Genomic DNA, 111,049 nt, shown 5'->3' with positions numbered 1-111,049 from the left:
ACAAAAATTTGCAGAAATTAATAGATAGTTTTTTTCAAAATTATGGCCCCAAGCACAAAAATTTTTTTAAAAATTTTTTTTTTAACAAACTTTTGACGTTACGATGTAAAAAAACCTCAGGGTAATAAAAATTCATTTTGGGAAATGCCCCCAACTGAACGTCAGAAATGAATACTTTTTTTTTTTCAAAAGGGGCCCAACGTGTATTTCAAAATTTTTTTCTATAAAAGAAGTTGAGCATATTAGGTGTTTATCACCAAAAACCCAAAATTTAAAATTGCTGGGGTGAAAAAGGGTTTCCCTAAAATGATGGGCATACGGGTAAATTTATTTTTTTGACTGCCTTTAAAAAAACATATTGTTTTTTTATCCCCGGGTTAAAATATAACTTTCTTTCAAATAAGTGTATAACTAAAAAAAAAAATTTCCGTTCTTCAATAAAAAAATGACAAAAAGGAAAAAAATTACCAAGAACCCCAAGAAAAAAAGGGCAACCCAACTTGGCTTTTATCTTTTACACCATTTTCTTTTTGTTCAAAAAGTAAAATTAATAAGGCCCAAAAATTTTTAATGTTTTGTCATTTTTCCCAATGTATTTTAAACATGAAACGGTGAATTTTTGATTTTTTTTTTTTCCAAGAAAAAATTTAATTGTTATTTTTTTCTGTGTTAAAAAAAAAGAAAGAACAGTAAAAAAATTTTTATTGGGGTCTATTAAAAAATACATAATGATAAAATTGTTGTTTTTCCTTTTAGACATTTTTAAAAAATTTGTTTTTTTCCCTTTTGGGGGAATAAAACCAAATTTTAAAAGCATTTAATATCGCCGAATAAAAATTGAACAAACCTTTGAAATTTAATTGTATACATGTATACATATAGTTTTTTTTATGATTGAACTGCATGATATCTAACAAAAATAGTGTAATATTTTTAAATTTTTGAAATAAATAGTCTGGGGGCTTTTTCTAAGACTTTTTTAAAATAGATTTTTACATAATAACGGTTTGTTGAAATTTCGGGGCACGTTTTTTTCGTAGGCCAAAAACCCGATATATTTAACAAAACTCCCTTTTATCGTACTTAAAGGTTTTAAAGACGTTTAATTTCTAGTTATGCACCAAAAAAACAGTAATTTTAAAAGGTTTTAAACGGTGATTTTTTTACCGGGAATTAAAATTTTTAAAACAGAGATATAAAATATGGGGTTTAATAATTCAATGACCAAAAAGCGCATACAAAAGTCATCTTTTTTAATTTTCATTGCGTTTTTCATAAAAAAGAATATGTCAGATTAAAAAAGTTTAAAATCGTAAACTTTCATAAACTGGTTTTCAGGATAAATTGCCCGCACTCATTTAAACGGACAAAAAAAAAGAGTACGCCCCTTGTTTTGGCTCATTTTTTCTGGGGTTTACTATTGTGACCGGGGGGAAAATATGGGAAAAATTTTTGTCGTTTTTGGTTTTTTTTTTGGGGGTTTCATAATGTGACAACGGGGGACTGTTTATTTTTACCAATTACAAAAAAAAAAAAGGCTCAGAACACTTCAACTGATTAATTCTTTTTCTATTACATAAAAACCTAGGAAAATTTTAAAAGTTTGATACAATTTTAAAAAAATAAAAATTTTAAATGTTTTTTGAAATATTTTGCAGTTAACCCTTAAAACGGGATTTCACATATAGTTTTTAAATGTTTAGTAATACGACAAGAATTTGTCAATTTATTGCAATATTCATTACTTATTACTAAACCCTGTCTTTTAAATCTCTTTTTCTGATAGGGGCAAAAACGACTGTGATATTAAACATGTTTGTCTATTTTTTATAATATTAATAGAAAAATCTACCCCAAAAAAAAATTTTAAATGTTTTTAAAAATTTTTTTTTAAAAAGTTTTGCGATGGATAAAAAAAATTCTACATTCAGATGTGACAGGGGTCTATCATAAATTACTACATATTCCGCGGCATGGGCAAAAATTTCAGCAAAACTTATCTATGAGATCAAAATAAAATAAAATTTTATAATTTTTGCATCATATTTTTGGAAGTGAAAATCAGGGTTTTTTTAGTTTCCCTAAATTTTTAAATTTTAAAAAAAATCTAAAAGGGACGTTTAGATTACATTCCAAAGCTGAGGCAACATACTAATGATTAAAATTTTAAAAAATAACCAAAGTGTTTGTGTGCCGGATTTTAAAGGTGGGTAAAACTGAACAGAACACTAACTGGTTTTAAAGAGAAAAATTTTTTAAAAAACACTTTAAACGTCCTTCAAAACAAAAGGGAAATTCAATCATGAAATTTAAAATTTTTGCCCAAAATGATTTTTAATTAAAAATTTTTTTCGTCAATTTTTATTAAGAAGATTTTTCATCTTTACTAAACGACTTCTGTTTTCCCCGCAGCTTTTCCAAAATCAAAAATACTTTAAATACTTTGAAAATTTTAAAAACAATTAAAATAGCAATGCTAAAATAATCACAATTTAATTCTGAAAGGTATATAAGTAAAATTTAAAATTTTGTTTATAATAGTTAAAATCTCGTTATTTTTAAATTTTAAAAAATTTTGCACTCTTTGTTATTATGGCTGATTAACATGCCGTGTTTTGTTTCAAAAGGCGCCAGGGGTTACTTTGTCGTTTTTCGCCCGGCGCCCTGCAGGACAAAAAGTACACAATGTGTTTAAAACTGTCGAAATTTTGGGATGGCGGGGCCCCCCCCCCCCGGAACGAATCCCACGAAAAAGTCGTTTTTTTGTCCCTATTTTCGTGTTTTTTTCCCGGCGCAAAGCGAAAAAAAAAATCAACAAAACAACATGGCATATATCAGCCAAAACCCTACTTTAAAACTTTTAAGAGCTTAACTGTTCTTTTTTAAATTGTTTCATGGCGTTTTCAGGGGAAAAGACACTTTTAGTTTGTTAACAAAAGTTCTACTCAATGAAATTATGCCCCACTGAAACTGGCTCCCTTAGGCTATGTGTCCATTGTTTAAAACCGGGGTTCCCCACTTTGGGGTCAAAATCTTTAAAACTAAAAACCCCTTGGGGGCTTTTAAAGGGGGGTCCTTTATGGGTTTTTAAATAAACGAAAAAGGGAAACCCCAGATTGAAGCGGGGGACCCAAAAAAGGGGTTTTAATAATTGCAGTAATGCATTCTTAGCTCCCCGCAGGGAGGTGGCTCCCACCCCCGGGGTTTTCTTTGAATTTAAAATACGGTAAGCCAAACATCTTTTCCCGTTTTTGGCGCCATATGACCTAACTTTGTTTTATGCGCCGTAAAAACCCAACCAAAAAAAATTTAAAACTAACATTTTAATTTTTTAAATAACCAATTTAGGGGTTTTTTTTTTGTAAAACTAAATAAAATAAATGTAATCTTTTTTTTCCCCCCCTTTGGGGGTGTTAGATTTACCCAGTCCGTCCTCCACCGTTTTCCCTTCTTTATTTTTGTCCCACGAAAACAAAAAAAATTTTTTTACCTAAAGTCAGAAAATTTTCGGGGAAAGTTGCTCAGCATGTGTAAAAATGCTCTGGCTAGCAATACTGAAAGTGAGCAGCTGTCTTGGCAATCTAAGCAGAGCATTCCTACCTTTAGTGAAAAAATGCTCTGCTGGAACGCTCAGCTGGCTAGGCAATCTAGCAGTGCATTACTAAATATAGTGTTAAAATGCTCTGCTGGAATGCTAAGCTGGCTAGCTAAGCTGGCTAGGCAATCTAGCAGGGCATTACTAAATAATAGTGAGAAAATGCTCTGCTCGAATGCTAAGCTGGCTAGGCAATTCTAGCAGGGCATTACTAAATATAGTGTAAAATGCTCTGCTGGAATGCTAAGCTGGCTAGGCAATCTAGCAGGGCATTTCTAAATATAGTGTAAAAATGTTCTGGTGGAATGCTAAGCTGCTAGGCAATCTAGCAGAGCATTACGAAATATAGTGTAAAAATGCTCTGCTGGAATGCTAAGCTGGCTAGGCAGTCTAGCAGGGCATTACTAAATAAAGTGTTAAAATGCTCTGCAGGAATGCTCAGCTGGCTAGGCACTATAGCAGAGCATTCCTTAATATAGTAAAAAAATGCTCTGCTGGAATGCTCAGCTGGCTAGGCAATCTAGCAGAGCATTACAAGATATAGTGTAAAAATGCTCTGCTGAAATGCTCAGCTGGCTAGGCACTATAGCAGAGCATTCCTTAATATAGTGAAAAAATGCTCTGCTGGAATGCTCAGCTGGCTAGGCAATCTAGCAGAGCATTACTAGATATAGTGTAAAAATGCTCTGCTCGAATGCTCAGCTGGCTAGGCACTATAGCAGAGCATTCCTTAATATTGTGAAAAAATGCTCTGGTGGAATGCTCAGCTGGCTGGGCAATCTAGCAGGGCATTTCGAAAAATAGTTAAAAAATGCTCTGGTGGAATGCTCAGTTGGCAGACTGATTCTGAGTTCCAGGATTTATTGTTGCCAAAGTTTAATTGACATTTTCGACTTCTAGGCAATTCTGAGGCACTCGCAGACTTTCAGGAATTTTCGGTGCCAATAGAAATAATGATATTTTTGACTTCTAAGGACCTTTAAGAGACTATTTCATTGTCCTGCGACTTTTTGAAGGACACTCGCAGACTTTCAGGAATTTTGGTGCCAATGCTGATATTGACAATTAAGACTTCTATGGACCCTCAAGAGTCCATTTTGGTCGTCTGCGACTGATTCTTTGACACTCACAGACTTTCAGGAATGGTTGGTACCAATGGAAATAATCATATTTTTGACTTCTAGGGACCTTTAAGAGTCCATTTCATTGGCCTGCAGCGTATTGTTGGACACTTGCAGACTTTCAGGAAAGTTTGGTGCCAATAGAGATGATGGCAATTTTTACTTCTAGTGACCCGCCAGAGTCCATTTTTATGGTCTGCGACTGATTCTGGGACATTCGCAGACTTTCAGGAATCTTTGGTGCCAATGGAGATAATGACATTTTTGACTTCTAGCGACCCACCAGATTTCATTTCGCTTGTCTGCGACTGATTTTGGGACACTTGCAGACTTTCAGGAATTTTGATGCCAATGGAGATAATGACATTTCTGACTTTTAGGGAACCGCCAGAGTACATTTCTTGGGTCTGCGACTGATTCCTTGAGACTCGCAGACTTTCAGGATGTTAAGTGCCATTGCAGATCATGACTTTTTTACTTTTAAGGACCCCTTAGTCATAAGCAGAGCATTTATACCCTAAAATGTCATTATCTGCATAAGCACCATAAGCAAATTCCTGGAAGTCTGCAAGTGCCCAATAATCAGTCGCAGACCAACGAAATAGACTCTGGATGGTCTAAAATGTCATAAATTGTTATTATCTCTATTGGCACCAACAATTCCTGAAAGTCTGTGACTGTCCAAAATTAAGTCGCAGACCAAAAAAATGGATCCTGGATGGTCCCTAGAAGTAAAAAATGTCATTATCTGCCTTGACATAAAAAATTCCTGAAAGTCTGTGAGTGCCTCAGAATCAGTCGTAGACCAAAAAAATGGATTCAGAAAGGTCCCAATAAGTCAGAAATATCATTTTCTGCATTGACACCAAAATTCCTGAAAGTCTGCGAGTGACTCGGAATCAGTCGCAGACCAACGAAATAGACTCAGGAGGGTCCCTTTGAAGTAAAAATGTCATTATCTCCATTGGCACCGAAATTTTCTGAAAGTCTGCGAGTGTTCCAGAAACATTCGCAGACCAACGGATTGGACTCTAGATGGTCCTAAAAATTCACAAATGTCATTATCTGCATTAACACCAAAAATTCCTGAAAGTCTGCGATCGTCCCAGAATCAGTCGGAGACCAAAGAAATAGACACTTGAGGGTCCCGTAGAAGTCAAAAATGTCATTATCTGCATTGGCACTAAATATTTCAGAAAGTCTACGAGTGCCAAATAATCAGTTGCAGACCAACGAAATTTATACTTTATTTAAGAATGCCCTGCTAGTTTGCCTAGACAGCTCATCATTCCGGCAGAACATTTTTACACTAATTTTCAGAATGCTTTGCTGGATTGCCTAGCCAGCTGAGCATTTTTAACACTATATTTAGGAATGCCCTGCTAGATTGCTTAGCTAGCTGAGCATACCAGCAGAGCATTTTTCGCACTATATTTTGGAACGCTCTGCTAGATTGCTTAGCCAGCTGAGCTTGCCAGCAGAACATTTTTACACTTTATTTAGGAATGCTTTGCTGGATTGCCTAGCCAGCTGAGCATTTTTAACACTATATTTAGGAATGCCCTTCTAGATTGCCTAGCCAGCTGAGCAATTCAGCAGAGCATTTTTACACTATATTTTGGAATGACCCGCTAGATTGCTTAGCCAGCTGAGCATAACAGCTAAGCATTTTTACACTATATTTAGGAATTCCCTGCTAGATTGCCTAGCCAGCTGAGCTACCATCAGATCATGTTTACACTATATTTTGGAATGCCCCGCTAGATTGCTTACCAAGCTGAGCATAACAGCTGAGCATTTTTACACTATATTTTGGAATGTCCCGATAGATTGCTTAGCCTGCTGAGCATAACAGCAGAGCATTTTTTACACTATATTTTGAAATGCCCTGCTAGATTGCTTAGCCAGCTGAGCATAACAGCAGAGCATTTTTACACTATATTTTGGAATGCCCCGCTAGATTGCTTAGCCAGCTGAGCATAACAGCAGAGCATTTTTACACTATATTTTGGAATGCCCCGCTAGATTGCTTAGCCAGCTGAGCATAACAGCAGAGCTTTTTACACTATATTTTGGAATGCCCCGCTAGATTGCTTAGCCAGCTGAGTATAACAGCAGAGTATTTTTACACTATATTTAGGAATGCCCTGCTAGATTGCCTAGCCAGCTGAGCATACCAGCAGAGCATTTTTACGCTATATTTTGGAACGCCCCGCTAGATTGCCTAGCCAGCTGAGCATACCAGCAGAGCATTTTTACACTATATTTAGTAATGGCCTTCTAGATTGCTTACCCAGCTGAGCATACCAGCAAAGCATTTCTACACTTTATTTTGGAATGCTCTGCTAGATTGCTTACCCAGCTGAGCATAACAGCAGATCATTGATTTCCCTATATAAATCGTAATGCCTTTTTGCTTAGCTCACTGTTAACTGCTGACTTCTCACATACGAAACGTTACATGAATATTGCTCACCATGTGCAGTTGTGAACCTGGCGTTTTGCTTGTGAATTTATTTTGTTTTGGTAAAGTTATTGCCATTAGATTAGTATATATTTGCAATTTTCAACTTGTGTCGCATATAGCTCCAGAAGTATTTGGCCTAGAGTCATGCAACTGGACAGAAATGCGGCTTAGCATGTGAAGTTGTGAGAAGTACCTGGGGTTTGCTTGTGGATTGATATTTTTTGGTCAAATTTATTGCCCTTGACTTGGTAAAAACTTGCAATTTTCAACTTGTGTCGCACATAGCCCAGTAAGTATTTGACTTAGGTCATGAAACTTTACAGGAATGTTGGTCAGCATGTGTAGTGTACCTGGGGTATCGATGGTGGATTTATCCAGTTTCTCTCGAGTTATTGGCCTTGACTTAGTAAACTTTGCAATTTTCAACTTGTTCATATATATCTCAAAAAGTATTTGACCTGTAGGCCTGAAAGTTTACAAAAATGTTGGTCAGCATGCGTACTTATGCACCTTGGGGTTTGCTTGCCGATTTATTCAGTATTTGAAAAGTCCTTGCCCTTTACTTAGTAAAAGATTTTTAGTTTTCAACATGTGGCTAATGTAGCACAAAAGATGTTTGACCTGGAGTCATAAGATTAACAGAATAGTGGAGTGTGGGGGCACCCGTGTCCTATGGACACATTTCTAGTTTCTCCGTTAGTTTGTGAAATGTCATTATCATTATTATCATAGTTATTAGAAAACTATTAAAAGCTCATCATTACACTTAGCCTATTTATTACTATGGATGACAGTTGTGATTTAATCAATGTTTCATGTTAGATTAAAAGATTTCAAGTCGTGTTGACTCAACAAAACAATAGTTTGATTTTATGTCTTCTAAATATATTTCAGTCCTTGGTAACTGCAATCAACATTTCCACATTAAATGGAAACGTCAGTCGTGTTGTACATGTAGTATGGAATGATCAGAGTACATGACCACTTATTATAAAATATTGGATACCTTTCATAGAAAATGCATACTGACATCCATCGATACTTTATGAGAAAGTTTATAGTTTAAACAAAATTTCATGATAAAGCATTTTTCTGTATACATCTTAATTTATAATCAAACAGAATTAAATTTAGTGTCCGCAAAATTGTAACTATTTAGGTTAAGTAAACATAATAATGTTTTTACTTCGTGACGTTAATTATATCACTATCAGACGTAATTAAAAGACAGCTCTGTCAGTATGTGTCTTTATCATTACTTACAATACTGTGTTCGTAAAGAATGCGAGGAAATATGGTATGGGAAAAAAAGATCACAAAAGGTATATCGGCAACATTTGTTTGAGAAGAGAAAGTGGATTATGAATGGTTCAGAGGTTCAACATCCTTGAAGTAAAAATATAGGCTGCCCTTACTTTATAGTTTAATTAAAATTTATGAGAACTATACGTATAAATACGTATATGGCTTATGAATATTTCAGAGGTAATCTGTATTGTTAAAGGCACATTATGCCCCAGAAACGTTTTTAGACATGTTACATGCTTTCATGTCTTAAAATTATTTTTGTTTCTTGTCATGAATGACAATAAAAAATCACATCTTACGAATCCGTATGAAGCACAGATTTAAACAGAACCTTACTTTTAAAGGGACTCCACTGATTCTTTTTTTGTTGTTGTTTTTTTTTACGGGACTGTAAACATTCCTCTGAGATTTGTGTATCATTTGATGTATATCTGTACACATAACTTGTCTGCATTTTTTTTATAATTTGCATTTTAAGTGCTTCACTTGAACCTATCAAATCTTATGCTTTTGACCTCAGCGGGGCTCTTTTAAGATAAATTCACCAATCATAAGCTCTAACTGTCTTGAGCAAGAAGAAACACGTGCTTAATAGAAACTATTTCACTTATATTGATTAACTCTTATATTGATGTGTTTTGTCTTCGGTTCAATTTTGAACATAAATTGAATTGGGATTGCTTTCCTTGACAAGATGTGTGAATTGTTATTATATTTTCTGTTTAAATAAGAGAGAAAAACCAATCAAAGTGTTATTGTTTCTTTAAGATGATTGACGTAGCCAAACAATGGATTGTACAGAGTTTTGAGCACATTCTCTTCATAGCAAATATATTTCAGCAAGAAATTTCTCGTTTATATTTCGTGTTCTATATATCTAAAGTAATTTGTTTTCTAAGCAAATATTATTTAGTCTTACTGAAGTAATTTAAGTCGGACAGGGACGGGATATATTAGATATTGGCAATTTAAAGTAACGAGTTACAGTAACGAAGACAGTTCTTTCATCAAATCTTAAAGGCCCATTATGCCCGAAAAAGTGACTTTTTATGTTTTTATTTCTCAAAAGCTTTTTATATACTTATTATGTAATTGTATTTTACCAAAGGTTACTCATTGGCCAATTGCAATTACCTGAACTATCTTTTTCTTCTGTTGCTTTTTGGCATTTAGTACAGTTATGGTGAATGGCAGTCAAAATACTACTTTTTACATTTCGCAAATGATGTCACACTTATCCTACTTTCTTTAGGAAAAACACATCTTACATGCACTAAACCATTATTTAAACGCTATAAAATTCATGTGTGCCATTTCCAAAGAAGGAAAAAATTATTCGTTTCTGAGGCATAATGTGCCTTTAATGTGAAAATATCAAAATATAATAACTAATACGAGAGATATGAAATTATTGTTAAGGGAATGAGAATCTTATACAAATAGATATTGAATTGAATACATAATTATTGTAAATTAACCTTTTATATACATTGCAAATACCTTTTACAGACCAATAAATTTGCAAACTACATTGAATTGTAGTCTTTAATTAAAACCAATATGACTTTTCTTAGTAAGTTAATTGAAAACAGATTCCGTGCAAAGAAATATGAGCCGCGTTACGACAAAACCAACATTATGGGTTAACGACCAGCATGGATCCAGACCAGCCTGCGCATCCGCGCAGTCTGATCAGGATCCATGCTGTTCGCTTACAAACCCTATAACAAGTAGAGAAAATGATAGCGAACAGCATGGATCCTGATCAGCATGGATCCATGCTGGTCGCAAACCTACTATGTTGGTTTTGTCGTGTCCCGGCTCATATTACGTATGGGTCAGGTTTCCATTGTAAAGGCACGTTGCTTTTTAGCAAGTTTCATATTATCAGAGAAAATTGTTTAAATTATTATCTATGGCATATTATCTTATTACGATATCTAGCACTGCACTGAGACAAATATATAAAAAAGGAAACCCGGAAACCCGGCAGCTTATATTGTGTGTTTTTGTAACGTCGTTTTTCATTGGATAATCGTGACATTTATATAATCTATATACACAGCTGCAATCGACAAGTGAATTAGTTTCATTGTTTTTCTAATAAAGAAAGTTTGCAGTATTATAAATTCGTTATTTGTAAACATTGTTGACACATTATATGGCCGTATATAAACGGTTATTTGCAATATAAACAACCGTTTATATATTGCCATATAACTTGTCAAAAACTCTTTATAACTAATAATATTATAAGCTTATAAAATAAAAAAGTTTAAACAAGTGAAAGAAGAAGAATAAAATGCATTATATACAAATGTAAGGTACATTTCTAAAACGCACTTGTTTTTATGAGTATCCTCTTAAATGTTTTAATATTTTTATCATTACCGCGCTAATGTTACTAAGGATATATTTTAATGATAAATTTCAAGTATGATTTATACATTCGGTAATTTCAGTTTTTTATTGTTTCTGTTTTTAAGAGGGTGGTTGGGTTGTTGTAGTAGTTGTCGTTGTTTTAACGGCTTCCTTTTTGAAAGGACATGTGCAACTTAACTGTGTATGTTTAGATATACTGAATACTTAAGTATCCAATATAGAAACTAAATATTGGACGGCCATGTTGTATAAATAAATTATTGGGTGTAGAATAATTAAGTTTTAACAAAAAATGCTATATAATACTGTCATAAAATAATACTTACAATTCCATCTGGATGCGAGTTATTCAGGTTCACAGATGAACTTTCTCTGGTCTGAAAAACGAGGGGAAAAAAAACAATTATTATTCACATAATTGATTAAAAATCATTTATAAAGTATGAAATAATAATGATAACAGCTGTATGTTTAAGCTGATTTCCTTCGAACGATTGCTATGAAAATTGGATTATAAATCATAGGTCTGTGGTGGAAAATATTGACATTTGCATGAACAATAGGAAGTCTTTGGTAAATGTTCAATGACAATGGAATGATTTTTCTGGAATGTATGGTAAAATTTAACTAACATTTAAAAATTGAAACCAGATTCCAAAACATTTTGAGCAACGCTGTCTAAAATTCGAAATGTAGTAAATGGTATATGTACTACAGTAGGTTCTTTCAGCATTTAAACACGAACATACGTCTTTTACATACCCGATTTTACAAAATTGGTTTTACGAAATTTGTTTCACAAAACTGGATTTTGAAAACAGTCTCTTTGATACGAAAAAGTATTCATAAAGTCTTTGAAACCTTGACACCAATAGCATGATTAACATGATATAAACATGATGAAATTCTATAACGACATATACTGATAATTTACTGATAATAAATATATCGTTAGTTGTTCGGAATATATCTTCTGGGATTTTAATTGCTCATGTTTTGAATCTTCTATGAACGAGCGTTTGATAAAAGTAAGTGTAGTAAAGGTCTAAAAATGTTTTATTGAAGTTTTTATTTTAGTCCATCGTCTAAATTTCATTCATTTACTAGTTTCAAGAAAATTTGCTGATAAAGCGGTGTTTTATTTAATATATCTAGCTATAAAGATATACATTAAGATAGGATTATATGGAAGTCATGAAAAATACAGACACCTGACTTCGATAAATATCAAATTCTCAGCATCAGTTACTTTCCCTGATTGTAGCAGTTATCACAAATATCCTATGCAGTGATCTCCCCTTATCAGAGATACAATCTGCCAAGGGAGGTAATCACTGACGGGAGTTTGCTACGTCACTGCCAGAAAAGTTTATTGATGAATGATTCTGTTCACTTTTTATTTTAGAATGTAGTAAAACGTATCAAATTAGGTTTTATTTAGTTTAGCCATAATTTATAATTTCTTTTATTCACCTTCATATATCATTTGAATTGTGCAAAAATGAAATAAATTGTAAAAATATTGAGTTATTTAAATGCTGCACCAGTAATTTTGCAACAAGGCTAGAAATAGACATTTGAAAAAAGAATAGGCTTAATAATTGTTTAGAAGGAAAACTGTTCTATGATTTCGGATATTGCGTCTTTTTTCTTATTTGCAGCAATTTTAATGTCCGTCATCAAACATCCGGTCGCCATGTTTTGGTCACATGGTTTGCCTATCGTCACGTGGTACTATCGGGTGTGCGATATGATAGAACTTTCATTAAGAGAAAAAGCTTAACTGCATTTCTGAAAAATTGTTGTGAATTCGTCTCACATGTTATGAGATATTTATGAGATAAAGTCATCAAATGATAACTACAACTTAGAATGTGTTTTCTGAATAAAATAGAACATGCAAAATATAAGAAGAAAAGAAAAGCATGCAAAGTTTGAAAAAGAATCGGGAAACTAGTTCTTGATAGCAGTACAAACATTTGTTTTTATGTAATCTCAAATGAGTTGAGATTGCATATAGACTGAACACTTAACAAGTCTAAAAAAGGTTATAAATCGGGCTTAATTTAACATTACAGTACGTGGCCATAAGTGAGTCATCAAAATGGAGGTGTACTGGTAAATAAATTATTTTATTAATGCATCTCTTTGATGCAAAGCAAGTGTCATTTTTGTTTTCTTTACTGTAGATTATTTCCTTTATGTTCATAAATAGTGCGTCTGATTCAAAGTAGGCAATTGAAAGGCAAGAAATGATACCTGATCAAAAAGATTTTTTAATTTCTTTAGCGAATGATATATTGTTAGCCAAAGGAAATCTTCAGAATTGTTGACAGTGAGTCCATCTGATGTTTGCAAATTCCTCAAAACGATTTAGGTCCGGGAAATACATAAATTCCCAAAAAGCTGAAAAGAGGTGATCGGTAACAAATGAGCTCTAAAGATAACTAAAATGAATTGTAAGTAAATGAAACATTACATGTCCACATATCTGCTAGAACTGTAAGGCGTCAATTGAATTTTTATAGATAGAAACTGAGGAAAGTTAGAAAGTTGGAAAGACCCATACAATCCCCATAACACCATCAGAATTAGACGCATGTCTTGGGGGTAAACAAAACCTACATTGTCACTAGATATCAAATGGGAATTTACACTATATTTGATGGTTAAACAATAGTATTACTTGACAGTCAGAAGGGAGTCGCTGTTAGGAGAAAGACAGATAAAGCTTGACGTCACAAGTGTTTAGGACAACGCGAAGGCATTTGTATTATATATTGTGGATGCCACACATTATATCTCACCGATATACAAACATTCCAGTATCTCATTAATGAGATACCAAAGGAATCTGCAATGGTTATATTCAAATTGAAACAAGATTGTATTATAACTGTAAATCTAAATATACAAAATGTAATTTTTTTAAAAGCTCGGAGAAACAGATAGAAAAAAGACAACGAAAAAGCTACAAAAAATAAACTCTCACCGTGAAAACTGAATTTTCGGAATGTTTAAATCCCTAAAAAAACAAAATATAAACACATTCAATATAAAATATCAAACAAATAGAAATGAGTAAAATGAAAATCGTGGTACATACGATTATGACACTAAATTTATGATAAATAAGTTCTGACAATTTTACTTCTTCGTCCACGAATCTATGATTCATTTCTGTTATTAAATACAAAAATGTATGTTGGTTTAAACATATTTATTTTAGGTTCGATTTCGATACAAGTTCTTGAAACTTATATTAATCATTTTTCGTTCCCTGGAACCAACTAATACTGGTGTCATATGAAGTAACATAGCGATGACCCTATTAGGGTTCGAACCCATGATCCCTCCCTGGATTGCGAGGCAGACATCTTAACCGCCAGGCCACGAATAAACACATCTAGGTTGTTAAGACTCACAAAAGAATTTTCAGTTGATATTTAGATATCATTGTCAAAACCGTATGATTACGATCTGTTTGTGAGCGTCTTGGATACATTTAAGACTAACAAATGCAATTCCTAGTGGTGTTTGTAGCATAAAGTTGCAAATCAAACAAGAACATACTGGTTGGGGAGATAACTTCGGCTGGTTGATAAACTCGGCTTTTTGTAATTAAATCAAGTTATCGGAATTTTTAATCTAATCAAGCTCACCATCTCATACTATCCCTGGAATTCGACAATATCTGGAAATTTTGTAAAGTTTGGTAAGATATTTAAAAAATAACACAGACTTTTACCTGTTTGTTTACAAAACATGCCTATAAAAAGTACGGGAATCCCATTGTTGTGCGCATGTGCAGCAGATCCTCATTTTGAGGCACGCACTGGGGTACTTTTATATATTGACCTACTACCGGTAAAGCAGGCGACGTTTATGTATACATTTTGTAGATGAAATTCAGACTCACTTTTGTCTTGCTAACTCAGAAAAAAGCTGATTACACAATCTTTAAGTGGAATGGATTGAAAGACTGGTGTTAAATGCTCCGTTAATATGTTATTGTGTAGGTTGAATACCACTAAATTAATTTCTTCTTCACTCTGTTAAGCTAAGCAAAAATAAATTTGAATCACTAATTCTTTAACTACATATTTCGTTATATGTTAATAAATGATAATGCATGAGTTTTTACGTAAAAATGATTTATATGTTACATAGTATGTTGCATATTAATATCGTGTTATCATAGATATTCATTATACTAACGTAATGCTCAACAATTTTGGTAACAAATATTTTTTATTTGACATAAATGAACAGCAAAGAAATAATAAAATGTCTAAACATGTTATTTTATGTTTTAACTTACTCATTTAAGAAGAAAAACAAAGAGCCGGAATTATCTACTCGCGTGCGTTTAAAATATCCTTTTTACGTACATCTTCCAGGGCCTCTCAAAATTACCCGTTATGTTTCCAAATATAACTTTTATGATGATACCGGAAAATCGAAGAGCTGAAGTTTATTATGGTGCAAGATTCATCAGAATACGTAAACAAATAAATGAAATATGCCCCCAAAACACTGATTTTCGGCCGAGTTTATCTCCCAAGCCAGTATATTATACTTAAGCACAAGAATGTTTTATTGTTAGGACAAAAAATGTAGCTTCAGATAAAAAAGCATTTTTTAAGTATCTAAATTTGGTTGTTTTACCCTGAAGACATGGTTAATAAGGTTTAAATAATGTTAGATGCTTGTTTCTTGAAGAAAGTAGCAATAAATGTGAAATAATTTATCATAAAAAAGCAACATGTTAAATACAGTATTTCCTCTGATGATGTCTTAATATTTTTTCTTGGCACGGATGACTGTAAAAAATCACCTCCAACGAATCCTGATGAAGCACAGATTTAAACAGAAACTTACTTTTAAAAGGGACTCCACTGAGAGGTTTTTTTTTTTTTTTTTTTTTTTTTTTTTTTGGACGGGGGGTGGGGCTTATGACAGGACTGATCATTATTCCGAGATTTGTGTATCATTTGATGTATATAACAACTTGTGTGCAAATTTTCAGAACATTTCTTCGCCCTTTTTTCCAGAATGATTATTTTCATTGTGCGAAAGACCCCAAAATGAAAAGCATTTCAATGATTTTACAATCAGATTGGGCTATGAATCGAATTGTTTTTGAAATTCAATTTTGAAGATATTAATGTATTTTCCGACCTATTGCGCTGATTTTGGTATCACTGTAAAAAGCACTTATTTTTTCTAAAATACTTTGAAAATCATTTGTTACTTATTATTAAATTGCTCCTTACAATAACCAGAGATTCATACTTGCTGAATAACGCAATTCTCGAATAAGGTAACCAAATACAAATAAAGCTACCGCATCGATATGAAATTTTGAAGTCGTATCTTTAAACTGCTGGAAATATTTTCATTTTTCTTCTGAATAAAGGCTGCTGTACATATATTGTGAACTTTAACAGACGTTACAATACTAATCGGATCACAAAATTCTAATTAACCCAAAGTGAACTGAAGAAACTAATCACTGCGAATGTACAGAAAAGATAAAATACAGTATGGTTGAAAGAAAGAGACCATAAACTAATTAAATCTAGAAAATAACGATACCGATATTAATTATCTACAAAGTACAAAAACTGAGAAGAAAGAAAACGAAAAAATGATAATAAACAATTGACAAAAGGACATTCGACAATATGCTAGATTTTAAAAACATTATATTTTTACTAGAATCAGAAATAAAGATTTTAATTTGTTATATTTTTACACACTGTACCATAATACTACATGCAGCTAACTAATTGCATTATCTGTGAAATAAAATATGTGCATATTACATTAGAATGTTTGCAATATTCGTTGTTAGTTAAAAAGGATTCCTTAATCAAAGTACTGAAAGTCTGCAGATGAAAGTAGGAATTTCAGATATTTTGCCAACATATACATGCTTACTGGAGCCTTTGGGTAATTTATGTCATTAACGTAAAGAATTGACGTCAGCGTTAACTGAAACGAACATATGAGCCGCGTCACGACAAAACCAACATAATGGGTTTGCGACCAGCATGAATCCGCGCAGTCTGATCAGGATCCATGCTGTTAACTATCAGTTTATTTACTTGTTATAGGTATTGTAAGCGAACAGCATGGATCCTGATCAGACTGCGCGGACGAGCAGGCTGGTCTGGATCCATGCTGGTCGCAAACGCATTATGTTGGTTTTGTCGTGACGCGGCTCATATTATATGATAAACTAAGTGTTTCCTTTTTTAAGAATTACTCGATATTGTTGTCAATATAAGCTATATTTGCATACAAAAACAACAGTATTACCTTTATATTGTCTTCTGTAGACTTGTTTCGTTTTCGTCTGATATTTTGAAAAGAGGATTTCTTGCAACATGAACAAAATATATTTTTAATTGCCCGGAAGAAATATCCAATAGATTTTGGGCTAATTATGAGGTTAAAGGGAGGCGGAAGTGTCGAGCCTTCGTCGAAGTAGCCCATCCATAGCTTTGACCTTGAAAATTTCCACTCCATATCTGCATGATTCTGTAAAAAAAAAGTTATGATATCCAGAAACCATATTAGATTGTTAAAACTGTGAAAAGTGAATTAAAAAGTGCAACAATATCTACAAAGTAACCTGCCAAAGATTTTACAGTTAAATGGGGACGGGGGTGGTTGTAGTTGGTTTGTGGCAAAAATTGTGGTTTAGAAACAAATCTCTATTAAGATGCATCAAACAAAATTATATTTATACACAAAATTAACCTGAAATCAAAATATGACAATGATAATTTTAAATTCAAATTTATTATAACTCTTTAATAACGTAATTAAGACGTAGTAAGAAAAAAAAGCGACCATGAAAAAAAATTTATGCCGATACTTATAGCAAACAATACCTCTGACCTTGTGCATACAAGATGCATTTGTATTTTCTTATTCAGTCCTTACAACGCTAAATATCGTAAATGTACCGGTACGTATTTCATTTTGGACTAAGCTATTCTTAAATATTAAGAAAATTGACCATATAAGTTCTGACTAAAAAGCTAATAGTTCAGACTATGAATTCTCGTAGAAGCAGACTTAAGGTAAATAAAACAAATAGGCTAGAAAAATTACGAAAAAGCTATCTCTTGTATAAATTCACGCGCAGAAAAAAAATAATTCCCTTCTGAAATATAAGAAAAAAAGTGCGAGTTGTAACATAAACAATCGTAGATTAAATCTAAATTCTAATTAAAGTATTGTAAATTATTACCTCAATTTCTTGGAATGAATTTGACATCATTGCAATAAGCATGTTGATGAGGACAATAACCGCCATTGTGTGATACACCATAAAAAGTAGTTCTCCTACAGTTTCTGTAAAATACTGACTGTTGTTGATCTTAATGTCCTTCAGTTGGGTCAGACTAAACAGTGACCAGTATAATGTCCGGTAACTGTTCTCTAGACTAGAAAATATATAAAATTTGCAAAAATAAATAAATAAATAATTAGATAAATACAAAATATTACAGAAGTTCAGATTAAGTAATTATATTCATTTTAGATCTAACAGGTTCGTTTCAGCTCGAAAAATGGTACGCGTTTTTACTTTGTTTCACATTTTTAACCGAATAGTGCTATCGTCATGCCATGAGCGGAAACTTGGTCAATGTCGTCTGCCAAACATGGCATTAGCAATATGTATCTGTTTACGTTTAATTAATCAATAAATTATTTTAAATTAGAGATTTTTTTTTAAAGTTTATAAAGGTTTAATTTTAACAGACTGAGAATGTTAAATTAATGTACAGTTTATTATGTGTGTGTTTGTCGTTGTTGTAGTTGTTTATGTTTTGTACAATAATACGTTTATTTTAAGGAAACGATCATTTTTTTTATTTCTTAAGCATTTTACGTATTAAGGATATGAATTTAAAGTTAACTCCATATTTAGTAGGATCCGTCTGTATCAGAAATTTCGAAAGAAGCAAACATATTAATGAAACTTATAAATTGTATTTAAGACGGAATCTTGTGAAAATGAAATAATGCGATAATTGTAAAATAACAAAGAACGTATTCATTTCCTTCAATTGTCCTATAATCTACTTTGAATTATCACTCACACGCTTGTATTTATATTTTTCTGTCCTTTTAGATAACCATGATTCACAAATAATATAATTTATTATTTCTATTGGGAATAGTTTTATATGTATACTTACGTATAAAAAGAAGGCGGGTTCCCAGAATCCGGGGTGTAATACCAGTAGAGTTGGTTAAGCCCACAGGCAAACGAAGTCAACACAAGAAAAAATATCAACATAAATTTGGCAATATCTATCAACATGCATCCCAAAGATATCTGAAGAGGTCCCAAGTACTGATCAGCTTGGAAAAGAAATATAATTCTAGCAAAACTAAACACGTTAGCCACTGCAAATAGTCCCTCCGACACCATCGTTGGATCGTAAAGCGGCCAATTCTTGCGCTCCATGGAACGCGGGCCATATTTCCCAGACTCCATTTGGAAATACGCGACAAAGCGCAAGGTGAAGGTCGTTAGATAGAGGGATAGCATGATAAAATCCATCCAGTTCCACCATTGACGAATGTAGGCTTTTAGACCTTCCTCCCATAACTGTTTACATTCTGACCAAATAAACCCTGTAAAGATGATAAACATAGATATGAAAACTACTTCCGGCACGTGACATACAAATAAACATAAACTTTCATTGAAAATAGTTCCTATAATAAAATTCCATCAGGAAGAAAATGTTAGGTGATGAGCTTTTCTATATACATTCTGTCTATCGTCAAATAAAAACCGTAATCGTGCAATTGTAATCAGGCAATCGTAATCTTGGAAAAGTAATCGTGTAATCATAACACTGTAATCGTAATTGTAACAGTGAAATCATGATCACGTAACCGTAATTATTTCGTATCGATTGTGTAATTAATTGTAACCATGTTTTAGTAATTATGTAATTTTTAATCTAATAATCATGTAAACGTAATCATCTCATATCTTAATCGTTGGGGGGAAAGCTATTTTTCAGAAATTATTTTAATCAATTTTATATCGGTTATAATTTTAAAGGCATATTATGCCTCGGAAACGAATAGATATTTTCTTCTTTAGAAAGAGCGAACATAAGTATTTTAACGTAATAGTTTAGACCATGTTAGGTGCGAATTTCCGGAGGAAAGTAGCGATATGAAATAATTTGCCATTAAAGGTAGCAAAATGTTAACAAAGTATCATTTGACTTGCAAACAAATTCAACCATTATAACTGTACAAACTGCCAAAAATAAAAAGAGGCAAAAGAATGTTCAGATAAATAGTTTTGTTTAAAAAACACAACAAAAAAATGTTTGAGAAATAAAAATAAAAAGCGTTTCTGGAGCATAATGGAACGTTAAAGCCGTGTTATTGTCAGTTGAATTTTAATTAAGATATTCAAGCTATGCCACCTATAAAAATAGTTCCTTTTACATAATGCTTATTATTTTTGTATTCATATTTTCATACGCAATTAAAAGTAGATGGCGCAGCACAATTACATCATGTCTAGTAACCATGGCAAAGAACTAAGCAGAATTATATTTTTATGGTTATGTTATTCTAACAGACATCTACATTACAGAATTTAATGTCACGCGAATCTCGTGTTTCTATTTTTTTTACTTGAAAATTTCCTTTTGATTAAATGCCATCCTTCAGCCAACAGTCACGTAGTCTTATTACGTTTTCAAAATCAATAGATAAAACCTGTCTCTGTTGCTGATAGAAATATATGCCGTGAACTCACTTAAATTCATGGGCATGAAATCTCGTGGTTTTTGTCCAAGAAAAAAAAACTATTTTTTTGTGTATTCTTAGATTCGTGGATTGTCTGCTTGTGTGAAAAACATAAATGCAAATAACATAATGAATAATTGTACAGTAGACGAAATAAGATTGCGTTGGATCTTAAATTCGTGGATTGACCTAGGGGAATGTTTAGCTATTGTCTTTTAAAGATTATTTGTATATTTGATTTGTTATGCATTCATCGAAGCTAATACATACACAATGTGATGATTAGATACTTAAACAATATCTTAGAGAAACTAAGACAATTATAATTTTTAAAGTTTTTATTACTGTTTAAAATGGGTTGGTCTATAATGGGCATGTCTTTTTTTACTTGCTATATAACGGGACAAGTGGTCTGAAGTCATCAACCACGGATGCTCTAACTAAAAATACTAGAAATATAAAAATTCTACGTAAACAATGAACGGACCTGTTACCCAAATACACACAAGCCACTCTAGTGTGGTTGGCGGTGGACCTCGTAGGTTTTCCCTGTCTTTCAGACTCGAGATCTCTGTAGACGCCCACATTAATAATACCAGAAACGTCACGAAGGATGCACTGTGGTATAAAAACTTCATAAACGGTGTTCGTAAAAGCTTTCCTATTTTACTGAGTGGGAAAGTCCAATAATAGATGGCCATAAATGGCATAATTAGGCATAGTCCGAGGCAAATTGTGAATTTCGATATGGTGTTTCGCTTCCTCCACCCTGGGAGACCCTCGTACCAAATACTGGTAAGCAACTGCTGGCAACTTGGATGGGCAACAAACTGCAATAGAGATCAAATGGTTTAGAATTTAAAACTACATGTATATGTACATTATACGACATGAACTCAACGGAAGTCTTTTTGAGCATGCGCATTGTCCGTTAAATGTACAGTTGTTCTTAAATAATAACGTGACTCACCATGTAATATTATTAGTTATAAAGATTTTAACAAGTTACATGGTTTTATATATGAACGGTTGTTAGCTTAGGCAACCTAAGTCGCGAGGCGAGGTTTATATTGCAAAAACACCTTTCATATACGGCCATATTCTTTATAACGAAAATGCAATACAACATGATTTCTTTGATTGAGGAAAAAACGAAAATTGTTCCATAGCTTTACATCTAGAGTGATTATATTAACGTCACGATTATCCAATGAAAAGCATTGTTACAAATGTACAATATTATAAAGTACAAATTACCGCCGCTTTTCACGAGATCAAACAAAATAGAAAAAAAACCTTAAGGAGAGAAGAAAACGTAGAAAAAGGTGTTATATTTTCCTTATCTTCTTTCAGTTAAAAATAATGTTTTAGCTTATACAACTGGTTTGCCTTGTAATTTTTTTTCTTGCAAAAATTGTTACTTATTCAATTAAAATGTATTGGTCTACAATGGGAGCATTTTTCAAAAGTATTTAAAATGTTGATACAAACAATAGAAGTCTTTCATTTGGGGATTCTGATGAAAATTTGCTTGAAAACAATTGTGAGTTTAGTACGAATGTTTATATGATGAATAATAATATTTTGTTCTAGAAAAAAAATTATTATCTGCTATTTAATACTTGTAAATGTAATATCGAATCATGCTTGTCATATTTGCTAACAACTATCATATAATTATATAGCTTTTTATCGTGGCTTGTTACTAAATATGTCTGAAACTAATTATTATTAACATAATTATTTATTGTATTACTGTGGACCTTTTATTACAGTCTTATTTACTTAAAAAGAGTTAATATGAAAAAATGGTAAGAGGATGCTAACGACTGAATGAATCAAATATTACTTAGGTACTTATTTGATATTATTTGACTATAATTAATATGTTTAGTGTGGCGCGATTACACGATGCATTTTTGCCGTGCTATGGCCCACACGCGCTTCCATAGAATATCGTGCAAATTATGTTTTTTGCGCAATCTGCATGTTGTTTGCACTGTCATAATGACTGCGCATTTTCACTGTTTAAAAACGGATAAACTCTCTGCTTTATTATACACGAAGATCTAATTATTCTCGACAATAATTTCCCTTAAATATTGACAACAATCCTGTGCCATTTAAATGTCATTACAACAAAACATAATATGCTACTAAGCATATGTTTTTTATATTTACATTAACACAAGCTTATCAAAAATGCTGATTTATACAAACAATCCAGGCTTATCAAAATAGCTTATCGCTGAAAATTCTCAAGGGTTCGTTTTGCGTTGCGATAATATTTTCATTAACCAAATCCAATAACAATACGTGTACTTGTCGATGGTAGTGGTGGATATTTAATCACACCGACACAAGGTCATATAACGACTTTCCAGCTTAAATGGTTCAGAAAGACCTTGGTGGGACTTGGTGGTTCTTGTATTATTTCATGAACGAAGGATTGCATGCTGTTTTTATAACATTATACATTAAGGAAAAAAACGGCTCACAAAATTAAATTTGTATATAGGAACTGTGTAAATATAAATTAACATGTAATGATCAAGAGATTTCATGGAAAATTGATTGAAAAGAACTCAAAAATACATATCGTAAATTTTTATGTAAAGCTATAAAAACAAAACTGTATCAAAACGAACGGAGGAAGCAATTAACGTAATAATATATTTACAATGTGTTTGCGAAAAAAATGCAAATTGCGTCAAATTTAATTCATTTTTAAGGGATACACTATCTATTAATAACCTTATGACCTTTCTTTTATTTTTTTTTCATGAAAAAAGTACATACATTCTCCTCATTATCTGTTATGTTGTGTAGCAAAATACATTTTTAAGATCTTAATAAAAGTAAATTATCAGGGTTTTTATACAACTTAACGAGCTCATTCGCATTTCAAATGAATCTTCTGGAAATTTGAGACAGCTATAAGTCGCGTCTTACCCTTTAATGAGGAGGGGGAAAAATGATATTCTAGCTTATAACAAAACTTTGTTTTCATTAATATCCAATTATAAATAGATATTAAACATAAACTCTAGCCATGATCGTATTATAGTTGTCACGATGTTTACGTATCTGTTACTGAAGAAAAAGATATCGTATTAAAAAGACACTAAACTTCGTGATTTGCTTGTGCTTAAAGAATGGTTAAACCGTTTATTTCCCCCATTAAGCTATATAATAACGAAAAGGATCGGTGCAAATTAATATATTTCAATAGTTAAAGCATACATGATTTGATAGAAGGATAGAAGACGTAATACAAAAAATCATCGAAACAGGAAGCTATCTGATTTGTCCATCCGGATATAAATCAGATTGCCGAGTGTTTTGATGTTCTTTCTCTGTTGTTTCATAGACTTAATTAAAAACACGTTCCTTGTCGAAACAATATGAAATCCTAGAAATAGAAAAGTAACCAATGTATGATCGTCTGAGTATGGCATTTTTATCGTCATTACTTTCCCTGTCGTCACAAAACATTAACCCAAGAATACATGCTGCCAATCAATGAGCATGCTCTATTTTTATGCAGAACCTTGAGTCCGGGTAACTTACACCAGCACCACAGTTAATGCACTGTGCATGTATTGGTGGTGTTCGTTTTAACTCTAACACATCAAGAAAGGTCTCCAAACTGATACAAAATAAGGACGTATAACCACTAAAATGACGTCAGAACTTTAACTTATTAAATCTTTGATATTCTTTTAAGTATTTTTGAGTTAGAATCAAGCAACAACTATGTTAACATTACATCATTTATTATTTGATAGAAGATATATCAGAGATGGAATTGATTTCAACAGTTTGTATCAGATAATCTACGTTTTATTGTCCAATCAATTTTCATGATTCAATTCATTCATTTATCTTATCGTACCATGTATTTCATAGTACACAATTTTATCTACCAGTTGCATCGACGCAAGGACGTGCACGCAACGTGTTCTGACGGCGTTGAATATCGTTAATGGGCAATAAATGTTCTGGCACATTTGTAACAATAAAAGAACATTTTAAAAAAGTGACAATGGGCCCTAAGAAAAAAATTATTAAAGAACAGTTATTAGTATAAAGTATTTCTAATCAAAGAATAACAGCAAAAAAAATGCAGTGTCAGTTGGTGATCATTGTTAAAACATATTTATTCAACATAATTGCATTCTACGTACGAACAATTTTTACACATCTGCGGACAAATGGTTAGGGTCGTTGACTTCAAACCACTTGCCCCTCACCACTGTTGGTTTTAAGCCAAAATTTCAATAACAAGCTAATCTAGCTTGCATTTGAGATGGCAGAAAGTAAAAACTGTCGATGGCATCAACACAGACTACATTTTTGTAGTTTATTGATTCTACAACAAAATCGCAAGCCCATTTTGATCATGAATGAAAAATACTTTAAAATCGCATACCTGTTTTTGTTCATATTTAATGGCCAGTTTAAGCCTGGAAAGCGCCATGGTACCGTCCGCATTAGTGTCACATTCATCACTATCAGAATCGCTATCATTTCCTTTGTTAAGCACCGCAATGACTTCTTCACTGCTTCTACATTGGTCCAACAAATCACAGGCACATTTCTTACACTGATTGCTTAGAGCTAAATACGCGTCTTTAAACTCATTCTCACGTAGTGCTAATTTTTCAAGCTCCCATGAAAGTTTAAACGCCGTAAGAATCGGATCAGAACTCGTTAAAGATATCCAAGCCGGACTGGCGAGAGCACGGAAGGTGTTGATTCGTCTTAAGGAATGACGCAGACCATCTTCAGTGACTTTTTCCTGGCATTTTCGACATGAGCAAGACAATTGATGGGGCCGGTCAATGACCGCTCCCCTCATGAGCAAAAGCTGAAGGATTTCAAACTGGTTGCAATGAGCTGCTAAAATTACGGGAGAAATGTCCGGGGAGTAATCATTACTTTCTTCTGAATCACCGATTTCTCCAACATACTTTGACCTGTACCATTCGGTACCTAGCATTTCCGGTGTAATTGAGGGATGGTCTATTAACATTTCCACAATTTTAAATACTCCTTCGCGGATAGCGTATAATAATGCATCCCCAATCTTGACGCCATTTTGTTTTAACAAAAGTTCAACAATTTCAACATTTTCGTTGTCAACAGCGATTTGAATAGCTGACCGTCCTAACATATTTGTACAATTGACATTTACTGGTGACGGAGGATGAAGACATCGGAACATGGTGTGCTTATCGCCACGTTCGGCTGCTTCAAGAAACAACCGTTCTTTTGGCGCTATCCTTTGGCAGCATTTGATTGGTTGTAGAGGCATGGCTATTGGCGCCACTTTTGCGGACCGTCTTGAGCTGCCTCTACTGCTTCTTGACTTTGTTGATTTCTTCCCCATTGTAAATGGCATACCTTTGCATCCCTTGCTGAAAATATAAAGAAAAAAATATATTTAAAGTGACAATATGCCCATCCAAGTGTATATTCTGAGTGGACAGGTAAAAGTAAATATACATATTGCCATATTTCCATTCAATTTCATAATTTACTTTGAATGAACAATCAATAAGTCAGGTGACCCAAGGAAACTTCTTTAAATATCCATCCGAATTTACCTGTAACATTCAATTTATGTAAAACAGTTGGGCAGTCTTTTTTATATTTTAGGCAGATTTATAATTTTATCCTAAACCTTTTTCAGTATCAACTGTTGGTCAATCACCACAACAACAGTCGATCCTTTGAAATATATAGTCAATTCAGCTCAACTTGACAATGAAAATATGAGCATATTGTGACTTTAAGTCTATCTACAATATTCATTTGCGAATAACATTTTCTTTTATAAAACAGCAATACAATATATAATACAACATACCAGATTTGATAAGTGAATACATGTATATCTATTCATATTAGCGTCTCGTGCAGCAAATAATTGCCATATAAAACGTTTCCAGTAAAATGTTTAATACACTACACTTAATACACCATTATATCTATTCCATGTACTCCCATCCGGTATTTATCAGAATATTACAGATCTGAGAGAAATAATGGAATGACTTCTGTAACCAGAGACGCTGATTATTGTCTTCTCGTTAGTAACAGTGAGCAAGATGTATGGTGTTCGTTACAGGTCATAATTTCTTAGGATAAAATTAGAAATATCTCTGCGAAATTTAATGTTTATTATTTTGCGATACAAAATCTTTGCTGTTGAAACGTAAGAAAAAGAGAATTAGAAAATAGAAACGAATTAAGTGCAACAAAAAAATAAGACCAATATGACGTAAAACAAAATAAACATATCTGTATTACTTTTATATTCAAAGTTGTTATTTTGTTGTTTTTTATCATTTATTTTCATATATTTGATTCATATTTAGCCGAGACTTTCTTCAGAATGACTATGAAAATAAAGAACTTGCAACCTTTGTAATACCGGCTCGTTAGGCGATGAATATCATTTTTTTTCTATTGTTTTCAAACAATAAGAAAAATCCAATATACTTCTATGGAGCTAATAAATCTCTCAAACAATATAAAGTTTTCAATATAGATGAATAATAATAGAAGAAAGCAATCTGGTGTTATTCAATTTATGAATGTTATTACAAAATGAGTTTTTTTCCAACTGGTGATCTAAATAAGTTGTCACTTTTACATAAAATAGAGGAAAAAAAAACAGAATCCCTAAAGAACGCCGAAAACTTCAAAATTGAAAATGTTACTGGCTCAATTTGATCGAGCCTTTTCATGGACGGTACTTGAAATTGCATTCTTGCATATCAGACTGGCGTTTCCGTTAGTTTTAACAATGCCGGAAATTTCATCTGGCATGGGGGTTCCAGATGAGTCGCGTGCTGTACAATGGCACGATAAAAATGACGTCATTTTACCGTTATGAATGATTTTGTAATTCATACGCTGTTGAATGAAAGTAGTTACGGTTGTAATGATATAAATTTTCATTGAAAATAAAGATAAAGAATTTAAAATATAATGGAATATGGTAGAATATGCAAGAAAAAATATCTGACATATGTTTGCGGTTAGGATCGGAATATCCGTCCCTCGGTCACCCGCCCATGGGCGGTAACTCGGCAAGCCTCGTTACCGCCCAATGGGCGGATCACCTCGGGACGGATATTCCGATCCGAACCGCAAAATATGACAGATATTATTAAGCTACCATCCACGCCTCCTACCACCGGTTTTGGCAGAATTGAACATTGAAACGTAAAAAAGTGAAATTTGTAAAGTTGTCAGTTGTGTCAATATGGTCTGTGTTTCTCTTCCTTATTGAGTGATGCTGTCTTACTTTTAAAAAAATCTTATACATTGAAAAATTGACCTCATGCCTGAAGGAGGCCAAAGTATTATAAAAAAAATACATATATAATAAATATTGTACATAACACCGAGACCCTGATAGCATTTAAGTTAAAGATCAATGAGTCAGGAAACAGCAATCCAATGTTGATGTTGTTCCTGTCGTTGTTGTTATTGTTGTCGCTTGTTTTTAATAAAAACTCCAGTAAAATGTCCTGAAACGTTTAGAAGTCAGCTTCTATAATATGATTATATGTAGTGGTAAAATCTGCTTCGCGGTAATACACCACTAAATTTGGTCGGTCGGAGAAAACAAACATTATTACAGTATTTATATACATGTAGTTCACTATATAATAATATTTGTTGGCTGTTGAATACATCGTATTTATCATGTCATTTAAGTATAAGTATTAAAACTAAATGATGAACCATTTTTGAAACGCATCGCTTTTCTGAGAGCTTGAAAATCTGTTTAGAAAAATAAAATGCTTGTCATATTTAAATATACACACAAAAAATAACGAGTCCTTAATGGGTAAATGTCCCTAAGAAAAACGAGCATTTAATTAGTCGACAAAATAGTAAATACTGAGTTGTTTTTTTCTTTAATTTGTTGATAAATGTTTAATATATATTTTTGTGATGGCTTTAATCATACAACAGAATACAACAAAACAGAATAGTTCTGTTTTGTTAAATCATACAACAATGCTGTTAGAAGTTTACGATTTTATTGTTTTGCACCTGTATTTCGTGTATGTTTTTCGTTCAAGGACAATGAAGGCTATATTTTGTTTAATTGGTGTTTTTAAGGTAAGAAAATGAAATTATTATTAATATTAAATATATGGTACATTTATTCAAATGAATTCCATAGATTTGTAATAATTTGTCAGTTTTAAATATGAAAAATCTTTAATGAAGAAAAGATTAAATAACTTAAAGGTACATTTATGGAACAACTTTGCCACATATTTCTAATTGTATAATATACCAGGAAAAATAAATATTGATTTATCATTTAATGAATCAACACTCATGAGAATTTCTGAGTAAAATTTGCTTTTTTTCTGTCGCAGATAAGAATTTATGAATTAATGAAATAGATTATTTAATTATTTAATATACTTGTACGACATTTTTTTAATCATAATGTTAACAAAAACTGGTTTAAAAAGGGCGTGGTAGAGAATATCTGCTGAAATTTCAGTATGATATTTAATGTTTTTAATGACTGTAAAGAATGAAAATCGTATTTTTTAAATTAATATTCTATATTTGATTTTGTCCTTACTTTATTTCTATGTGAGTAAGTTAAAGCAAAAGCAATTGAAAAACTATTATCAGAATACTCTGTACTGTAGAATAAAAATACGTCGAATAACAATTTGTTTCATGGTTTTGTTGGTTGGTTGGGTTTTGTTGATGTTGTTGGTGGTGTTTGTATCATTCAATCATTAAAACAAATGAAGGAAAAAACAAGCACCCGAACAAATAAGCAAACAAACGGACGAACGGATGAACGAACACGCGATCATAAATTGAACGAACACACAAACAAACGATTGACCAAATTTAAAGGAACAAATTAAGAAAGATATGGACGTACGATCTCTCGTACGCAAGAAAAAAATAAAACGTATAATAAAAACGAAAAAATAAACTGGCAAAACCAAATATACAGCTTTTTATAATATGTTATGGATGAAACTGAAAATGCATCACCAAGCAAAATTAAAAATATATTGATCCAAACTAGCAATCTGAAAAAAGTCTTGCCATTTTTTCTTAATTTGCAAAAGCATACAGTCTGATTAATTCTCTCTGGTTTCATAAATCGTATCATGTTACCCCGTCTCTATGGTATTCGTGTAACCTTGACATTCACGGAAAACAAACGTGTTTTTTTATGTATAAATATTAAATAAAGCAATATTATAGTTACAACCTTTTTAACATGCATTTGTTTAAAAATTGCTATGGCATGGCTACCAATACCCCTGTGTTTTCTTATTGATGGTCAACCCAGAGATCATGGGTTCGAGCTCACTCGGGTCACGACCATGTTTCTCCATATGATACCAGTACTGGTTGGTTCCAGGAAGCGGACTCGAAAGTGATTAATATAAGTTGCAAGAACTTGTTTCGCAATCGAGCTTAAATAAATATGTTTAAACCATTGATGGTCAACAAAATTTAACATATTTTGTTTTCAACATTCAACATGGTTTTATACAGCATTGTAAGATTTATGTTTTGTCTGCAAATTAGTTTCGCATTTTTGTTATGTAATACAGTGTAATATCGTTCCATAGAATGTTAATCATTCGGCAGTCTCATAATCTCCATCATTTGCTTTGCTCTTTCTATTTGTAAATTTCTTGTCTTGTTCATTTGATGCATCTATTTTGTTTGCTGTAAACATTGTAAATATGCCACGCTATTAAACTTGAAATTGAAAAATTATTCTTATGATTATACAACCAACTTAACAAGACCTCTTTTTCAAAGACACAAACACTCCCCAAGGCATTCTCTTCATATCACAAATGTTCATTAAATCATTATCATAAACATCAGGAAATAAGTCAACTGAGGATAAAGAATCCGAAAAGACATGCAAAAATGTAGACTAAATTTACAAATCCATTAAGTAACTATTTTTTTTGTCTTTACTTGTAAATTTATTACATAGTTGCTGAAACTATTTACCAGCTTAAAAGTATAAATCTTAATCTTATTTTTGTTTCTGTTTGAACTTATTTATTTACATACAGATTGCGTGTAGACAGGTCATAAATACAGCTTGAAAATCTAAATTTAAATTAAATATTAAATAAATCATCTCTTTCTAAAGTATGTTGAAAGCGAATGTTTCCTCCCATTACATCAGTGAAATATGTTCGTAATATAAACAATCTTAAACGTCAGTATAGGCTATATAGATTATGATTTATCAATTGTTTTGATACTTGTATTTATTTAATTTTGTGAGAATATTTTCTGACATCATACTTACTTTACATATTTAGTTTTCTGCTTCTATCAGCATATGCTTTAAAGGTTCTAGGTTTAACAACGTAATCCGAACCGCAAAATAAGATCTTAAAACTTTGGGTATCAAGACATTTAATTTAACAAAATATGCACCTTTTTGGAGAGTGGCATGGCCTGTGAAAATTGATATTTGTATATAGACAAACTTGTGAATAAGGGTCATCCAAAGGGGAGACCGACATGGCTTCTGTAGACAAAAGGTCTTTATTTAAGGTGAAGTGTAATTCTTATCAATGAAGACTTGTCAAAGAGTGGTTTTATAATTACATGATGGTTTTTATTCGGGGGTACATGTACGATGTACATGTTAAGAATTCTCTAAAGTATGTTATCACTCTTTATTAAGAATTGGGGCAAACTTTAGTTAGTTTTTCTTTTTTCTCTCGCTATTAATTATAATGGCAATAAAAAATTGCACCCTGCAATGCTAGCTCTTATACTTCACCTTTTTCAGACTAGATTATTTGTTTAAATAAATTTCCTTTCTAAATAGTAAAAAGATCAAACAGTCCATTTTTGCGTAAGTAAATCGATACATTTGTATATGGCTTTCCCTCAAAGGAATATGATATAAAATCAAGGCAACACACATCTTCCAATTTTTTTATCTTTCTTTAATCATAAAAGATGTCAACAGCATTTCAGTTAAATTGAAAAGAACTGTGACATTTGAGTACCTAAATATGATATGTGTTAGTTAATGAACATATTTTATTTCATTTAGAATAAATAAAGAAAATATATTTTCAATAAAACATCAACAATTCATATTCATACAAGTAATATCACTGCTTCTAGCTCAAAGCTGAATCAGTTTTCTTAATTTTTATTAAGTTTCCTTGAAGTTCTTTCAACTCAACACAGTATATAATGTTACAAGCTCGTGGACGAGAATATAATGTCTTTAGGGAGATAAATTACCCTTTAAAAGAAAATGAACAACGGTACCCGTAACATTCAAGCATTATTGCTGTTTTTATCTATAACAGAAAAACAATGTCCAGTTATTTTATTTCAAAAGTTAAATACCGAAGTCCGAATCTTTTTTTTTTTTTTTTTGCAGAGACAGACTTGAGTACGAAATTATTTTTCAAAGTTTGACTTTTGACTATTAAAAAAGATCAAGGTGTTTTGGTAATGATTTTATTTTAATACAATGTGAGCAAATGACTTCAGTCTGGTAACTCTGTTTGTGTTATCATATAATGGAAAACCGCCATTAACGAAATCGAAATAAACAAGAAATGATTTTGCCGTGAAAGCCATGAAAATATTGGTGATTATTCTGAATAAGCTAACCATCAGAAATTTAATAATTTGATATTTCATTGTAAAATAGGCCGAACAGAAACCATAATTAAAATGGTCTTATTCCGTGCTCTTTGATATTGTTTCAGTTATTCTATATCATGATATTACAAATCAATAAGGCATAGCCGGCATTTTAAGGAATCCGGCGAATTTCAGCCACTCAGGACAATATTGCAAAGGTACATGTATCTAGCACCCGATAACGATTGACCATTGAGAACCAGATCAGCAGGTCACCAAACGAATACAGCAGGAGGCGCAAAATGTGACGCACAGAGCCTTCAAACATGTCATATATCTAGCTGAGTTAGCAAATGTTTTAATATAACAACATTTCTTCTTAAACAGGCTACTGACTTGTTTACTTCAATGATAAAATTTTCAAAAAATGATTAATCAATGGATAAGAAAGCGAACTAATTTGCTCTCTGCAAAATTATATAGACGTTTAAATTAACTAAATTTTCTCATACAATATAGCTCAATGACTTTTTGAACATGCAAAGATAAGTGCTTTTATATGGAAAGGTAAAATATCAGACATGGAAAAGTGATTATTGTAATTAATTAGAAGGGAACGTAATAAGGCATGACTGGTAAATTATTTGATGCCTTCTTCATTTATTTTTTTCTATTAAAATTAATTCCAAAAAGTGCAGGAATCTTTCAGAAAACATAAAATGCTAAGTAAACACAAAATAACGTACATATAGCAAATATGATAGCATAAGCGCACAATTTTTTATACAATGTAGTGTTAACAAGCAACAAATGAGTTTTTTATCAATATCAAAAGCAGAGTGTGTCACATGAAGAAATTTAGGTAGTTATTTATTATTTGTTTCAAGAGAGATTTTTGGAGTTATTTTTGTTTTGCTAACCTTTTCAAGTCAATTTTCTTTTAACGAAAGGACGTTGTGAATACAAGAAAATCAGCAGAATATGTAGTACATTTATAAGCAAATGATGTATATTACCCTTTTAATTATTTCTCATAAATATGCGATTACTTTCTATAATGTTTGTTTGTAATTTATCATTTATTTGGTTTTTACTTTTTTTTACTTGCAACAGTGATCATATGTTCTTTAAAATAAGAATAATTCAAACAAACTTCTAATTGTAGAGTTACAACAACAACTAAGAGAACATATTCGACAAATGATGAAGAATAATAGGTAATATCGGTAAAATACACTTTCCAGAGCAAATAAAGAAGTAACAAGAGCTTTTGTCTTAATTTGGAAAAATCATGCTTTCTGATTAATTTTCTGTGTTTTCATTAATCGTCTTATGTTGCTACGTCTCTATGGAGTTCGTATAACCTTGACATTCAGGGAAAACACGGGCAAAATCTTCCAATGTGCAATACTTTCCTATATAGTGATTCGTTATATAAGTAGTGAATAGAAATGGCGGACAGCTACCAGTTCTTTTCAATATGACGTTAAGTTTTTTTATGCATAATATGATATAAAGCAATGTTATAGTGCACATCTAAATTAACATTGATTTAAAACTGCTATTGTATGGCTACCAATTCCCCCGTGTTTTGCTATTAATTGTCAACAAAATTTGAAATATTTTGTTTTTCACCATCAAAAGTATTCGTATACAGCATTGTAAGATTTATGTTATGTCAGCAAATAAGATTCGCATTTTTGTTATGTAATAAAGTGTAATATCCTTCCATAGAATGTTCATCTTTTGTCACTTACATAATCTCCATCATTTGCTTTGCCATTTCAATTTGTTAACGTCATGACTTGTTTATTTGATACATCTATTGTTTTGCTATAAACATTGTTAATTATGTTACGCTAAAAAACTAAAAATTGGAAAATTACTTTTATAATTATACAACCAACTTAACAAGAACCTCTTTTAAAGACACCAGCACTCCCCAAGGCATTCTCGTCATATCACAAATACAATGTTCATTAATTTATTATCATAAAATCAGGAAATAAATCAACTGAGAATAAAGAATACGAAAAAAGACCAACTGCAAAGAAATGTAAACCGTATAACAAATGTATTAAAAAGAAAAATCCCACTTCTGGCTTTTGTAAATTCGCATGACAGCCTGAACTCTTATCTTAGCAAAGCCCTCAGACACTTTCATAAGTAATGTACATATTAAGCACATTTGTTTAAGGTATATTATCAAGAATTAACCAAATAAATATAAATCTAATCTTTTTTGTTTGCGTGTTGACAGACCATAAATACAGCTTGTAAAATCTAAATTTAAATTAAATATTTCATAAATCATCTTTCTAAAGTCTGTTGAAAGGGAAATTTCCTTCCATTAATTCAGTGTAATATGTTCGTAATATATAAATCTGTCATTATCAAACATTCTTAAACCTCAGTATAGACTATAGACTTTGATTTATCAATTGTTTTGATATTTGTATTCAAGTAATTTTGTAAGAATATTTCCTGGCATCATAATTACTTTACATATTTGGTTTTCTGCTACTTTCAGCAAATGCTTTAAAGGCTCTAGGTTGACGAACGTAATCCGAACCGCAAAATATGATTTCACCGCTTTGGGTATCAAGACATTTCCTTCGGCAACATATTAATCTTTTTGGAGAATGGAATGGCTTGCATACAGGCAAACATGTGAATAAAGGCCATCCAAAGGGTTGACCAACATTGCTTTTATAGACAAATGGTCTTTATTCGACGTTAAGTTGTACTTATTTATCAATGAAGATTTGTTAAAGAGGGGTTTTTATTTACAGGATAGCCTTCATTTGGAGGCGTTCTTTAATGTTCTTTAACACTGGTTTGACTGTTTTCTGATATGAACACACTTTATATATCACATTTATTTTGTTGGGTAATATGTAATATATACATATTGACAATTAAGAAGTAAATAAAATAGTCTTCTATCAAGATAACTACTTGTCAGTAAATCGTCCTTCTTCTCGAACTCGCAGTCTTACAACTTAAGCCCTTACCCTGCTAAATGTTAAAATGGACATGTATATCTTTCAATATGGTCTTGTCTTGTAATATTTTGGGGAAAATTTTCGCAATATTTACTGATTGAATAGCTAACGGAGCAGATCATGATTAAACGTCACGAATCTGCGGACGGACGGACGAACGGATGTATGGATGGATTATTTACACAAACAATGAACATGTTTAGAATACCTCTAGAGTTTCTTATTACTCCTAAAAATGCTTTTGGGCAAAATTTCGTTATTTTTGCTTTATCTCGTTATTAATGACATCCCTACAATAACAGTTCTTATATTTCACTTTTCTAAGTCTAGATTATATGTTGAAACAAATTTCCTATCCAAATAGATAAAAAAACAAATTGTTCAATTTTGCGTAAGTAAACAGATAGCTGGCTTCCACCAAAGGAATGTGATTTGAAATCTAGGCAACACATGTAGCATATATCAGTGTGTGATAAATTGTTTTTTATCTTTCGTTTCTCCATAAAAGAGGTCAAAACTATTCAGTAAAATTGAAAACAATTGTAACATTTGTGTACCTTAATATGATATATGTTAGTTAATGAAAATATTTCATTTTATTTAGAATAAATGAAGAAAAGATATTTTGAATAAACTATCAACATTTCATATTCATACAAGTAATATTTCTCTGCTTTAAGCTCAAAGCTGAATCAGGTTTCTTTATTTATTATGTTTCCTTGAAGTTCTTTCAACTCAACACACTTTATAATGTTGCAGGGTCGTTGTTCTATATCTTTAGGGAGATAAACTAACCTATAAAAGAAAATAATACTACAGTACCGGTAACATTTAAACGTTATTGCCGTTTTCATCTGTAACAAATTATTTTATTTTTAAAAGTATCATACCGAAGTCCGAAACTATTTTCCAAAGACAGATTCAAGTACAAAATTATTTTTCAAAGATTGATTTTGGCTATTAAAAACAGATCAAGGTGTTTTGTCAATGATTTTATTTCAATACAATGCTAGCAAATGGCATCAGTCTGATTACTCTGTTTCTGTTATCATACAATGAAAAACGACATTAACGAAATCGAACAAAAAAAAGAAAAGATTTGTTGGAAAAGTCATATAAATATTGGTGATTACTCTGAATAATCTTACAATTAGAAATTGCATGATATCATATTAAATTGTAATATAGGTCGAACAGAAGCCATAAATAAAATGATCTTATTGCGTGCTTTTTGAAGTTGTTTCAGTTATTCTATATCATAAGATTATAAATTAGCAAGGCAGAGCCGATTTTTTATGTCATCCGACAAAGTTCAGTCACCCAGGACAATATTGCAAAGGTACTCAGTACTCCACTGAGTACCACATTGCAAAGGTTCCTGGCAGGTCAATAAATGTAATGGAGGAGGATACGCAAAGTGTGAGGCACGGTGCCTTCGAATGAACTGTCTGAGTTAGCAAATGTTTTTCTATAACATCATTTCTTCTTACACAATAAATGGCAACAGGCTATTAACTTGTTTACGTCGTTAAAATAACAAAATATTCACAAAATGATTAATCAATGGATAAGAAAACGAACTAGTTTACTCTCTGCAAAATAATATGCACGATTTACATAATTTAGTTTTCACATACAATATATTTTATTGACTTATTAAAATTCTGCACCAGAATCGCAAAAAGGGGCTTTTTCGAAATGCAAGAAAATATAAGTAAAAATAAATAATAGAACATATTAGAAAAAATTAGTGCTGAAAGTGGCACAATCAGTAATATAAAATGATTTAAATGTAAGCGACGTAGTTTTTTGTCTCCCATACAAATTACTTAATCACTTTGAATGTCCATGTACTAATTGCCGGAAAACGACAAAAATAATTGACCAGTGTCTAGGCACGACATAAAAAAAAACATTTATGTTTGATGGGCCTTGAAGGAAATAAAAATGTTTGCTTATACATGTATATAATAGAGATGGAAGTGTTACACCTGTAATCTGATTTCATTATAAAACTTACGAAAACTTACGAAAGAAAAAAACATTAAAAACATTAAAGATCTAAAATATCTGTCTTTTCTATTTTAATTTTTTATTTTAAACTTGGAACACACTTGATTGTCAGTATAAGGTTACATCAAACCAAAAAATACAATTTTGAAATCAATTGTTTTCTTCTCATATGTTATTTGAAGTGGTCATTGCCCTGACAAAAATATAGTGGTGGTTGACCTGGAACGATCGGACATCCCAGAATAACCTAACAGTTTACATCCTGGTCTTCTGTTCAGTGGACAAGCCGAAACTGCTCAGATTCATCTATCTGATTGCATCCGTGTGTCAAAGTATCTAGAGAACTTGTACATCTATGTAAGTTTATTATATCATAATAAATTAACTTAATACTTTTCAAAATGTATCCTCTTTTATACCAGGTCAACAATATTTATTTTTTTACCAGAGAATAAATACCCAATAAAAGATCAAAGCATTAGAAAAGAGAAAACAGAAATCAGACAAACGAGCAAATAAGAAAACAAAATATTTTCTTGTTTGCCGCTCAGCCATTATACAATAAAATGCCTATCTGGACACAATGATAATTCAAGGTTAATCTAGGGTATGCTTCATTAAGAAAATAGTTCCCGAGGAGCTGCAAATGATTTTATAGCGTGCTCTTTGAAGTTGTCTCAATTACTCTAACAATTCAATACGTAGATGTTTAGGATCATTGATGTAATTTCTGTTTCTTAAAGAATAATGTTGGGTCATTTGCATTACATAAAAGGGTTATTAGTTAATAATTTGATTCAATACAAATCAATTATCAAATATTCTTATATTGAAATCATGAATACACATAAATTCATTTGTGCTATAATAAAAACGAGTACATACCATAGTTCACCCCTAAACAGACCAAGTGAAAGAAATGTAGAAAAAAATATTTACTTTGTTTGTTTGTTTCATTTTACGCCTTTTTCCAACAGTATTTCAGTCATTTAGGCGGGTAGGTTCCTAACCATCGTTCCTTGTGAGTAACAATAGTACTAGACTACCTTCCTCCGCGCTAAACTACCAAAGCATCTGCTGGGGATCGAACCCATGCCAGAGAGGTAACTTGATTAGAGGTCATCGACTCTAACCCCTCGACCACGGAGGTGGTATTTGTTATTTGTATCTCTTAATTACATAATGAAGTATAATTATTTGTATCTCATAATTACAAAATGAAGTATGCTTAAAAAGGTAAGACTGCAAAGTGAATAACAATCATAAAAAGAAAAAATCAGATCCAGACAAATATTCAGTTAATACATTTAAAGTTTATATTTCATTAAATACCTTGTTTTTAATTTATTTTTCTGAAAACATGTACTTAAGAATTGTAAAAAATATATAGTAAGTTTTGTTAAGACTAAGACACTGAAAGGAATGTTCAACGTGAAAATATTTTCAAATTCTCTTTAAAAAAAGCATTCTCATTCCATAATGGAAGGTATGCATTACCATAAATTCTTATTTTGTAAATTGTAATTACATCTTGAAACTGAATATTAAGTAGTGAAACACGTCAATAATATCATTAACATTTTCTAGTTACAAATCAACGTCTATGCAAATAATTTCTTCATTATACAAACATATTTTAATATTTGCATGCATGCGTTGAATTGCTGCTCATTGCTTGTCCATAATTATTGAACTTTGATGACAGACGCAAATGTCCTATAAAATGACATTACCTAGTAGAGTTGAACTCTATATTAAAACGATTTTTTCTTCATGTTCACAAAAGGATATCAATTAATCTGTGGCAAAACAACAATAAGCAAACCATTGAATACAACGCGCTACCAATTAACATGGATAAACAGAATATCAGACACCTTCAATTGTCAGCATCATCAATAATAATCGTACTTTAGGGGAAATTTGGAGAAGTTTTAATCATCAGTGTAGCGCTGTAGAAGTAGGAAAATGGTTATTCTAACTATTTTGCCATTGTCATTGAACATAACCGTTTGTTGGTTCAGCTAAAAATAAATTTGAACCAGCATGTTTCGGGCATAATTATACAATTTTGTAATTATTGTTTATGTCTCTTGACATTCTGTAAAGATATACAATGCTCATCTTTGTGTAAAATACTATTATTGCAGAAAAGTTTGAAATCTATAAAATTCGTTGAATAAGGGAATACACAAACCATGTTTGAGTAGCTCCTTTTCCTATTGCGGGTCAAGTTATGTTAGTCCTTTCTAAACTGCCAATATGTTCATGACAATATGTTCTCGTATTGTGTTTACCATGAGTATGTTGACTTTGAAACATAACATATCTTCCCTGTGTGAACTCAGAACATGTTTATTTTATGTTACTTGTAGACTGTGTACCAATTATTAATATCTTTCAGAAATCAAATTTGAGCATACTATATCTTTAGTAGATTGGAAGTTTACATGTTTTATTTGTAAGATGGCAATCTAATGTATGTCAAATTATTCGTGCCAATGAGACTGAAATGAAGTATAAATATAAAAGAAGAGAGTTTGTTCTTTCTAAACATTCATATTATTTTCCTGATGATTTAAAAAAGAATAGTAAAACATTAGACTGACTAATACTTTACATATGCCCCAGTAGATGTACAAATACGATTGAATTTAGCGATCCATGCTATTCTCCATTTGTCTGTTTTATAAATATGTTCTTGTGAAAATGAAAACTTATATTCAACATAGACAAACCATTTATGTCAATGTAAATTCATGAATATATGGCCTCAGTATAATCAAGACACGGCACGACTTAAGAGTGTCTTGATGACACTGTTATACACATAATGTTCTTCAAAATAAATCATGTTTTAATAGCATAATCATTATTGTTGAACGCACCAAAACAATAAAGTATAAGCTATATAATAAGAGAAATTAAGAAAATTCATATAATGTCAATATATTACAAACAAGTAAATCTAATGGTCAATGTAACTTACATTTAAAATTACAGCATGTAGTGTCTGGGCATTTCGGCTGACAATTAGCCACATGAAACCTTGCGTTTGGAGGGCTGTTGACCCAATTTGTATAAACTCAAACAAAAAATGATGGAAAGGCGAAAATTGATTTGAAGTCAAAATGTGAGCCAACACCAGCATTAAAATAGATCTACAACAAAGACAACACTCAACTGTGTTAAAGTTCATCATACCCACTATAAAATATGAAATAATACCTGCTGAGTTCCCACACTTAATTAATAACTTAAGTTTCAAAGACTGTATTTATATGTCATAGTGCAAACAATTTAGATAGTAGATAGGTTTTTGCTAAAGTAATCAATTTTAAATTAGAAAAAATACACAAAGAACCCGTAACAAACCGTATGTTGCATAAAGACGAGATTTTAAATGCTGTGTCAGTTACTTTACAGTCGGTTTGGTTGCTATAAAGCCATCAAGCGAAACAATTTTTAAGTTTAACAAATGTACAATCATTTTGTATCAAATTATAAATTATATGACAACTGTTATAAATGTACAATTTAATGCTGTGTAATTAATATTCAAATAATTATAATAATTTTATCTTTACCAGAACTCTTCACATTAACTCTCTACATCTTATTGTTGACATAATAACGTTCGAAATTAAACTATTGTATCAAGTGCTTATATATTACCAGAACAATACTTGTATGTTAAAAATAATACAGAAGTTTGCTGTCGGAAGGACAACATGTTCAACTATTCTCAGTTCTTGGTAGTAATTGTTAAGGTTTAAAAAGGGCAAAACCTCTGTAGAGGTCCATGTTAGAGTAATTGTATTGAGGAGTGACCTCCTCTTATGCTCTTATATAATTGAGTGAAGTTTCAACATATTTCCTTCAGTAGTTTTGGAGAATTCAACTTGCACACACAAATATAACCAAAGAGTGACGGTGAAACTAAGGCTAGATAAATAGAATATCTTACCCCATTCTTCGACTCGACTCGACTCACAATTTATATCTAAATATACACCATAATTCATATTGTATGTCATTGGATGAATTTTGCAATTAATCACATATTATAGGAAGTGCTTGTAAGCAAAAATGCGTTGATTTCCAGTTATCATTACTTTTTTGTCATAAGTATAGTAATATAAGCAAAGTGAAGAACATATTTCATAGCAAAATGACACACTCTTGACTAAAAAATATGTTTGTCTTGGAAAATCACTCTAATATTTATACAAACAACATAACGAAACCTCTTTCCAAGACACTAGCACTTTTCGAAGAATTCTCTTCATAACCATGTAACAAATGTATTAAAAAAGGAAAATATCATTATTGCCTTTTTAAGTCTTTTAAGCGGTTACACCTCTAAATTTCAATATATTTCGTTCATATCACGTCAGCCTGAAAACTTATCTTAGCAAAGCCTGCTGACATATACTTAATGTACATAAGCATATGTGTATAAGGTATATGATCAAGAATTAAACAGATAAATATAAATCTTATTCTTTTTTGTTTCTCTTTGAACTTGATTTATTTTATTTAAATACAGACTGCGTGTAGACAGGTCATAAATACAGCTTGTAAAATCTAAATTTAAATTAAATATAAATATAACATCTTTCTAAAGTCTGTTGAAAGGGAAAGTTTCCTTCCATTAATTTAGTGGATTATGTTCGTAATATATAAATATGGCATTATCAAGCAATCTTAAGCCTCAGTATAGACTATAGACTATAATTTATCAATTGTTCTGATACTTGTATTCAAGTAATTTTGTAAGAATGTTTCCTGGCATCATAATTACTTTATATGGTATTCTGCTTATATCAGCACATGCTTTTAAGGTTTTACGAACCTAAGGTTTTACGAACATTATCCGAACTGCAAAATAAGATCTTAAAGATTCGGGTATTAAGACATTTCCTTCAACTAAATATGCACCTTTTTGGAGAATGAAATGGCCTGTAATATCAATATTTGTATACAGGCAAACCTGTATGTAAAGGCCATCTAAAGAGGAGACCATGCAAGGCTTTTATAAACAAGTAGTCTTAATTAAATCGGAATGAAGTTTTATTTGTATCAGTAAAGGTTTATCAAACAGTGGTTTTATTTTTACAGGATGGTCTTAATTCGTAGGTACGATGTTCATGTTAAGAATGTCCTAAAGTATGTTATTACTCCTTGTTACGATTTGTAGCAAAATGTCGTTATTTACTATTTAGTTTCTTTATTTATTACGTTTCATTGAATTTATTTTAATTCAACAATGTTCATAATGTTGCAAGCCTATTGGCGTGAGTATTATGTTTTTATGGAGATAATTTAACCTTAAAGATTACTATAGTTTTGCTTTCTATCTCTGCCATTAATGGCAATAACAAATTGCACCATGCAATGTAAGCTCTTATACTTCACTTCCATTTAGACTAGATTATATGTTGAAACAAATTTCTTTATAGTAAAACAAAATACAATTGTTCAATTTTGCGTAAGTAAATAGAAAGCTGGCTTTCCCTCGAAGGAATATGATTTAAAATCTAGGCAACACATGTAGCATATACCAGAGTGTGATAAATAACAATTCTTTTTAATTTCTTTTCTTTTCTCCATAAAAGAGGACAACAACATTTCAGTTAAATTGAAAACAACTGTTACATTTGTGTACCTAAATATGATATATATGTTCATTAAAAAATAAACAAAGAAAATATATTTTCAATAAACCATTAACATTTCATATTCATAAAAGTAATATTCCTCTGCTTTAAAAGTCAAAGCTGAATCAGGTTTCTTTATTTATTTAAGTTTCCGTCCTTAAAGTTCTTTCAACTCAACACAATTTCTTATGTTTGACGAGAATATTATGTTTTTAGGAAGATAAACTAACCTTAAAAAGAACGAACGAACAATCACCAGAACAAATATGCAAACGAACGGACGGACAAACACGCGATCACAAAAATGAGCGACCACGTAAATTGATAAATGTTATAACAAACTAGAACAGAATAGACACTTTATTAAGATTTGTGCATTGTACATCATCTATTATACACTAACATTTACAAACATAACGTCAAAATAATGGTAACAGCAATAATGACATTTTTTTTACAAAATTCTTAATCTAATAACAAGAAAAAGTAATATATTAATGTATATACTACAGTACGCTCACCGCGGGTTTTGCTTTTTCCGCGATACCACCGCGGACGATTTTTTTTATCGCGGACAAACGCGGGGGTTCGTCCGCGATGAGAAGCCTAATTTCCCCGCGATCCCCGGTGTTCAGTTGTTTCCACCGCGGACAAAATTCTGACGACCGTTCTTCATTTATCGATAAAATCAGTCACCCGTTTTCCGCGGGGGAACGCCATGGTCAGTTGGTCAGTATAAATTAACCTCCAAAAATAATAAACGTTTTATTATTTTTTAACGTCATCTTTTTTACACAATGACTTGAAAATTGACCACAATCGTCTCCTTAAATGTTATTATATGTTAAATTATTTGAGCGGAATTTGAAATAAAAATAATTACAGCTGTACCTGTTTTTTTTTTGTTGTTTTTGATATTTTTGTTATAAACGTCCACAAAACTATTCGTCAACATACCAATATTTTTACAACTGAAATCGTCATTTATCACTGTCATCTTTACTTGTTCATTCCTTGTGGTTCTATAAGTATTATTGCTGTTAAACTATATGGGAGCCATAAATATGATACTTAGTAAAAAAAGGACATTTGTGCTGATTTCTCAATGATGACTGACGCTACAGTACATGTCTGTAAGAGGTCGATGAGTGTGAATACAAGACAGGACATAAATAAAATACATGTACATATATTAGAAATAAAAAAAAGATATTTAAACCATATATAAGATTTTATTTGTATGCAATTATATTCTTTAAAAACGGGTAGACTTGTTTGTTTGTGTTTTTTTTCAGTATATACAGCCTTATATACATGTATGTACATGCATACTGTTCATAATAAAATAACAAAAGTATAACGTCAAGTTTAACAAAATTCTGCAAAAAAATCTATAAAAAAATAAAAAAGAACAAGCAAACAAACTACTAAAACAAAAATGAAAATAAACTTCAACAGTTGATACAAACTTCAAAACATATACATTACGCTCACACCTGTAATTAGATAAATCAAAATATCATTTAATGTATATTTTGGTGAAATAAACGCTTTCTTTTAATGTTCCAAATAAAATATAAGACTTTATGATCAACATGCAAATAAACAGAAACAGTAAAACGCATCTGACAATTGAAAGAGACGTCCTGGAATATTGCCTGAATAAAATTGTTGAGGGTTACGTTTTCAAAGTTTTTAAATAAGAAACAAAAGCTGGCATATAAATTGTTGTAGTATCTTTTTCATAAATGTCATATGCCGAATTTTTCATTATTTGACTTCAAGTTTCTCACTACCATGACGTTGCGACGACAATGATTTATCTTGATGTCGAATACATATTATACATTACCCAACACAATAACAAGAAGAAGAACAAGAAAAACACTGCATTTGTACATGTACTTTTATTACAACAAAAAAGAAAGAAAACAAACAAATTTTACATATAGTTACATGTATATGTACAGTACATGTTACAGTACATGTACGTACGTATACTTATGTTTAAATACAGTAATTAATTTTTAAAATTTAAGGTTTCCACCGCGTTGACCGGTGTTTGACCGCCGCGTTCCTCCGCAATTTACCACTGCGTTCCGCGGGGGAAACGGTTTCAGCCGCCGATTTATGTCCGCGGTGGTGAAAATTTTCTGTCCGCGGGGTCACGCGGACAATATCTGAGCAAATTTTCGTCCGCGGTAAACCTCATCCGCGGGGTCACGCGGGTTTTGAAAAAGTCGCGCTGAGCGTACTGTACGTAATGAAAAGTAAAGACATACGGAAAGGAGAATTAGCAATTATGATGTTTAACGTTCAACATACATGTATAACAATGTGATTCTAAAAGCAAGTGCTTATTTAACAAATTTGGATAACTGAATTAATTCAAATTTACTATTTGTGTTCAATAATTGTAAAAAATTATAAACTGACGGTTTCTGGCATATTTAATTTTCAAATATTTTTACTTAACACTGCATAACAACAGTATATACAAAGGAAATAAAATTATCTTCAATACGATCGCTCGAACGCAAGAATAAGGTCAAAAGAATAAATATAAACAAAATAAAATATAAAGAAAAAAATAAACTTGCAAAATCAAATATTCAGTTTTTCATGATATGATTTCTATGAAACTGAAATGGATCACCAAGCAAAATTAAAACAAATTCATCCTAACGAGCAATTTGAAAAAAGTCTTTGCCATTTTCTTAATTTGCAAAAACATGCAGTCTGGTTAATTTTCTCTCTTTTCATGAATCGTCTCATGTTACCGCGTTTCTATGGTATTCATGTAACCTTGACGTTCACGCAAAACACGGACAGAATCTTCCAATGTACAAAACTATCATTATATTATATAGTAGTGAATAGAAATGGCGGACACCATTGATTATATGATGTTAAATTTTTTATGTATAATATAAAATAAAGCAGTGTTATAGTTACTCATACAACAAATTTAACATTGATTAAAAATTGTTATTGTATGGCTACCAATTACACCGTGTTTTGCTATTGATGGTCAACAAAATTAAATATGTTTTGTTTTCAACATCAAAGGTGTTTTGTTATGTAATAAAGTGTAATATCGTTCCATACTATGTTCGTCTTTTGTCAGTTAGATAATATTTGTCAATTGCATGCCTTGTTCATTTGATGCATCTATTTTGTTTTTTATAAACATTGTAAAATATGTCATTTGAAAATTGACCCTTGACCCTTTACAAGACCTCGCACCCCCAAAGGCATTCTCTTCATATCACAAATATATAAAAAAATAAGGTTCATTAATTCATTATCATAAAATCAGGAAATAAATCAACTGAGGATAAAGAATCCGAAAAAAGACCAAATGCAAAGAAATGTATGTTAACCGTGTAACAAATGTATTGAAAAGGAAAATCCCATTACTGGCTTTTTAAAAGTCTACCAAGCGGTAACACACCTCTAAATTTCACTATATTTTGTTCATTCGGGCGTCAGCCTGAAAACTTATCTGAGTAGAGCCCGCTGACAGTTATATAAGTAATGTACATAAGCACATTTGTATAAGGTATACTATTAAGAATTAACAAAATAAATAAATGTTTGAACTTGATTTATTTACATACAGTTGCGTATAGACAGGCCATAAATACAGCCTGAAAATCTAAATTTAATTTCAACATTTAATGAATCATCTTTCTAAAGTCTGATGGAAGGGAAAGTTTCCTCCTATTAAATAAATGAAATATGTTCGATATAATCAAATATGCCATTATCAAACAATCTAGAAGCACATCATAGACAGTATGATTTATCAATTTTTTGATACTTGTTTTCAAGTGTTTTTGTAATAATGATTCCTGGGATAATTACTTTACATATTGGTTTCCTGTTGCTATCACCGAATACTTACAAGGTTCTAGGTTGACGAACTTTATCCGAACCGCAAAATAAGATTTCACAAACTTGAGTATCCAGACATTTCCTTCAACTAAATATGCACACGTTTGGCGAGCGGCCTGTCCTGTGAAAATTGATATTTGATACAGGCAAACTTGTGAATAAGGGCCATCCAAAGGGAAGACAAACATGGCTTTTATAAACAAATGGTCTTTATTTGAGGTGAAGTTTTATTTACATCAATGAAGGTTTATCAAAGAGTCGTTTGGTGTTTAAATGATGGTTTTTTTTTGTACGATGTTCGTGGTAAGAATATACACCTAATGAGGATTTGGGGCAAAATTTCGTTAGTTTTGCTTCATGTCTCTCGCTATTAATGGTAATAAAAATTGCACCCTGCAATGTTAGCTCTTATAGTTCACCTTTTTTCTAGACTAGATTTGTTTCACCAAATTTCCTTTCCAAATAGTAAAAAAATCAAACTGTCCATTTATGCGTAAGTAAATAGATACATTTGTAGCTGGCTTTCCCTCTAAGGAATATGATATAAAATCAAGGCACCAAACATCAGTGAATGATAAATTACTTTTTTTATTTTTATTTTCTCCATAAAAGAGGTTAATAGCCTTTCAGTAAAATTGAAAACAACTGTAACATTTGAGTACCTAAATATGATATGTGTTAGTTGATTTCATTTAGAATAAATGAAGAAAATGTATTTTCAATAAACCATCAACATTTCATATACATACATGTAATATTTATCTGCTTTTAGCTCAAGGCTGAATCAGGTTTCTTTATTTATTAAGTTTCCTTGAAGTTCTGTCAATTCAACAGAGTTTATAATGTTCCAATCTCGTTGACTAACCTCAAAAAGAAAATTTACTACTGTACACAGCACCGGTAATATTTAGCGTTATAACCGTTTTCATCTGTCATAGAAAAACATTGTCCAATTATTCTATTTCTAAATGTACAAAATCGAAGACTTAAGTACGAAATTATTTTTTTTCCCAAGTTAGACTTTATTTTTTTTAAAAGTTTGTATTCCAAACTTTTTGTTTTTAAAAAATGAACACTTAGTCACAGACAGTGATTTATGTTATGTTTCAAGACAAATTTTAGGAGTCATTTTTGTTTTGCTTATGTTTTTGCGTTAATTTTCGAAAAACAAAAATATGTTATGAAGACCAAGAAATCAGCACAACATTTTATGCATTAAATAGCAAATAATGTATATTATTCTTAAATTATCTATCATTAACGTGTGATGACTTTTCAAAATGATTGTATTAAGAATTTTTATTTTTTATTTATTTGTCTTTTACTTGCAACGATGATCATGAATTGTTCAATAAGGTCAGAATAATCCATACAAACTCCTTCTTGTACAGTTAGATCAATAACTTACAAAAAATATTCGACAAATGATGAAGAATAATAGGTAATGTCGGTCAAATACATTTTCCAGAGTAATCATTTAAGAACTAACAAGAACTATAATTGTTAAAAGGACATTAAGAAAATGGTTCTTTCTTTAGAAAGGGAAAACATAAGTTTTATAATTGTAAAACATATAAGTTACTTATCGCACTGAAAATGAAATTATCAGTCAACAAAAGTAGTATTTTGACTCCCAGGCAAAATATTTAATCACTATCAATGTACATCTACTAATCACCGGAAAACAACAGAAGTAAATGGCCAGTTCTTCACATGACATCAAATATAAAAAAATCTTTTGAGCAATAAAAATAAAAACATTATTAGGGCGAGACTGGCCTTAAATGAAAAAAAGACTATATTAGTGATTGGTTTCATAATAAAATTTAAGGAAGACAAAAAACTAAAAACATTAAATATCTTATATATCTGCCTTTTCTATTATAAGTTTTTTACTTTAAACTTGGAAAACACTTGTCAGTATAAGGTTACACCAAGCAAAATGTATATTTTGAAATAAATTGTTTCTTCTCATATGTTATTTGTAGTGGTCATTGCCCTGACCAAAATATAGTGGTGGTTGACCTGGAACGATCGGACATCCCAGAATTACCTATCAGTTTACATCCTGGTCTTCTGTTGTGTGGACAAGCCGAAACTGCTCAGATTCATCTATCAAATTGCATCCGTATATCAAAATATCTAGAGAACTTGTACATCTATGTAAGTTTATTATATCATAATAAATTAACTTAAGTTAATACTTTTCAAAATGTATCCTCTTTTATACCAGGTCAACAATATTTATTTTCTTACCAGAGAATAAATACCCAATAAAAACAATAAAAGATCAAAGCATTAGAAAAGAGAAAACAAAAATCAGACAAACGAGCAAATAAGAAAACAAAATATTTTCTTGTTTGCCGCTCAGCCATTATTCAATAAAATGCCTATCTGGACACAATGATAATTCAAGGTTAATCTAGGGTATGCTTCATTATGAAAATAGTTCCCGAGGAGCTGCAAATGATTTTATAGCGTGCTCTTTGAAGTTGTCTCAGTTACTCTAACAATGCAATACATAGATGTTTAGGATCCTTAATGTAATTTCTGTTTCTTAAAGAATAATGTTGAGTCATTTGCATTACATAAAAGGGTTATTAGTTAATAATTTGATTCATCAAATATTCCTATATTGAAAACATAAATACACATAAATTCATTGGTGCTATAATAAAAAAGAGTACATACCATAGTTCAGCCATAAAACGACCAAGTGAAAGAAATGTAGAAAGAAAAGTTTATTATTTGTATCTCTTAATTACAAAATGAAGTATGCTTAAAAAGGTAAGACTGCAAAGTGAATAACAATCATAAAAAGAAAATAATCAGATCCCATATATTTAGTTAATAAATTTGAAGTTTATAATTCATTAAATACCTTTTTTAATTTATTTGTCTAAATACATGTATTTAAGAATTGTGAAAAATATATAGAAAGTTTTGTTAAGACTAAGACACTGACAGGAATGTTCAACGTGAAAATATTTTCAAATTCTCTATAAAAAAAAGCATTCTTATTCCATAATGGAAGGTATGCAATACCATAAATTCTTATTTTGTAAATTGTAATTACATCTTGAAACTGAATATTAAGTAGTGAAACACGTCAATAATATCTTTAACATTTTCTAGTTACAAATCAACGTCTATGCAAATAATTTCTTCATTATACAAACATATTTTAATATTTGCAGGCATGCGTTGAATTGCTGCTCATTGCTTGTCCATAATTATTGAACTTTGATGACAAACGCAAATGTCCTATAAAATGACATAACCTAGTAGAGTTGAACTCTATATTATATAACGATTTTGTCTTCATGTACACAAAAGGATGCCAATTAATCTGTGGCAAAACAACAAAGTTAACAATAAGCAAAACGACTGAATGCAACGCGCTACCAATTAACATGGATAAACAGAATATCAGACACCTTCAATTGTCAACATCATCAATAATAATCGTACTTTAGGGGACTTTTGGAAAAGTTTTAATCATCAGTGTGGCGCTGTAGAAGTAGGCGGATATTACTGTGTAAATAGTTATTCTAGTCATTTTTAGTATTAGTGAACATAAGATTTTGTTTTTATTCACTGTGTAAGTTCATCCAGCAAATTCCGTGCTTATACAATAATGTTATAAATATTTATGTCTCTCGAAATTCTTTAAAGATATACAATGCTCATCTTTGATTAAAATACTTTTATTACAGAAATGTTTAAAATGTATAAAAAAAACTTACTGAATATGTGTTATTTGAATAAGGGAATACATAAACTATGTTTGGGAAGCTGCTTTTCCTATAAGTTCTTTCTTAAAAGAAACTGCCAATATTTTCATGACACTATGTATTCGTACTGTGTTTACCAATAGTACACACATACTGTGTTGTGTGTGCCGACTTAGAAACATATTTCACCTGTGTGTGCTCTTAACATGCTCATTATGATTGTTTTACTTACATATTTGTACTAATTATCATTTGTTTCAAATGTCAAATTTGAGCATAATAGTTCTTAAATCTTAATAAGAATGATTGTATACGAGGATCGATAAAAGACTTCTTGGCCCGATGTACTTCAAGTAGTCAGAGAACCTAATTAATGGTCTTACTTTTCAATATTTACCATTCAAAATTGAATTTCTGTTTTGGTCCTCTAAGAACTTATTTACTGCCTCCATGACACCGTCATTGCTTCCAAGACTTCTACCACGAAGCTTGGTTTTCAGTTTCGGAAACAGGTAGAAGTTAGAGTGGGCCAAGTCCGGAGAATATGGGAGATGGGGACAAATTTCAAAGCTGCAGTCAGTAAGAGCAGCCATCGCAGCTTGGGATGTGTGAGCTGGACCATTGTCGTGCGGGAGCAGAACGCCATGAGTCAGTTTGCCCATCCTTTTACGCGCGATTTCTTGACACAGACGTCTCAATTTGTCTTCATAGTACGTACCATTTATGATACAATCTTTCTCAAGATAGTCAGTCATGATTATCCCCTATCCCAAACAAATAAAGCCATCATCTTCCCTGCTGATGGCACACTCTTGAATTTCTTCGGTGGGGTGAGACAGGGTGCTTCCACTGCATGCTCTGTTTTTTTTATTCTGAATCGAAGTGATGGGCCCAGGTTTCATTCTATGTTACGATTCGGTAGATAAAATCTGGTTCATCCTCGTAGCGTCAACTGTCTGGGGACCCAATTAGCGGAAAGTAGTAGTGTCTTGGCATTTCGGCAATCAATAAGCCACATGAAACCTTTCATTTGGAGGGCTGTTGACCCATTTTGTATAAACTCAACAAAAATGATGGAAATGCGAAATTTGATTTGAAGGCAATATGTAAGGCAACACCAGCATAAAAATATATCTACAACAAAGAAAACACTCAACTATGTTAAAGGTCATCATTTCCACTATAAGCTAAGACATGAAATAATATCTGCCGATTTCCCAGACTTAATTAAAAACTTAAGTTTCAAAGACTATATTTATATGTCATAGTGTAAGCAATTAAGATAGTAGGTAGGTTTTTGCTAAAGTAATCAATTAAAAAAAATCAACAAAAAACCCGTAGCAGGTTATTAAGAAACCGTATATGGCATAAAGACGAGATTTTAAATGCTGCGTCAGATACTTTATAGTCGGTTAGGTTGCTATAAAGCCATCAAGCGTAAGAATTTGATACAAACCATTTAAGTTTAATAAAAATGTACACTCATTTTGTATCAAATTAAAAATAATAACTAAGGCCTAGATAAATAGAATAGCTCACCTCATATTGTATGTCATTGGGTGAATTTTGCAAATAAATACACACTATAAAATGCTTTGATTTTCAGTAATCATTACCTTCTGTCATAAGTATAGTAATATAACCAAAGTAAAGCGCATGTTTCATGATTCAATAGCATACGTGTGACTTAATTTTTCATAAACGTAAAATTTAGTGGACTGAAATCAAGACAATATTTTTGTACATAAAATATGTAATTTGATAAACGCGATTGATTTAAGTCTCGTTCCATTGGGAAATGTTTAAAGTATTGCATAACATTCAGTCATTAAATTGTTATGAAATGTTATATCTTAAAAATTCCAAGAGAAACGTGTTTTTAATTTATCATTCCTACCATTGAAGTTGTATTAATCATGTTTGACTGACAGGTTTCTTTTGTTGTTCAAAAAGTGTTATACATTTACTGCGCAACGGTTCTGTCTTGTATTTCCACTTCATACTTCATATATAAATGAAAAATCAATTGCAAACTTTCTATTGTTTTTTATTATTTTCTAATTTGCATATGTTCATAGCATTGCCATGGTTTCACATAGCTATATGTCACTTTCATATGTTTTGAAGTAATATTTGTTATTATATTTTCGTTTCTCAAGGTTTGTGTGAAAGTGTAATAAAAATATTCTAATCAAAGTCGATTTTCATATTTTATTTTGTACTGTCAGAATTTTTGTAACAAAACTGATATGTTATTGCAAATCTTATCAATTTATGGAAATTATGAAATGTACTTTAGTTACAATGTAAATCATCTTTCTCTTTAAGAATTTGCTTTGTATCTTTATTGCATACTAAACAAATTGAAATGTGCAATAAATCACATTTCTGTGGATGGACTGTTTAAACGCTATAACGGCATAAGATATTAATGCAAATAACCACAGCACGCCAAATTTAAAATAGGTGCATTTTTACTGAAATGCATGAGCAAAAAAAATAACAAAATTATTAATGTTTTTAATTGTTTGTTTTCAGATATTTGATTAGCTTTTTTAAAGTCTTTAAGATAGTGGAAATATCATATTTAATTTTTGCGTTATGTTTTTTGTATTGTTTAGTCTTTTGTCCGATTGTTGTACTTTCAGAGACATACACTAATAAGTCAAATACCTAGTTGTTGTTGCGCAGTAATTTGTAGTTGTCATGTCTGTAGCAAAAACACGACAATAAAACTGTTATATTTCAGTTTCTACAATGAAAGTTATTACTCAATGCTTCAATGTTTACTTTATTTCAATGTGCTACATCTACGTCATATAAGAAAGTTTCTTTTAAATTATCTTTATTTATGCTTATTATATTTTTGTTAAACAAAAAGATAAATACCCGCGAAACAATAATCCAAGTCAGTTCTTAATTTTGATATAACAACATTGCGCACATATAAAACATTAAACAGTAAAAGCAATTTAGTATTAAAAACAAGAAATACTGTTGACAGAGGTCAGAAAATGTTCGTGATTAGAGTGATGGAAATGCTGTTTATTTGTGGAATTTCTTCTTTCAATCGATGGCAGAAATTGATCAGACACAAGTAATTGTTAGCGGCTGCATTGCATATGCAACAGAAAGGTACCCTCTGCTATTTCAAATGTCCTAAACACTAAATAGTAACAACCTGACAAAAAGAAGGGGACGAGTTGACCATATTAAAGACGATTGACTCGTTAAGGACGAGTTGACCAAAAGTAGGGAACGAGTTGACCAAATATGTTACGAGTTGACCACTGGACGAGTTGACTATGGGACGAATTGATCTGATCGCTGTACGTTAAAATAGAATTAACAATCTATTGTTTGCTAGTGAAAAGTAAACATTTCAGGCTTTGCTTCGGGTAAACTCTATTAAAACCATTACCCAAGGGAGCCTCAAATGGTCTTATAGCAAATTTGTATGCTTACGCAGTTATTCTTTTACATTCAAAATAATAAAGTTGTTAAGATTGTGAATATGTATGTCATTAAATTAAAAGACTATTTTATTAAATCTTTTTACCACAAAATGTCGATGCATTATCATTTTGTTCAAGACGTCACAGATAAAAGAAATACGATACAGCATATTCTAACACGACCCATATTTTTTCTATTGAACATAGAAGAACCGAAAGAAGCATCATTATATATCACTCGGGCTACGCCCTAATTATATAATTCCTCGCATCCGAACTCCAAAAAGTGATTTTATTGAGCGATAAATTCACAGATTGGGATACATTATTTCTTAAATAGATAAAGTGATTGACATTGATACATTGTACAGTCATGTACGTCATAGATATCATAGCAATAAACTTTGATAAGATATTTTGCATTATACATGGCAACAAACCATTAAAGACTTTTAAATCGTTGTTGGTGGTGTGAAACACATGATCTGATTTTACATTCCATATTGAGCAGAGAATAATAAATGATCCTAGAACAAAATATTATTTCTCATTATATCATTGTTTATTCTTTATATCACTTATAACTCTATCATTATATTGTTTCTCATAAAAATTTACAAGAAATGATACATTTTTTAATATTTGAAATATCATTATATTTCCATGTATTATATAATAAGAAATATCCAAAGATACATTTCTATTGATTTTATCAATATTTGAAATACTAAAAATATTTCCAATGCGGACCAAACCACTGTAACCGAAGGTTTTGAAATGTAAATACATTATATATATATATATATATATATATATATATATATATATATATATAGAAATGAGAGAATATATACACACATACCACCACATCGATATGCCAGTCCAATTACGGCACAGCGCCTAGCAGAGTCATGAAAGCATAGCCACTGCTCATCCACCATCACAAAAATGATGGTTTCAGAACAGCTTTATATACAGTCACAAACTGCACTACACATTGAAACAAGCTCAACATTCACATATATAGAGTTTGTTCTCTGTTATCATATCTCACAAATCAACGATGACATTTTTATTGTCTTCTTCACTGATTGGGACCAGAGAACTATATATCTATTTCCGAAAGTCAACTGGATCACGTAAGATCAAGTAGATCCGTAGGATACAATGAATTTAGACAGATAAAGTATATATAAAGGGAGATGATTAAATTCAATACAGTTATACTTTCCCCTGCGTGGGATCACTTAAGATACAAGTGTGCAGATAAATTGATAGAAATGAGAGAATATATACACACATACCACCACATCGATATGCCAGTCCAATTACGGCACAGCGCCTAGCAGAACAGTCATGAAAGCATAGCCACTGCTCATCCACCATCACAAAAATGATGGTTTCAGAACAGCTTTATATACAGTCACAAACTGCACTACACATTGAAACAAGCTCAACATTCACATATATAGAGTTTGTTCTCTGTTATCATATCTCACAAATCAACGATGATATTTTTATTTTTATATATATATATTTTCATTAGAAAGACAATTGTTCTTCGAAATACATGGTAATCTTATCTCAAAAACAGAATATAAAGCAATATAAAGAAATATTACCTTAACTTATTACATCTCTTGTATTCAAATGTTTCTAAGCAACGGCTATGCAAATAACAAAGCAATTATACAAGAAGACTTTAATATTTACACGTATTTGTTGAATTGCTCATTCTATTTATTAAATATTTGAATTTCGCTGCTTTGAATGGCTATCAAAGAAATTGTGCCTATAAAGACATGACGTAGTCATATTACAAATATTATTTCTATGTTCAAATGGGAAGTCACCTTATAACAAAATAACAAATAGTAAAACCATTGAAAGCAAGTAATAGACTGCTAATTAACATGGTTATTTGGAATATTTATGTGTTAAATTCAGATCTGTTTAACGTTATATTTGTCCGTTAAACATTATCAACTAATAATATAGGTGTATTAAAGGTGTATTAAACTAGTTTTTCTTGTCATTGTATTATACTGTTTTCTACAAAGATAAATAATATGTGTATAGAACAAAGCAAGTTTTTGTAAATTTACGAATAATTTGTATCACGAGCCAGGTATATGTTTATGACCCTCAACGACTTGATCGCGTGATCTGGACAAATTACAATTATCCATTAATGATCGCATTATCTAACTGTACTTTGATACCAACTTCATAATAATTTTATTAATCTAATGTACTTTTATTTGACAATTTAGCTTATATACCTTAATGCATGCAATTAGACGGATGTTATAATAACTTTGGCATCTTTTAGGTTAACACAAAACATATTTCAGAAATAGATGCTTATATTGCCGTTTCAATATTGAAATATTTTCAACATGTGACAGCTGAAAGTTTCAATTGTAAAAGAGTCCCAAAGAATAAATAATAGAACATTACTTGTTATGGTGGCTAATATAGTACGTCTGTCTCACAGACAACGTTTGCCATGCTACAGGTCTTCACTGCAATAAAATTATGGCGTACATAAATATTAGAGAATACTCAGACATGATTTATCACTTATGTATGAAAGAAGATATCTTATATGTCATACTGTCGGCAATTAAGATAGTAGTTATACTAAGTTACAATGTTGTAGAAGTTAATTTAGAAAATAGTTCCCTTGAAGCCGTATATGACAAAATAGCGTGACTGTTAAAATGTTTTCTTAGCTTGTCGGCTAGAGTGTATATTGCCGTTAGCTATTTACGTTCAGAATGTTTTAAGGCCAATTGAATTATGTACAACACTTATCTTAATGTTTAGTTAAACAATATTTATTCAAAAAATTATACATAAAACAACCTTTACGAACATTTCACAACAAGAAATTCCGACTGGATTGGAAAACAAGTAAACAATACTTATATCACTTCTTCTCCAATATAGTTAAATTTTCAATGTTCAAAATATTCACTTATTTTGAATTAAATTCTTTGACTTCCGCAATGTTTAATTATATAATTATATAATGCATATACTATATGATAATCTTAACACCTGGTAAATATTTGACAACCATCATATTTCGGAACATATATTGTCATAATTATGTAAGTTTATTTTTATGTTAAAGTATGTCTTCCGCAAATCCATCTTAAAGTTTGCTTAAAATATATTAGAGATAGAAAATAAATAATAAATTAAAGTCGCATGAAATTTGTTATCGATTTATCGTTATTGACTTTTTTTGGACATGTGGTAATTTTGTGTTTACAAGATTATAAAAAGTTAAAGATGTGAATGTTTCCTTACTGTACATTACCAACATTAGTTATCTAAATTATAACATCAATTAAGCGATATGAATATTCATGAATTTTCATTTTTAACGCTTAACGCAAGCAAACAAATATCAGTACATATGCATGTACTGCAGTTTGCTAAACTATCAAAAACGGCCTTGTAATATATTTAGGATGCAATTGAAAACAATAACATTTCCAATTATTTTCCCATATCAAACGGAGAATTGTTCTAGTTTAATAGATCACTAGATGTATAAAAAAATACAGTAGATTTGATAGATTTCAAAGTTCACGCTTTAAGGAATGTCAAATGTACCAGATGTAAATACATAAATATTTAATATAGAGAATAATGAATTATTTTCATCGTCTTTTGCTACAACAACCAATGCATGGTTTGTCATTTTGAAGGTCATTTTTATCATACAAAAGACACAGATCATATTTGCCATATTGGCAATTTTGCTAGGTTTTATATAAATTAATTTCAATGGAAAATCATTAATAAAATATTCAAATGCCATTGTAAGCAGAATAAACATAAAGTTAAGCACATCAATATGTTTCAGTATTACATGAGCATGTATTGTGAAAAGATCATTGTTTCTTCAATGGGATCTGTCGCTTTGATAAATCAAGAATATATCATTTAAAGTTTAAGTTGTGTGATATTTTAACTATATTTTATTCACTATATACATCCAAATATACACACAAAATAGAACAATGTGACGGAAAGAAATAGGTTGGGCAACAAATTCTAACAACATTACATAAAGCGCTTCCCAGAAGTTATGTGATACGTGACCTATTTTTGTGATTAGAATATTAGAATAGACAAAAGCGTTTAGAGACATGAAAGCTTCTGCTCAAACAAACAATACATATATGGTTTTTCTTTTGAATATGAGCCTACTTCTATTTTGAGATTGGAGAAATCAAATTCAACCAGTAAATATGATATATCACCCAGTAAATATGATTTATGCACACGTAGTTAAAAGCTATATGGTCATTGAATTTTAGCCTGCTTCTATGTTTAAGATAAGGAAACAACACATCCAGCAACAGATTAAGATACTAGACCCAGTGAATATGATTCAAAAATTTGTTCTGATGACAATAAGAACTGTAGCTTTTTCTAAATCAAATAATAATTTACAATATAAAAAGTCCATGGAGTGTCCCTCCATTATAAATTATAAATGCTTACATCTTCGTATCTGTACCCAACTTGCAACATACACGCACGCACGCACGGGAAAGAAACCGCAGTATTGTTTTCCTGAGATATTTCAATCTGTATCCTACTTTGTCGATTAATTATCTGTTTTTATAATGGGTTTGCTTGATTGTGGTTTAGTTTGCGTCCCACGGGTGCTCATGTTACAAACTGCAGTTGATGAAAAATACAATATAACATAAGAGATTTCACCCAGTACATGTTTTACCGTTATTCCTTTTATATTTATTTTCATTTCCAGTGAACACTCCATTAATTTAAATTGTCTAAACAGTCTTTTAAGCAATGTCTAAGCAAATAATCTCTTCTTTAAACAAACAGACATTGTATTTCTATATTTGCATGTATGCACTGAAGTTGCTCATTCCATGTTCCTCAATATTTGATTTTTTTATTTTACGAAACAACTTTGCGTGGTACAAATGAGTTGATTGTATTGATGTGACAGCAAATTAATATTTATCTTTCGTTGCAGTTAATTTGTGGCCAGGAGCAGAACGCCGTGAGTCAGTTTGCCCCTCCTATTACGCGTGATTTCTTGACTCAGACGTTTCAATTTGTCTGCTTAGTATGTACCGTTTATGAAGATAGTCAATCATGATTATCCTTGACTGTTCCAAACAAATTGAGGCAATCATCTTCCCTGCTAATGGCACACTTTTGAATTTCTTCGGAGAGGGTGGGTCAGGGTGCTTCTGCTGCATTCTCTGTTTTTTGGATTGTAGATCGAAGTGATGGACCAATGTTTCATCCTGAGTTACGACCCGGGTCATCCTCATAGCGAGACAAAAGATATCTTGAAATGTCATGTCTTGTCAGTTTTTGGTCGTCGGTCAACTGTGTGAGGACCCATCTAGCAGAACTTTTTGACATGCCATAGAGAGTCAGAATTGCCTGACCTGAACCAAAGCTTATACCCATTTCCCTAGCAATGCTTCGCAGGTCTCGCCTTCTGTCGCACATGACCGGATCGTACACAGCTTCGGCAGTGTCATCGTTGGAGGCCTCCTTTGGCCGCCCAGGCCGCTCATCATCTCCAATGATCTCCCAGCCCTGTTTAATTCAACAGCCCATATATTCACTGTGCTATAGGAAGGGGATTCCTTCCCAGGTGTATCCTTGAAGTCTTCTTGGATTTCCTTGGGGGACATCCCTTTCTTACAGAGGTACTTAATGACGGCTCTGATTTCAACTTTCTCTATTTGGTCTCAATGACACAACCCTCTACTGTTTAAAGTGTGTTTTATGTTACTTAACCTGTGTATAACCGCGTGTAACTCGGTCAGAAATCTTCAATATGATAATCGATATGATACATCTTAACGTTCGTAATTAAACTATTGTACCACATGCTTATTTAAAAACATAAGAATACCTGTATGTTAAAAATAAAATGAAAGTTGGATGTCTGTAGGACAGCATATTCGACTATTCTCAGTTCTTGGCCTGAATACTGTAGATTTTTTTTTAGTTCAAAAAGATAAAACTAATTTAGAAGTCCATATTGGAGTTACTGGCGTTGAGAAGTGAACTTCTATGATGCTCTTATAATTAGTGAAGTGTCAACCTATTCCCTTCAGTAGTTTCGGAGAAACCAACTTGCACACACGAACATAACCAAGGAGTGACGATGAAATTGAGGCCTAGATAAATAGAGTTGCTCATCCCATTCTTTAAATAGGCGAACAAATTACATCTTAATACATGTAATATAAAATAATTTATATTAATAAATGTCATTAGATGCAAAAAAACACACATTATAGGAAGTTCTTGTAATAGATATTGCTTTTACTTTAGTTATCATTACGTTCTTCCATAAATATAGTATAATAATCAAAGTAAAGAACATGTTTCATAACCGAATGACACACTCTTGACTAAGTTTTTTTCTCATAATATATGCAATCGAAAGGTACCCTTTTCTATTTAGAATGTCTCAAATACTTTCAATGTAGAAAACACACGTCAGTACAATGTCACACCACGTAAAAATTGACGGACATCTTTTTTAAATAGCAAATATAGTTATATAGCATGTTACGTCAACCTAGAATAGACAATCAATTGTATGCCAGTAAAAAGATAAACATTCTGACTTTGCTTCGGGTAAACTCTATTAAAACCATTACCCATGGGAGCCAAAACCCGCAAATGGTCTTGTAGCAAGCTTTTTGGTGTTTATGTGGTTATTTTAAAATTCAAAAGAGATTGTGAATAAATCTGTTATTAATTAAAAAACTATTCTATGTTAATAATGAAATAACAACAAAAAGACGATGAATTATCATTTTGTTCAAGACGTCACAGATTTAAAAAAAATACGATACAGCACAATAGATCAAGTAATTGACACTAAGATATTGCACACATATTTGTATACATTCTGTATTCTTGTATTTTAGCTTTTTTCCGATATTTTTTATACTTAGTCAAAAATGATTTATGTATTGTAAAATTTGAAGAGGTGTACGGTGAAAGCAACGCTCTCCATGCACAAAAGTCAAGCCATAAGATATTTGCCAATAGTTTGTTGTATTGCCAAATTTTTAATTAAAAGTGGCTGTACGTACATCCAAGTGTAACTTTTAAATCAAAACAATTCTAAATTTTACCATAATTATGTTATTTTATATCTTACTATACAAAAGTTACCAATACACCATGTGTTACACCGTAATTTCTATTAAAAGCATTCAGATAGAATCGTGCGCAAGCATTTCTTAAATAGAGTGGAGCAATTTTTTATAATTTTGTTAGTTATTATATTTTAACCTTATTATTACAACATTTTAAATTATTTCGAATTTTTGGTCAATAACTTTTATAAGTAAATCTTTTAAAATATATTCCTAAGTCAGTTCAACTTGACAGCGAAAGAAATGAGAATAACTGTGTCACTTGAATGAAGCATTGAAATATTAAGAATAATTTATTTCAGGTTTTGATAAGGTCATTTAACAAAGATATTTTACAAGACTTTCATTTAACTTCCTTTAAGGAATTGATATATTTTATTTTAAGACACTCATAGTTTTTTGTGTATCTATATAGGGGTCTCCTTTTCTATATGATTATTTTTTTGAGTGCTAATTTAAAAGTGATATTTGAAAACACATTTTAAGTAAAATGGTGTGTACTGGAAGTTATGTAATACAATAAATAATCAAGTTGATAGTATTTCGTGTTATCCCAATTGTTAAAAGAACTTGGACCCAACCCTTTTGCTATTCATTATTTCGAAAACCTGTTGTTTCTGTTTATACTAACATGTATATAAGCGATAAAATATATTTTAATATTTCGTATTATGCATGACAACAAAACATGAAATAATTTTAAACCGTTGTTGTCGGAGTGTGATCCAATTTAACATTTTCATATAGAGCAGATAATAGACAGTTCTAGCACAAAATATTATATCTCAATTATATAAATGTTTATACTTAATATCACTTTTGTTATTTTGTTTGTAAGAAATAGTTTTTAAGAATATGCAAATGATACATTTCTATTGTTTTTATCAATATTTTGAATACTTACGTAAAATATTCCCAATACAAACCAATCCACTATTACCGAAGGTTTTGAAATGTCAATACATTTGATCCATATATTTTCATAAAAAAGACAATTGTTCTTCGTAATACATTGTAATCATTGCAATCTTATCTCAAAACAGAATATACAGCAAAGAAACATTGCCTTAATTTATTATATCTCTTATAGTCAAATGTTTCCAAGCAACGACTATGCAAATAACAAAGCCAATATACAAGCAAACGTAATATTTGCAAGTGTTCGTTGAATTGCTCATTCTATTTATTGAATATCTAAATTTCGCGGCATTGAATGGCTATAAAATTAATTGTTCCAGGAAAGACATAACGTAGTAATGTTACAAAAACTTATTTCTGTTCAAATGGGAAGTCTGCTTATAACAAAACAACAAAAAGTAAAACCATTGAAAGCAAGTAATAGACTGCTAATTATCATGGTTATTGGGAATATTTATGTGTTAAATACAGATCTGTTTGACGTTAAATTTGACCGATAAACATCAACAACTAATAAAAGGAGCTGCAAATTATATTGATGTATTAAACTAGTTTTTCTTTTCATTGTATCATACTGTTTTCTACATAGATGAAAAATATGTATATAGAACAAATCAAATTCCTCGAAGATTGATTTGTAAACTCAAGATCAATTTGTATCACGAGCTAGGTATAGTCAGGTATAGCTTTATGACCCTCAAAGACTTGATCGCGTGATCTGGACAAATTACAATTATCCATTAATGATCGCATTATATAATTGTGCTTTGATACCAACTTATTAATTTATTAATCTTATGTACTTTTATTTGACAATTTAGCTAATAGACCTTAATGCATGCAATTAGAAGGACGTTATAGTACCTTTTGCATCTTTGAGGTTTACACAAAACTTATTTCAGGAATATATGCTTATGTTTCTACTCGGCAAATTGCCGTTACAATATTGAAATATTTTGAACATGTAATAGCTGAAATTGTAAAAAAAAAGTCCCGAAAATAAATAACTGAACATTACTTGTTATGGTGGCTATTTAAATCCACAAATAAGTCTAATAAAGTAGGTCTGTCTCACAGACAACGTTTGCTTTGCTAGAGGTCTCCATTGCAATAAAATGATGGCGTACATAAATATTAGAGACTACTCAGACATGATTTATCACTTATGTTTTGAAAGAAGATATCTTATATGTCATACTGTCGGCAATTAAGATAGTAGTTATACTAAGTTATAATGTTGTAGAAGTTAATTTAGAAAATAGTTCCCTTGAAGCCGTATATGACGAAATAGCGTGACTGTTAAAATGTTTTCTTAGCTTGTCGGCAGGAGTGTATATTGCCGTTAGCTATTTACGTTCCAAATATTTTAAGGCCAATAGAATTATGTACAACACTTATCTTAATGCTTAAACATTATTTATTTAATACATTATACATATTAAACAACTTTTACAAACATTTAACAACAAGAAATTTAGACTAGATTGGAAAGCAAGTAATACTTTTATCAATTCCTCTCTGGTAAAGGTAATTTGTTTATGTTTTAAAATGTACACTTATATGGAATAAAAATTCTTTGATAATTGTTATAAATATCCAATAGAATGGTGTCAGAAAACATAAACAAAATTATGTAAAGCTTTGCAATCTTTTTTCTGGAAATACTTCCATCAAACCTGTTCATCACACTGAACTCCTGTTATATTTTGGCATAATGTTTGTTTAAACAAAGAAACTTAAAAATATGCTACTGTCGTAAAGATGATGAATACAAAAATTCTAACCGCTGAAAATTTTACATATTAATACGAAATAGATTCAAGTGAGCAATAGATTACTTATTGATAGATAAACTGTTATTACACCATAATAAATAAATACTTTAAACCACAAACTACTCCTTTATATACTTATAAATAAAAGATATTATCATAATTATGGTTTATAAATGTACAATGTATTATCATAAATATGTAAATTTATTTGTATATTGAAGTATGTCATTCGTAAATCTGTCTTTGCTACATTTGTAAAAATGAATTGAAGATAGAAAATAAATAATAAATAAAAGTCGCATGAAAATTGTTATCGATACAATTCTATCCATGAATATAAAAAGCTTCTTTTGTTTTCATTCAGCTAGATTTGACAATTTATCGTTATTGACTTTTTTTGACATTCCTCTTTTTGTGGTAATTTTCTGTTACAAGTTTAAAAAATGTTTAAGTTGAGCATGTTTCGTTACTGTACATTACCAACATATGTTATCTAAATGGAAACATTTCATTCAAGCTTGATGAATATTCATAATTTCCATTTTTAACACTTAACGCAAACAAATAACACTACATATGTATGTACTGCAGTTTGCTAAGCTATCAAAAACGGCTTTGTCATCATATATTTAGGATGTAATTGAAAACAATAGCATTTCCAATTATTTTCATATCAAACGGAGAATTGTTCTTGTTTATTAGATCACTAGATGTATAAGAAAAAAATACAGTAGATTTGATAGATTTCAAAGTTCATGATTTAAGGAAATGTCAAATGTATCAGATGAAAATGCATAAATCTTTAATATAGAGAATAATGAATTATTTTATCGTCTGTTGCCACAACAACCACTGAATGGTTTGTAATTTTGAAGGTCAGTTTTATCATACAAAAGACAGAGATCATATTTGCCATATTGGCAATTTTGCTAGGTTTTATGTAAATTACTTCCAATGGAAAATCATTAATATAATGTTCAAATACCATTGTAAGCAGAATAAACATAAAGTTAAGCACATCGATATGTTTCAGTATTGCATGTGCATGTATTGTGAAAAGATTAGTGTTTCTTCAATGGGATCTGCCACTTTGATGAATCAAGAATATCTCATTTAAAGTTTAAGTTGTGTGATATTTTAACTATATTTTATTCACTATATACATCCAAATACACACACAAAATAGAACAATGTGACGGAAAGAAATAGGTTGGGCAACAAATTCTAACAACATTACATAAAGCGCTTCCCAGAAGTTGTGTGATACGTGACCTATTTTTGTGATTAGAATATTAGAATAGACAAAAGCGTTTAGAGACATGAAAGCTTCTGCTCAAACAAACAATACATATATGGTTTTTCTTTTGAATATGAGCCTACTTCTATTTTGAGATTGGAGAAATCAAATTCAACCAGTAAATATGATATATCACCCAGTAAATATGATGTATGCACACGTAGTTAAAAGCTATATGGTCATTGAATTTTAGCCTGCTTCTATGTTTAAGATAAGGAAACAACACATTCAGCAACAGATTAAGATACTAGACCCAGTTAATATGATTCAAAAATTTGTTCTGATGACAATAAGAACTGTAGCTTTTTCTAAATCAAATAATTATTTACAATATAAAAAGTCCACGGACTGTCCCTCCATTATAAATTATAAATGCGTTCAGCTTGGTATCTGTACCCAACACGCACGCACGCAGGGGAAAGAAACTGCAGTATTGTTTTCCTGAGATATTTCAATCTGCATCCTACTTTGTCGATTAATTATCTGTTTTTGTATTGGGTTTGCTTGATTGTGGTTTAGTTTGAGTCCCAAATGTGCTCATATTACAAACTGCAGTTGATGAAAAATAGAATGTAACATTTGTGATTTCACCTTGTTTTACCGTTATTCGTTTCATATTTATTTTCATTTCCAGTGAACACTTCATTAATCTGTATTGTCTAAATAGTCTTTTCAGCAACGTCTATGCAAATTATCTCTTTTTTAAACAAACATACATTGTATTTCTATATTTGCATGTATGCACTAAAGTTGCTCAGTCCATGTTTCTTAATATTTTGATTATTTATTTTATGAAAAACTTTGTGTGGTACAAATGAGTTGAATGTATTAATGTGACAGCAAATTATTATATATATTTCGCGTCAGTTAATTTGTGGCCAGGAGCAGAACGCCGTGAGTCAGTTTGCCCCTACTTTTAACGCGCGATTTCTTGACTCAGACGTTTCAATTCGTCTGCTTAGTATGTACCGTTTATGATACGATCTTTCTCAAGATCATGATTATCCCTGACTGTCCCAAACTAATTGAAGCCATCATCTTCCCTGTTGATGGCACACTTTAGAATTTCTTCGGAGGGAGTGGGCCTGTGTGCTTCTACTGCATACTCTGTTTTTTTGGATTGTGGATCGAAGTGATGGACCAATGTTTCACCCTGAGTTATGATCCGGTAGATAAAATCAGGTTCATCCTCGTAGCGAGGCAAAAGATATCTTGAAATGTAAAGTCTTGTCAGTTTTTGGTCGTCAGTCAACTGTCTGAGACCCATCTAGCGGAAACCTTTGACATGCCATAGAGAGTCAGAATTGCCTGAACTGAACCAAAGCTTATACCCACTTCCCTAGCAATGATTTGCAGGTCTCGGCTTCTGTCGCACATGACCAGATCGTGCACAGCTTCGGCAGTGTCATCGTTTGAGGACTCCATTGGCCGCCAAGGCCGCTCATCATCTCCAAAGCTATCCCTGCCCCTCTTAAATTCAGCAGCCCATATTTTCACTGTGCTATAGGAAGGGGATTACTTCCCAAGTGTATCCATGAAGTCTTCATGGGTTTTCTTGCGGAACATCCCTTTCTTACAGAGGTACTCAATGACGGCTCTGATTTCAACTTTCTCTATTTGGTCTAAATGACACACCCTTCTACTGTTCAAAGTGTGTTTTATGTCACTTAAACTGTGTAAAACCGTTTGTTACTCGGTCAGTAATCTTCAATATGATATCGGTAAAGAAAGATCGTGTGTAAATGTCAGTGTTGTGGCTACAAGTATATCGGGCAGAGAACTTTTTGATCATACCTCGTACATGTCTATTTGTTGAATGTTTATATGTATGTAAAGACAGAAGCAGTAGAAGTAGAAGTAGCAGTAGCAGAGACAAGAGCATTAACAGTAGCAGTATCAGTAGCAGTAGAAGAAGAATATAAAAAGAAGTAGTAGTTGTAGCAGAAGTAGTAGTAGCAGTAGTGACAGAAACAATAACAGTAGCTACAGTAGCAGAGTAATTATAATAATCGGTATAAATATTTTTTGTTGAATGCACCGAAACAATAAGGCATCCTCTATACCATTAAAAAAATCAAAATAATTCATATAATGTCAATATATTACAAAAGTTATGGTCTAAGCAATTTATGTTTACTGTTTCAACATGCAGTGTCTTGGCATTTCGGCAAACAATAAGCCACATGAAACCTTGCGTTTTAAGGGCGGTTGACCCAATTTGTATAAACTCAACAAAAAATGATGGAAAGGCGAAATTTGATTGGACGTCAAAATGTAAGCCAACACCATATAAAAAAAGATCTTCAACACAGACAACGCTCAACTGTGTTAAAGGTCATCATTTCCACTATAAGACATAGAAATAAAACCTGCTGATTTCCCAGACTTAATTAATAACTTAAGTTTCAAAGGCTATATTTATATGTCATAGTGCAAGCATTTTAGATAGTAGATAGGTTTTTGCAATAGTAGTTAATTTAGAAAAATATACACCATAAAACCCGTAGCAGTTTATTTAGAAACCGTATATGGCTTTAAATGTTGTATCAGTTACTTTACAGTCGATTATGTTGCTATAAAGCCATCAAGGCGTAAACATTTGATACAACCATTTTTTAAGTTTAATAAAATGTACACTCATTTTGTATCAAATTAAAAATTATATAACTCTCAAGTAATTATAATAATTTTATTTTTAAACTGACACATCACATTTACTCCCCACATCTTATCGTTGACACAACGTTCAAAATTTAACTATGGTATCATGTGTTATATAAAAACAGAACAATACCGGTATGTTAAAAATAAAACAGATGTTGGCTGTCGGTAGGACAACTTGTTCGACTATTCTCAGTTCCTTAGTAGTAAAACAAAAACTGGATAATGTAGTATTTTTTAAAGTTTAAAAAGAGCAAATATTCTGTAGAAGTCCATGCTAGAATTAAAGGAATTGGGAAGTGACCTCCTTTTATGCACTCACATAAGTGAATGAAGTTTCAAGCTATTCTCTTCAGTAGTTATCGAGATACATGTACCAACTTACACACACAAACATAACCAAAGAATGACGATGAAAGTGGGGCCTAGATAAAAGAATAGCTCATCCCATTCTCCGAACTGGCGAACAAATTACATCTAAATATACACCATTATTCATATTGTATGTCATTGGATGAATTTTTCAAATAAGCATACATCATAGGAAGTGCGTGTAAGCAATAGTACGAAAGACCGGTAGGGACATTTCAACTTCTTGAATTCCCGATTTCAGCTTCATGAATTCTCGAAATCGTGAATTCATAAAGTTGAAATCGTGAATTCACGAAGTTAAATTCATGAAGTTGAAATCGTGAATTCATGAAGTTGAAATCGTGAATTCGTGAAGTTGAAATCGTGAATTCGTGAAGTTGAAATCGTTAATACATGAAGTTGAAATCGTGAATTCGTGAAGTTGAAATCGTGAATTCACGAAGTTGAAATCGTGAAGTTGAAATCGTGAATTCATGAAGTTGAAATCGTGAATTCGTGAAGTTGAAATCGTGAAGTCATGTAGTTGAAATCGTGAATTCGTGAAGTTGAAGTCGTGAATTCATGAAGCTGAATCGTGAATTCTTGAATTCCGTATTTTGAAAACGGGAATTCACGAAGTTTAAATTGTGAATATATATATCTGAAGATGAAATCGGGAATTCATGAAGTTGAAATGGCCATACCGGTCTTTCGTACAATAGTCCTTTGATTTCCATTTATCATTACGTTCTGCCATAAGTATAGTAAATTAAATATAAGCAAAGTGAAGCGTATGTTTTATAGCCAAATGACATACTCTTGACTAAGGTTTTCATAAACTATATATTAAGTGGATTGAAATCAAGACAATAGTTTAATACATGAAACATGTCATTTGATAAACGCGATTATTTTTAGTCTTGTTCCTTTGGGGAATGTTGGGGAATGTTGAGATTATTGAGACATTGAATTGAATATGAAATGTTATATCTTAAAAATCCAAGAGAGACGTATTTGTTTTTTAATTTATCATTTCTAGTATTAAAGTTTAATAAATCATGTTTGACAGACTGGTTTCTTTTGCCTTTCAAAAAGTGTTATACATTTACTGAGCAACGGTTCTGCCTTGTATTTCCACTTCATTCTTCATATATAAATGAAAAATCAATTGCAAACTTTCTATTGTTTTTTATTATTTTCTAATTTGCATATGTTCATAGCATTGCCATGGTTTCACATAGCTATATGTCACTTTAATATTTTTTTAAAAGAAATTTTATTTTTTTTTTTTTTGTTTCTCCTTTGCTATTTGGGGCCCTTAAGGCTTCAAAAAAAACTTTTTTTAGGGAACGTTCTTTTATGGGGGCTTTACTTTAAACTTTTGCAATGCATTTTTTCCCCAATAAATTAAACGACAATTTTACGACTTTTCAATTTTGGGTTTTAAATTTTTTGGGGTAAAAGTGTAATAAAAAGACCCCAATGGGTGAAATATATCACCAAAGACCAATAAGTCCCTTGATTTGTTATTATTTCTAAGAGTACATATTCTAATCATTGGATGATTTTCATATTTTATTTGTACTGCCATAACAAAACTGATATGGTATTGCAAATCTTATCAATTTATGGAAATGATAAAATGTACTTTAGTTTCAATGTGATTTATATTCTCTTTAAGAATTCGTTTTTTTATCTTAATTGTATGATAAAGAAATTGAAATGTGCAATAAATCACATTTCGGTGGATGGACTGTTAAAACGCTATTACGGCATAAGATATGAATGCAATAAACCGCAACATGTCAAAATTAAAGTAGAGGCACGCATGATCAAAACAATAACAAAATTATCAATGCTTTTAATTGTTTGTTTTCAGATATTTGATTTACTTTATTAAAATCTTTTGGATAAAAGAAATATCATAATTAATTTTCTTTGCGTTTTGTTTTTGTATTGTTTAGTCGTCTGTCCGATTGTTGTACTTTCAGAGACAGACACTAATAAGTCAAATACCTAGTTGTTACGCAGTAATTTGTAGTCGTCATTTATGTAGCGATAACACGACAATAAAACAGGTATATTTAAATGTTTACAATGAAAAATAAGTACTCAATGCTTCAATCTTTACTTCATTTCAATGTGCCACATCTACGTCAGTTTCTTTTAAATTAGTAAGTAAGTTTCTTTCAAATTTATTCTTATTTTATACTTTTTTGTTTTGATAATGCTTGCAAAGCGACAGCACTCTTTTTTACTAAGTTTGTTTAACACAGGGTACATTTTGTTTCTATTTTCCTATTTGTGTTTTGTGTAACAATTATTGACAAGTTACATATGTACACCTGATAGAAAAAAAGAATTATCTTAGTTTAGTGTATTTAAGTTACGTGCGATTATCAGTTTAATAATATTTTATTGCTCTTTGAATACACTTTAAGAACAGAATGAAACAAGCGAATTTGTTGTATCAATTGAAATTGGACTAAATGTTTACGCAATTGAAATTGGGCTAAATAAAAGTGGGGTCTTTTCGCGATATTTAGCTCACACGAATATATTAAACAAAAAGATGAATACTCGCGAAAAAATATGTTATGTTTTCTATAGAGAAGTAACACGTCTTTAATGCTGAACTATCGTTTATTAACTGATTTGATACAGAGCGTGGCATGCTAAGATAGGGTTAGTAGGCGGGGCTTATTAGTAATACATTCTGACCAATGAATAGCAGAGTAATACACAACAGTTCTCCCTTCTTAACATTTTAGTCCATTATCATATAATTAATACTAAAAATATAATCAAATAACAAGAAAGAGACAACTGGTAGAATCATTAAACAACATGAGATATACGAGATTAATTCATTCGTAAACCAGATCAAACTATCGACCTATTGTTCGTAATTCACCTTTGACTTTTATTACAGTTCACACGAGTTTCATTCAGTGGTATGTTTACAAAAAAATAGTGTAATGTTTAATTAGATAGCACATTAACTGTCTGTACGCTCTCGAATGTTTATACAGTTACGTAGTCAACTCAGTATGAGAAACGATTAGGTGGTTTTGCGTTCTCTCAATGGGTATCTTCGTTCCATTAACATTTGATCTGATCTTTTATTTTCATTTAATGATGGCATTTTCTCAGGATTACCAGGTACTAACAAAGGGTCATTTCTCTCGGTCATAACTGGCATTTCTGACAAATTAAGCGGGATCATGTTTAATGGTAATTTTTCTCGGCGAGAAAGCTCATTATTCATTTCTGATTTCCGTAGCTGGTCAACATGCCGTCTCCAGACTTGATTGTTACCGATATCAATTTTATACATGAGAGGTCCCTCGCGGGATAAAATTGTACCCGATAACCATTTTTTCGGTTGAAGTAGGCCTATAGTCTCGCGCTATTATTGAGTCTCCTTCTTTAAACTCTCGGAAATTTCGCGATTCCGATGTTGCCAGTTTCATTCTTTGTTTTTCGACATAACCGTCTATATCCGGTTTAATAAGTATAACTTGCTTCGCAAACTTCTGCCCATAAACATCATTGCAGGACTTTCTTGTGTGCTTTGATGTACAGAATTGCGATATGTTAACAAGAAATTTGCCAACTTAAGATTTAGGTCTCCTTTATCAAATTTCATTGCTCGAATTCTTGACTTAAAAGTGCCGTTCAAACGTTCCACTAAACCATTTGTGGACGGTTTTAGCAACTGCGGTTCTTATATGAAAAATACCGTTATTTTTCATAAATTGCGCAAATAAATCTGATGTAAAGTGTACACCATTATCGCTTACCAATTGTTTTGGTATACCATAACGACTAAATATGGTCCTTAATACATTGACTGTTTTTTTCGGCAGACGTACAATTTCCCATATCCTCTTTTTCAGCCCATTTGCTTCGAGCACAAACTATTACTAGGAACATATGACCTTGAAATGGACCTACAAAGTCTACATGAACGCGTTCAAAATTAGAGCGCGCATTTTCCCATGGGTGAAGTTGAACTTTTTCTGGCATTTTCTGCTGCATCTGACAGCCCTGACATTGTCTCACCATGTGTTCAATGTCTGGGTCAATGCCAGGCCACCAGACATAACTTCGCGCTAAATTTTTCATTTTAACTATTCCACTGTGGCTACAGTGCAGAAGATCTAAAACTTGACCTCTGAGTTTCTCAGGAATAACAACTCTAATTCCCCACATTAAACAGCCTCTTTGAATAGTTAATTCGTTCCGGCGCGTGTGATAACCTTTCAGGACAGGGTCATTTAAGTTCAGACTCCAGCCCTTGTTTACATTTTCGTAAACACGCGATAAGATAGGTTCTCGCTGCGTTTCAGGCTTGATTTGCGCGCTAGTTATAGGAAGTTTATCAAATTGTTCATTGAAAAATACTTCCTCAAAATTACTTTCATTTTCTAATATTGATGGCGCGGGCAAACGTGACATTCCATCGACATTGGTATGTTTTCTTAGTACTTTTATATTCTATATCATAATCAAAGCCTGACAAATAAACCGCGTATCGTTGTATTCTCGCAGCAGAAGTGGCAGGGGTGCCCTTGCTCGGAGAGAATATAGACAACAGTGCTTGACAGTCTGTTATCAGCGTGAATTTTCGACCATATAGATACGGATAATATTTGTGTACTGCCCAGTATATTGCAGTAGCTTCCCTTTGTACTTGCGCGTACATTCTTTCAGACTTTGATAGCGAACGGCTTGCAAATGCAATTGGTTTCTCACTGCCATCAGGCATTACATGTGATAATATTGCAGAAATACCGACAGGGGAAGCATCCGTTGCTAACCGTACGGGTAATTTCGGATCGTAATGCGTAAGGACGGGTTCTGACGTAATCAAATCTTTTGACTTCGCAAACGCGTTTTGACATTCTTTAGTCCAAACAAACTTACGCCCCTTTTCTACCAGTTGATTAAGCGGTTTAATTACCGTGGCTAGGTTATTTAAGAACCTATGATAGTAATTTAGTAATCCGAGATATGCCCTGAGAGATGTGACATTTTGTGGACGTGGTGTATTTAAAATAGAATCCACCTTATCATTACATTTCACAGACGTTTTTCAATCAATTTCATGACCACAATATGTAATCCTCTCTTGAAAGAACTGACATTTTTCTTTATTCACTTTTAAACCATATTTTGACAACCGTTGCACTACTGTTTCTAAGTTATTTAAGTGAGCTTGATCATTTTCTCCTGTAATGACGACATATCATCGAGAATGCACTGTACTCCTGGTATTCCTTGAAGAATTTGATCAATTGTTCTTTGCCATATTGCAGGTGCTGATGATACTCCATATGTCAATCTATTATAAGAATATAGACCTTTGTGAGTGTTAATCGTTAACATTTCTTTTGTTTTGTCATCGCACTCCAATTGAAGAATATGCTTGGCGTAAATCCAACTTTGAATATTTCTTTCCATTTGCCAAATTCGCGAAAATGTCCTCTATTCTCGGAAGTGGGTATTTATCTACATTTATAGCTTGATTTACGGTGACTTTGAAATCTCCACAAATTCTTACTCCTCCCGAAGATTTAACTACGGGCACAATAGGTGTAGCCATTCTGATGTATTCACTTTCGTAATAATGCCCTGTTCTTCTAGAATGTCTAATTCCTTTTCTATTTTCGGCTTTAACGAATATGGTACTGGCCTAGCTTTTACGAATTTCGGTGAAGCATTCTCTTTGACAGATAGCGTTGCTTTAATATCTTTAACTTTCCCGATACCGTCGGAAAACACTGACTCATATCGCTTCATAATATCGGCTATACGTGTTTGTGTTGAGTGATCATCAATTGAATTCACATGTACAATACGTGACCAGTCCAATACAATTTCATTCATCCAGTCCGTCAAACAATGCGGGGACGTTGCCAAAATAGAAATACACAGTTTCAGCGATTTTTGCACTGTCCATTGTACCTTACAAATTTTACAGTTTTGTTCCCGGCTTTGCTGTATTTCTTACCAAATATGTCTTTAACACTGATGTGGGTTCCATGTACATTTACAAAAAACTCTTCTGGAATCTTCTCTTGAATTCAGGAAAGCTGAGCCGTATCGGACTTCCATTTGTATGGGTCTGTCGTCTATCTCTGGTGGTGATGGTGATTTTCCTGCTTCGAAATTTGGTACGGAATTTAATACTCTCACAGGAACGTCGTCGTTGTTCATGGGGCATGTAGTTCGTGCAGTGCTTTTCAGAAAATACTTTTTTATGTGTCCATGTGCATTACATGCATGGCAAATGGCATTTTCTTAAATCGGCCATTTGAAAGATGCAAGTGATTATCTTTACCACAGTGAATGCATTTTTCCGTTTTTTGTTTCCCCGTCGGACGTTTTGCGGTCGCCGGTTTTTTTGCCGTGGCCTGTGTTCAACTCTTCTCGAAGGTTTCCTTTTCTCAACCTTATTTACACTTGCGGTCAACGACTGAAGTTCTGCGGCGTCCCTCGTTGCTGTTTCCATAGCAACTGCTGTTTCAACAGCCTTCTTTAAACTTAAGTCTTCCATCGACATAGTTTACGCTGTATGTGCTCATCTTTAAGTCCACAAACTAAGCGGTCCCGTAACGTATCGTTTAGGCTGGCTTGGAAATCGCAATGTTTGCTGCCAATTTCCTCAGTGTAGTTACATAATCATTTACACTTTCACCCCGCCGCTTGGTTTCGTTTGTGAAATCTAAATCGTTCAGCTATATCAAAGTTTTTGGGGGGAAGATGTTTTTCTGTAATAAGGGGGGTCCCTTGACGGTGTTTTGAAGGGTATTGTCCCGGTGCTGGGCAATTTCGAAAGTAACGTTTAAGGTTTTTCTCCAAATCAAGTTAATAAAGCTGGAACTTTTTTCTTCATCGTCTAATTTCTTTACTAAAAAGTATGCTTAAAACGTTCTTTGATAGCATTCCATGATTCTGAAATTGCCATCAAATCCAGATAAATGTCACCAAATTAATGCAGCCCCCTTTTATTCAAATTTATAAATTTAAATCCTAGAAATTCTTACAAAATATTTGATAATACATTAATATCTAATAGATAAAAACCCCAAAATTTAATGTTATTTCCTCCCTCGCCAGATTGTTTGTTTCTATAGAGAAGTAACACGTTTTAAATGCGAACTAGTGTTTATTAACTGATTTGATACAGAGCGTGGCATGCTAAGATAGGGTTAGTAGGCGGGGCTTATTAGTAATACATTCTGACCAATGAATAGCAGAGTAATACACAACAAAATAATCCAAGCCAGTTCGTTATTTTGATATAACAACATTGCGCACATATCAATTATAAACAGTAAAAGCAATTTAGAATTTAAAAAAAAGAAAAATTGTGTGTTATTACGCAACAAAATCACTGTTGACGTTCTATATTTAGACATGTGACGTAATCATTATACATTAAAAATTAAACGCGCTGAAAATAAGTTCGAAAACAAATCAGGCACAATTTAGCTTAATAATCAGGTACAGCTGCATTTATTTGTTGATGTCGTGTTAGAATCGAAATAATTTATACAAATCGGTGATGTTACCGCTTGATAAACTCACTGTTTGTCGTTTTGATGCGCATCATTATATATCACTCGGGCTACGCCCATATTATATAATTCCTCGCATCCGAACTCCAAACAGTGATTTTTATTGAGCGATAAAATCACAGTTTGGGGATATATTATGTCTTAAATAGATCAAGTGATTGACACTGATACATTGTACAGTCATGTACGTCATAGATATCATAGCAATACACTTTGATAAGATACTTTGCATTATACATGGCAACAAACCATTAAAGACTTTTAAATCGTTGTTGGTGGTGTGAAATACATGATCTGATTTTACATTCCATATTGAGCAGAGAATAATAAATTATTCTAGAACAAAATATTATTTCTCATTTTATCATTGTTTATTCTTTATATCACTTAAAACACTTATCATTATATTGTTTCTCATAAATATTTTCATAAAAAAGACAATTGGTTTTAGAAATACATTGTAATCGTATCTCAAGACAGAATATACAGCAAAAAATTGCCTTAATTTATTATATATCTTATAGTCAAATGTTTCCAAGCAACGACTCTGCAAATAACAAAGCCAATATACAAGCAGACTTTTATATTTGCACGTATTCGTTGAATTGCTCATTTTATTTATTAAACATTTGAATTTCGCTGCATTGAATGGCTATAAAATTAATTGTTCCAGGAAAGACATAACGTAATAATATTACAAATAATTTATTTATTTTCAAATGGAAAGTCCGCTTATAACAAAACAACAAATAATAAGACTATTGAAAGCAAGTAATAGACTGCTAATTTTCATGGTTATTGGAAATATGTATGTGTCAATACAGATTTGTTTGACGTTTTATTTGTTCGATAAACATCATCAACTAACATTAGGAGCTGCAAATTTTATTGGTGTATTAAACTAGTTTTTCTTTTCATTGTATCATACTGTTTTCTACATAGATAAATAATATGTATTTAGAACAAAGCAAATTCCTCGAGGACTGTCATGTAAATTCACAAATAATTTGTATCACGAGCCAGGTATAGCCAGGTATATGTTGATGACCCTCAACGACTTGATCACGTGATCTGGACAAATTACAATTATTCATTAATGATCGCATTATCTAACTGTAATTTGATACCAGCTTCATACTATTTTTTTTAATCCTATGCACTTTTATTTGACAATTTAGCTAATACACCCTTATGCATGCAATTAGACGGACGTTATAGTATCTTTTGCATCCTTGAGGTTAACACAAAACATATTTCAGGAATATATGCTTATATTCCTAACGCGGCTAATTGCCGTTACAATATTGAAATATTTTCAACACTTGACAGCTGAAAGTTCCAATTTTAAAAGAGTCCCAAAAAATAAATAACCGAACATTACTTGTTATGGTGGCTATTTATGTTCAAAAATAAGTCTAATATAGTACGCCTGTCTCACAGACAACGTTTGCCATGCTAGAGGCCTTAATTGCAATAAAATAATGGCGTACAGGAATATAAGAGAGTACTCAGACATGATTTATTACTTATGTTTGAAAGAAGATATCTTATATATCATATTGTCAGCTATTAAGAAAGTATTTATACTAAGTTACAATGTTGTACAAGTTACCTTGTCGGCAGGAGTGTATGTTGCCGTTAGCTATTTACGTACAGAATGTTTTAAGGCCAATTCAATTATGCACAACACTTACCTTAAGGTTTAGTTTTAACTGTTTTTATTCAATAAATTATAAATAAACAACATTTACGAGCATTTCACAACAAGAGATTCAGACTGGATTGGAAAACAAGTAAACAATACCAATACCTCTCCATTAAAGTTAAATTTTTAATGTTTTAAAAATATACACTTATTTTAGAATAAAATTCTTTGATAACTGTTATAAATATTTAAGGAATGATGTCAAAAATAAGTTTTAAAAAACACAAACAAAATTATGTTAAGCTTTGCAATCTTTTTATGGTAATCCTTTAATCAAACTTGTTCATCACACTGATTTCCTGTAATATTTTGGCATTTTGTCCGTTTAAACAAAGAAACTTAAAAATATGCAAATGTGGTAAAGATGGTGTATAATAAAAACAAAAACAAAACACTTGCCACTGAAAATTTTGCATCTAAATATGACATAATTTATAACATTTATTTTTATTAATTCGAGTAAATGTTCCAAATGTATTTAGATTATAGAAGGTGCTTTATAGCAATATTGTTCAAGGCTTATCCAATCATCATATAATTCAGTAACTTTTTAAAGGCAAATCTCGGATGAATGTTTGAAATCGTGTGGACAAATAATGTTTTCTTGGTACTTAAAATGTTGGCCCTGTCATTATGTATTTAACCGATTGTCAGTTTACACAATTGAAGTTTTTTTGACTGACCAAATGTGTTCAAAACAAATTTCCAAAACTGCAAAATTCTTTTATTTCAATTAATATAAAATTGATTTCAAAAGATTGCACAACTGTGTAAAGTGAATACAAATGATATCAACTACGCGATTGCCAAACGAATATCGATGCCTCAAACCTAAAGGAAACAAAGTATAAATTACAACGAAAGTATATAATAATAAAGCTGAAATTAATTAAATTGTTGGTTCATATAGAGATGTTCTAAAACGAAACATAGAAACAATATTGTTTGTCGTAAACGTTGTAAAGCCAAAATATTATATCAATTTTCAACAGAAAAGATGTGGATAGCAAACAGTCCGGTCCAAGTGATATTTGAAAAGTGAATTGATAAATGCACTTTAGAATTAATCTATTTGTTTCTTAACCGAGTGATACATTACGTTTTGATTGAACTGTTAAAACACTATTACAGAATAAAAATAAATTATTCAAACAGCAAACTGTACCTTTTTACACTTATAAATGAAATATACACTTATAAATGAAATATATGGTTATGATTATGTAAATTTATTATTATTTGTTAAAGAATGTCTTTCATAAATTCATCATTGCTAAAAATAGATAAAAAGATGGAAAATAAGTAATAGATTAAAGTCAAAATAGATGAAACTTGGTATTGATACATTTCTGTCCATGAATATAAAAAGCTCGTTTTGTTTGTATTCAGCTAGATTTGACAATTTATCGTTATTGACTTTCTTTGGACATTAAGTTTAAGTTGTGAATGTTACGTTACTGAACACTACCAACATTAGTTATATAAATCAAAACATCAATTGAGCTTGTTGAATATTCATTAATTTCCATTTTTAACACTTAATGCAAACAAATAACAGTACATATGTATGGTAAAATTTGCAAAGGTGTTCAGTGAAAGCAACGCTCTCAGTGCACAAATACTGGTTTTCAAGCCATAAGATATTTGCCATTACGAAATTCAAAGTGATAGTATGTCCATCCAAGAGTAACTTATAAATCAAAATAATTCTAGAGTTTACCAAAATTGTGTTCAATTACTAATTTTACTATGCAAAAATTACCAATACACCATGTGTCACACCGTAATTTCTATGAATAGCATTCAGAATGAATCGGTAGCATGCATTTTTTAAACAGAGTTGGGCAATCATTTTATCATTTTGTAAGTTATTATATTTTAACCTTATTACAACATTTGAAATTATTTTGAATTTTTGGTCAATAACTATTTATAAGTAAATCTTTTAAAATATATTCCTAAGTCAGTTCAACTTGTCAGCGAAAGAAATAGCATAACTGTGTCACTGGAATGAAACATTGAAATATTGAGAATAATTTATTTCAGGTTTTGAGATGGTCATTGAACTGATACGTTAAACAAAGATATTTTACAAGACTTTCATTTAACTACCCTTAAGGAATTGATATATTTTATTGTTAGCAATTCATATCTACATAGGGGTCTCATTTCTATCTAATCATTATTTTTGAGTGCTAATTTAAAAGTGGTATTTGAAATCACATTTTAAGTAAAATGGTGTGTACTGGAAGTTATGTAATACAATAAATAATCAAGTTGATAGTATTTCGTGTTATCCCAATTGTTGAAAGAACTTGGGCGCAACACTTTTGCTATTCATTATTTCGAAAAGCTGTTGTTTCTGTTTATACTAACATGTATATAAGCGATAAAATATATTTTCATATTTTGTATTATGCATGACAACAAAACATGAAATAATTTTAAACCGGTGTTGTTGGAGTGTGATCCAATTTAACAATTTGCTAATTATCATGGTTATTGAAAATATTTATGTGTCAATACATATCTGTTTGACGTTATATTTGTCCGATAAACATCATCAACTAATAAAAGGAGCTGCAAATTGTATTTATGTATTCAAACTAGTTTTTCTTTTCATTGTATCATACTGTTCTACATAGATAAATAATATGTATATAGAACAAAGCAAATTCCTCGAGGACTGTCATGTAAATTCACAAATAATTTGTATCACGAGCCAGGTATAGCCAGGTATATGTTTATGACCCTCAACGACGTGATCGCGTGATCTGGACAAATTACAATTATCCATTAATGATCGCATTATCTAACTGCACTTTGATACCAGCTTCATAATAATTTTATTAATCTTATGTACTTTTATTTGACAATTTAGCTAAAATACCTTAATGCATGCAATTAGACGGACGTTATAGTACCTTCTGCATTTTTGAGATTTACACAAAACATATTTCTGAAACATGTGCTTTTTTCTACTCAGCAAATTGATTGAAATATTTTCAACACGTGACAACTGAAAGTTCAAATCGTTAAAGAGTCCCAAAAATAAATAAGCGAACACTACATGTCATGGTGGCTATTTATGTCCACAAATAAGTCTAATAAAGTAGGTCTGTCTCACAGACAACGTTTGCTTTGCTAGAGGTCTCCATTGCAATAAAATGATGGCGTACATAAATATTAGAGACTACTCAGACATGATTTATCACTTATGTTTTGAAAGAGAGATATCTTATATTCATACTGTCGGCAATTAAGATAGTAGTTATACTAAGTTATAATGTTGTAGAAGTTTATTTAGAAAATAGTTCCCTTGAAGCCGTATATGACGAAATAGCGTGACTGTTAAAATGTTTTCTTAGCTTGTCGGCAGGAGTGTATATTGCCGTTAGCTATTTACGTTCAAAATGTTTTAAGGCCAATAGAATTATGTACAACACTTATCTTAATGTTTAAATATTATTTATTTAATACATTATACATAAACAACTTTTACGAACATTTCACAACAAGAAATTCAAACTAGATTGAAAAGTAAGAAATACTTATATCTATTCGTCTCCAGTAAAGGTAAATTGTTTATGCTTAAAAATGTACACTTATTTGGAATAAAAATTCTTTGATAATTGTTATAAATATCCAATAGAATGGTGTCAAAATAAGTTCAAGAAAACACAAACAAAATTATGTAAAGCTTTGCAATCTTTTTTCTGGTAATACTTCCATCAAACTTGTTCATCACACTGACTCCCTGTAAATTTGGCAAAATTTCCTTTTAAAAAAAAAATTTAAAATTATGCCCCTTTTGGGAAAGGGTGAAGAATAAAAAATTTCTACCCTGAAATTTTACATTTTAAATGAAAAAATTTACAACTTTTCTTTTTAATAATTCTTAAATATTCAAATATATCTAAATTATATAAAAGTCTTGATAAAATATTGCATAAGGGCTTTCCCAACGATTTTTTCCTAAAAAAATTTTCGATAAGATTGGAACCGTGACGTATGGACAAATAAATTTTTTTAATTTGGGTTTAACATAAAATAGTTAAAAATTTTCGGCAGCTGTGTTTAAATGAGATTTACAACGGTTTGTCAAAAAAAAAACAATGCCTAAACCTAAGGCAACAAAGTGTTTTTAAACGGATTTTGATTAAAAAGCAAAATTTATAGAAGTTGGTTAGAAAAGATGTTAAACAAAAAAAATGAAACAATTGCCTTCGTAAACATGTTAAACCAAAAATTATACTTTTTTCCACAGAAAAGGGGGATGCCAACAGTCGACCCAAGGGGCATTTAAAAGGGGAATTTAATAAGCGTATTTAAAATTTAATTATCTGTTACTAAAACCATTTGTTATGCTTCTCTATAGCATGGTAAATAGATTCAAGTAAGCAATAGCTTACCTATTGATTGATAAACTGTTAAAACGCTATAACACCATAATAAATAAATACTTTAACCACAAACTACTCCTTTATATACTTATAAATAAAAGATATTATCATAATTATGGTTAATAATAGATATTATCATAAATATATTTAGATTTAAATTTATTTGTATATTGAAGTATGTCATTCGTAAATCCGTCTTTGCTACATTTGTAAAAATAGATTGAAGATAGAAATAAATAATAAATAAAAGTCGCATGAAAATTGTTATCGATACAATTCTATCCATGAATATAAAAAGCTTCTTTTGTTTTCATTCAGCTAGATTTGACAATTTATCGTTATTGACTTTTTTTAGACATTCCTCTTTTGTGGTAATTTTCTGTTACAAGTTTAAAAAAAATAAGTTGTGAATGTTTCGTTACTGTACATTACAAACATATGTTATCTAAATGGAAACATCAATTAAGCTTGATGAATATTCATAATTTCCATTTTTAACACTTAACGCAAACAAATAACACTACATATGTTTGAACTGCAGTTTGCTAAGCTATCAAAAACGGCTTTGTCATCATATATTTAGGATGTAATTGAAAACAAGAGCATTTCCAATTATTTTCACATCAAACGGAGAATTGTTCTTGTTTATTAGATCACAAGATGTATAAGAAAAAATACAGTAGGTCTGATAGATTTCAAAGTTCATGCTTTAAGGAAATGGTTTGTCATTTTGAAGGTCATTTTTATCATACAAAAGACAAAGATCATATTTGCCATATTGGCAATTTTTCTAGGTTTGATACTTCCAATGGAAAATCATTAATATAATGTTCAAATACAATTGTAAGCAGAATAAATATATAAAGTTAAGGACATCGATATGTTTCAGTATAACATGTTTTGTGAAAGGATTAATGTTTCTTCGAGGATATCCGCCACTTTGATGAATTACGTATATCTCATTTAAAGTTGTGTGACAGTTTGAAAAAGAACAATGAAATAAAAGCAAACGGGTATGGCAACAAGTTCTAACAAAATTACATAAAGCCCTTCCCAGAAGTTGTGTGATACGTAACCTATTTTTTGTGATTAGAATATTAGAATAGACAAAAGCGTTTATAGACATGAAAAGACATGAAAGCTTCTGCTCAAACAAACAAATACATATATATTTATTCTTTGAAAATGAGCCAGCTTCTATATTTTAGATTTTCAGATTATGATACTAGACCCAATGATTATGATTCAAAAATTTGTTCTGATGATAATTTGAATTGTACTTGTTTTAAATCATACAATAAAGAACAAAAACATCCACGGAGTGTTCCTTCATTATAATTTATAATCGTATATTTACTCAACTTGCAACACGCACGCACACACACGCACTCACACGGAAAAGAAACCTCAATATTGTTTTCCGGAGAATTTTCAATTTGTATCCTATTTTGTAGATTAATGTTCTCCTTTTTTATGATGTGTTTGCTTGATTGTGGTTTAGTTTGCGTCCCAAAGGTGCTCATGTTACAAACTGCAGTTGATGAAAAACACAATATAACATAAGAGATGCACCCAGTACAGTTTAACAGTATTCTCTTTTTAATCATTCCAGCGAACCTCCATAATTACTAGTCTAAACCACTGTTAAGCAACGTCCATCAAATAACCTTCTTTAAAAAACATACAACCACATTCATATGCATTATATCAGCTGAAGTTGCCTCTTGATCCATGTTCCCGTCAATATTTGAATTTTTATTTTAGAAATCAACTTGCGTGGACAAAGAAAGTTTGATGAATGATGGTACATGGCAAATTAATTATTATCTTTCGTCTTAATTTGTGGCTAGAACATAATGAGCAACATATAACGGCATTAGCGTTCAAAGTGGGTATAAGCAGCTGTAGTAATAGTTGATTCGATTTGTCTCTGTATCATAAAAATCTGTTTCTTTTCTTTTTAAAAACGTGAGCTTTAAACTAACCAGGCACATGCTTATACATACGTCAAAAACATGTACCGTATCAAAAACATACGAATATTATTCTTTGTTTGATTAAATGCACGCAAAACAAAAGTGAAAGTATCAAACTATAGTAATTAAGCTATAATCATGACCATATGAATAAATATAAATATGGCAGAGGTTAACGGGTATGTCAATACTCAACACTATAACTTCCCATACATAATAATTCTTCTTATTAAATAGCTAAAACAATATAAGATTCGCATGGACATTCAGCGGTCTCACAAAAAAACATCCAAGTGAAACATTTACAGAACGCGCAAGATACATCTCGATTGAAAAAACATTTCAGAGTTTTTAGAAATTTATTATTCAAAACACTGGGATTTTCTTCTTGCTTATTTTACCAATGTCTAAAAGTCGGTAAAAATAAAATAGCACACACGAACTCGGACCTTATACCATTTGTCACAGCAATCACAACACTGGAACGGACCACCATTACATGTGTGGCTGCTGATATTGAAAAACAAGACCCAATCAATTGCGTAACTTCGTAATAACCTTAAATGCTGGGAGTCATTTTCAATTAAGAACCAAAAGTGTAAAAGGCACAACGTGAGACATTAAAGCCATGAATAACCGCCATAAGAAAAATTGAATTGTAAATAATGAAGTTCGCTGTTAAATGTGAATCCCCTAGGCTGGAACTAGCATGAACGACTTGCTTCAAGACCGTCATTAACAGGCCAAATCAAACCGGCCGCAACAGTCAAGGTCGCCGTTTTTTTGTGTGTTTTGGCCTTTAGAACCCGTATTTTTTCTCTTATCAACGTATGTAAATATAATTGTGACAGAACAAACATGTGAAACAAATTAGAATTAATCCAGTGGGCCCCCCAACCTCGGTTTTGGATGGAAAAGACAGGGAAATGTAAAATCATTGAGATAAGCATGAATATGATACGTCAAACAGAACGAAAGTCATCAACACAATTACTCTGATAAGTAGTCCGACATCACTGATATTTCGTGATTAATTCAACAAAGATATCGAAAACTAATTAATCAAAATAATCAAATATCCAGTCCTCACACGATAACTCAAAGTTAATTACAATCAAAATCAATATCCCAGTCTATTAATCAAGATATCGGAAAAAGTAATTACATCAAATATACAATTACATTAGTAATCGTCAAAGATACCGAAAATGTAATACATCAAAAGTATAAAATTCCAAATCTTATGAATAAAGATATTCCTGAAAAAGGTAATTACATCAAAATATCAAAATATCCATCTAAACAAGATACCGGGGAAGGTAATAACTCAAAAATCAAAACTCCAATCATTATTCCACCGGAAAGAATTTATCCAATCACACCACAATGGAAAATAACGATATCATGCGAAATAACTATATCAAATGACTAAGCAACACTTCAATCTGGAAGACTTTCAATCATTGTAAAATATGACTGACTGACAAAGCGAACATGCACGGCCATGACCGATGTGGCCTGGACATGGTCATGCAACGTGTTTGCTTAAACTAATTTTCTGGTAGGCTGTACACTCTATTAAATAAGGTAAACGTGCAATATCTTCTGTTTAAAAGATATATTGTAATAATATAGAAATTGCATTGACCAATTCTTACAAAAACTAGTAGATTAACATAAAGTCGTTTTCTGGTGAAACGATAATAGACAATGTACAAAAAGCTTTTGTTACAAGAAAGAAATGGAAACATACGTTGTTCGGTCTATTCAATAAATATGTAATGATAGACGTAAAGCAACAATCGTTACAACGTGAACAAACCACAGACTGCCGTTGCAAGGCACATAACTCACTAAACTTGCCGGTGGTCAATTTAAAAAAACTAGGAAAGAAAGACCGCCTGAAATTATCAATTAGATAAACTAAACAGTAATCTTTTTGGCAGTTTAAAAAAGGATGCATTCATCTTAACACGATACTTGAGAAAAGATTCCGAAGAACCAGCCAATTACAATAGTGCATGACCGGGGTTACTATAAACAAAAAGTACATATACAAAGCACAACAGCCTCAAGTTTAGAGTTAAATACTGAACATTTAAAAAATTCCGAAACCCATTATAACTAAGAAAGCAAAATTCAGTACGGTACAACACAGTTGCGTTGCCAATCTTCTCAATTTTTGAAACAATATACACAATCGTTCACGTACACATATAGAATCTCAGTACAGATATTAATTAATGCCTTTTGGTAACGACTTAAAACATAAAACATGACGAGACTACACAAAACACACTGATTGTGTTCAGCGAGATATTGTTCCAGAATAAACGGTAGTGATAACATCACATTTGCTATCTACTTGGACATTTACTTGAAAAACAATAGATTTAACAATAAATAAGACAGTTTTGAAACAAAATTGGTGGTGAAAATCTTTATGAAAACGTGATTGATAAGACAATTAGAACAGTTAGGATCCAATGATGGAATCAATGGTAAAGTAGGTCGCCAACTTTTCTAAAATCTATTGCATAACTTTCTAAAATATATCTCATAATCTTTGTTTTCGATCCATTAACTAAATATGCAGATGAAAAATACTATGCATAATTTAGGGATTTGTACGCATCTGTTTTTTTGTATCTGGTTGGACAAACAATATGTGTCTACTACATTTAAGATAACCTTCATGATTTCGTCCAAACAGATTAATCTGATTAATTATCCGAAATTACTTTAGTTCAATTGTGTGGAAGCATAGAGTATCTATTGAAACAACCGCACTGAGTCCGGTCCTCAAACTAGTAAAAGCGATAGTAAAGTTGATCTTGCTCAAGGAAACTAACGCTATCCTGATGGTTTGACAGCAACGGCAAGACAATCCTCAGACAATAAGTAAATGAGGAAAACAAGGATTTCCAAAAACCAGAACAATTAAAAGCAAAATTGTGTTTACTATGACGACTACAACTACTTCAACAAAATGTTGATTTAGTATCCAACAATAAAAGTCTAGAGCCCCCTATACAAAACTATAAATGACACTTGGGTAATCTTAATCTTTAATACGCATACACATACACATTCACATACACGCACACCCAGAAAGGAAAAAAACCAATAATTTTCCGAGAAATACATATCCATTGTCGATAATTCCTCTTGTAAGCTGCCTATTGGTGTATTTGCTTCCACGGGTCTCATACAAAAACTGCAGTTGATGAAAACACAAATGTGAGCTATTGAATTTAGTCAGTACTATGCTTTAACCGGTTAGTCCTTTATATTATTTATTTTCTTTAAGCAATCTAGATCATAGACATATATTGAACGATATTTAGCAATCATTATTTGTATTATTTCACTATATTAGAACAAAACATTTGTTCTTACTTGCAAAATAGAAGTCATTTTGACAAAAATGGAATGTTAAAATTAATCATGCTAAACACAAGAAACTTATAAATAATACTTAAAAACAGGAATTTCAATTTTGATATCCTACAAAGCAACCATGCTATATACATTACAAACTGAACGGGAACAAATTAAAATGGTCGACGTCGTGCCGAATATAACTTTCATATCTTAATCTTTCATTTTCTAGAGCATCTAATGTAATGCCACTGAAAAATTAATATTTTCTATAACACCACCTTATTTCTAAAATTACTTCCAAGTGTACTAAGCAAACGCTATCAAAAATCGTCTAATATACATTTAAATTATTCAAATGAACATGCTGAATGCCAGGCAATTTCACTAATATCAATTCCATTTATTGGTGCAAGACGCATTTTCTATAAAATCCAAAACTAAAATTGTAGGGTCAAATACATTCAAATGAATATTTGCGTGTACATACAATGACAATCAGTTTATGTGTGCACGACAACAATTGAGCAATAGAGATGAGCAACGAATAACCAACAGAACGAAGAGAATTTGTGATACCGAAGCTATCTAATACTGTACAAATTAGAAAAAAATACAAAAACATTTGTGCTTAAACTTATTCATCAATTTAAATTGATTCCATAAAGTATATACACCAGTTTCTTTAACGCTAACAAAGAACAAAAAATTAGAGATCAACATAAGTAAAAAAGTATATTCCAGTGATCTTTATGTAATGCAATGATAAACGTCTAGAATATACTTTATATTATAATAAACTCCTCACTTTCTGCATATACAAATATGTTCAATAAAACGTTATTCAGGCACAGTAAATCATGTATTCAGAATCGTGAAAGCGATATTTAATGTTAGATAGAAAGAAGCTAGACGCGTGCAAATAAAATACCAACAATGCCAATATTTACTGCGCTTGGGACGTAATTTCAATTAACGCCAACATAACAAATATATTACCTAGACGCTTGAACTGATTTTTTGCAAAAGTTTGACAGAACAGAACCCATCAATACATCTAGCATAATTTATTTATTAAAATAGAGAATGTGTACGTTTTGGTGTAATACATTCCGAAACGTTTGTTGTTGTTTTGTGTTCGGTCCCTCGCACGGGTATCCGTCTGCTCTTGAAATGTACAGAATCTAATCAGTTCCTCGAAAGAAAACAAATTGCACTTAGTAGTACTGATGACACCTGCCTCAAACGACGCAGGTGGCAGCTGGCTCTGTAAATTCCAATGTGCACTACGCCTGTGATCGGAGTGAAAACTACCAAACATCAACACCACCATGACTTTGTCTGTCATCTCATGAACCTGACTTCTATTTCATATAGTTTTTGTTCTATCATCTAATCAACTAAATGTAACGAAATGTAGAGAAATTGTACCAGACTTATCGGTAAGCAACAACTATTAAACCAACCTATACCATAAAAAGTCCATCTGGAAGAAAATTGATTTCAAAACTAATTTCAGAATAGATAAAAAAAAAATAAACCTTAAAAGGTTAAAACCCGGAGAACAAGTCACGTATTTCATTTCTCAAGTATATTAATTTACAATACATAATTAGATAACAGTATATAAAAAGTCACCTAAATAATCATCTGAGTGTCTTAATAACAATTTGAGTACAAAGAACATGAATCAATGCCAACTTTAATTTGTTTTTAAAAATACATTTAAGGCATCGATAAGAAATCAAGTTGCAATTAATGCATTGAACATGGATACGATGTAAAACGCCATATGCAAATGAAATAAGAATAGTAACTAACCGCACAATTTCAGATCTAAACTTCACAGAATAATTTTGAAAATTAAAAGTACATATTAGATACTCACTCCTGGCATTTTGGCAATGAACAAATGTCTAATGCTGCAACAGTGTATTACTGTCTCTGATCACCATCTAAGGTCACATTTAACTAATTAATATCACATTACTTTTCCAATTTTATAAAACAACACAGATTAAAGTTAACAGCCTGTGCGCCCGAATAGCTCCCGCCGAAATTCTGCCTGCGATATACATTCCTGACGCCTAAATACAAGTTATCAGAGTTGATTTAATTTCACTTAAATCTTATAAGACCCATGTTTTGTTAACGTCAAACCCGCTTTAATATCTTAATAAACATTTCGTCCATCAGTGCATGAAGTTTCAACGAGAATTGGTTTGAAATAGGTCCACATATTGCACTTATTATAATTATGGTCGGAGTGCGTAGTCAAAAGTGTCACAAATGATATTCACACACTGTTATATCAAAGCTCTTGATATCCTAGAATTAGGAAACTGAACATATTTATAAAATAGAATTGCATGATATAAAAGTGCATACAGCACGGTCTTGTTTTAAATCTAGTAGGCATCAGGTAAGAAGTGACCCCCTTCAAAAGCATACGTATCCAATATAAGCAAAACTAAAGTAATAAATGCCCGGCATACTGAATCATCGGCACTGATCCATTTATTTTCAATAACTTTATGAAAGCAAATACGTTCTGTTCTCGTTGTATAACTCAGATATGGTCTGAAGAACAGAAAGGGATGCTGATTAATAAAGCTTGTCAGATATTATTGTTGTACGTTAGATACGCCGAAAAAAACAATTCTCCGAACCTTTTTACACTGACTAAAACTTGTGTACATTACAAAATCATTAAACGGGTCGGCAAACGTTAAGATTTTAATAGGGTTTAAGTGATACAATCCTCTTTGAGACCATACATTGCCTGATATGGTGGCTGATTTACGCCATGTCATATTTTCGCTTCTTCGCCTCAAATTGCGAAAATGCGAAAACATGAAGGGACGAAAAAGTTTGTCCACCAGTTTATAATATCAGTAGGGGGTCTGAATTTGTTGTCCCATTGAAAACTTTCTTGCTTTTGCGTTTCCCGAGATTTAGTGACTAAAATATCATTATTAACTTCAAGAGCCCCCACCTAAAATAAACAGACACTTCCTCGATTTATCAGAATATACATGAGTAGGTTGTCATGGACAACAATAATGTATAAAAGTTTATTGGTATCAAACTGATAAAAGTAACTTTTGGAATGTATTGAATCACAGAACAGTACATTTCAATTCTTTTTATAAAGACACGTCCAAAACAAATAGTTATCAAAATCATAGAGAGTGGTGAAATATTTCTAATGTATGTTACCATAACATCCATAGAAAACAAAATATGCCTATATGACAAATAAAATCGTTGTTTTTTGTGTGATGACCTTTCAAAATATGACACAATATATACGACAAAATACTGCAGTATGCATAATTATCGAAGAAAAATGCTTTGTCATCATATATATAGGTTGCAAATGGAAAACAATAGTATTTGCAATAATGTTGGCATCAACCGGTTTGTACTTTAATAAATCACAAGGTCTATGAGAAAAAAGTACAACAGATTTAATTGTTATGCTTTAAAGAAATGTCAATTGTATCAGATGAAAATGCACAAATCTTTAATAATCAGAATAATGAATTATTTCTTATGTCTGTTACCATAACAACCAATGAATGAATTGTCATTTTAGAGGTCAATTTAATCATGATACAAAAGACAACGATTATATATTTGTCGTATTGGCAATTTTTAAGCTTTTAAGGTCTTGTGTCAATATATTTCAATGGCCAGTAAAAGCATTGGAAGAATAGTATATACAAAGTTAAGCATTTTAATAATATTTATCATTTCATACCTTATAAAATATAAGTAATGAACTGTCAGTGATTGATCTACGAGATTTTAGCTTTGTTTCTATTTCTAGTGTCCATAGCATCTATACCAAATGTTTATCATACCCCATATAGCCTCGTTGCGATTTTCAGAGACCAAAAAATCTATATCAAATGCATATCGTACTCGATCTAGTCTCATATTCATTTTTAGGGTCAGGATTTTATATCAATTCCTTATTGTACTTGAAGCAACAAATTTCTGTCGAACTAACACAAAATATGACATTGTTGTGAACAATACTGATTATATTGAACTCGTACACCCTTTCAAACCCTATATCAGACTCGGCTTCGCCTCGTCCAGTATATGTTCACACCTGTGTACCCGTCAAATAGAATTAAGTATTGTACTAAACAACGTCTGATAACCTCATGATATTTCATGCAAACAGTTTATGTTTGTTCATCAAAATATTTCACGCAATTTGACCTCCGTCTTATATTACTAGTAATTACATGTTTTTTTTAATTTGTTAAATCTTTCTCATAAATTGTGTCCATGTATCTTTTAATATTAACAAAACATCAATAAGTTATAAATTTATCTTAGACACAAGACTGTAATAAATAATAGCATCTCAAAGCTTCGATTATTTATTACAGACAAAGTACCTTCAATGTCAAACAAGGCCGTGATATTTCAACATAGATGGCGTATTTGATATACTGTACCTGTTTCATGGTACGGAAAATAGAAATGCGAATTCTTATTAAATATAGAAACATAGAATCTTAATTTGAACTTATCTTCCCCTAAATAGCATTATTCCATTTGGAACCTAAGCCATAATTTATATTGCACTATCTACATGTACCGATTTTTTTCTCTCTTATTTTCTAATAAATCCAATATCGTTTAATCCAATTAAGAATATGTTAATATGTTGGGCGTTGCTGAATGAGTGAATGCCTACAGACACATAAGAAAACATTGCTATAAATGAAGTATTAGTGGTCTACGCAATATGACCAATAAATTAATAAAATGAATAAAAACAAGACGGGATTAAAAATGAATTCAATGAAAACATTGATTTTATAAATATCCCTACAAGTTGTGTTCTCAGGAACAAGTGTATACCGTCATATTACATTTTACGCTGCAGATATACTGCTCTTAGACGTAATCTATTTGAGATATCAAGCTAGTTTACCAGTTAAAGCCAAAGAACAAAGACAAATATGTGAAAAAGTGATCCCTCGAAATCATTAAAAAAAGCAAAATTACATGAAAATTGCAGACTCGGTTTGATTAAGTCTGTACATGAGGGATAATGGAAAAACTGCAACATCCCTCACGCCCCTAGCACCGGCTTGAGCGGTACTCAATTCTCAACACTTGAAAGTGCTGGACTCAATGATCCAGAAGGACTAGAAAAATATAACCAACGATATATGATAACTTTATGTAAATCGACTCATGCTTATTCTGCATTGCAATGCATCTAGAATCTTTAAGCAGAAGGGCCCATGTGTTGTTTTAGTCAAAATTAATATCTACGAATTTGACACATACGAAGGGTGTTTAAATATGAATGCAACTAGGACAACATCTCGTTATTAACCACGTTTTGCACGAAATATGTACATGTATCTCATAGATGGCTGTGTAAGCTCTCAATTGATAAATAAATGTGTAAATCAATTCAGTCTAGCTTTGACAATATTATATTAACATTATCTACCACGCCCGGCAAACTGTCGCTCCACTTTGATATTCATTTAAGTTGTATTTTTTCGCCGTTCGCTCGTTTTGCCGTTCACCACAATTTTGAAGTGGAGCGACAGTTTGCCGGGCGTGTCCACTCGTGTATACTAAAGCTTTAATGGTTGGGAAAAGGTCTCCCTCCCTTCACTGACCAAATACGGTCCTATATCAAGAACCGCTAAATGTTTTGTATACAGGCGAAAAGGAATTATTATTTAATGAAATATGTCGTGCGTATGGGAATAATGAACTTTCTTTTTTATCTGTCACACGGTAGTGTAAGAAATTTACAAGTGATGTGGATTCAATAAAAGATGCACCTCATGCATGGCGTCCGAAAACTGCAACTTCGCCAAAAATGGTTGAAAAAGTAAAGGATTTGATTGCTACTGATGCAAGATGCGTTGTATCTCTGTAGGAGCCGCTCATTTAATTCTCAGACGTGATTTAAAATGAGAAGGATAAGTACCAGATCCTCCAATACCCCATCCTCTTACAAAAGAGCAAAAACATGCTCGGATAAGAATCTCCAAACAATTGATGACACAGTTCCCTATATACAACAATCGGTCTTTCTCAAATATCATCACTGGCGATGTGTTACGTGGGTTCACTTTTATGAGATCCATAGCGAAAGATACATCACAAAATATGGGAAACCAAAGGAATTCAAAGATATTGCATAGCAAAACGCACCATAAGCGTCAAAAAGTTCGTGTATGTAATTTTCTTTACCAATCAAGGTTCTGCTATTCAAATTGACGAAGCAAAGGGTAAATCTGTAAATACCAAGTTTTACCAAGGTTATGTCCTTTATAAATTAAAATAAATACATATATTTCAGCATCTGGTCTCCGTGGTGACAATTTGTTGCATGACAATGCTTTGTCACATAAAGCGGCCATTGTACGAGAATATCTGAAACAGGGAAAGGTTGTCGAACTTCCTCACCCTCCTTATTCGCAAGAGCTTGTCCCTTGTGACCTTTTCCTAATTCCGAGGCTCAAAAAAACCTTGTTGGAAGAAAAATTTCGGTTCATCTATTTTCCAGTGTCTGAACAGTGTACCTCAAAAGGATTAGGAAAACGCATTTCAAAAATGGATTTAATGACTAAAACGTTGAATATCCAATGGTGGTTAGTATTTTGGAGGATTGAAATAATTATTTTGGCACTGTTTGTTAAGCACTTCTGAAGTCTGAAAATTGACCCAATTCATTCATATTTGAAACACCCCGCGTAATGGCTCCTGTTTTATAAATGAGTTACTAAACATCATGCAATACATGAATATTGGCTTCTGTTTTATTTCCGCAATAAATATGTTCATGAAATTTGACCTTAAACCTGATTTATGCATCAAAAATACAATATCAAATATTTTGTTTTTGTTGTTTTTTGTTTGATTGTTTGTTTATTGCTGTTGTTTTTTCCAGTTTATAACCTATCGTTTTATTTACGCGTTAAATAACACCAAAGATGTTCATGCAAGTCGACCTATGTTTCGTTAAGCATTGCAACACATCTAAAATGTTCAATGCTAATAGACCCATGCTTCATTAAGCATTGAAAAACATCAAGAAACTTCATGCTATATGATATATGTATTGTTTTAAGCGTTATAACACATTAATAAATTTCATGCAGTATTTGTTGAAAATAAAAGATGAGTTACGACTCTGTTTTCTGTCTAAATAGCGTGTTACACCATAATTTGAAAGAACGGATTGGAAATGAAATGTTTGTAAATTATAGCTCCTTCCGAATGGGTTTTTATCAGTAGGGAAAACAAATGATTTGTTAACTTCTAAAATATTTAATTATTCGTCCATAACATTTCAAATTATAGGATACTTTCCAAGAATAAAATGCAAACAAAAAGGTTGAAAACTTTAATTGCATCTTATCTGATTTACTGCATTGGATTTTGATTGGCACATTAAATTATTATACTTTCGAATGTTTCATTTGTATTTAAATCTAGCAAATGTTTTTTGTTGTTTTTTTTTTCATTCTAAAGTAAAACATACAAATAAAATTCAATGATCAGTGTACATCCTGTGGCAGTTTCTGGTGAATCAAATACTGAAGGTCTGAGTTTGATCACAGAGAATTTCTTTACCTCGGACATAGGTTCTATACTGTTGGATGAAAAACTTCAAATTTTTAACTTGACTTTACCAAACTTGATAATGTTTATGTCACAAAAAAAGGAGATCGACAAGTCCGTTTTGGAAATTCAACAGGTTAATTTAATGAATTTAATGAATTCAAATGAAAACGCATATTCTTTAGTTCAAATTTCATGAATTTACATGAAGTCGAGATATTTCATACATATATTTTTTCAAATTTCATTAATTCATAGGAATTATTTTTATACTTCAAATTTCATGAATTCGTACATAATACATATTTTTTCAAATTTCATAAATTCATACGACGAAATCAAGATACTCCATACATTTTATTTTTACTTCAATTGTCATGAGTTCGTACGAAATCAAGGTATCTTATCAATGAAGTTATCATACATTAATTTTAAAGAAGCGCGGTATCAGACTCGTCACTGTCATATCGTGAGACTTAATTGATTTTTAATTAAATACCGCACAGATAAAGTAATAAAGATCCGTCTCTTAACATGGCTTACATTCGTTGTCATGGTAATTACTTCATTGGTTCAGAAGAAAAATGCACATGTATATAAAAAAAGTAAACACGTAGGCGCGTAATCACATTATATGACCAGACAATAAAAAACTGTTTTAAAGGCTAATTATGCCTCAAAAATGCTATTATTTTTTCTCAACTAGTATGGTTTTGTTGTTACTTTGTTGGGGTTTTTATGTATCTTTTTACAGTTTCCAAAAAATACTCATTTGCCATATCCATAAACTGTCTTTAACTGATTTTGTTAAGTAAGTAATTGGTATAATTATAGTGAATTATAATTTTGTATGGAAGTCAAATTACTACTTCGTTTACATTTTTCTACATTTACGCCAGATTACTACATGTTCAGCGCTATGTCTTCGGTAGTTAAACATCTTTCATGCTCTAAGTTCATGATCAAACATGATTTAACACATGTTTGACATTTCTGAAGAATTTAAGACATATGAATTTCTGAGGCATAACGTGCCTTTAAAAGTTACCTAGACTTTCGCAAGTTAGACTGCTTTTTATATCATGATCAAAATGGCTCATTAAAATTTTACTACATTGTCATTTTGATACAGACAAACTTTGACATTTTCAATATAAAAATCTCATCCGTATGCACTCAAGTTTCTAATAAACGATAGAAAATTAAAATCTCAAATATCTATCGATTTTGTCGGCTTCATCAAAGAAATCACCTATATCTACAAGTGTAACGTTGTGGCTCATCTTTTTACTAATGATTCGTTAACATAAAATGAATTTTGTTCTGTAACATTATTGTAATTTTGCATTAGTTTTCCTCGAACAGAACTTGTATGTAAAATAACTGTCATATCAAAAATATTAAGACGCCATTGTAACAAATTATGTAAATCAAAATGCAATAATAATCTCAAAACTGCTATCGATATAAAGTATATTTCAAGCAAGGATAGAGAGCATTTGAAATTCATCATCTTAAAATCTTTACGATAACACTGTGTTTTGTTTGTTTGTTTGTTTCATTTTACGCCTTTTCCCAACAGTATTTCAGTCATATTCCTAACCCATCTTTCCTGGAGAAGTTAAACCCGCAACTTAGATTATTTCCTCGCGCGCTAAAACTACCAAAGCAATCTCACGGGGATCGAACCCCACCTGGCCATTTTCGGTCATCACCGGCGACGGACCGTATATGTCAAAGACCTTCCGCCACTTGAAGAGATCGGGTTAGTGAATTTCGCAAAAATTTTGCCAATTATTATTATGAACAACGAAAGCCTTTAAAAAAAATATAATTTAAAAACAATATATTGACACTCCCTTACTTTCTTGTTTCGGGTGACTATGTCATAAATTGTTTTTAAACCCAGTGACTTTTCCTAGAAAGATAGTGTCTTAAATAAGGCACATAAACTAGTTAGTTGTTGTCCTATTTGTTATACAGAAGCCTTTAAATGTCAGTCAAAAGTCTCATTTTACCTACATACTTTCCTAAGCAACATCATGCCTTTAACCTGTAAAATATCGTGATATAAGTAAAATCAGGATAACTTTAGAGAATCCATAGAGCTTTTCAGGTTTGAAATACAAATACGTGCTTGCTATGAAAACTAGCGAAAACTTTTTTAAGGTAAATTGATGCGTGATATTGAATACTTTTTATAATTATTTCCGGCGTTTATATTACAGGGTTTTATGATATGTACTTTTTTGATATTGTTTATAATGCATGAATGACTTTATGTTGGGTGAACTGTACCTCACAATACATGAAACAATTCAGTTACATTAAAAAGTCTATTAAAGAGATAATGCAAAGTTTTCATCTTCAATAAGATTTTATATAAAGGTGCCATATGATACAACAGAATTGTATGATTTTTTAAACATCAATAGAAATCTTTGAAAGATTATACGTTGGTTTATATGAAGCTCGATAGGGTTCTTATTTCTTTTGCTTTCTTATGTGTTGTTGTTGTTGTTGTTGTTTTCAGCTGGTTCATAGTAACATTTTAAAACAGCACGCCTCCAGATTCATACTTCTTTTCAAGAAAATTTTTACACTGTATTTAAAGGTAAAATATTGTAAAATGAACAAAGAAAAAAAATTACATTGCAAACAGCAATTACAACGCTTGAAAATTATCAAAAGAGGTCAAAATATGCAAAAATAGTCCTTAGTGCGTTAGTAACGTAGTAGATATATGGTGAAAAATACTTCAAATTCAGTCATTACTTGCATACAGCATGAAAATATTTTGAATTGTGAATATTTTTACTATTCTTAAAATCTTAGAACATTTTTCACAAGGTTGATTTTCCTGGAACATTTTGGCTCATCTGGAGGCATGCAGCTACTCCGGATGGGCTAACAAATAAAAACAAAAGCACTTCACGTTTTTATAATTTCATACTTGTATTGATATTTGAGCCGCGTCACGACAAAACCAACGTAATGCGTTTGCATCCGCGCAGTCTGATCACGATCCATGCTGTTCGCTTACAAACCCTATAACCAAGTTTAGAGAAACTTGATAGGCGAACAGCATATGGATCCTGATCAGGGCTGCGCGGTATGCCCGCAGGCCTGGTCTGGATCCTTGGCTGATCGGGCAAAAACCACTATGTTGGTTTTTGTTCCGTTGACGCGGTTTCATTTAATAATTTTATACCCTTGTATTAATCATATTTTAATAATAAAATTAGCGGAGCTATGTTGCACCTATGTTGAGCTATGTCTGGTTGTTCATTCGTCAATATGCATACATGTATTTAGAAACATTTTAAGTTATGTGTGTATGTACAAAATGTCTAAATCTGACGTTCATCACTTGAATTTTTAAAGCAGCACGCCTCCAGATTTCTGCTAATGTTCGTGAAAATTTTGAAAATGTATTCAAAAGTAAAATATTGTTAAGCTGGTACTTACAACCAATGTAAATTACAAAAAAAGATGTCAAAATATGCAAAATTAACCCTTACTGCGTTAGTAACGCAGTAGAAATGTGGTGAAAATTACTGAAAAATTGGCCATCAATCGCAAATAACATGGAAATTATTACTTTTATCTTTAGTCTTTTTACTTTTCATAAAACCTCAATACATTTTTCTCAAGTTTTATTTTCTTGAAATATTTTGGCTCATCTGGAGGCATGCAGCTTTAAAATAGTCTTACTATTTAGAATTTTTTAATTATTATGAATATTTATAAATACTTTTATGCATATAAAGTTTATAAATGGAGTGGGTAAGATGCTAATGGAGACAATTAAAAAGCAATAACCGGTTTGCATTTGCGGGTACTCAATAGAATTACTCTCCCCCTAGAAGCTGACTTGGCAGCTTGAATTTGGAATGCTGAAAACACGGTTTAAATGGCGAAATTTAAGACTGAAGGATAAACTTCTAGCTGTTTTATCTCGTTAGCAAATATTTCAAAGTATAAAAAAAGTCGCTTTTACAATCATAATATCATTCAGTGTGTCTAAATAAAACTTGCCAGGTAATATAGTTGAATAGAAATCATATTTGTCATCATAAAATAATTTACGATTCTTCGAGCAAGAAAATTTCTCTAGAAATGATTTAGGGTTACGTTTCTGATTAAATTTTCTCAAAGTCGTGTTTATCAGAGAATGAATTCATAAGGTATAGCAGATACAAATGAGCCGCGTCACGACAAAACCAACATACACATGTAGTGCGTTTGCGACCAGCATGGATCCAGACCAGCCTGCGCATCCGAGCAGTCTGATCAGGATCCATGCTGTTCGCTATCAGTTTCTCTACTTGTTATAGGGTTTGTAAGCGAACAGCATGGATCCTGATCAGACTGTGCGGTTGCGCAGGCTCGTCTGGATCCACGCTGGTCGCAAACGCACTATGTTGGTTTTGTCGTAACGCGGCTCAAATGAATGTGACAATTTAAAAGAAAAAAGTATCAGTAAACAGAATCTCTATTCTGATATTATTTACGTATTCAGTACCAAAAGTAAAGTATTAAGCATTGGCTTTCTTTCAGATAGCTATGTTAATATTCTTACGATGGAACTATAAGAATTGTTAATTATCTTAGCGTCATCGTAACATATTGCAGGCGTCAACTGCTATGTAACCTCTTGTCATTTGTTTGGTTTTACGGCACACCAACACAATCTAAGTCATATGGCGCCGAAACAGGACAGATGATTTTGGCAAAATTCGGGTGTTAAAAACGTAAAGGAACACCCATTAAGCCTCCTCTTACCATCAATCAGGTTTAAACGGTGGCTGCCTTTTTGATGCCTCAACCTGTAAAGGCAACTCGTCAACCACAAGGAGCGCAATATGTCCTTTCATACCTAAACACTCTGTGTAATCACAATCATATTTGAAACAATTAAAATAATGATACAAAACGAAAATATTTCCACAATCTTTGTACACTTTCGTTCACCCGCTTAGCATAATAGGGAGAACAATGGATTTGAAATCCAGGAATAGCCGTCGGTTTGATGAGAGGTGATCTCTCAGACCGTTTGTCTTTTACCGCTGATAACGGAATCAAGACGGGCTTGATCAGAGGTGATCTCTCATATTGAGTCTAATGACCGTTTGTCTTTTACAGCTGACAATCGGAATCAACAAGGATTAGGAGTCGGTCAATTGCGGAGAAAATAGTAATGGCCAGTTTGTTATCCAGAAAAAGCCGATTAGGTGGACAACCCGCCGTGATAATTGAGCCATTGCACGACAAAACCAACATAATGCGTTTGCGACCAGCATGGATCCAGACCAGCCTGCGCTTCCGCGCAGTCTGATCAGGATCCATGATGTTCGCTTACCAACTCTTTTACAAGTAGAGAAACTGATAGCGAACAGCATGGATCCTGATCAGACTGCGCGGATGCGCAGGCTGGTCTGGATCCATGCTGGTCGCAAACCCATTATGTTGGTTTTGTCGTAACGCGGCTCATTTGTTTTGAAACTAGTATCAAGGGACAAACTAACATGTTATGTTTCTTAAATCAACATTCCTATATGTTTACAATAGAATCGACTTAAATCAAAGCATCAAATAAATACTTCACGGAATAAGCGTTATTCCGTCCGTCTAGGAAAATGAAAGTTTCAATAGTAATCTAAACAAGGCGTAAAAGTATAATAAAAAGAGACTCTTTAAATGAATTTGTATCTCTAAAGAATAATAAATCGCTAAATTCATCTCTAAGAGAAGATTAAAATACATCGATGAATGAATTTTAGACACAAATTGTTTATGTTTTGTGTTTAATTTAAAAATAAAATCTGATTTTGATGTAAACACGCTCGTCAAAGGAAGTAAAATTGATGCAAATTTGCAACAATTCCAATTTTGATTGGTTAACGTTGTCATGACGTCATACACGAATATCCATGACGTCAATGAGTAGGGTACTGTCAGTTTTTATATGACAAACAAAATATATCCTATTGCAAAGTTCGAATCTGGTCATGGTTCAATGATTTTTGGAAGAGTTATGTCCCTTGCACTTTGAAAATAATATTAATAAGTTCTGCCATATCTATATTTATCTATATATGTATTTAACAAAATATTTGATATTCAGTATTGATAAAATGTCAAATTTTGTTTTGCTTTGTATTCAAATATAAATACATGTATGTCTAAGTACTCGGGATAATCAAGATGAATTCGAGTGGATTAGCTTGTCATGTCGAAATGAATTGATATAAACGTGATATTCGTTTTATAAGCATATTAAGCCATTCGTTACTTTTGGCATTCATTTACTATGCATTTAGGTAACGTAAATGGTTGTTCGCTACATGTCGAACAAACTCGCAAACATAGCATAATAAACATATCCAGTGTTGTAACTTATAGGTCTAGACGGTAATTTAACGGCTGTGTGTTCAAATCCCGTCAGGGACTTAGAATCGTGTAAATGAGGGTGATATGCTAGTACCTGTTTGTGTCAGAAATAAGGCACAGTCGGGCAACTGGGGTCTAGCTGGAAGTTCGCCATATGATCTCTTCAGAGTTTGCGCAACCCTGACAGAAAAATAAAATCTACAAGGATACTTCTACATATAGGCAAGTATAAAAGCAAAGTTCTGCTGAAGCCATTAAAACAGAACAGTTGCCGTGGGCAACAATATTTGCGAGCAATCTTTTACGTATCAAACATTGCATTGTTGGCTGATAAAAGAACACAATTAATTTCAATAATCATGTCTTTAATGAAATGTCAAACGTATCATATTAATATGCACAAATCTTGCATAATAAGAGTTGTAGAATGCGTTTCTATAGTATGTTGCCATAACAACAGATCTTTAGAAAATGGTATCTCATTTTAGAGATTTTATTTTTAAAAATTTATATTTACCATATATGGATTACGGTGTCTATACCAAGTGGCTTATTGTCATCTGCATGGGGCAGATAACGACAACAAAGAGCAGCTCAAGGTAATAATTTTTGTCCATATCTTTTAAGATATTTCATTATTTTTAATGTGACAAAGTGTTAAACCCTCACATTATTTTGCGCAAGTCATGCATAATTTTATTTTCTGGTTGTTTAAGGTTTGAGAAAATCTACATGTTGTAAGTATATTGTTTATTTGTTAAATTGATACGTGCATCTTCACGTTTCTAAAAAAAATATATCTTTTTAAGCATATATTTGCTTGTATAGCCTACAATATTTTACAACAAAAGTTGGATGCTCGTCCATTAAAAATGTATTTATGCAATATAAATGAACTCTTCCATTAAATATGTAATTATGAAATATAAACGAATCAAAATCTTTGTTTGTTCAAGAGTACTATTATGCATGCATCGCATTCATTTCTTTACACAGTAACCAGAAAAAAAAATATTTCTGATTTGTTTTCTTATGTTTAACTGTACAAGTTTTGCCCTAATAATAAAAAGTATGTCTAATGATTATGAAGAGCTTTGTATCCCAAAAGTGTTGTATTACAAAATGCAATTAATACAAGAAACACAGCGTGACATCGCAAGATTATAGCGTCCCTTTTTCTGGTTTTTATTCTGTTTTTACGTCTCTTGTAATATATTTTAATTACGTTGCTTAGCATCAAAACGCACGGACCATTGTCAACATATCATAGTTTTTATTGATAGTTACAGACCTATTGCAACAAAATAGCATGGTATATTTTGAGGTATAGTTCAATTGGATGAATGTGGAGATGTTAATTGCCCACCTGACCATGCTGTAACTGAAATTGCCCCTTCAATATACATGTAATCAGTTGCAGACCAACGAAATTTATACTTTATTTAAGAATGCCCTGCTAGTTTGCATAGACAGCTCAGCATTCCGGCACTTTTACACTAATTTTCAGAATGCTTTGCTGGATTGCCTAGCCAGCTGAGCATTTTAACACTATATTTAGGAATGCCCTGCTAGATTGCTTAGCCAGCTGAGCATAATAGCAGAGTATTTTTACACTGTCTTTTGGAATGCCCCGCTTGATTGCTTAGCCAGCTGAGCATTACAGCAGAGCTTTTTACACTTTATTTTGGAATGTCCCGCTAGATTGCTTAGCCATCTGAGCATACCAGCAGAGTATTTTTACACTGTATTTTGGAATGCCCCGCTTGATTGCTTAGCCAGCTGAGCATAACAGCAGAGCATTTTTACATTCTATTTTGGAATGCCCCGCTAAATTGCTTAGCCAGCTGATCATAACAGCAGAGCATTTTTACACTATATTATGGAATGTCCCGCTAGATTGCTTAGCCAGCTGAGCGTAACAGCTAAGCATTTTTACACTATATTTAGGAATGTCCCGCTAGATTGCTTAGCCAGCTGAGTATAACAGCATTTTTACACTATATTTTGGAATACCCTGCTAGATTGCCTAGCCAGCTGAGCATTACAGCAGAGCTTTTTACACTTTATTTTGGAATGTACCGCTAGATTGCTTAAACAGCTGAGCAGACCAGCAGAGTATTTTACACTATATTTTGGAATACCCTGCTAGATTGCTTAGCCAGCTGAGCATAACAGCAGAGCTTTTTACACTTTATTTTGGTATGCCCCGCTAGATTGCCTAGCCAGCTAGGTATAACAGCAGAGTATTTTTACGCCATATTTAGGAATGCCCTGCTAGATTGCTTAGCCAGCTGAGCATACCAGCAGATCATTTTGTACACTATATTTTGGAATGTCTCGCTTGATTGCTTAGCCAGCTGAGCAGACCAGCAGAGTATTTTTACACTATATTTTGGAATGCCCTGCTAGATAGCTTAGCCAGCTGAGCATACCAGCAGATCATTTTGTACACTATATTTTGGAATGTCCCGCTTGATTGCTTAGCCAGCTGAGCATACCAGCAAAGCATTTTTTTGCACTATATTTTGGAATGCCCCGCTAGATTGCTTAGCCAGCTGAGCATACCAGCAGAGCATTTTACGCTATATTTTAGAATGCCCCGCTAGATTGCCTAGCCAGCTGAGTATAACAGCAGAGCATTTTTACATTCTATTTAGGAATGGCCTGCTAGGTTGATTACCAAGCTGAGCATACCAGCAAAGCATTTCTACACTTTATTTTGGAATGCTTTGCTAGATTGCTTACCCAGCTGAGCATAACAGCAGATCATTTATTTCCCTTTATAAATCGTAATGCCTTTTTGCTTAGCTCACTGTTAACTGCTAACTTCTCACAAAACTATATAAAGTTTTTATTGATTGTTACAGACTTATTGCAACAAAATAGCATGGTATATTTTGAGGTATAGTTCAGGAAATGAATGTGGAAATGTTTATTGCCCACCTGACAATGCTGTAACTTAAATTGAGCATTCAATATATTCTTTTTTGTACGATTGTTGATGTGTTCTTTTAAAATATCTCAAGGTGAGCGGGGGACCGTTGGGTAAGGGAGATGAGGGCGGAGCGGAGAGGAAATCAGGTAGGATGAAATTAGATAAGAGGGGATGAGACGCATCCCAGACACAGATATATACATGTAGAACAAAATGCAAATATATCCAGTCATTCCATTGTAACAACTTTAATGTGTTAAAAGTTGAACATTTTAACCAAATCACAAAATTAACATTTTAAGTAGAATGCCATGTGCTCTTTTAAACTATGGCGATCTTACAGTAATAACGGGTAAAACAATAAGAAAATAAAAAGGAATGTGTCTTTAGACACAATTCTACACTTAAGCATACTTATGACAGGAATTCTCTAAGTTGAACCAAAACTATATGCTCCGCAGACAAATTATTTACAAATGCCAACTGATTGATAACCAATTAACATATGACAATGCTAAAGTGGCTGATTTCGGACGCTTTTGTGCGTCGTGTTGGCGTAAGGACAAAGCGCCAAACGGCGCGGCGCGTTGTCGGACTTTCGTCTTGTCGTCATGTCTCTAACAATGTACGTCAAACGGCGCGTTGTCGTGAGGCGTGTTGTCGCGATGTCACATTGTCGCTCGGTTCAAATTGGAGGGAAGGCTTATAAGCCAAGCGACAGGCGACAACGCGCTGCACGACAACGTGCCGTTTGGCGTGCTTCGCTAAAGACAGGACGATAAGACGAGAGCGCGACAAGCGCCGTTTGGCGTTTGGCGTTTTGTCGTGTTCCAGCTAGCGACAAGGCGATAACGATATAGGTTGCGTTTTCGCTATCGACAACGCAATGCGCAATGTACCAAATCAGCCACCATAAACATATGACAATACTGCTCTCCTTCATACAGTGGTTCAGTAAGTATATGCGAAGGAGAATGGCGATTAAAAGTACATCATTGATAAGGACAGATAGAAAAAAGAAAAATACGAAAAAATGAACCATCGCAACCTTTAAAGGGAATGGTGGTAGAACCCATGGAGAGGGAGACTTGCATTGCGGAGGGTGGGAAAGCTAAAATCGCGAAATTGTTGTGCAAAACCTTTATCTGTTCAAAATGGTATGCCCCTCTACGTCCTAATTTACGATATGACTTTTTTTTTTTAATTTGTCAGGGGATTTTTTTTTCAGATATCGTTGACAAACAAATATTTTAGAGAGAGGAATGGCTGAATGAGTCTGAATTTCGCCCCTAAATTTACCTTAAAAAGCACTTGTCAATTCAGCATTTCCTTCTAGCTATCTCTTCCCAAAATGAAAACTAACAAAATTTACATTTGTCAAATCTTTTCTTTTCTCTATCTTTCCCTACTTTTTACCATCATTGTTGTTAATTGTTTTGTTTTCCAGTCAAAAATAAACATTTCAGTGTTGGAATTATTTATTTTTTGAATAAAGATAATAATAGTAATTTTTCAAATTACTTTTTGAATAATGAACTAGGTATTGGCGATTCATTACACAAGTTTTTAAATTTATATTCAACTAGCTTGTAAATCGTGTTTTTATACTAAATTGAATATTTTATAGATTTTATATTATTAGTTTAATATCAGACTTAACTGTACATATTAGCCATAATTATAGAATTTAATCAGACAAAATTATAGAATTTTTTAAGACGAAATTATATAATGAATGATATTCGACTGAATTGTAGATGTTCAGCAGATTAAATTGCAGCTTGTCTTTGACTAACTTGTACACCAAGATGCAATAAATCGGATTTCGCAATATAAAAGAAATACAATATTTTGGTTATTCAATATATACCAAAATGCAATATATCGGATATCGCAATATATTCCAAAATGCAATGTATGGGATATCGCAATATATATCAAAATGTAATATGTCGGATATTTCAATATATACCAAATGCAATATTTCGGATATTGCAATATATACACAAATGCAATGTACCGGATATTGCAATATATACAAAATGCAATACATGTATATCGAATATTGCAAAGTAAACCAAAATGCAATATATCGAATATCGCAATACAAAGTATATACCAAAATGCAATATATCGGTATAGCATATTATATAATATTATTGCAAAATATCGGGGATCGCAAATTATCGATAATTGCTTAATTTCAGAAATTCTATCAAACCAGATATCATAATATATTAAAATAAGCAATACACCAAATTTTACAATTAGTCCCCAGCACTATACATTAAAAAAACAAGTATAATGATATAGTTTAAACTTAATTTGTAAAATATACCTACAGTTAAAACGATTCTTTTACTAAAGCATATATTTTTCATACTGTTTAGAACCTTTTTAGATAAAAGTTTGAATAGCGTGTTTACATGATAAAAGAAAATAGCCCTCATATTCTTTGACAAAAGTTCACCTTAACTGTAGGAGTTTTCTACAACTAATATTATCTAAGAATACAAATGCGGGCTATCTCTATACAAATGTTGTTATGAACATCTAAAAAAATAAAGTAATTATTTTGATAAACTGTAAAAGTGCAACGGCTAATTTGTCGGGAAAAGTTTCTATGTTTTCAATAGCTGACTCAGGAAATTATTTTTTTCTATGCAGAAGAAAAATAAGTTTGCAAAGATCATTGATTCTTAACCGAGTTAATTTGTTTTTTACCGATTTGAAAACGTTGAATGAACATGAACTATTGTGATACTGATTTCGGAACATTTTAATTCAATAGGAAAAATAAAATGATAGAATACAATCAGTGTACTTTTTGACAATTTCCATTCAATGTATACGTTGAAATACATATAAATATTCCAACCGAATATGATCCATAAAAGGCAAGAAAAGCGGTGGATTGTGTATTGTGTAAAATAAAGAAGAAAAGCCGATGTGATGTTTTTTGTTGTTTGTTGTTGTTGTTGTTGTTGTTTTGTTTTTTTATTTAAATTTAGATTCTTCTCGTTAAGGGCGTGGTATAGTAAGTACAATAAAAGAAAACTAGCCAGTGAGAAACTGTTTAGCGGTAAATTTGAATGCTTTGTGGTAGAGTTTGAATTTAGATCAACTCCCTATGTATGTGTATTTGTTCTCTCTTTAAAGGTATTTTAAAAAAATGTTTTCTTATAGGCGTCATCCTTGGCCCCTACATTACAAAAGGTCAATCCAGTGAAAAAGAAAAAAAAAGTTTTTCAACAAATTTATAATAATTGTAGTAATACAAAATTAAAGTTAATATGTACTAGTAACGTATTTGATAAAATGCAATCCAATATTTATGTTTAGCTTTAGATAATGGGTGAATTAAATGTTAAAATAAAATACGAAAGTGTATATGAAAAAATGTCAGCGCAACATCTGAAAATATTAGAGTAGATCTATGTATTCTATTTATGTACCATTTCTTTATAATAAAAAAGAAAACATCCATTATCACCCTTAACATTTAATAAATGATTGCCTTTAAAGATTATTGTTAAACATTTAAAGCAAGACATAAAACACTATGAAATGAAAACAAACAAACAAGGAAAAAATACAAAAAATAAATAAATAAGCACAAAGTTGACAAAAGGAGAAAAAGAAACTTACCTTTAGTTCTTCATCTTTTGCGTTCTTTCACGTTCTAGAAAATCCTGCACGTTCAATTCCAATGAAGTATAGAATACACCTCACTTTTGCAGAATTTTCTATGATTCTCATATATGGCAATCCAATGTAACGACGTTTGCTACTATATTCATTTATAACCATAGAGAAATTGGAGAAATTGAATATCGGAACACCAAGGCAACAGAACGCGATGAAATATATATATATAAACGTTGTGACAAAGCATATTTATTGATGAAAGTAACAAGAGCAATATCATTTGACGATAGTTTAACTAATTATCTTCACCGGCAGACGACAACGGTTTGCAGACGAGATCGGTAACTTTGCGACAGGAAGTGACTGTAACAGCGTTCATATCATATACTGATGTATGATTAGTAAGCAGAGATTTATCACGCGGTATTGATTGACATTTAACTCAACTTTTACTCCATGTTTCATGTCATCGGAAATTTATTTAATGCCGTCAAGTGCTTCTCGTTAGCACTTCTTCAATTTGTTAACAGATCATCACTTTAAGTATCTATTTGTACCGTTTTTAGATTATTTAATTGATCTAATTACAATGGTATCTGTTAAACGTATAGTGATATTTTTTACAATAGTATACAAATAGCTCTAACACATATAACATTTCAACACTAAGCCTGCTAAATTATCTCAATAGATTTGTCCAGTTTCCATTTTTAAACCTGCCCGTATCAAAATTAAAACTAAATTTGTCCACTTAACAAAATAGTACGACAGACCGGTGGGGACATTTCAAATTCACAAATTCCTGTTTCAGCTTCGAAATCTTGAACTCATGAAGTTAAAATCATTTTTGTAGGCTACATTGAAGTCGTGAATTTATGAAGCTGTGAATTCTTGAAGATGAACCCGAGAATTTAAGGAGTTGAAATGTCCCCGCCGGTCTTTCGTAGGATAGAGTCAGTTCAGACTCCACGGAAGTGTAGGCAAGTCTGATAATAATTGTTGTTTTGTTGATAAACCAAAAGTATAGAAAATAGATTAAATGTTTATGTGTTATACAATTATCCATATCATTTCAATTTGAATCACCATAGCAATGTTGGGTCGATCTGATCTTCAAAATACTACATGCTACTTAACACATTTATGGTACCTATAAAGATATAAATTAAAACAATTGAAACAGTCCAGTGGTAGAGTTCTGCTTATGCACTTCATGACACCGATGTATATGGCATCGGCGGCGTCGGAGCGGTATCCACTGTAATCTGATAATTTAAAAATAAAGGACAACAGATTATTGACATAACATTTCTTCTAGCAGATTGGTTATCCTAATTGATACTGGAGCGGATGCATATGTTTGAAATTGTTTTGTAGCATTACATGTAAACAGTATATAAATGTTACATCCAACTGAAAATGATAGAACAGAATGTTAACCCGAGACAAGTGATGTTAACTGAGGCCGAGGTTGAGGCTTATTTGTTGAGGGTGAACATTCGTTCTATCATCCATTCGTTCTATCATATTTGGTATATATTTGATTCATCATATCGAACTAACAGCTATAATAGCGCATAAAGCTTCTAATCAAGGGAGATAAGCGATACGGTACAGAATGATGTGCGCGTGAGTTAATAAATCACGTGAGGTATGACCTTTAATTAATCGCCGTTATGTGTCGCAACGCCTGTAAATTTCGCACCTGTCGCACCATTTCCGCTAAATGTCGCAAAAGTTTCTGCCGTTAAATGTCGCAATGTTAACTTTAAATGTCGCACAATTTTCCCTTTCGTTAATTGTCGAAACACTACCGTTTAAATTTGCAAGATATATATTATCATGATAAAATAAAGTTAGCTTGTATTATATTGTACAATTAACATTGAGTAAATGTCTGTACAAAATACAAAGGAATGTCCCGATCCATTTGCCGATTCAAGATGAAAAGTGCTTTTTAAAGTGGATTGGCACATTCAAGAAATATTTCAAATATTGATAAAAACACACGGAGGGATACTAGAAATCATCCTCCATCAGTAAAGATGTAAAATCGCTATATTATGGTGGCTTATTTGTGCCACTCGTGTTTTCACCCCGTAACCTCGCCAAGCGAAAAGTCGAAAATTAACAAGTAAAATTGGCGGGGGCGCGGAGCGAAAACACGCTAATTAGGGGAGGCGCGGGCGAAGTCTAAAAATAAAACTTCGTCCCGCGGGGGCACGAGGTAAGATTTAAGAAATTAAACGGCGGGTCGCGGACGCGTAAACACGCTAATTAGCGCTCGTGCTTATTAGCGTGTTTTCGCTCCGCGCCCCCGCCATTTTAACTTGTAAATTATCGACTTTTTGCTTATTAGCGGGTAATATTTTTAAACTTCGCCCCGCGCCCCCGCTAATTAGCGTTTTCGTCCCTTGACCCCGCCGTTTTATTTCTTAAATTTCGCTCCGCGACCCAACGGGCCGAAATTTATTCATTAAATTTCGCCCCTCCTTCGCGAATGGCACAAATCAGCCACCATACTATATGGCCTTTCAAATTAATTAGGACTTTGCACAACCTAATGATAAGTTGTTTTTTTTTTTAAATGAAAACTTATTAGGAGAAGTGAAATTCTTATTTGTAGCGAAACCTTTTTAGAAGTTATAAAGTTCAAAATGGGTTTTATTTAATATTTATGCTTTTGAAGATCCTCCTATTTTTATATTATCCTAATAATATTTAATATGTCCTAATCATGCTTTTCTACTTATTATTATTTACAAAGTTGTTATCAGGATTTTTGTCCTAATTATGAGTAAAAACTCTAATTTGTTTTATTTAGGAGTAACAAATTGTTTTAAATGTTTTTATGATTACGAGTTTATCAGATTTGCTATCTTAAAAAAATTATTAAAACTTTGCAACAGAAAGGTTCCGTACAAAAGTTATCATGTTAGAGATGTTCGACCATGCGACCACATACATGCATCGAGGACATGTTAGAAGGAAAGTGACCGTGCGACCACATAAACGCATCACAGGATTCCCCTTCTCTCATGAGAAAGGGACAAACAGCTGTCCGCCCTTTAATCAAAGGGCTGACTTTCAAAATATATGCCATTA

General features: G+C 31.8%; 1 protein-coding gene across 1 annotated transcript; it reads right to left on the bottom strand.

The window, feature by feature from the left end:
• Positions 1 to 17,197: 17,197 nt before the first annotated feature.
• Positions 17,198 to 108,282, bottom strand: LOC132722069 (transient-receptor-potential-like protein; the record flags this gene model as incomplete). The annotated part of the gene is made up of 6 exons (XM_060706491.1): positions 107,945 to 108,282; positions 25,110 to 26,097; positions 21,165 to 21,507; positions 19,093 to 19,534; positions 18,138 to 18,333; positions 17,198 to 17,419 (listed from the first exon to the last, which is right to left on the bottom strand). Coding segments are annotated over exons 2-6 (2,175 nt in total), but the record flags the coding sequence as incomplete, so codon positions are not given.
• Between the last annotated feature and the right edge of the window lie 2,767 nt (positions 108,283 to 111,049).

This window comes from Ruditapes philippinarum, unplaced genomic scaffold (genome assembly GCF_026571515.1).
Source record: "Ruditapes philippinarum isolate M1 unplaced genomic scaffold, ASM2657151v2 ctg4506_1_1_1_1, whole genome shotgun sequence".
In the NCBI taxonomy this organism is placed as follows: domain Eukaryota; kingdom Metazoa; phylum Mollusca; class Bivalvia; order Venerida; family Veneridae; genus Ruditapes; species Ruditapes philippinarum.
Note: the sequence above shows the minus strand (reverse complement) of the source record. Positions and strands in the feature narration are given on the sequence as shown.